Below are 143,750 nucleotides of genomic sequence, written 5' to 3'. Positions count from 1 at the left end.
ATTCCTGATCTCTTTCGGTCTCACTTTCCACCCTCAAAGCAGGACAGGCTGGCAGGCAGTGTAAATGATCATTGCTCCACCAAAACACACAGGCTCTTATGAAGTTGCATCAGCTGAGAGACTGCTCCAGTCTCTCCCTCTTCTCTTTCTCTCCTGATCTCTTTGCTTCTTTGTCTCCCCTTCCTTTCTTTCTTTGTCTTTTTTTCCCTTCCCTCATGATCTCTCTCTCTGTCTGTGTCTCTCAGTCCCTCTCCCCCACTCACTCTCTCTCTCTGGAGACAGGTCTAGTGGCCTGGTTGCCATCTGCTGCCTGTTTTTGTGAGTGCGTGTGTGTATGCATGTGTGTGTGTATGTGGGTTTTTTTTATGAGGTTGAGATCAGATGGCATCTAATCGATCGTCATGGTCTCCATGGTTACCAGGGTGACAGAGTAGTTGGGAGGGACACATATTCCAGCCTGGGGCTGTCAGACCATTCCTGAGAGAAATAATAACAAAAAAAAACCCTCTTCCATCACATTTTACACATTTACATCTTCCTTGGATCCAGGAAAACATAGCCCATGCTTATGTTTTACACTGTTACCCACTGACGTGGCTCCAGAACGGACAAAGCAGACTGGTTTTCCTCTTGGAGCTACATAGGCACAAAGGTGAAGCATATCTTTGGCTTTGGGAAAGGAGCAGGATCTCCCCTTTCTCTTTCTGCTTCTCAGAAAGATTTTATTTTTTTTTTCCCAGTCATTGTTGTAACCATAATGATTATTTTTATTCTTCTAAATTGGATGGTTAGTCTCTTGAATTGGCTAAAGGCAATGATATCCTCTGGGAAAAGAATTGTAATCTATTAGTATTAGCAGCATCTTTTTCTCTCTGGCCTCAGCCCCTAATACTAGACAGTCTTTAGCCCTCATTGTGACAGATCAATCAATCTGTCTATGATTCCAGTTGGGTAGAGAGTGGAGTGTGGTGCTAAGGACGAATTATGGAATTAGGTGATTTCTTTGCCTTTAAAAGCAGATTGAGTTGGGCAAGGCAACATCTCTGCGCAAGGCAATTATTGTGTCAGGAGTACAGGAACTGAAACCATTCAGTGCAGAATATGATCCTGCATGAATCAGGGGGAGGAGGAGGAGGAGGCTGCATTTCAGATAATATTGTTGTGGTAGTCACCCACAGCCCTGGAAAAACAATAATTGGGGCATTTCACAAGGTTTGCCTACATTGCACCACTCAGGCATGGAGAACCCTGCCTGGTCTAGATGGTTCCTGCCTGAGGTTCCTTGTCTGGGCAAACAGGAGTTTGATCTTTCAACTGACCTCAGTGTGGCCCCCAAAATGCGACTGAGCTGAAACTTTTTGGCTAGGGTCACAGCATTAATCCTCCTCAGAGCTGGTCCATGCTCTTGCTCTGGCTGGTGCTGCCCTTGCCCCATTCCTGCTCGTGGTAGCACATGGGGCTTCGGCAATGGCAAGTGTAAACACAGCCAAAGGGAGCTGAAAGCACCAAAGCATGTGGCTGTGATGGCCTCAGAGGCTGGTAACCCAGCAGAGCTCTCCAGAGACCTAAAAGTGCTGACTTGCTGCTGCTGACTATAAAATGTACCAAACAGATCCATCCCTGGCCAAGTAGAGATCTCATGGAGCTATACATGCCCTCTGAGCTGTATAGGTCTTTAAACATATTTTCTCTTCCCCTGTTCTGAGTTAAACTGATTTCCACTCTGAGTCTGCGGTCTTGCTCTGCTCCAAGATGCCTTCCTAGTAGGAGGAGAAGGTGGCCTCAGTTTAGGCTAAAAATGCACATGGACACTGACAGTGGGAGTCAGTTTTGCAAACAGTGCCATTGCAGATAACATCCTATCCAACCTCTGTGTGCTGTCCCCAAAAGGCACAGCTCTTCCATTAGGTCTGTACCTTATGTGCCAGGCCCCATTGTATGCCTGGGGGGCTACCAGAGCACTAAACATTTGTGCAGCCAAACCCCAGCCTGACTCCTGGAGCAAAGTCTCAGCCTGAGCTGACACAAGTATCCTGGAGGCATGAGGCTTGGGCCAGGACATGCAGCACTCCTGCAAGGAGGCACGAGGCTGGATGGACATGAGAGCAGATGCGGGCAGTGGGATGGGGCTGGAAGTGGCAAGGAGGCATTGCAGGAGCTCTTTCACCTTTGGCAGGGGAAGAGCTTGCAGCAAGCTGTCTGGGCTTGCGCCAGCTCAGAGCTCAGCACTAGCTGGCTGTGTAGGCCCTGCGAGATGGATGGGAAAGGAAGGATGGTGAAGATGGGCTTTGTAGCCATGTAAGGTACTTCTTTTTCCCATAGGCGCAGCAAACAGAGCTGTTGGTCTGTAAGGATGTGGCGTTTGTGCCACAGTAGTCCTCTCCCCATTCTTGGAAAAACGTGTCCTCGCTACCACAAGAAACATGTCATGATTAGAAATATTTCTTCTTTTCTAGGCTTCCAGTGGTGATGCTTCAGTGTTTCCTACTCTAAAAAAAAAAAAAAAACAAAAAAACAAAAAAACCCCCCAAAAAACAAAACTGTGATCTTGTCTATTTAAATTCTGATTCTGCTCCCTCCCCTCAGCATAACATCTCTGTTTCTAACCTGCAGGGTGGGAAATCCTCTACTCTTGAATATTCCCTAGTGCTAAATACCACAGGCCTCCAGATTTTCATACTGTACAAACACAAACTAATTAAAGTTGTACAAATACATCTCAGGAAGAGAATAAGAAGCTGTTCACTTGAGGGAAGACTGCTGGCTTCCACATCCCAGGGAAATCTCCCTAGCAGTTTGCATTGTTCTTTTTGCAAGGGATTCTTTACAGTAAAGCTGATTTCCACTGAAGCAGCAGACGTGTGCATGGGAAAAAAATGTAAACACAACAGCATCTTTGTGAATGCAGCAAGGTGCTGGTGCCTGGCTCTGTGTGCTCCATAATATATTAATACATACTGGCTGGCCAATCCCACTGGAGCATTCAATCATGCCATATTATAATAGAATTTAATGGAGTTGACAGCTAAGACCTAGTTGCTGGAGACATGTGAAAGACCTTTGCAGTGAGAATCTACAATTAATAAAAGAAAGGGCCATAGATTTTTGGAGAACCTCATAAAAAAGTAAAATATCGACATTGATCATGGCATGCAAAGATATTAGACACGTAAATCTAGCCATTGCCTTTATTTATTTATTTGCACATCTTTAATATTATAGGCACAGGTTTCCCTGAGGCCAAAATGCAATTTCTCTCTCCATTTCTCAGCAGGAGCTTTTCATCTCCCTATTCACCAGGTTTTGAATTGCACGTTTAATAAGCGATAAAGAATTCCTGTCTCTTTTCCTTGGGCCTAAAAACCCACTTTTTTCCCCCCTTCCTTCTGTTTTTTGACGGAGCTGATGGTGTCCTTTACCTGGGAGTGGCCTCCTTGGGGATGGGGAGACCACAAGAAGGGATTGGGAACCCCACAGGGAGTGTCTGGACTTCATGTCTGCCATGCTTTGTGTGCCACAACATGCTAAGCAAGGAAAAGCGTGAGCTCGACCAGCACAAAAAGAGGAGGCTGGGTGGAAAGAGCTACCATCACACAACACAGTAAACCAGCTCCCCACCCCATCCCTCTCTCCAGAAGTTTTTGGCCTTACGTCAGAGAGAGAGACACAGATTATGGCCTCTCTGCCTTCATCCTGCTCTCTGGGGAGAGAAGTCTTTAGCCCTCATGGAGTATTTGCGGTGATTTGAAGGAATCAATCCTGCAGGTAAAATGCAACCACCTCCATCCTCTGCCCTGACAGAGGTGGCAAAAAAAGCTGTGATTTTGTAGTTGAGAGCAATACTGTGCCCCAACAGGCTCAAATCTCTCTGGATTTTGCCTGGATGTGCGCAGAGGTAAAACACTACTGAATCAGGGCTGCTACTTGGCCCTTGGCCTTGCAGAGGTTCAGAACCAGATTTCCAAAAGTACTTAGGTGTAGATTGGTACCTGGTGGGATATTCAGGAACATCTAGGCTCCTCACTTCCTATGGATGCTCCGATATTTAAGCACCTGATGCTGCTGAAAAAAATCACTCTGGACACTTACAGCATCTACATTTGTTGATGTCCAGATAGCTTTGAAAAGCTGCCCCAACCAGTTAAAGGACTTGAGCTGCTTCTCACACTAGTTTTACACCACTGCAAGCCCACTCATCTAACAGGGCATACTCCTGACTTACACTGATGGACATGAATTCAGGATCAGACCCTGGTGAACCCAAGCCTCTGGTAATTTAGAAGTCTAGTGTTCAGCCATGTGGCCTCAGGAGCTGGAGCTTGTGGAGTTCAGCCAGAGTGATTTGGAGCAGAGAGGAAACACAGTGAGGGGCCAAATCCATCCCTGGTTTAGGACTATAGGTATGGACGGGTTTACAAAAGGGATGACTTTAACTTCATGTTTGGAAATGAAAAGCAACTGAATGGGCACCTTGTAAGCAGGCAGGGTACAACAATAGCAATAGGAATGCACAGTTAGATATTTCAGTCTTAAGACCAGCTGTGGTAGGTTACTTTCTTGTCAGGTAAATCAACCTTGTTTTTCTTTCATTTACCTGTGTACAGACATGTTTCCCCAGGATAGGTGATGTCTTGTTTGGAATTAAAGAGACCATTTGTCCACATCACAGCAACTGCAACTGTGCAGTGTCATCTCATGCTCTTCTCCAGTAAATTGAGTTTGTCAGTGCTCAGCCACACAGCTGAGTGGAGTGCTGTGTGATGCCTCACCTCTCCTGGGAGAGAGAAGTTGGCATAAGCCATATCATAATGGGATCCAGAGACAAAGAAGTGTGAATGAAGTGCTAATTGCATTCATAAAGACATTAACAAAGGTATTAAAATGGCAGAAGCTTCCTTTCCCACTCAAGATTCATATAAACAATGAAAAATATATTAATTGTGGAGGATTAAACTATTTTGAGGGGAATATACAGAATACTATAACATCAGGACTTGGAAAGACCTTTTCAATAGTCCCTTTCTTTGATTCTGTATCAGTGATGAGATGCTTAACTGCTTTTATTTATCCAAACTTGCTCTTTTATATCTGTCTTTTTTCCTGTCCTTCCATTTCCTTCAAAGAATAGGAATATTAGTCCTCATTTTCCCTTGAAAGTTTTCACATGAGCTAAAAATAATGAAATCAAACTAAAAAATTTCTGAAAAAACAAAATGATCCCAGAAGTTTGGCTAGTGACATATTGGAAATTTCCTGTTTAAAATAACCTGAAACATCCTGTCTGATTTTTTTCATCTCATTCACTTCTTTTTACCTTTCCATGGAAAAAGGAAAAAAGATATCCTTTCTGATTTTCCTTAGTCAGTTGCTACACAGTTTCATCCGTCCGCTATTGGACTCTAGCACAGTGCTGTTATTTGCATTGCTAATACTGAGAGAAAACATTTACCTGTAGAAAAATCTCTCCAATCAATGGATTTCTTTTCCCCATGGGAATATTGCTATTAGTCTTCAGCTTAGCAAGAGCTTGTTTTACAGACCCTAAATTCTGAGGCTAATTTTAACTTGCTAATATCACTAAAATCGTACCCCTTTGCTTTTAAGAACACTTGGCTGTATTTATCATAGTTCCCTATCTCTTGCACTCACCTTCCTTCTGTCTACCGATGTGGGTGTTGTACTAGCAACAGCTACAGCCAAAGCCAGCTAAACATTTTTGTTCCGTTTGCCATTTTTTCAGTCACTCATAACTTCCTAAAATGTTCATTCTGGGGACTGCAACCTGCCAGTCCTCCTCACAGCTCAAATGTTAATTTATCTGGAAAACATGAGCCCAAGCCATTCAGCAGTTTCGTAGAATAAGGAGACTGAAAAATATACACTTTTGCCACTGTTCAAAAGAATTTCAAGATAATAAGAAATCCCAGCAGAGGGAGGTTCCGTAACAGGTCTGTCTAGCACTGCAGGGACTAGGGGGAAGAGTTTGAAGTTTGATAGTATCCCTCAGGGAGATGGTTGCAAACCTCCTGTTCCCCAGCTTGCTCGGTCCCCAGGCTGTGGCTTCAGACTCTAGTGGGTGCTGGGTCCGTGTTTCCAGCTCCAGAGGCCAGAGCGAAGGCCCAGGCAGGAGGGTAGAGAGCACAAGCCGGGGAAATGGGATGAGCCACAGGTGCTTGGAGGGGTGAGGCGGAGATCCTCGTGCAGGTGGGACATGAGTGGGAGCATGGGGATGGGATCCCAGTGAGGGGGTTGTGATAGGAGGCAGGGGAAGGCCTGGGACTGAAGGGGAAGGGTTGTGTAAGGTGACATAGGGTAGGGTGAGTGGGGAGAGCAGCATGGCTCTTCTTGCATACTCCTGGCCCTCCACAAAAGCGGGAGCTGCTGCCTTTTTCCTGCTGTCAAGAAGAGTGCCTGCTCCAAGTGATTCTGGGACTTGATCAAACAAGGGGAGCCTCCCTTGAAAACATTTAGAAAGAAGGAAGAGAAGAGAGCAAACCCCTTTGTACTGTGTGGAGCTGGAAGGAAGTGACTATGCACCCACCTAACAGCCCTTCTGAAAGAGCTGAAACGCCCATGAAATTTTCCTTAGTTCACAAGTGCCGCTCAGCTTTTCCAGTAAATACTGGTTTTGGATGAGCTAGAATGATGAGGAGCATCAGAGTTCACACAGTTCTACTAGCAGGGCAGTGAACATTAAACCTTTCTCCCCAGCCGCTTGCTGAAAAGCTCTGTTTGTGTGTGGTGCACCCACTACCATGCTGCCTGTGTGAAAAAGCCCTGCTGCACTCATCTGGTGCCTCTGCATCCTGCAGGGCAGTGTCAGCCACAAGGAAGGGTGCTCTGGGGTCCCGTCCTCGCCTAGTGCATCTGTTTCCCCACAGTGGGAATGTGGCAGACTGACTGCAGGGGTTCACTAGCATGGTCCAAGTGGGCAAGGGCGTGCAACATCTCTCCGAGGCAAGGCAAAGGTCTCGCCTATTCTCCTGTCCTCTATCTCTCACCTGCTGACTTCAGCAGGAGTTGTTAGTTTGGGTTTTAATTACAATTGGTTGTTTAAGGAGGAAAAAAGCAGTAAATGTAAATAGATTGCAGAGTCAAAGCCTGTAGGTTCTGCCACACTGATGTGCCATCTCCCAGTCCTCACTTCCCCCACCCTGTTTCCCTTCTTTATTCCTAGGCACACCACGTTGTTCCAGACACGCACTCACAGCCTGTCCTTTCTCCGTTGCCTCTGCCCTGTCCCCTGCAATGTCCAACAACCACTTCAGCGTGATCCCATCCCTGGCGTTCACCCTGGCCTGGCTGCACCACTGCAGAGCTCCTAAGAAGAGCCTGGGATCTAAAAACATCATGGAAAGAGTGATGAAAAGGGACAATGCTGGGAGGGAGAGTCAGCAACCTGCATTAAATTTAAAAATTAAAATTAAACCAATTCTCCATTTTACAGACAGCTGTAGGAAAACTGGTTATCAGTCAACTGCAGTAGGTTTTTTTGAGCGGGTGTTAGGAGTGAGCATGGGACACAGTTATCCTCATTTCCCTATCCCCTGCTTGGGAAGGAAAGAAGCCCTGGCTGTCACTTAAGAGCAGCTGAATGAGGAGTAAGGGCAGCCTCAGCCCAGGCCTTGTTTCTAAATAAATGAAATCTGTATCCTACTCATGGTCAGCTGGGAGGGAGAAGCCTATCTCAGGAGTGACGGCAGGTGCTGCTGAGCTATTTCCATTTTCCAGCTCTGCAACCTCAGGAACCTCTTTAATCCAAAGCACCCGCCAAGCTCCATTCGTTGGCACTGAAAATCAGCCAGTGTTTTTGGAATCATTTTTAAAGGCTGTTTTTAATTTTTTGAAGTATCTTGCTGGCAGATTTTTGGTTCCACCTGTGATTTAAGAAGAAATTTGCAAATCTCATTCTCACTTTTTCAGTCATTTAAAGGGACACATCATGCCAAGAATTTAGGCTCTGCTTTTCATAGAGGGAACTTCAGGGTAAAGGGATATGAAAAGAAAACCAAGAGGTACAGAAATGCTATGGTGGATTTGTTAGAAATTAAAATGTTCTTTACTTAATTTCGATATTCCTCCTGGTAGTGAAGAGAAGCTGCACACAATTGCATTGAAGTAATGTATGAAAAGCAGAGAGTGAATTTGAGAAGAAGCTCCACCAAACTCACCTGGAAGCTCAGCAAAGCGCAAAATGTAAACCTAGCAGAGTAAAGAGTGGCATAGCTCAGGGGCATGATTTGAGTTGCCATGTTTTAAGGCATTAGTTACAGGAACATAGCTAGGATAATTGTAAAAGATATACACTAGTGTGACTTTGCTTAGGGCTTATGTTCCACAATTTTGACAGCTATTGATAGATGTTAAAGGTAGGCAGCATTTTTTCAGTCTGATGAAGTTTGTTTTAATTGTCATGCTTTGCAAGCTCATATGCGCATACACACACATGCATGCACACATGGCTACTGTTCCAAGTGCTTTCTGGTGTCTAGCTTGCTGAAATGCTTTCAGTTAGGGTTTGGACAAGGTTGACTCAGTCAGCCTAAGTGACACTTGCCAAAGACAAAATTAGCTTCAGTCACTGCTGTTTTTCTTCCAAAAAAACAAAGCCCCCACTCTCCCTTTCTCTCTTCCCTTGTATTAAGTAGAGAGTATCCTCAGATAGGTGTTTAGCTGATTTTTAATGTCATGGAAACTTGATTTGCAAATTTGTTAGAAACTCTTTAGTAAAGCAGCCTAGTAAAACAGATGATTAATATTGGTAAGCTCTTCATTTGCATATTAATTAGTCTCTGTACTCAACTAATTAAAATGGGGCTGCCGGTTTGTAGACTTTCTGAATTCCAGATTGTTGCTATTGCTCCCATCTAAGTGCATTTAGCACAGCTAAAGCAGGCCACTGATATTATGAACTTGCCACCCTAAGCAGTGGTAGCAAAATTTTAAAGTGTTTGGGGCTATAACGGGTGTCCTTTCAGCATTTTGTTTGAAAAAACAAGACTGAAGCTTGAAATGTTAGGATGTGATGACTAAGCAGCACTCCTGCGTCCCCAGTGATGCTCTCGGGGAGCAGGATAACTGCAGAAGCTGGCCAAATCCAAGGCCAGATGGAGAAGCTGAACATTGCAGGGCATGAACAAGCCCAGGCTGAGCTGCCCTTAAGCCTGTGGTACTTTGTCCAGAGATACAACCTCAAATCAAAGCTCATCCTGATAACTCAAGTCATCATTCAAGGTTAATTCTCTGATCTCTTTTGCTCTGGCAGAGCTCTGTTCAGCCTTCCCAGGCTGGGAGGGGACCTGGGCCTTGGGGTCTCCTGCAAGTCAGAAGGTGTTGCTCTTGCAAGCGCATCTCACAGCCCTGCTTGCACCACAGAGATGTCAAGGAGGCCAGGCACTGGCTGAGCTTTTTTAGGCAAAGAGCTGTACTTCCCCCAACCCACACTTCCTTGCTGGTACTGGCTAGGTGGATGGATGATAAACAAAGCCACCCCTCTGTTTATTCCTTGCCTTCAGATGTGCTGTTTTAGGACTATAAATGTGGCCCTCTGATCACCCACAAAGACCTCCTCTATCACAGAGCCAGACAGCCAGTCCTGCCCTCTCTGACAGGATCCTGCTTCTTCCTCCCTTTCCCTGGCCAAGGACATACCTTCTCCTTCACTTCCCACCCTGGCTACCAGGCAGACCCTCAAATGCTTCTCAGCCAGCACAGCTGTTGGTGGCAGTGACTTCTCTGTCCTCCTGCCTCCCTTTTTAGCTCCTCCTGCTGTTCTTGCTTCTTGACTTGGTTCTTGGCACTCTTTTCCTTCCTCTTCCCCTCCCCAGGTACCTCTTTTTTCCTCCTCCTAGCTGTAAGTATTCCTCCCTTTGTCATCTCTGCTGTAGTACAGGATTCCTGTAGAAACTCGGGAACTGAGGGTAAAACACTCAGGGCTCAGAGGCACTTTATGAATGTACATTTACTTCTGTAAAATACTTTGCATGGCAGTGACAAGTAAGTTTTCTCAAACTATCTGTGCACACAGAGTCTTTCCTCACACTAACTGCCAATAGCAGTTTGACAGGTTTTATTATACTCCATTATTCACAACAAGCCAGGTCGCTGTGCCATATGCTGCCCGGTCCTGCTAAAGCGAACCATGTGCCTGCATTGGCTGCAAACCAAGGCTGGGTAAAACCTGCTCCTCTTTGCATGCTATTTGCTTTGAAAGAATTGGAGATGGGAGCTTTGGGTCAGGGGTTCCAGTGCATCCTATCACACGACTCTGCTCACCCCCAGCAACCCAAAAGCCAATTGAAATGGAAAATCAGGGGTCCTGGTAGGAACCTGAGGTTCTTCTAGAAACCTGTCCTGTCCTGGGGCTGATACTGTTGGAGACAAGAGGAGAGCTTCAGATCTCTCTGGGGCCACTGGCAGTGGATTCAATGTGGAGTAGCTTTTGAGATGATTTCATGCACTGCTTAGCAGGACACACAGCAAGGAGCAATGCAGTGTTTCTAAGGCTAAACCTCAGCTTCATAGCAACAGCTGTTTTAGGGGCATCCTTGTTATTGTGCATGTTGTGTGTGTGTCTGGACAGACTTCCTAGGGTATCCTCCAGACTCTAGACTCCTCCAAACATGTGCTTCCCTCTCCACATCTGATGCAGCCTGTTGTAGCTTTACTTTCAGCTGCTTTTTTGCTCTGTTTTGTTTATGTTTTCTGACTTGTCATATCCTGTGATTACCAGTGCACAGCCCACCCTAGAAAGAGCATTTTTTACTGCCTTTCAGGTTTGCCAGGCTTCGAATCCATCTCTTACCACTGTTTGCACTGTTGCTGTTTTCAGGGGGACAGTTTTCTTGCTCTTGCTGCCTCCATTTTGCTGTTCCTTCTTGCTCGTCCAGAGCTTTTTCTTCCTAACTCTCCTACATCAGGCAAGCTGATGGTAGAGGCTACTTCTACGTTCTCCCATTTCTGAACATAACTCTTGTTGCTTTGGGTGTGCTGTCTGCTGCTTCTCTTACATTGCCTTCCGCTCTGTCCTGAGTCTGTAGCTACCCCATAGCACTTATGTCTCACTGTAGCTCAAATTGTTGCCTGCTGCACATCCTGTGTGTGACTGCTAGATGGTTGAAGCAGACCTATTCTTGAACATAGTTTCAGACCCTTGGCTCTTTTGCTGTAATGGTGGCCTGCCCATCTTGAAAGCCCTTTTACCACTTCTGCATCCTCCATCCATCATTCCTGCCTTAGGCTGCAGGAGACTACATGTGAAGAAGTGTTGCTCTTTTGGCCACTGCATCTTTACATTGAGTCTATTCCATTATTGCTCAGATGTGTATTATGATGCTCCAGCATTGTCAGGCAGGCTTCCCTTTTTACTTCCTTTGCCTTTCCCATCTGCTGCTTAGCTGCCTTTACTACTGACTCCACTGTCCCAAAGACCACTGAGCTCATAAGGGACAGTATCTTGAGCAGAGATTCCCTATTTGTACTGAATTACTCATGTTTTGCAGTGCCCTGAGATCCATAGTTTGAGTAAGGTGGGTCTAGTATGCCAGGCCTTGCAAAACCCATTGTCAGCTTCCTTGCTTGAGTGACTTTACATGATGCTGTCATTGAAAAGTGAACAGCCCTTCTGGCCCTTTCTAGAGATGAGTAAGGATTTTCTAAGTCTGTAGAGTTTCCTTCTCTTGCTGATTGCTACACTCTTCACTCACCTCACACATTTCACAAGCATGGCCATCCCAGATCAGATGTAATGTAGTTCCAGCCCAGTGTCCTGCCTCCAGCAGGGGCCAGCAGCAGCTGGCTAGGGAAGAATGTAAAAACAAGATAAACAGGGAGTGATCTTTCCCAGCAGTCAGTAGTCTAGGGACCTCTTAGGAAGTCCTGGGAATTATAGCATTTCAGATCTGATGCCTTCCACATGATTTCCTCTCAAAAGCCTCTTCACAAGTCCCTGACGGTTCTCATGCTGCCTTACTGGTTATGTCTACATACTTTCAGGAAGTGAGCAAATCTGTGGTGCATTTCCCTCACCATGCTCCATGCATGTAGCTCATCAGCCTCTGCCTCCTCTGATCACAATGCTATAAGGATAGTCCAATCTTGGACCACCTACAAATCCCTGTGGCCCTTGTGATGTGTGGCACCAGAAGGACCCAAAAGAAGACTTATCTCTGCAACACTGTTCATGTTATGTCATTGTGAGGGCACATATGAACCATGGTGGCAGTCTCAGGCTGTGAACAGCATGCCTCCCATTGCCCACGCTGAAGGCAGGTGCAGTTTTAGATGTCTGCTGATGACATGAGGGATTTTAAGTGTATGTCCAGTTTTGCACTTGAAGTAACAGTAGATAAACCCATTGTCTGTGACCTGATTCAAGGGCTCCTAGACGTCTCAGTGGTGTAGGCAGAATCTAAATTAAATTTGCCTCTTCTTATAAGCTCCTGGATTGCCTTCACATGCTTAATGTATCTCAGTTTTTAAGGGCCTAGTTATTTGTGGAGACTATCATTTTATTATTCTGTATGAACATGAACTCTACATATGTCTGTGGGAGACTGCAAACTCCATTTTCCCTGTATGACTAACACTTGCCACTGGCTTTTATTCTTCAAGTTGCCATAAAAGTCTATAGACTGCTAGCCTGGTGATCCATTCCTGCCATTGGCTAGCTTGATAGTCAGGGCCAGCAGAACTTTATATTTCAGTAGCCTCACAGGTGGCACAGCCAGGTCAATATCTAACTTAATCTAGCCTTGCAGGTCTCTCATCTTCTTGAAATATTCTGCTACAGTGCTGGATAGGATTTACAATGATTTCTTCATCCTTCAATGCAGTGAAGATATTCTGGCATTCCACCATGGTCCTATATTATAAATTAAACAGCACTTCTTATTTCATGAGTTTCTTCAAACTGAAGGTTTGAAAAACTCACTACTTGAAAGGGTGTGTCTGGGTGCTATTAGGGCCCTGAGGGCACCAACAGGCCTTAACTGCCCTGACCAGCCCCACCTGGGCTCTCCACCAACTCACCCTCCACCCATGAGCCCAGGGACTCTAAGCTCAGGCCACAGGCCCCTAGATTAGTCTGAGCTATGTCATGGGTGTGCCTCTACCTGGTCCTGACTGGACTGGTTTTCCTGGCTAAACTGCAGACCTATGTTGTTAGTAGCTTTGTTCGCAGTCCTGTCTCTGGTCCTATGTCCTGGATGAACCTTAGACCTATGTTGTAGCCTTGTCTCTGGTTCTGTCTTTGACCCCATTGCCTGCTGCTTCTGACTGGTTTCTGAATGGACCTGTGACCTGACATGTTGTCTTGCCTTTTCTGGGACTGTCAGTGGACAGCTACTGTTGTCATTCTGCTCTGCTCAGATATTGTGGGAGTGTGCTCTGCCTGTGCTGTGGTTACCCTCAGCTCCTTGCTTGCTCTCCCTTGTGGAGCAGTTCTTGTCTTGCTGCTCCTGGACAGGTGTCATGCTGACACTATCAGACATATCATGTCTGGTCAATTCCATGACTGTAAAAGATAGGCAATTCTTCTGGCTGTCCTGGGGAGAACAAACACTGTTGTGATGCCTCCAGAGAGACGAGGAGGTCATTGTACCTACAATCTTCAGAGAGATATTGGTAGCCATGTAAGCTTGCTTTAGTATGCTACATGCACTGACAGTGAAATTCTCCCCACTCTTGTGGTCTTGCTCCCTATTTTTTGAGGTGTGGCTGTGGTTTCCTTTGAACTGTTTCTGAGAGCAGGGGTGTACCTAACTGTATCAGGCACATAATAGGCTATTGTTTCTTATACTTGTCAATAGTGACAGAATAATGCATTTCCTATTCATAATTGCATTTGTCCTGCACTGGCCAATGCATATCATCAGCATGTGGATTTTTGTCTCCTAGCTCCCTTTCTTGCTCATCATTTTTTAGTTAGTTTTACATTGCGGCTAGGTCTGAAGCCTCACAGAAATCAAACTGGCCGTTGGTCTTATAGCAGAATTACTATGATGGTAGCTGAATGGCTTGCAGTCTTCACAGATATGCTTAGCATGTGTGAATCTCCTTGGTTCTGCTATCATGCAGCAGAAATTCTCTTCACTGGAAGTCTGTCATACACCTTACCATCTATTACACAGCTACTGCTTTCCTTCTGTAGAAGATATCAAGCCGGGAGGTGAAATGGTGCTATTCCTCCAACATCTTGCATGCCTGTCCATGACCTATATGTTATCTTTCTTGTCTTTGGAATTGTTTCTGTGGGGTATGCACTAGATCTTGATTTATTAGTCAGCTTGTCCTGCTTCATGAAAACTACTGGCTTTGGCACATACGCTTGTTTGGCACTAGCAGCCTTTGTTTGGATTCTGTCTTTGGTCCAGTTCAGCAGCCTTTGGTATTCTTTCCCTAGGCCTAAATCTGTGTCTCTGAATAAACTGGGGGCTCTCCCAATTCAGAGGTGGGATCATTTGCAGGGATCTTCAGTGTGTCTCAATGGCAGAATTTCTGTTTTGTTGCTTTAAATGTCTGTTTCTCTTTCTGTACTATGTGCTTGTACAAGTCGAAGAACATCCTTATTTCCCCAAAAGCACTTCTCCAGACTCTCATTTCTCCTAGTGGTCATTGTACTTGCCATATACATTGCAAGCTTCCCTATAGCTGGGGGCGGGTGTTACTCATGGCAAGTGTATCACACTTGCTACTTAACCTTTTCCTCCAGTGAGATGAAAGGGACAGACACAAAAGTTAGTTGTGCCCCTTGACCTGTTCTGTTGGCACCAATGCAAGAAAACTGCCTTATAGGCTTGGGTAGGGTTTTGAGACTGGAAACAGCAATTCTGTGCTGTTCCTGCAAGCTACTTTCTATCCATGTAGTCTCCTTCTCTTCCTTGCTGTGGATCTTGCAAAGCTGCAGGTTGTCATCCTGTTCCATATTGCCACATCCACACTGGGTAAGAATCAGAAAGGGCTTAATTTATAAAACAAGTCGTCTCTGTAGGGATAAAGGCTGTTACTTACAATTGATACCGCAACCAGCATTAAACTACTTGCATGCACACTGACTTACCAGTTCCCCAAATTCTTTTCTTCCAGCTCCACCTAGGCTGCTATGTGGGTTGCTTCAAGGCTGTATCAGAAAAGAGGCATTCTGTTAGATCTTCAAAACTATGGATCCTCAAAATAGAAGCCTAAGGTAGCCCTGAGCCCAAACAACAGATGGATAGGTTGAAAAGGCTTGGGTCTTCACTTTGTTTAGTAGTCACCTTGGTAGTGCCAAATAAAGGTGGGTGCAAAATCCTTTCTGTTGGTGGCAGTGTCCTTGATCCCTGACATCTAAACTAGCCATCTGTGGAAGGAGTCAACCGAACTGTGGCTCAGCCACAGCACAGGTCTAATAATGAATTATTGTTACCCATTGTTTTTTTTGCTCCCTGGGCCCTCTCTGAGATGAATTGATGGCTTTGGTGTACATCTTCATAGACAGAAACAAGATGGTGGCAGCTTCTCTAAGATCTTCTGGGCTACAGAAACTGAAATCTTCAACCTTTGGCCACCAAAGACAGTTCCTGAGGATGAATGCTGTTGCACACTTCTGTGACAGGATCTGAGGATGAACTTGCTGATTAGCAAATCAATGTGCCCTGAAACCTAGTAATTCCTGAATTGTACTTTGGCCATAAATCCCATACCTCTTTCCCAGCCCTAGCAGCTTGTGAGAAGCTGAGCTAGCCAGCCAGCTTCGCTTTCCTGGCCTGCCCTTCTCACATGATGCACTTGCATGAGTGGCACCTCCATAAGCTAACAGGGGATCCTCTGCATGTGGCTCCTTCCTTTAGGCCAGAAAGAGAAAAATGTTACTCGTGCCTGGTGTGACTCCAGGGTGGCAATTCAGACTCAGGAACTACCACCTCTGTTGTGCTTTGATGAGCACCATCACAGGGTGCATGTTCCGAAGAGGTAACTGAGTCTTGTATATAGGTCAGTACCTTTGTTTAGCTATTCAGCATGCTCCTTCAGGCTGCCTGGAAAGAGATATGTTTGATGGTGTAAATAATTTTGACAATTTGTGTTGTGTCTTAATACAGTGATGAAAATGCTGAGAATTTTCAGGTCAGGTCACATCTGTTCATCACAATGATCTTATTAAGAGGTAAACTCTGGTAGCCTGGGAGATACTGAAGAAATATTGCAGGATTTCTCAGTCTGGCAGGATTTTTTTTTCCAGTATTAAAACCAGTGCCAGATCTTCTCTACAGAGAGACTTCTGTCAGGGTCTTAAACACTTACCCGTGAGACCTCAGCAGAGCAGTGTTAAACCAAATGGCACCTAAAAGGCCAGAAGCATCTCTACGCTGTTTTCTGCATCACCACTGATGAATGGTCAAAGCTGATGACCATTCATCAACAGGACTAAATGAATGAGAAGAGTTTAGACAAAGCCAAAAGAGGAGAAGGGTCATGGGGTCAATGTGTAGAATTACTGTCATTCATGTGAGGTTTAGGTCTATTTCCGCCTATGCCACTGATTCATTTATATCTGGGCCCGACTGCATTTCTGAAGCCAGCAGGACTTTTCCTGTTGTCTACTTGGAGCCTAGCTTGAAATTCTCCTTGCCTCCTCTTCCCTACTTGTGAAATAAGGATAGTTTTGCTTGCCAGGGTAGCTCTCTTCAGGTTTTTACTGTCTAGGATGTAACAAAGAGCCAGATCTCCTGGGGCTGTTGAACTACCTGGGGCATTAGCCCCACCATCTGGGTACAGTGTGTCTTGCCTATCAAGAATTTTCTCTGGCAAGACTCACTTTTGGTGAGTTGATACACTTCATTCTTAATAAAGCAGAACAATTTGCATTACAACTCCCTTGTTTTAGAAGACAATGGAGGAAATCTGGAGCTCTTCACTTGGCTTTTGCTCAGTCTGTCTTCTGTTGGAATATTGCCAGCCAAAGAATTGACTGAAGGCTGCATAAGAAGCACTTGCATTAATACAGTGCATTTCTACAGTGCTATTTGTCCAAAGTCTTCAGAGTACATTTATTAACCCAAGGCAAAGCCCAGGGAAATCAGTCGAAATCTTTGCCTTGACTGCAAGTAGCTTTTGGATCTGTGCCAAAAATAAGAAAGCATGCAGGTTCTTGAAAATCCAGGCATATAGGTGAGAATAATAATCACCTTTTGTGAAGGGGAGGGAAATGGAAGCACAGAGGTGAAAAAGCTTGTTTGGTGCTGCCTGGACAATCTGAGCTTGACATTCAGGTAAATACACACATTTTTAGAAAGTACTGGCTATGGGGTGATGACACAAAGTTGATGTGGAATGGGCTAAACTTCAAAATACAAATTCAAGCTACTTCAAGAAACTTTTCAATCAAAAAAAAAAAAATCCCAAAGCCTCACATGGATTTGGTACAGCATGAATTAAGGACCAACTTCTTTTAACTGAATCCAAAATGCTCCCTTGACTATTCTCTCTTCCATTTCTGCCTTCTCCCTCCTTTGGTGTCTGTGTAGCTGTTATGTTTTATTTACACATAATTGGAAACAGAATATAAACTCATTCAATGAGCCCAACTGGAACTCCAAAGAAATCATCAATTAATGACTGTTTACTTAAAACCCTCTTGCTCAGAGGCAATAATGATGGATGGATGGGGTGGCAGCAGGTATGTTCTGACAGATGGGATAAAAAGCCTTAGACTCTATCCAAATACTGGCCCCAGCTTCTCATGGCTCTTGGAGAAGCTTGATCTCTCAACTCAAAACCTAGAATTGACTTCCTCTGCTGCTGTTGATTCTGCATAGGATTGATCTGGCTCTAATCATAGCTCTCAACACTGACTTTCAAATGGCTGAAAATCTAGCTCCTCATCTGAATTATGGAGTGTGGTTCCTCTCTGTGCAATAGGAAAATAACTTATCCAGGGATCAAAATGGGCCAGAACATGCCAGAGGGAAACACAGGGCTGTGCTCAAACTATTAAAATCACAGCAGGTTTGGAAGAAGTTGCTGTTAGTTCTGCTTCTGGTAATGCTTGCTCCACTGTTGCACTGCCTTTCCCAGGAGCTGTATTAGCCATATTTGGCCTGATGACCAATTCTTTTCTCCTCTCTATGCTGAAATCTGGGGGGGTCCCTTTAACCCCAGCCCTAGATCCCACCTCTTGAGTACTTGTCTATAAGTCTAGCAGACCATTTGTGGCAATGAAAGACTCTCCATTTCCATTTTGACTTTTTTTCCCCTCTTTCGGGCTGCATAGACAGGTATGCAGTTTTTTCACTTCTCTACATGTGTCTGTCTTCATCAGAAAATATTAAACTAAAGGAGATTTTAGGTTGCAGTCCATATGGCACATATTATGCAAGACAAAGTTGCTCTAAGTGGCTCTGTGATTTTGACTAATCACTTCCCAACCATCTTCCACTTGCAAGGAGTAAGGGCAATACTCTGCCTCTATTCTCAGCAAATCTCTTGCTGCTTTTATTGGCAGTGTTTCTGTTTGGTTGCCAGCCCTAAACTTGACAGGCTGCTGCCAAGAGTTTTTCAGCTTTCTCAGAGCAAATGTAGGCAACATGTTCTCTACAAAAACACCCTTCCTACTTTTCAGTAGTGCTCCCAACATTATTGTTCTCGGTACAGAAAGCAAACAATGGAAGCTTTCCCTCTCCCAGCACTGTAGCCTGGACTGAACAAGGCTGAAATAACATTTAAGTTTGTCCTGGGAGAAAAAATCACAAGAAAAGTCCCTCTGAAAAAGCCCAGCATGGGTGTGTCTGTTGCACAAGCAGATGCCAAGGTTAGAGGTGTAAGTTAGCTCTGAATGAGCTGGTAGGTCCACACTGTGCCATAAAAAGATGCTTGATCCAGGGGATCTGGATCTGGATGTGGTATCTGGATGTGGCACAGTGTGTTAGCATTACTGTACCATCCTCCATTCACTGTGAGTAGACATGTCCTGCATGTCTTTCAGTTCCACAAACTGATCCTTGGAGACACAACACATGGGGAAGCAAAACAAATCAACTCCAAGCAGCTGGATCCCTGTTTCCACTCAGTATAGGAAACATGAGAGATGCATCCGGGCCTCAAAGGCACCAGGATTCACCTTGTTTGGGCAGTGAATCTGTCCCTGAAGTCCCTGTTGGAACTCTTTCAGCTTCCTGGGTGTCCCAAAAACTGTTTGTTTAAAATCCAGATTCCTCTAGGGACTTTATTTTATACTCCTAGATCTTTTGTCCTGCTATGGTTGCTCTTACTGTGAGTTTTCTGCTGTTGGTTCCTATTCTGTAGGAAGGCCCTACGTGCTGTAAGAGCATGCTGTACTCTGCTCCTTCTTGATCAAATGATCATGCTCTTCTTGCTACACTTTCTCACTTTGCAAGACAACCAGGGACAGTGGTATTCCACTTCATAGATGCACATGGAAAAATACCTTTTAACAGCTCCTTCCTGCACTGTTGCTGCCTCCCTGTGCATCTTCAGCTTCATCTTATGGCATCCATTTCCTAAGTCTCCTATCCCTGTTTCTGAATTCTTGCTCCATTCTACACAATGGGAGACCAGGTAAGCTAGGATGGGACTTGGCTTCCAATGCCTGCATGTCTGGATCATAAAAATAGACTGTGAAGCAATGAGAGTTAATGCGTTAATCTCCACCAAACAGTTTGGAGCCACCCTGAGGTTAGGATGAATATCCCAGCCCCAGTGAATAGTAATGCAGCTGTTCACACTTGTGCTTCCCTTATTCCTTCTAATGGAGCCTCTGTCCCCTCAACACAAGTCACTTCAATGACTGCAATCATTAAAGGTGTCGGAAATAGGGTTTGAGACTTATGCAAACTCTTGCCTCAGGTGTCATGACCAATGAACCGATCAAAAATGCCAGCTCTTAGAATGTCATCCTTGAATTCATGCCCAATGGCAGATCTGTCACAGTTGCCAAACATGTTAATATGGCTGAAGCCTGTAGGTGCACTTGTACCCTCAAAACTCAATGGAGCTGCTGTCATCCTCCAACTGTTCAGTGGCCTAGATGAAATTAGTTAGAAGTTTAAATGCAGCTGCTAATAAAGATACTATCTTTCTGCCTCAGAAAAAGCACCAGCTCCTTCTGCTCCCAGATGTCCTCTTTGGCAGTTTGAGTCAGTGAGGAGCTAAATGATGAAGAATGAACCCAGTCCCCAAGAGGAGGCCTCAGGCCCTGAGTGGCAGTTGTGGAAACAGCAGAAGGGAAGTTTTCTATTGCTGCTGTCCACTGGGGCTTGAAGTTGATGTTTGCTCCTACTAACATTGCTTGGCACCAGAATCTGATAGAGCTACCAGCATGAACTTTCTCCTATTCAGGAAACTTCTTCTATTGGCCCTGCACAGGTCTCCTAGAGACAGGTTAGGGGGATGGATGGGTACAGCAACTCCAGGAAGAACTGCAGGGTCTGGGGCTAGCTGGCAAGTACAGTTTGAGATACTCAGATTTTTCTAGGGAGGAATGTGTATCTTACCTGCTCTGCCTGCTATTACCAGGTAGAATTTAAACTCTGAAGCCAAACTCAGCTGGATGGGCTGTTCTCACAATCCAGTGCTCCTGGAAGGAAGAAATGGAGTGGGAGCGCTGCTTGCAACCTTCACTGAGGAATCTAGTTTTTAGGGCTATATGTAGCTTAAATTCAGCACCACTAATGCCTCTGGAAGTACAAATGTTCTCCAGCTTTCATTTCATCTATAGCAATAGTCCTAAATCAGATTGCCCTAAGTGGCAAGTTCTGGAGAGAGCACAGTAGTCTGGGAGATGGTCACAGTAAATTACACATCTGAGAATCTTTTACCCACTTTCTCCCTATGACCCCTGGCAGGGCAGAAACCCTTCCTGGAAACACCCTGCATTTCCAGCTAAGAAGGTTTCTTCAGCAAATCCTTCCTTTGTGCATTGTCCTAGAAGACTAGTAAAAGACCTGCCAGTGCTCATTAAAGTCACACACGTGGCATGGATAATGTGAACTGTTCTCCATTTCATCAAATGAAGAATACAGGGCATCACATGAAATAGGTAGGTGGTGGGTCCCAACCTACCAGAAGGAGGTCCTCTTCCATTTCTACATCTTGGCAACAACCTATCCTCTTCCAAAGTGATTGGACAATGGAAGAAAAACTCTCCAGAGCTACTAAGTGTGAAGGCCTCAGTCCCTGAGCCATACGCTGTAAGAAGATTGGGAAAGAGGGCTGGAGAACTCTTGGTGTATGCTTTCCCTGTTCTTATATTCTTCCCTTGATATCTGCAACCAGTCAGTGCTGGAGATGGCATACTGATCTTTGATCGGACCCAATACAGCTACTCTTATATGAAATAAGTACTAATGATACTGAAAGGGTGAATGGGAGTAGATAGAGCCCAGTTCAAAGCCAGATAGTGCATGGCAATTTACATGGGCAGAGCATGCCTTTTCCTGTAGCCAAAGGCATCTGTAGGAGCAGTAGTGCAGGCATGCATGGCCTTTGACTCTGGATTGAGGGGGAGGTCCAAACTCACTCCTGTGAAACTATGTAAGAAAGATCTGTTACAGAAATGCACCCAGAATAGCAACACTAGGTTTTGGAGACATCATCCACATTCTCAATAGAGCAACAAAGATCAGAATCTAGCCTAGAACATGTACAGCAGAGATCAGAGGGAGTCTGCATAATTTTGTAGGGAATGACTCATAATTTTTCAGGCTGAAAGTATTAGCAGAATTAAGATTTCCCTTACCATACAAGTCCAGAAAGACTAGAAATTTGATTGCCTGTTGCTGAATATACCTGAAGTTCCTCTAAAATGCATTGTACCAGGAAGGCATGCATTTTAGAGGAACTTCAGGTATATTCTGCAATCATCCCAGCACCATCCATTCACAGCTTTTTAAAGCCTTTGAATTTGGTGCATGAGACTCAGATTCCACCATTTCAGGTTTTTTTGGAACCATTTCTCCCATTCAGCTTGAGCTAACTCAGAGAAGACAAATTTGCTTCACTGCTATAATCCAGACACTCGAATAGGTAAAAAGCACTGCATGCAGTGTCCCCCCAGGAACCTAACTGTGTGATTTAGACTTGGAATGGCCACATGCTTTTTCTACCCCTTCCCTGTGTTTTGCCATCATAAACAAATTTTAGTTATTCTGTGTACCGGTTCTGAATTACTGGCTATCTAATGCATCCTAACAGTTTGGAGTGCGTGGCCATAATGGGCAAGTGACCATTTGCTGGAAAACTTACTAGCTAGCATTGCCACATTAAATAAAACAGTTCAGCCACTCCTCTATAAAACAACTGCTTTTCTCACCTCTGGTAGCAAAAATGTTCTTCGACCTTCACTTTATATTACAGCTCCATGCCTGCTGTGGCATAGTGTGGTATAATGATGATGGCACAGTACTTTATAGTAATAACAATACAGAACCAGATCTTTACAAGTCTGAATGGCAGGTTTGTGCATCCTTTACCAGAAGCATCAGGTGAGAGACCACCTTCCTATTTTGACAACAGATTCCACTCTGTGCAGAAGAGTAGTTTGCAACAGATGCTCGGATGCTCGTGTGGCCGCAGAACTAATCTGCAGCCATTAAGCCTAGGACAAATTGGAGTTCTTTCTGATCCACTACTTTGTTTCTCTAAGTTCAGGGCTGAACTCAACCCCCTGCTGAGGATGTGCCAAGCAGCGGCAGGTGAGGGAGAAAAGGAGCACCAGTGTTTTGGGGATATTCACCCCCGGAATGATAGTTTCGCTCCCGGCAAAGCTGCGGCCGGCTGCAGACGCGCATCCCCGCACCCGCAGCCCTGGGGCCGCCCTGCGGCGCGGCGCCGCAGCGCTCGCGCGGCCCCTGCTGGCGGCGGGCGGCGCCGCAGCCGCCCTTTGTTCCAAATGGCCGCTCAAGAGGAGGAGGCAAAATACGGCTGGGTTTTTTTGTTTGTTGTTGTTGTTGTTGTTGTTGTTTTTTGTTGTTGTTGTTGTTGTTTGTTGTTGTTGTTTGTTGTTGTTGTCGCCGTCGTCGTTCTCCCTACCTTCCTGAAAAGCGATGTAGGCATCTTATTCGGTTCACCGGTGCAGTCCTTTTGCTGGCGAAAGGAATCCACTCTCCCGAATTTTTTTCATTCAGATGATACATGCCTCGGGCAAATGTTCAGGCTCAGAAAGAGCCTTTATCTTAAGTCCACCTCAGACAGGTACATTTTGTTTTCCTCCCATCTAGTTCTTTTTCCATGAGTGAAAATTGCCAAGGTTGCTGAGCAGGAACACTAGAAAGTGACCCATACAAAAAACAACGCTAATCTTGCCCCATTCCTTTAGCAAAGCCCTGTCCTTGGGCTACCTCACAGCTATCTTGAGGTATTTTAATTGTTATTCTTGACAATGGCATCTGGGTGATTAAAGCTTGTTAAAGCAGATTGTGACTGTGTAATGAAAATTAGGTGAGCCTGAAGTGTTTTGAATTCTGAAGTTCCTTCCCTGACTTCCTCAATAGCTGGTAGCGTTCAGACCATGAGCAGCGGGACGGCTGGCCTTGGTGCAGATCTGAACTTTGCCAAAATTCAGAAGTAGCTATGTAGAAGTGACTCTCTGTAGAGTCAGATGAACATTTTGGCCCCATCTGGACTGCCATCCTGTTGCAGTGGTTTGTGGGTTGTCCTGAACCTGAACATATGGGAAGGTCCCAGATGAGACCTCCAGGCTGCCTGAGGTTGCCTTTAGAAGGTGAGCAGGAAGACTTGTCAGTGGTGTGTTGTGGCCATCATCTGAAACCCTCTGAGACTGGCCTGGTGGTGTGACCATATCCTTACCCATCTATAATCTGAGTGTTGCAGTGCGCTGCTGCTTTTTCACCACATCAGGGACATTCGAAAGCTCATCACTACTTTTTGCATTGTTCCTTCTCCTTACAACAGGTGTTTATTCACTTTTCTGATAAGCCCCATCTTCCTTCATTCTGTGGCTTCTCTGTGCTCTCCTTGAGTAAGTCCTAATGCCACTTTGGTCACTTGGCATTCATGAGGAGGGAACAGCCATTGAGGTCCTTGGGATATAGCCAGTTGAGGACCTTTCCCATTGCCAGGGCATTGTAATAACCGTTATCACACTCCCTTCACTTTCATATTGAGCATATGAAACAGTTCTTGCCATTGCCTCTACTGGAGAAATCCTATATAGTTCAAAGCCACTCCATTTGAAAGCCTTCCTCAGGACCTCTGTCCACCTGAGTGCCCAGGGAAATCTGCCAGTACTTATTAGCTGTAATGGGTAGTTCAGTGCCAGCACAGTTATCTTATTTGTATTGTACCATTTACTTTAGTGGTAAAACATATTGTCTCCATGCTTTCATCATCCAGCTAACTTGTGTATTTGTTTGGATTCATATTACCGTCTTCGTGTTTCACTGTCACTCGTTCCTCTCATTGACCCACGTCTTCCATCAGATTGTAAATTTTGGGGACAAAGTTTGACTCATACAAGTCTTGTGGGGAAACACAAACTAGTAGTATGCATGGCTAAGAGATCCCCTCTGACTGCAGTTGTCTGGGAGCACCAGAGCAAAGCCAGCTGTTTCTCTGGAATGCCATTCTAGGTAAGGGGCTTGGTGTCTTTCTTTTCCCCAGATATGAACTGGAATGCCTGAACAAGAGGATGACTTGAAACTTGCTGTTTCCTTGGATATTGGGAAGAACCTGAAATTCTCCTTTTCAATTGCCTGGCTGCACAAGCTTCAAAAGCATTCTTCTCTGCAAAACCCTGATTTTGTGCACTGCCTCTTCCTGGTGCTGTTGGGCAAGGGCTTCCCTTTGAACACTTTTTTTGTAGATGCTTCTACATCATCCCAAGAGCTCTTGAGAACCAAAGCTCTTTGGAGAAAGGATGTCCCCAAGACCTCTGCGTGCATTCCTGTTGGCTGGAGAAACACCCTACTACTACTACCTACAGAATTGCTGTAATGAGATTAAGCACCCTGATTATTAACATAATAAGCACCCCCTACCTCCCAAATCTAGAGCTAGAAATGCAGAATCCCCTCACACACGGATGCTTTCTCTTTCTGTGCAGAAGCCTAAGGTTAAGGTATGTCTATAGAGTTCAGTGGATCATACTTTGGACAAGCCAGAGCTAGTTCATCTAGCACAGGACAGTCTGTGCAAACCCAGCAGGTCAGAGAAGCAGGGCCTCATGAGACTTTCCATGCTGCTGCCACAGTGCTATCATGTCTCCAAACTTCTGCTAATTTTGACTGAGCTTCTACCTGATGCACAGGGTGCCTGCCTTGATGCCTGGCTGTCTTTATACCTTCATTCCTGAGGGGTTTTCCTAATTTGTCTCACCGTTGGGAAGGCAGAAAGGCACCAAAAGCCTTATTTTGCAGTTTAGAGTTGCCTTTGAAGGACAGGTTACTCCTCTGATAATTTGCAAGCAGCAGTGGTTAGAAAATCTTCATGGGGTCCAGATATACTGAGCAGAATAGCAGTACTGCACTATGTGGCACTCCTGGGGTGCGAATAGCTGAAATCCTTGTGACAGTCCTTGTCAAGGGCTTTTTTCTTTTTCTTTTTTAAAATCTCTAATGTATGCTTTAAACAAAAAAGTGTGGTATATAAAATCTTTCGCTCAGCCTGAACTTCATGAAGGGGTTAGTGGTGAAACCAGAGCTCCCAGCACAGGGTAGACACTACAGGTAGTGTCTAAGTGATGGGAAATGGAGTAGGACCAGGACACTAGTTACAGACTCTGATGGCCAAGGCAGGTGTTGGACACAGATCTGCACTCTGGGACATGGTCAGGTGAGCCATCACAAGCATGACTGGCCGCTGTCAGAGATGCACAATTTGTGGGAAAGCTTGGATTCCCTTGGAACCTAAACTGGAGTTGGTTTGCAACTGACAACTGTCCATCTAGTGAGGGACAGGGAATCAGCTTGTAACATTCACAGCTCAGCCAGAAATTCAGCATCCTCAAGCCTCATCTAAAATTGAAAAGTGCCTCCAAAGGAATTGTTTGTTGCTTTGTTTGCAAAAAGTGCAAACAGCACATCAGAGAAGCAAAAATGCCTTGGAGGATTGTTTGGCTGAACACTTAGTCAGGGTGTATTGTAATGAGCCATATGCTAGCTCTGCATAGTATTATGGGGTAAGCCAGCTGCAACACACAGCTGATTAGTCTGGCTGGAAAAAAATCTTAATTTTCCACAGTAAGAAGCCAGCAAAGGCAACCACTCTGGCAGGTACCAAAAAACCTCTCTGACTGTTCCTGTCATGCTGGTGTAGAACAGGCCAAGCCAGAAGAACAAGAGAACCTCTGCTTTATTTTTGTCATGAAGGAGGAACCCTCCTTTAACCTTAGGCTTGTTTAATAGTAACTGGTTTTTTGAATTGTAATCCTTTTATATTCTCATGGAAGAAGTTTCCTCCACCTTTCTCTGCACCTGGAGGGAAAAGATGCAAAAAGCCCTTGACAAGGACTATTGCAAGAACTTCTCATTGCCTCAGACAGAGCTTAGTCATTCAATTCAGCATTTCGCTCAGCTGATGCAGTGGAAACCTCTTGTGGGTTGAGGGGATGGGAACCTAAAGAAGCACAAGAACATAAAAGTGGCTGTGCAGGATAGGAGCAAAGGTCCTTCTTGCACAACACCCCATCTCCTGCAGTTAGCCAAAAGCTGATGCCTAGGCAAGAGTATAAGAATATAGGAAGTACTTCCTCCAAATATCAGCTTCCAGTGATTGTGTCTCAGGGACTTTCTGGAGCCAGAGGTGGTTCCTCTTTGCATTTGATAAACCTCCGTGGACTCTCCTTCTGTGTACTTCTCCAGCGTCCACTTGAAGACACTTGTTCTTCTAGCATCCTTGACAGCCTGGGCTAAGCAGTGTCACAGCTTGCTTGTACCTGGGTAACCAAGCTGAAACTTCTTCTATCAGCAGAAGATCAGCGTTAGATCTCCTCAGTTGTGCCAAGTGCTGAATCAATGATCTGTGTGGCCACTCTTTGAATGGGTCGTAAATCCCCAGCTAAACGATGGGAACATCAATAGTTCTTTTAAGGTCTCTTTTCAAATTATTACTGGTTGCGTTCCCAAAGCAAAATTATCAGCCATGTCAGAAACTACTGTGCATTAATACAACAAAGTGGGAAACACAATTGCAATGGACTGGAATGGGTTTCTAGCTCTAAGATGGCTTTTTTTTTTTTTTTCTTTCTCTCTCTTTTTCTTTGAGAAGAATTTAGCTTAGGGTAATTCTTTTGCATATACATAGATCTACTGTTCTGAATACTCTGGACTGTCAATATATACAGAGAGAAAGGGGCTGAACATACATGAAACGATTACTTCAGAAAGGTTGAAAAGAAGCCATATGGCTCTCTGATTTGCGGTTCTTACATGAATTTGACATGTAAACATTTAAAGTGCAACAAAACCACAAAGCAGCAGTAACAGAGAAGGGTTAGGAGAGATGTGGGAAAACCTAAGGGATACCATATTTATGTCTGAGTAAGAAGCCTGACTCACTCATTAAAGGAAAAATTCCCCACAGACAGGATTGTTAAGACTATTCTTATTTGACATGGTTATTAATGTGGAGGAGGAGGGACCAAATTGCACATTAATGAACTTCACAGACAATAGCACTCTGGGAAGATCTGAGGACTCCAGTGAGGAGAGATCGTTGGCCAAGTTGAGTGCAGCCCTATCGTTATGTCAATGAAACACTGAAACTTCTGAACATTGCATCCAAGCCATTCCAAAACAACAGTGCAGAGACCCTTCAGTGTTGGTAAAAATCAGAAAGATGAAAAAGCCCGTCTTCCTCTAAATTCACCAGATGGTCATTGCAGAATATGATGTGAGGTGACCTGAGTGCTTGGGCTTTAGGGTGATGGTCAATGGTATTTTACTTCACCTCAGACAGTTCTTTCTCTTCCCTACTACACTCCAGCTGGGTTCCTTGCTTTATACCTTTGGTCAGTGTCACACAGGCAAATCTTCTGCACCCACTCCTGCCAAGTCCCATCCTTCAGACTGACACTTTTCTGCCATCACTGAGGTCAGAAATCTGCTGGGTTTAGTGCAAAACCTGAAAAGCCAAATCCCTGCTAAAATCAGGCATTTTTGGGGTGTGACCAAAATCAGTTAAGTTTAGAGCAGAGTGGGGTATGAGGGGCTCAGTCACAGCTGAGACATGGACAGCACTAGAAAGGTAAGCCTGTATAAGTGATGAAGCATGTGACACCACATAATCTGCCCCAGTGTAACAGAAAGCAATGTAGAGACTCCTGAAGAAGTGAACAAACTACACAACCTTTGACAGCCAAAACTGAGACATTCTGGTGCCATGCATGAGTTTGTACAGTACAGCCACTCTCAGGACTGAATTTATTTAGCTTCCTAATGGCTATATGGTTCTTGGCCCCTAGTCCAGGTGTGTAACACCTACCTCCAGCTGAATGCTAAAGTAATACCAAGACTTAGAAGCGTGGCCACAGTAGCTGCAGGAGAGAAAGAATCACCCAGACAAGAGGAAACAGCTTCCCAGTAGCTGTTCTCTGCATCTCCCCTGCCTGGGTGTGAGGCACTGCTTTTTGCTGCATGGTATGGGCATGCCTAAAGCCTACCCTGTATCCTTGTTGCAGTCAGGATTGGAGGCTGCAGGAATTAGAGGTATTATCTCAGCAGAGCCATGGCAGGAGCAGAAAAAGAGCATCACTTGGAAGGGAGCATCACATGGAGGCAAACACAGCAGAGAACTACCAGTTCTAATTGCTGCCCAGGTGGTAGACAGATCCTGTAGCTTGGTTGTCTGCGAGAAAGCAGGTAACATAGGAAGAAAACCTCCCATGTGGGAATACTTGAGGTCCTAAACAAGAGAGAGGAGAGGAGAAATACCTGGAGGCTGAAAGAAGCACAGAGATTTGGGAGGCAATACATGTATGCCTGCACAGCATCCCTCCGCCTCCTGACTTGGGGTGAGCAAAATCTATATATTCCTTCCCCTAACTGCTCAAATTTACTTCTGAGCTGAGGTGGGATTGAGAGTACATGGCAACAACTTTCCTTGGCGCTTAATTAAAGCTGCAATTGCCATACGGTGCAGTTGAATTGACTGGGAGGGTGGAAAAGGTGCAAGGGGAGAGGCAATGAGAGCGTCCTAAGTACTAGAACAGCTCCCTCTGCATCTTAGCCGAGTAATAAAATGAAACAAGTGGGGCTGGATGAACACCAGAAAGGTCCTGACATTTCAGAAATCCTTTGCTGTTTTGCCTTTAATCAATCTGTACGAAGCCTCAAATATGAAAAGAAGTACTTAGGGCAAAGGTGAATTTCACATTAAGAGTAAATTGCTTTGACGCTTGTCAATTTGTTGAGATTTTTATAGCAAGCAAATGATATTATTTCCCCAGGCTCCTGGCATGGTCCTATAGGTCACGTCACACAACACAGTTCTCTTCATTTTTCCCCAGCTGTTCATTAAAGAAAAAAAAAAAGTAAAGATGTTGCTGCTACTTCTTAGTAGGAAAAAAGTCTCAACAATCTAAGTCGGTTTATATTGTTGGTGTTTTATTGTAAAGATGGAATGAAAGTGGACTGTGAAAAGTTCATGGCTACTTTGCATGAATACTGTTCTTTTCTTTGTGCACTGCACAGCCTGCCACGGATGTGTTTACCTCCCTTCCCACTAAGTAGATTTCACATACTTTGGTCTTACAATCCAGCCCCATTGCTTCCAAATGAGAACTTCCGTCACATGTTTACAATGCAGGCTCTCTAAAGCAAATGGTTTTCATAAAACACATAACAACAAATATTACAGTTTTATGAAGACAGTCATAACAGAGGTCTGTCCTCAACAGGAACTAGATCAAGAACAACATGATTCTGGTAGGACCAGAACTTAACTGTAGCAGCATCTATACAGTAATCTCATTCCAAATATGTTTTCTTTCCACTAAACAGCAGGCATGCTATGAGGTATGCTAACAGAAGATCCCACCATTGAGGTACCTCAGCATTTAGAGGCCTTTTCTACAGAATTTACAGAACTTAAGTAGCAGGTACTATGCTCACAGCTCCTCAGGCACAGGGCTAACACTGGCCTATGAAGGTGTAAATCTGCTGAAACTCCAGATCCCGACTGTGCTCTCACAAAGAAACTGGATAACCTGGTGCAGGGGAACGCTACAAAGCCTGGAGCAACATTCCCAGCGTGAGCTCAGAGCAGCCCTCTCGCAAAGGTGTGCAGGGCACACCTTTAGAGCTGGGATCCGGAGATAACGCCCCTTTCTCCCTCCCCTTCTCAAAAAAACGGCACCGGAGCTGCCCCAGCTCATGGGGAGCCCCCCACCTAGCACCTCTCTTCCCTACGCTGCGTCCACTCGCTGCAAGCAGCGGCCCGGAGACCCCCCGCTCACCCCGCACCACCGCCCGCCTCCCTCTCCACCGGCAGCCAATAGAGGCCAGGCGAGCGCGTGAGCCCCCGCCCCCCCGTGCGCATACGCCAACGGTCGCAACGGCACACCGCGACCGTTACGTTTCCGCTTCGCTCTCCGGTCGCGGTGGGGGTGGCAAGTGGTTGCGCGTGCGTCCCTGGCCGGACTGTCGCCCAGCTCCGCTTTTCGGCGCGTGCGCGCTAGCGCTGCCTCGCGCCTCCCGCCCTTTCCTCCTGCTCCGCCTCCTCCTCCGCCTCCTCTGTGAGGGCTCGGCCGTTGCTTTGCGTCGCGCCGCGCCCCGCCCCTGGCTGAGTCGGGGATGCGCTGCGCGGCGGCTGCTCGCAGGAGCTGCGCGGCAGGCGGGGAGCGGGATGGAGGTGGAGGAGGCGTTCCCGCTGGTGGGACAGATGGGGTCCTACCAGGTGTACCTGTGCGTCCTGTTGGCCGTGCTCCTCCAGGTGAGACGCTGCCTCCCACCCTTTGGCTAGGAGTGGGGGGCAGCGCCCTAGCTCGTGCGTTGGCGCCCGTGAGGAGACAGGAGGGGGGTGGCCCCCACCTGCACAGCCTGGGTGCCGTTGCCCCCTCGAGTTGTGGGTGGATGTGCCTGTGGTGAGTGCTGCCTGGTGTGAAGGGTGGTGCTGGAGCTCGCCGCTGAGGGCAGCTAGGGGCGGTGGTGATCCCCTGCTCTGGAATTGGCCTGCAGCGGTTTGCTTTGCTCCTGGGGTGAAGGTGACCCCCTTTCCAGAGGCAGAGTGAACTTATGCAGGGTAAGCTTTGGGGAAAAGACTGGTGCTATTGCTGTCCCCTTGTTTGAGGAGTGGGGTGAATGTGCTGCTTGTTGGATGATGGGCTGGTTGGAGTGGAAGTAAATTGAGATTTCTGTGAGGTAGGCTGGAAGATGGGGGCTTCTGTCAGAGATTCTGATGTGGATCCTACACAGCCTAGACTTAGGGGCCTAGGCCAGTGTTTTCTAGGTTGTCTGTGGATTGTGGAAATGTTCAAAAAGTTTCAGGTGGTAACTGGCAGCTCTGTGTGCAGAAACTGTCATCTGATCAGCTCATAAGCAGTGATTGCACTGGTACTCTGATTTGCACTGATTTAGCCCTTAGGAGAGTTTTCAGCGGGCCTCTACACCAGATATTTGAGTGAGGCTTTACTTTTCTTGGGCAGTCAGGTCTGTGTTTTTATGTTGCTGTGAGACTGAAAACTGGAATACTTGTCAATTCGGTGGTAAAAATGGAGCCCTAGGTAACAGTGGAGTGTTTTAATATTCAGAGACTGTATGACCAAGTCATGTGCTCTGCCACTAGGTCATTCTTCTTTACTTCCTGCTTTGCTTCATCTTTGTGCACATTCCCATAAGAGAGAAAAGGAAGTTGAGAAGAATATGAATATCTTCATAGTCTAGTCTAGGTGTAAGATATAGTTTGAATTTGACAGAAGTCTGTGTTTACTCCATTTTAACTCTTCAACAACTTAATTGTAGTGAATGCAACTAGATTGACTAACACTGGATTACTGTTGCTATGGAAATGTACCAGCTGGGATAGAGAAAATAAGCAGCTGCAGAAGGAAGAGGGGGACTTTAATGTCCCTCCCTCTGACCAATATTTTATATGTAATGAAGAACTTGCAGTCCTAAGCTGTGAGAGACTGAAAATGTTTTCTCCTGGCAGCTTGGGGACTGACAGCTTATCAGAAACTAAGTAGTAAGAAACTTGATAAGATGCCCCAAAAGTTCAGATCTCTGGTTGTGTCAGTTGTGGAATTCTGTAGTTGTTTGTTGTCTTAGTATTGCAACAAGCAAAGACTTGTACTGTTTCTCCCTCACTTTATTTTTTTCTTTAACTGATTTAGGCTTTAACATTGGACATTGTGTAGAGCTGATTCTACTGGAAAACTGGATAGACAACTTGTATGATAGCTATTGACTCCCTAATCTCAAGTCTTCAGGTCTTTTTCTTCTAGTGCTGGTCATGTTCTGGAACAAACTGTAACCAAGACAAGTGCTCAGTATTGCTGGAGTTTTAAATAGTATGACTGAATTGTTTTGTAATACTTTTTTTTTAATGGATTAACTTGCATTTTTGATGGGAGAAATAAATAGAAATATCTTTATCTTTATAAATACACTTATAATTCCAATTAACTGTGAAGAAACAAAGGGAACAAGTGCAGATCTGTTTTTCTTTTTATGCTATCTTTAATCCTTGAACTTTACTGACGAGTATCATCCGCTGACTGATATTTTTTTGTATGCTTCAAATCCATTTAGGCACTGGAGTTTGTAATGTGTTTATATGTGAAGCTTGTTGTCTTTCAGTCAGTGAATAGATTTTGACTTATACAGCTGGTTCCTCCTTGGCTGGTTGATTGCTTTCTGCATTCCTTTAATGGTGCCAAGTTACATAATGTGTCACTGGGATGTGCTAGAGCAAGACTGAAGGCAGGTGCCATGATTGGTGTTAGCCTTCTGTCTGCTTTCTCATCAGTCTTTGGAGGGTGGACCCAAAGTGAAGTAATCTGCTGTGTGTGACGTGGAATTAGGTAATCATGGTCTCCTGTCCCTTTACTGGATTAGATGTAGTATCTGGCTGGCAAATGAAAACTCCTGTTGATCTCTGTTGCTGGCTCTGCCGTTTACTGACTAGTCCCATTTATTGCTTGTTTCCCTGCCTCCTCCTAAAAAGTCGTCTTATTTGATCTCTGAATTACAGTTGTGAACCTAGTATAGCTCACAGAACTTCTTTGAGACAAGTGGTCCCAAACATTCATGTCTGTATGGATGAAACAGCAAATGACAGTCAGCTTTCACATGGGCTTGAGTGGCTTGAGTGAACTGGTGCTAGACCTATGGGATAAGCTGAGTGAAACTCTGGCAGAAAATCTCAAGATTGCCTGCAGTCTTGTCTACAGAGGAGTTAGAGCTTGGATGCATCTGCATTAGAATAAATGTAAAAATGTTTTCGCTTGTTGTCAGTGTAGAACTAGCTTAAGTACAAGTCTTGCAGACTACTGTTTTTCACTTTTGCAAGTATTTTCACTTCTTCACTGTTTGTATTGTTTCTGCGTTACCTGCTGCTGTTATTCATTAACTTGTCGAAACTGCTACTGCATTAGACTATGCCTGGCTTATTCGGTACCACCATAACGTGACTTCGGAGGATTTTTGAGAATGTTGTGTAGCAGTGATTGCTAACTTTTTAATGTAGTGATGATAGCTAATGCAGAGAAACGTTTTCCTTAGAAGGTACCAATGAATGTTCTAAAATCTATGGAACTACTCAAACACCAAACTTACCTTATTTTGGGAATGTGGGATCAGGCTATTGATATGAATTTGAAGCTGTATTAATCCTGTATTTCCAGTGTATCTTTTTTTTAAGAAGGTGAGGGAGGAGTAAAGGGAGCTGATAACTTTTAAAATAGCATCTACTTTACTTTGACTGAGCTGCTAATAGTTGCTTGACACTTATTGATTACTAGACAGTATTAAAAACACTGAATTTTTCCTTCCTGGAATGGTGTGTCATTTGGTGTTCTTGTTTAGCACATACGCAGCAACATTAAATGAAGTCTCTCATCTTGATCAGATGCTTGAGAGTGTACGGGTGTATTAAAGAATGTTTCTTGGTCTCTTGTAACTCAACATATACAGTTGAAGGAGACTTGCACTGGCTTGTAAACCTGACTTACAGGAGTGCTGGAGTCCAAACTGAACCTCTGACAGAAATCTGAGAATGGAAATGTTGCTACTGTGTCTTTGTTAAAAGGCTTCTTAAAATCTTTTAGAGTTTAAAAGGGAGGTCTTGTCTACAAATCCAAAAAAGCCTTTGCCTAAAGTTAGGTAGCATGTGCATTGTACAGTGCTATGGATGATTACCTAGGGTGTTGTTTCTCCCCAGTATGGGGAATTACCACTACTTGGCAGGAAGATGGAAAAATAGTTAAGATAATAAAATCGAGCTCCTTGAAGAAGAGTAGTTCATTTTGACTCAAGGCAAAGGCATTCTTGATGCCGCGCAGCCTAATAAGAAATGCTGCTACCATCCCTTTGCTATTGGCAGTAAGATCTTACATGGTTTCTGTCATTGAAATGTTGAAGTGCAGGAAGCTGCTCTTTAATTAGCTCATCTGCACAGCTCTTGAGGAAAGCAGATACTGGGACATGTGCTCAAAGTAAAGTAGGTTCTTCCTGAAGTTTTAGAAATAATGCAAAAGGAATAGTGTCTCCCTGTCTTCAGACAGTGTACAGCTGTGATCCCATAGACAGTTTTTTTAACTCCTTTCCTTGATGCAGCACTTCATATTCCCCCCAAATTCTACATCTTAAATGGCACAAGACGTCACTCTGTAGTTGTAATGACGGCAACAAAATATTTTGACAATACATCTTCTTTTAATGATTATACTTGTTTGAGTCAGTTATGCTCTTTGAACTAGTTAGAATTCATCATAAATTAGTACAGCTTACTGTCAGTCTGTGATGGGGTAGAGTAATTATGCTTATACCTGAATAGAAAGTACAAAACAACAAACCTGAAATGTGATGAACAGTTTAAAATGAAGGAAAGAGATTGATATTACTTGATTTGCATTACAACTGCTAGCCCAAGGTGCTGGGGTGCTTCATCAAGGACACACTGTTTACCTGTTAACCTGTGCGGTATGTGAGCAAAATGGCAAATACAAAAAAGGCATCACAGAATTGGTCTGTAACCTTCTTTCCCTTTCTGATTACCTCATTATTTGTCTCTCATTTTTCTTTGTATTTTGTGGTGAAGTAAAAGTTTTAAGTCCCCTTGTGACTGCTTCTCAAAAACAGTTGCACAGTATGTGCTTCAGTCATCTGCAGCCACTTATGCAGAGAGAGATGGTTTCATATGTGGCATGAATACAAACAGATGAACTATGGAGTCCTAATTTTTGTTTCTTGTGATAAGCTTCTTTTTCCCATGTCTTCGCATACACTGTATCTTATTCAGAGCATCTTTATACTCAAGAATCACGTTGCTTTCCTTGTAGTAGAAGTGATGAAGATTTTTAGAGCAGTTGCAGCTGTGTTTGAATATAATTCCTTGTTCTGGTATAGCTTATTCTTGTTTGGGAAGAAAAATAGACTAGGTGGGTCCTACAATACTTTTGTAGGACTATTACTTATGTAGGATACTATTGTACCTACAATAATTAGGGTATGCAGTTATTGATTTACCTGATGTTCCTATTTGAAAGTTGGTAGAACTTCTAAGTGAAGAGCAGTCCTGCCATATGCTTAAATGTAGAAAAAATCTGTGGAGAAAGCTCATAGTTCTTTGATCATATGTTATCTTCCATTTCATGTGTAATGAATTAGATGCTAATCAAGACTCCCTGGTGCAAAACTGATCGTGTCCCATGTGAAATGGGAATGAAAAGAAGATAGAAATGTTTAGGGATTGACCTTAGGTAAATAAAACCTATTTTCCAGAAGAACCAGAAATTTACCCAAGACCCTGTGTGTTCTGTCTTTCTGTAATTACTTCTTTCAGATCCTTAATTGTTCCTTAAAGGAAACAATTGCTCATCTTTTCTCACATTATAGTTATAGCCTTGAAAATTTGAGTGCAGCTGATGTAGATACTGTCTTATGTTCTGCAGAAAACCTGAAATAATAATGCTGAGTTGTGACCCGCTTCATTAGCAATGAGGTTCTTAACTCTCAGATATAACACCGAAGTTTTAAACTGTAATAACTGTTTCCTTGCTGATTAATTTTAAGCAGCTAACTTGCTATCAATTTCCCCCAAATAATTCTGTCTTAAGTGGGGGAAAAAATGGCTTAAATTTCTTCTCAGCTGCCTACACATACATCTTTCTTCAATATTATTTTGTGTCTTAAACCATACTAATGAGCCATCCACACAGCTAGGCTTTATACCTGTGCTTGCAAGCAGAGGAAAAAGTATGGTCAAAGCACAGACTGAGGTATAGAAGAAATGAGCTGTACCTTTAAGAACTTCTTTAGCTGCATCTTAACCATGAAACACATACTATTGAGGTCATATTTTTAAGTGGTTCTATGTGTCAGCCCACAATTCTCAAGACTTCTTGAACTTCTAACGTTTACTTCATATTCTTTGCTACTGAAACCACTTTTTCTGTATGTGCACATATCAGTATAAGACATCTAGTTGGCTCTCACACCTTTATCAGTTTATGTGGAGTTCAGTCTTAGAAGATGCCTATTCAATGTGCTGTTCGGAGACCTTGCTAGAATTCTTGCTGCTCGCTGTCTTGAATACAGCAAGAAGCATGAGGTTTTAGAGAGAAACACCTAAAGGTGGACGTCCTGAAGGCCTGGCAACAGAGGGGAGCAAACAAATTGCTGTGCCTGTCCAAAAAAAAAAAAAAAAAAATTCAAAAATAAGAAGACTGCTCTGCTACAAGCCAATGACAACAGCTGCAAGTCTGACAACTCCGTACCTACCATCACATACTATATCTTTCACTTTCTACCAGCACTCCAACTACAGAGGACTCGCTACAATGTGACAAGCTTCTCAACAGGGGCAATTTGATTTTTCTAGAGCAGAGATGATGTGAGAAGTAACCATGCTGTGAATAGTGAAGATGGAAAGAACTCACTCGGGAGGTGTTTACTCCAGCCATGGCTGAAGCCTATACATTTGGGATGTCTTTTAAAGAACTAGGGAAGGAAGGTGCACAGGAGCCACTGTGTCAGTGGTAGCTGGCATCTTTAGAGTAAATACGAGAAAAACATATGGGGAGATGCTTTCAGATTAGGAACAATAAAGTTATTGCTACATAGGGTATTTTGTGCAGTGGGATGGAGTTTAGCTTCAGTGGCAAATTCTATTGAAACAGTCAGTCTAGCCAGTCTGTTTTCTGAGCACCTTCAAAAGACAAGCCTGAGAGTTAACAGGCATAATTGTACTTGTTATTAAAGATTATGGATTTAAAATATTTGTTTTATGACACAGTCTTCCTTTCCATTTTCCCTGCCCATGTGTGCACACAATCTCTCTAATCTTACTGTGATCTGTAGGCAATAGATTATCTGTATTTTTCCACTAGCGAGCCACATTATCAGTGCTCTACTCACTGACATTCCCTCCATCCTAGAGGTGCCAATTTCCTTTTCTCTCAGATGATTTAACTGGTAGTTGTGTAGCTTAACTCAGAATAATTGTTTCCAACTAGCATGTGATTGTTTGCTTTTGACCCAAATAAAGTTTTGTGTACTCAAATGCTTTTCTTTTTCTAGCTTACTACACCTTTCAATTTGTGATGGACTGTTTAGTTACTAATGATTTTTGAAAAAGACTGAAAAGCTCTGATCTTTATTTTTTAATTTGCAGACCCCTACAGACTTCTCACTGAAGATGTTAGATTCTTGTGCAGTAAATTTAAGACTGTTAACAGTTTTATGTTTCTTATTTTTTACAGAACTTTTAAAAGTATTTCAGGGACTTCCTGGGGCCTGTGGACTACAGATTGAAAATCACTGGTTTAGAAAGGGAACTCTACCACAAACAAGAAAAATTGCTCTGTCTGTTTTGGAATATCATGTTGGACAAGTCCTTAAAATGTTTAAATGAAGGAAAGTGGCTGATAGAAATGTCAGCAATGTCTTTTGGCCTGGATCTTAAACAGCAGAAAGTTCTGAAGAGATCAGTATGTGCTTTTATTGTATCTTTATATAAGGTTAAATACTTTAGTTATGTGGTAGAGAGGAGGTCCTAGCAAGCAAAAAACATGCTCTTCTTATAGCTTTAGTAGAACTCTGTCTTTTAGACCAAGATGCCTTCCCAGTATTCTTTGGCAGGGTCCCAAACCAGCATGCTAAGAAAGATGAGAACTTTGGTCTCTTATGATCCTGGCTGCAACTTGTAGACGTTGATTGCCAAAGCAGGCTGGAAGATAGGAAGAGGGACAAAGATGAAATGCAGACTTAAGGATGGTCATGCTTGTGGACATAGGACTTAACTGTGTCCGATACCTACTTGCCTGCAATATCTGCTTTTTTACCAGCAGTTGCTGATTTTTCTTTGTGTTATCTTATGCTTTCATTGAGACAGTTCAGCCCTGGGTTGGTTTGTGGTCTATTCATGAACTGGAATAAGAACATCTGGCACCCTTCTGCTTTGCTTTCCTATAAATTCTTGTTTATGTAAGAACAGCGGAGTGCCACTTCTGACATAGTACTGATGAAGCTGTATACCCTGTGTTCAACTGCAGAGTCTTGGCACTTGATTGAACATTACTGCAATTTAAGTTTCTTGAGTATTCAGGTTCAAGCAGCTGTAATGTTTATAGTGTTCCATAATTTTGATTCTTGGTTCTTGTTTGTCAGTTTGCTTCTCTGACTTATCACTGTGCAAACATTTGGCAGAAAAAAATTGGAGGCTTGCGTTCAGATATTTTAATAAACCATATAAGTATTCTTTATGCCTTTTGTTTTTAAAGGGCAAATCAATAATACTTTATATCACAATTTCTGTCAATTTGTTATGCAAGGTTCTGTTTATTTCTCTTCCTCAGGGTCAGTGTCAGAGGCCTCTCCCAGACCTCCTAGCTGCTGTGTATGAGCCCATGCTAGGTAGATGTGTTTGCATTTTTTTAAGTGCTGTTGCACATAATTCAGCATGCTCTGAAAATGCAAATGCTTTTGGCTACATTGGCTTAAACAGTTCTGGAAGAAGTTTTGGCCTTGTTTTCAGTCTACCAGCATGCAGTCAGCTGCTGTGCCAACTGTTTAAATATATAATAAACCTTCTGTTAATTTCTGTCACTGAACTGAATGTCTTGTAGGGCAAGGTTGTGACTTTTTTTTCAGGTTGATTTAAGTATTCTCTTTATAACATGCTAGAAGGCCTACTTCTCCAATTTAGATCTCCTTAGAAAATCCCAGGTTTCTTTAGCATCATGCGTTGCCTGTACTTCCTATGTTAATTTGAAAAAATTTGCCATTATGGTCACCTTTAATGGCTCTGTGATAGGTAGCATCCTAGGTGTTGATTTATTCAATTGGGCTGGTACAGCACAGTGTGAGAATCCTATCAAGCTCTTCTCAGTCCCGTAAGTTGTTTTTTCCATCCCTGAGTCAAGCTTACCGATAATTGTCTAGAAGATTTTTGCTTCCATGGAAGAGTGACAGCTGACTTCTTAACAGGTTATCTGTGTATCTATAGCATGCTGTTAGTCTACAGCATGCCAGATAACAATAGCAACCTGTTGCTTGATGGTAGATTTTCTTATTGTGTATTATGGTGCTTGGGAGAAAAGAGTGATGGGGAAGAAGCTCATGCTATTGGAACAGTTTTGCAAAGTCTGCATATTCAGAGTTAGATCCACTCCTGATCATGTGTGAGGAACATTGGTTTGTACCAGCAGAACCAATTATGACTAGTGTGGAACTCTTTTTTTTTTTTTTTTTTTTTCCTTTTCTTTTTTTCCCTCCTTTGTCACCATGTCTATTCCTGTTATGGAAATTAGGCTTGTCGGCCACCACAACAGGGCCTGACCTTAGGTTCCCGCAGAAAAGTTCAGAGCCAAATCAAAGCAAATTAAATAATTAAATTTTAATTACGCGCGTGCAGTAATTACAGCTTGAGCTGGGTGCCTCCGAAGAGGGACCCTAACAAAAAAAAAAAATCCTGGCAATTATAGTTTTTTTTCAACTTAAGTTTCCCACCCCTCACACAGTAGTTAAACCAATAGTAATTTTTAGGTCTGGGGTCTTCTGCTCCTCATTGGATCTCATCGTTGTTCCTAGGTAAGCTGTTTTTCTCCTTATCTTTATTTTTTGTGGTCTCTGCTGACGGTTGTACCTTTATTTTTGTTGGGTCTTACTGTTGTCTCTCAAGGCTCTGAGGAGGAGGAGGAGGTGATTCCAAATTATTACAATTAACACTGCCCCAGCAGTGAGCTAAGGCTTTGCCCCTCAAGGACCTAATGCCATGCACTGGTCTTATTTCAAAGCCTTGACATCCTCCCTTTCGGAGGATGAGACACAGGAATGCAGACTGCTTATAACTTCCTTATCTTTCCAGCTGGAACCAGCTCTGAGGCCCTTTTCTTACTGGACTAAGTAAAAGTTCATTATTTTATCTAAGTGCGGCCTAAGGCTTCAGCAAATTTAGCTACTCATGCTAAGCAAGTTTTATACAAGTTGTGCTAAACGGCTACCTCTGGACAGTTTCAGTTTGCTGTTCCTTAATGATTCCAACCTTTGTTTTGCTCGCCAGATATAAGCAGGCTCTGACATACCCTCTGTCTTGTGCTCATTAACAATAATTGAGAAGCCCCAAATGGCACCGACTTACCTCAGAATATTAGATCTCTAGGATGACACTAGTGATAAAACTGCAGAGCTAGAAGTACTCCACTAAATTTTGACAGTAAAGATCACTTACGCATATGGGGCAGAGAACTGAAGTTCAATAAAGGGAAGTACAGAGTCCTGCACCTAGGGAGGAATAACCAGTACAGCCTGGGGGCTGACCTGCTATAAAGCAGCTCTGCAGAGTCCTGGTGGACAAGTTGACTGTGAGCCAGCAATGTGCCCTTGTGGCCAAGAAGGCCAATGGTGTTGTGGGCTGCATTAGGAAGAGCATTGCCAGCAGGTCGAGGAAGGTGATTCTTCCCCTCTACTCAGCCCTGGTGAGGCCACATCTGGAGTGCTGGATCCAGTTCTGGGCTCCCCAGTACATGACAGATATGGAGATACTGGATCAAGTCCAGCAAAGGGCTGCTAAGATGATTAATTGACTGGAGTATCTCTCGTATGAAGAAAGGCTGAAAAGCTGGGCCTGTTCAGCCTGGAGAAGAGAAGACTGAGGGGGGATCTTATCTGAAATATCCAAGGGAAGGGTGTAAAGGGAATGGGGCCAGACTCTTTCCAGTGGTGCCTGGTGATAAGACAAGAGGCAACGAGCGCAAACTGGAACACAGAAAGTTCTGTCTGAACATAAGGAAAGACTTTTTTACTGTGAGGGTGACAGCACTGAAACAGGTTGCCTGGAGAGGTTGTGGAGTCTCCATCCTTGGAGATATTCAAAAGCCATCTGGATAGGGTCCTGGGTAACGTGCTCTGGGTGACCCTGGTTGTGCAGGGAGGTTGGACTAGATGATCTTCAGAGGTTCCTTCCAGCCTCAACTATTCTGTGATATTGGCAAAAAGGCAAAAAAAGGGCTTTTTTTTTTTTTTTTTTTTTTTTGGGGGGGGGGGTTGATCTACTACAAACTAATTTTTAAAGTAACTTGAGCAGATGAGGTAAGAACCTAGATATCCATCCTACAATGCTAGCACCAGTGCTAACATGTTTCATCATTCATTAGGCGTGCAGAAGTACAGGTAGTGTAGGTGTGTAGTGTTCCAGTAGGCCTGACAAGCAGAGATTTATATACACAGGAGTTGGTTACTGTTTGGTCAGTCTTTGCAGAAAACTTGTACAGTAGAGTTATCTGCTCTTAAGAAAGAGATCCAAATGTGTCCCTGTGCTGATGGGAAGTAAGAGACCTGGTGTACTGTTTGGTGGCAGCAGCCCACAGGCTAAATAGCATGTATGTGCTGTCTGGCCTATCTGAACCTGAGAAGTGACAAACCCCTACAGCTGCTGTTGCCTGCCAACACTGATACTGAGCACAGAACAAAGTCGAGGGATGTGTATTTGGGACAGAGAAGAAGGTTAGGCAGGGGAAACTAGAGGTTGTTGGGCACAAACCTGTAAGAAATACGGCTCTGTGGGCTGTGTTTTGGTGTTTGATTTAAAGATTTCAATGTAGATGTTGAAAAATATCTACAATAAAGCTATGTATGGGCTTGGACAGACCTTTGACTTTTTTGAGGATTCCGGAGTCCTGCACTTCAAGATTAAAATACTTCAAGTTGAGTAGGATTTCCCAGTTTCTGTAGAGAAACCCTAAGTTCTTTCAAAATGTGTGGAATCTTAGATCTCTTCACATAGTTTTGAAAGAGTTGAACCAAGTTTGTGGCAGCTGAAGTAGAAGTTAGAGAAGTTGCATTTGTTGTAGCAGCCATGAATCGCCATGATTTGCACATCCTGTTTAAAATGTTACTAAATGTTCTTGCGCCTTATTACAGACAGGTTAGTTACAGCACCTTTCTTTTCATACATCTTTGGTTTCCAGGCTTTATTCACAATAGTTTCTTATTCTTTCATTGCACAGGTAGTGAGCAACAATGGTCATGTTCTTCATGGAAATATTTCCTATCAGAGTGGTTTTGGGGGGTGGTTAAACCATCTAGGAGATTACATTGTGTTTTCCACTCATGGTGTTTCTTTGGTTTGTAACTACAGCACAGCTTTTCCTTCAGTCTTATGGTGTTCTCTCTTATGCTACCAAGAGGAGAAAGATACTTTGGTAGAAAGATATTTTGCAATGTGAAGATGTTTCAGGGCCTTTCTGCACAAAATTTATTCCTGGAAGTGGGGAAACCCACGGATCTAAAGGCAGATCACCCTTCTGGAATAACTCAGTGCTGATAAGATCATCTGTCTTTCAAAAATGAGGGCCTTCAGTTTTTCAGCTGCTTGTCACAGGTTCAGGAGAAATGACTTTCATCCTAAAATGTAACCATCTCTTCATCATAGACTTCTACCATTGCAAGGCCATTCATTGCTCTTTCTAAATTTCTGTCTTTCCTCAAGGTACAGTTTTAATACTTCTGTGGTTCGAAAGTCAGATGTTAGTGGCTTACTCATTTTGTTCAGCGTTATGTGCTTCAGCTGATATTTGTCTAGAACGACAGGTCTGGTCATGAATTGCTGATGAGCTGGTTAAAAAGAGTGAAAGTGCTTCGTAGCAGAACTGCTTTCGTTCTTTTTTATGTTTCAGGATGGACAACGTAGGTCTGAAAGTTTCTTAAAGGATGTTTTTAAGTATGTGTTTTCATTATACATAAGTGAAATTATTAAAGCTTTTTTCCTTCTTCCATCACTTATTGGGGATTCTCAGTTTTTATTGGAACTCATCTGTTAGAAAAACAAACATCAAGAAAGCCAGTCAAGATATTTTAGGCATTTCTGTTAAAACTCATTTTAAAATGTTAGTTCTTTAAGTTAATTTCAAAAACTATCAATGAAATAGTTATAAATGACTCACTAAAATTCCCTCTACTTAGCTGAGAGAGTGAAACCTTTCAAATCATTAAGATGTTGCTTTTCAATAAATCTCTGCATGCTGTAGACTTCTAAGATAGACCATAAAACTTTAACCTACAAAGAACAGAAACAAACAGGAGAAACTTAAACCAAACTAATAAAACTCTCAGCTTTGCTTCATCTGTGACAGAAAAGAAAAGGGATGCGAGTTGCTGCCTCTTCCCCCTCTGCTTGACAGTCATCTTGATTAATATAGATCAGTGCTGGGAATCCTTTGGGGAGCCATTAACATCCATGTACAGCCAATTAAAATGCTATGTGAATAGAAGGTATACATTAAATGACATATAAATTTGACTTGACTTATACTATATGGGATATAGAACAAATGAAAAATAAAAGGCTTTGTTTTTGTCACTGTACCAATAATGTCAACATTTTATACCTTACAAAATTGTTGTATAGTATTTCTATTCTGTTTTGATAGCATTTTATACTGATCACTAATCTAAACTACAACATTTTTGCTAAGCACAAGCATTTAGAATTCTTAAGGGAGCATCCTCCAGATTCATTAACAAAACCCCTGCCCTTTTATTTGGATGTTAAAAATTACATTCTGCTTCTTTCTTTTTTTTCTTTTTTTTTTTTTTTAGTGTTTACTTGTTTATGTTTTTAAGAACACTTCTAGAAACTGTTTCTGATCTTCAGAATTGTAAATAAAAATTGCAACTTTTATGTAATTCCACAATTCCAGGATTCAGATTTATAAGGTTAGGTGTGGGTGTAGGTGGGTTTTGTAGTGGATGATGGGCAGGGGCTGTTTGGTTTTGGATTTTCTTTTTTGTTTTTGTTTTGCAATGAAATAAAAAGGGTTTATCATACCCAAGAACCCAAGGCAGGTGATTACCAGGTAAAAACAGTCTTGTGACAGTAATGACTCCAGTGAGCTTGAATATACAAGAGTACTATTCGATAACATCAAAATGTATCTCCATCTTCATACATTTTTCCAATTCAACAGCTCAGTTGAAAGTGTTTTTATTATTGTTCTTTCCTTGCTTGCTGCAGCCACTAGGAAGCTTCAGGCTGGTTTAATATTTGTAGCGTTTCTGTGTGTGCACCTGCAACTGGGTTTTTTTTGGATTGAGTCTTCTGTAGCTGGGGTGGGTTTCACTTGCAGCAGAAATGGGAAAGTAAGTGTTATGCTTTGTTTCTCTAAACCAAATGTCTTGAAGACTTCATTTCCTTAACTGTTTCAAAAATACGTGTGTTATCTCACAAGATAAAACAAGGATGTTATCACTTAGTCCTGACACAGAATTGTCTGAGCTAGTCAGAGCACAGGGATGCACCACAGATCGTGACCTGTAATTCATATTTCTCCTGTGTTCTTGAGACTTCTGTGTCCACGCATCCCTAGCAACATGGCCACTCTGCTTTTCACTCCTCCTTCCCCATGTAATCTTAGTCATAGCCTTCATTCCCAGGTGAAGTCTTTTACTTTTCATCTTTATCTATTTTAAAAGTTGTTCTTCAGCTTAATAATATAGATGATAGATCTGTGTTTCTTCTTCCAAATCCCTTTTGAATTTCAGTAATTTCGTATAAAAAAGTTGGAAAGAAATGAACTTCTGAAATACTTATTTACCTCCTGTGACTGTAGTAGGAGCTTATCATGTAAAGTACATAAAGGAGCTAATGGATGGAAAATGCTTTTGTGCAATAACTCAAGTCTATATGTTAACTTAGTAATAATTCTCTTTTAGACCTGGGTATAACTGACTGCTCAGCTGTTGTACAGAACAGGAGCACTTAGTTTTGCTTACAGTGGAATTCTGAGATTATCTTTACGTTCTCCTGAGTTTGGAGAATTATCTATTATATGGCAGCCTTTTGAGAAAATACATTTCAGAGAAGCACACTCTTCTTGAGAAGAAACAAAGGAGATGTGGGGAGCAGAGTGAGGGATATATCCAGAAGGAGGTGGCTGGCATGAGGCTTGGGGAAAGAAGTGACATGGCCAGGGTTTTGTTGTGGAGGAAGTAGTCAGCCCATGAAGCAACAGGATCCTTTTTTGTCAGGAGCTACTGAGCAGAGTTACTGTCTCTCAGTGAGGGCCTGAGACAACGGGCAGTTTTGTTTGGAGAATGGGTGTTTCTGTATTGCTGCCAACAACTTCTTTTCTGTCTCAGAAGACTTTAATCATTGGGTTTCTATCGCAGAGCTCATGGGACTTCTATTGTTAAAAGAAGTCTAAAACACTGGGGTTTAAGATGGAGGTGTAACAGTCTAGACTGTTAAAAGAGCAGTGGCCTGTGAATGTTCTGAGGAAGCAGTAGTGACCCTGCTCCAGACCAGGTTAGAAATGCCTGGATTTCCAGCAGGTAGGTTTGTTTTTTCCTAAACAAAAACAGCTGTTAATCACCGTATATACACTGTATGTATATATGCACATATATGCACATTCATATATGCCTCTTTCTTTAAGAGTAAAACAGGTTCACAGAAGATAACAAATGGGAAAGAGTTAATCTTGGTGAAACTGGGAAAGATTAGATATGAAACACTGAGGAGAAGATCTGTTCCAAATATCAAATTAGAGTAATGAACAACCCCAGTAGAGGGAGAGAATATAATTGGAGAGTAATATACTTGCATTGAAGTATAGTACTGGTATAGTGCTGGTATGTTAGTACAGCTTTCCATGCATCCAGGCACTGTACGTGGGAGCTGAGGTCTCTGATTATGAGAGAAGGGTGTCAGGAGGGAAAGTTCCTTTCTCTCAAATGATCCATGCCTTAAAATGTGTAACAACCACTGGGCTGAAGCTGTGACTCTTTGGTATGTGATATTTGATAGATGGGGACTAGACAGAGCATCTTGTTGCCAAGCACTGCTTGCTTTGATGTGTGTTTAGCATCTTTGATGTTTGCGTGTGTTTCATTCCAGCTCTACGTGGCCACTGAAGCTATCCTCATTGCACTGGTGGGGGCAACTCCTCCCTACCACTGGGATCTGGAAGAGCTCTTGGCTAATCAGAGCCATAGCAACCAGTCAGCGAGTGAGCAGAGAGCCTTTGGCGAATGGCTTCTGACTGCCAATGGCAGTGAGGTTCATAAGCATGTACACTTCAGCAGCAGCTTCACATCAATAGCCTCTGAGGTAAGAATGAAACATGTTTCACTGCATCATGTGTGAGTAATAAATCTCATGGGATGAGGTGTAGGGGGGCTTTCACTACCACTTCTTTCTTCCATATCAATGCATGTTTTGATTAGCAAATGAAACAGGTGCTATAGTCCAAGTAGAGAACAAGTAGAATTTATTCATTTGCTTACTGGCAACAAAGAACTAGCTTTATTTTGCTACATAGGTCTTGTTCATGTGGTTCTTCTCTGAAACTTCTGACCTTTTCCATGTGGGAGTTGCATATTGAATACTGTAGCTTGGTTCCAGGACTTTGCTGGAATTGTGTCATTGTATTAATGTGTTCAAAATCCTCTGTGGAGCCTGAGCTCTTTCTGGCCACCTTTTGCCATTCCTTTAAGGTCAAATGCATGCAGTGCATTCATCATGCAGTTGGCAAGCAGTGGAGGAAGCGGAGAAGAAGTGGCTTTTGCATTTTTTTTGTAAATCCTTATATGGGGAGTGGCATGGGGGTGGGGAGTTGGATAGATAAAATAACCGCCTCCATTCTACCCCAGAGCAAGCTTTATCTTTTATAAATGTGGCCTCTGTGTTTTGTAGGTGTCCTTTTTTGTAGTCTAGCCACAGTCCCTAGAGAAATAATTCTAGCTTCTGCACTGTGATGTGTGCAATGCCTACCCTTCTTGAGGCCTTCAGAATCTTTTAATGTCGAATTGTCCTGTGCAAGAGCCCTATCTGAGTGCATCTGTTATAAGACTGAATTAGAGCTATACAGTTAAGACAAGTGTACTACCATTTGAAAATTTGCGGTTATTGTCTATAGGCATTACTGCTATTTGAACTAGCCCAGTAAAGTACTCAAACTTTATTAGTTATGAGCACAGTAATAAAAACTACCAGTTTTGGAACAGAACCAAACAGTTGTGTACAACAGCCATTGGTTCATATTCCTGGTAACAAAGAGAATGAGTACTTATGCCTGCATTGAATTTAAAAGCCTAATGGACGGCGGGGTTTTTTTAAGCATAAGTTAAAGCCAATTGTCAGTAACGTTTTAAAATCTTCCTTGGGTTTTGGGGTGTTTCTTTTGCTTTATTTTTTCCAAGAATCTTCTGTTAAACTTGACAAGTTCAGATATGTTCGTGGAGCCTAGTACTGTTTTAGGACACAAATTTTGAAAAGTTTCTTACGTGCTTTAGTTGCGTAGATGTGAAACATAGGAAAGAACAAAACTTAATTGAAAAATACAAGATCTTTTTAAAAATTTACACCCCAAGCATCTTGTATGTTTGGGAATTTCGAAGTGAAATCTACACTTTTTTAGTAAAGGCCCATGTTTATAAAATCCTGTTGCCTCTCCTGTATCACACTATCAAAATATGCTTTGTTCAGAATTCACTAGTTGAGTGTGTTGTATATTTGGAAGATGTTATGTTGCTAATTACATTTTGTGTATTTTTTTTTAAAAACAATCTGATTTTATTTTTGGAGTATCTGATCAACATCCTATTTCATGGCTGATTTATAAGGAAGTTTTTTTTTTTACATTAGAGAAGCATATTCTTAAAGCTTATCTTGTAGCATCACTTACTAATAATGCGACCACTGGAAATTTACTCTGAGAAATATTCTGATGTAATAATGCTCAATTTATGAGCTCTTCTGAATTTGTACAACATGCTTTATATACAAGAGAAAAGCCTTGAGTCCTTTAAAGGGCTTCTAGCCATTGAAATAAACTTACAGGATAAACTTTGCTTGACCATAAACAAATTTATCCTTTGATCTTTGAAGAGCACAGAAGATACCTCACATCACTGAATTGTGGTGTTGGCAGCCTTCTTTAACATTTATACCAAAAATTAGGGCATGATTCATGTAGCTATTATAAAATAAACTGACCATGTTGTTTCAAGATAAAATTATTCTCATCATATGTTATTATTATAGACATGTTCTTTTCTGAGAGTTGTTTTTTAAATCTGGGGAGGCTTCAAAAACTCATCTTTGTGGTCACATGGTTAGTTTTAGAAGTGGATTTTGTCAGAGTCTTGATGCTTTATGGCGGCATTATTCACCGTATCAGTAAACACCTCACCAGTTAAGTGACGATTCAAAATAAAGCATATATGAGGTTAGGCAAGTTATTTTCTTGGGGCTTCTGAAGCATTTTGTTCTGTTAGCTCTCTGATCTTGGTCAGCTCTAATCACATAGCTCTGCTCCTCATGATGAGATGGTTTATTACTGAATTTTGAAATCGTATGAGTTTTGCTAGCAAGGATATCTAATGGGGTTTTCATGGGGGGAAGAGAAGATTATGAGAAGGAGATTGCAGGATGTTATTGCAGAGAAAAAGATACAATCATCAGCTTACCTGCACAGGAAGAAATACCAGGTACCACTAAAAAAAATAACAGCATTCCAAGAGGAATCTGTCCTTGAGTTCAGAATCAAAGGCCGTAGATGATCTGGGGGAACTGTGCGGTTGGTTAATACCCCCAATGAGTCTGAAAGACAGAAGTTGTGTTTCAGTGGCTGTTATTTTATTGACCGAATGTAATGCTTAGGAGATTTAGGCAAAGTCTGATGTTCTTTAAAGCATGTTATGCCCTTCCAAGTATTAGCTGCTTGTGAACCTCTAGGACTTCAGTTAATGCTCCTTTTATTTCTCCATCCAGTGGTTTTTAATCGGCAACACATCATACAAAGTCAGTGCTGCCAGTTCTTTCTTCTTCAGTGGTGTGTTTGTTGGAGTAATCTCCTTTGGTCAGCTCTCAGATCGCTTCGGAAGGAAGAAAGTTTATCTCACAGGTAACCAGTGCCAGCTAACAAAATGAATAAAGTGTTGGCGTCTTGTCTCTGAAGATCAATGGCAGGAGTCCAGTTTCTGTAGAGAGCTTCATACAGAGCAGTGAATCATCTCTTGTGATTTTTTTTGTTTGTTTGTTTTTGGTTTTTTTGTCCTTCCAGTATACTTGAGGAACATAAGTAAGGGCAAGTAATTAATATTTGTTTATTTAAATCAGCATCTGAATGTCTGAGAGTTGTTCTGGATTTAGGAATCATACCATAATGTGTTACACCTTAAAGTTGAGTCCCTTTGATGGTTTTCATGCCCATGGGATCTCTGCAGACTGGAGTTAATATTTCTACTAATTTATTAGCAATGTTTCTACATGTATGACTTGTTTGTTGACCTTTTACTCCTGTCTGCATGATCTTATTTTTATGTAGTTGGAAGCCTCAATGTGTTTTAAAGTTGATAAGCTTTATTGATATCTTCAGACTTAACATTTTCTGGAGCTTCATTTTTTATGTATGTATTTGTAAAGCTGACTTGTTACTCAGTGGGTGAGCATGTGGAATTAAAAAGTAAGCAAATAACTTTTTTAAAAAAGCAACCTCGTTCATTCAGAGCAAATAAAGGTGGGCCTGTATGCAGTGCCAACACGCTATGTACTATCCCATGACAGTATCTCTCTTTTGTAGTCTGCGCAGGCTGCTTTCCAAGAATGAGGGGAAATGTTCAGTCATATGTTTAGTCTCTGGCTTCTGTATGGGGATAAATATCAAACTGTCTTAACTGAAGCCATGCAGTAGTTTTGAGTATGTGAAAAATTGTCTGCCATGAAATGAATGCAGGGGTTTAGTACTGTGAATCATGTACCAGCAACCACTCATTTTGTGTTACCCTCTTTTATGGCATAGCCTTGGGGTACTTAAATTTCTGCCCAAACCTGTGGTAAGTAGCAGTGTTTTATAGTTCAATGTGATTACTTAGGACAGATGTCACTGAGCATCAACTGAAGAAACTGATGAATGCTTCTGTTTTTCTTCAGATACTCTTCTGAACTGAAACCTTTTGCCCTGTTTTCCAGGTTTTGCCCTTGACATCCTGTTTGCCATTGCAAATGGATTCTCACCCTCATATGAATTCTTTGCCATCTCTCGCTTCTTGGTAGGGGTTATGAACGGTGGGATGTCGCTAGTGGCCTTTGTTCTACTGAATGAGTGTGTGGGTACTGCCTACTGGGCATTAGCAGGTAAGTTTGAGTGACGGTGTTTTTATTGAGAGAATTTATAGATTTCTGTTTTACACACCACTTGAGATACACCAAAGCTAACGTAACATTTGCAAATTTAACTCTGCTCCCTGGAGCATATGCGTGACCACAGTCTTTGAGCCCTGCTTCATTTAATATGAACCATAGACAAGCACAGCATATGACTTGGAGGCTTTCAGATTTCTGCATCACTCAGATTGACAAATGTACTTTAGTTGAAGCAAATTCACTGTGCATGTTACACAGCTAAATACCCATCGATGGTTCATGATAGTTGAGCTCTATCCGTCAGCATTTCGGACTCTGTAAAACAGAGCTTAGATAGTGTGTGAATGCAAAATATCAAATTTTTCATTGCCTGGCTGTTCTCAACAAGAAATCAAAAGACTTTTTATATAATGGTAAAAGTATGGTGGTTCTTTTCCCGTTCTTGCCACCTCAAAGATTATGAGGCAACTTTGTTTATATGTTCAAAAAATAAAAAATAAATTCTTATGTGGTAATCAAACTTAAAACTTAAAATGGAAAGATATAGACGCCCTTAACTGTCCTGGTTGGTAGTGTTGAAGCTGTACTTCAGATAGGATGCATGTAAATTTTACCGTTGCTGTTGTGGGGCTTGACATATTTAGTCCTTGACAAGTGCCAAAGAAGTGCTATCTTACAAATCATGAGAGCTACAAATAAATGCTGTATGTTCCTAAAAACACCAGTTTTCCAGTGGTATGTAGTATTTATTTTTACATAAAAAGGTGATGCATACCTGTGTTTAGAATTAAAAGACCTAATAAAACACCTAATTATTTCTAGGGCTCTGTTGAATGAGGAGGGTGTAGAAGGCTGTTTTTTGGACTTGTCTTGATTTTGCAATTTGTTTTGCAGTTAAAGGCAATACTTCTGCCCCATACAAGTGAAGAACAAAATATTCTCTGGTCTGATAGCTATTTTTTCTCTATTCCTGAGTGGATTTTTCTTAATGAAATGATACTTTGTGTCAGATCCTGTATATTGAGAGTTAGCAATGTTGCTTGAAGGAGTGATAATGTTTTTTTGTTCTGTTTGTTTGTTTCCGTCATGTATTAGGATCCATTGGTGGCTTGTTCTTTGCTGTGGGAATTGCCCAGTATGCTTTGTTAGGGTACTTCATTCGTTCCTGGAGGACTCTGGCTATTGTGGTTAACCTGGAAGGAACAGTAGTCTTCCTCCTCTCTCTGTAAGTTATTTTTAAAACTGGACTTCCTCAAGAAAGATCTCAAAAATGAGAGGAAATACAACTAGGTCAAGGAGTTTTTCTAGGATGATATGAAGTGGTGTTACTAAAGTATTTTTTTTAACCTCCACTGCACATTCTGTGCTTTCTTTAAATAGCAGTGCTGTGTTATCTGAAAAGGTAAGTAAATGTTCTGTCGTATGTGCGTTATTACTGTAGAACAATCTGTAGCGTGATAGTCCTATTCTTCAGCTGAGATGTGTAGATGCTCCAAACTGTTGTCTGGTATACATCTGCAACAACACAGTACAGATGCATGTTGAATGATACAGAAGCATTTCTGTGATTATATGATAATGTGATGTTTCTCTGGTAACTTCTCTGTGTGCTTATACAGAAAGAACAGCATCAAAGTTGTACATACAGTCTTAAAGGTGACATGCAAAAGGAAAAAAGGGCAGCTCCCTCTATTTTATTTTATTTTCCGAATTTGGTGGTTAGGAAAGAATAGGAAGAAAGTTTCTTTATTTGGGAGTGGGGTTTTCATGCTTGTGGGCTTCAGTATTGAAAGCCATGTGATGTGATGTGTTCTTCCTTTCTCATAGGCTTCTAGATAAAACTTCCTGACAGCAAAAACTCAGTAATTGAGAGAAGAAAGGAATTTTAGGCAGTGTTTAAACTTAAAGCTTTTTTCTTTCCAACATGTTTAACTTCAGTAACTAATTTTCTGAATAGAGTTCTTTGTTAAAAAGTTAACACACCCTTCCAAAGAAAGCATCAAAATACATATCTGCCAGGGAGAGATCTTAGAGCCTGTTTACTTGGTGAAAGCAGGCTTGACACTTCTGAAATTTCAAAACTTAAAACAGTGGTGTTTGGAAAAAAAAAAAAAAAAACCCACTCTTTAAAAAGGCCCCAAGCTTTCAGATTATGATATGTAAAAAAAATTTTTTTAAAGTGTTTTATGCTTAGGACTTCAAAACTGTGATCAGAGGCCCATCTTACTGTAAGTAAGGATTTTTGATTCCAAATTTCACACTGCTCTCCCTCCCCACATTACTTAAAAGTCACTTTGTGGAGAAAATGTTACTTGACTTTTTTTTTTTTTTTTTTTTTTTAATCATGGCACAGAAAAGATGTTCCTTTCTAAAGTCCCTTTTTGTAAAAGCATGGAATCACTTTTCTTTAAATTTAAGAGAAGAATGCCACTTTGGGCAGAGACAAAAATCTTAGTTTCTGTCAAAAGGCTGAAGTTTAAGTTAGTTCTGGGAATCTGAAAATAATAGATGATTTTGTTTTATAGGCAGTGTTGGAGGTATAGACCTATCAAGTGAACTTTGCACATGGGAACAAGAGCGTGGCCTTTGTGCAGCTGCTGCCTTGCTGTCTACGGGAGGGAACTCAGGACAATATTGGAATGTGAGAAAGATAAGACAACCAGTTAGTGTTACAAAAGCATCCTGTGGTTACTTTTAGTCATGTGATGGCTCTTTAATTCTGAATTCCCCTAAGACAGAGTCCTAATAATGTTGTAATTTGTGGTATTGTAATATCCAGCAAAATAAATAAATGTATGTAAAAAACTTAGATACCAAGAAATTATAAGGCTTATGTTTCTTCTCTCTCCTTACAACATTCTTTGTATTTTAATGAGTGAATTCTAAACCTGAAGTGCTGTTTGAAAAATACTGTTATATGGAAACACATTTCAGCCTTATTTCCATAGGCAAGTCCAGCCTTGTAGAAGAGAAGGGCCCTAAAGCTCTCTGCAGTGTGTGCATGTGTGTGTTTCAGGTTCATTCCAGAGTCCCCCCGCTGGCTATATTCACAAGGTCGGCTGAGTGAAGCAGAAGATGCCCTCTACCTCATTGCAAAGAGGAACCGCAAGCAGAAGTGCACTTTTTCATTAAAACTTCCAGCAGAGAGGAGTCCCAGAGAGGCCGGCAGCTTCTTGGATCTGTTCCGATACAGGATTCTCTTGGGACGCACTTTGATCATGATGTTCATTTGGTACTTGAAATACTTTGTAGGCCCAGCTGTGCTACTTTTGCTTCTTAAAGTCTTTGAGAAAGTGTTGCTGAGAATCAACTCATCCTGCATGTCATACTTAGTCTCAATCTTTATTAGGAACACTGTGCATAAAAAGAATCTTTGTTTTATAATAATTCCGTAGTGCATTTCTAACCTGAAGGCATTTTTACAATGTAGTCCTCAGGTACTTTATCTTTGTATTTCTGCCATGCTTTTCAAGCCTCAAAATAGTTGAGAACTACCTCTGCTTCTCTGACCCCCAAAGGCTGCTGAGATTAATCATGCTGTCCTACTCTTTGGCCCAAGGTTATGTGTCAGTACTTTCAGTCACCTGGATTATTCACTCAATTATGTATGTAAGGAGCACATTAGCAGGTGGGTGGCCTACATCATCTAAAGAGCGTGAACTTTTTTTCCTTTTTTTTAAGGGAAGGTGCTACCAAGTGTTGCTGTAGTGTGGCGGAAGACCGCGTAATGCTACCTAAACTCAGTGTCAAAAATATAACTCTCCAAAAGTGTCCGTTTTGTTTTGGGTAGCTATGCTAACCCTGAGCTCTTTTGCTGCCACTTTAAAATAAGCCTAATGGATAACATGGTCTGTGAGTCCTCTGACAGTGCTGTTTATATAGCTGGTTTTATAACACTTATACTTGGGAAAGAGGTCTTTATAAAGAAAAAAAAGTGTCATTATTTTGTCAGCAGACAACGTAGAGCGATATTTTTGTTGTTCCAAATGCTTAGTGTAGAATAGATGATTTTTAAGTTCCTTAAATATGAGTTTGAGAGTTACAAAAGAAATGAAAATCAGAGGTGGAGAATTAATAAAAACTGGACTAGAGTATAGAAATTAAAGGAAGGCAGAAGTCAAAGGAAGGCAGAAGTCATCTAATATGTTTGAAAAAGGGATCACGCATAGTTGGACAAGAATGGGCAAAAGTGAAGCCTGATAAAACAAAGGACAAAGGAGCAATTTTTCAAGTCAAATCATGTACTCATGATCATATTATAACTTCATTTTGGTTTATGTATCTACATCTTAAGTATAATCTTAGGTTTAACTGAGTAAGGAAGTTGGCTCTATGTTAAGACAAATGATTTCTTCCCATGGAAAGCATTGCACACTTGTATAGAAACTTTTTTAGACCTATCTCCTAAAATACTAAATGTAGTTTATACTGCATTGTGCCAGACCAGTGCCTTGATTTAACAGGCAAAGCTGCTGCTTTGGTTTTACTTCTCTCTCTCAATCTCTCTCTCTCTCTCTCTCTCTCTTTTTCTTTTTTTTTTTTTTTTTTCTTTTTTTTTTCTTTTACAGGTTTGTGTGCAGCTTGGTTTACTATGGTCTTACCCTTAATGCAGGTGACTTAGGTGGAAGTATTTATGCCAATTTAGCCCTTTCCGGGTTGATAGAAATCCCAGCATACCCAATCTGTATTTACTTGATTAACCAAAAATGGTAAGTATGTAATTTCATTAACCCCTTCAGAGTGGGTTTTGTTTTGTTCTCATTTTTCCCTCAAGATAAGTTTCCTGCATATTGCATCTCCTAGCTTATTTCCATCGTTTGGGGCTTCCTGCTTCAATGTAGCTAGTTCATTATGTCCTCCTGGGGAAATGCATTTTTATGTGAAAGTGCCAATTATAGATCTTTATATCAATAAGTTTCTTATTCTAAATAGTTCCTTTATCATTCACTAATCATCTAGTTGGGCTCAAAGATGAGGCTGATTCTCCTAGATCAGTCATGCTTAGTGGTGCTGACTCCGTGCTAACACAAGATGGCATTCTTCCCACCTCTGTCTTGTAACACTCTCACTGTTAAGTCAAAGCTATTGCAACTAAACCCAACTGAAACTGCTGTGTGGTGTCCTGTAATAGCTGCTCTGTACTCTAGTAGGTGAGCAGAACTGTTGATTTAGATCTTTAGCCTTTTCCTGAGTCATGGAACTCTTGTGTCTCATTTTAATGCAATTCACTTCCCAGTCTCTTCTCTGCTTGTCCCCTGACCAGTTTAGCACACAGGCACACACAGTGGAAAGCAAATCAAAATTCTAGGAATTGTCAGCCACTGCATGAAGCTTTCGTAGTGCTGATTTTATTAAGAGAGGAGTAGAAGTTTGTTTAAAAATTATGGAAGAAAGGAAGTGTTTTGGGGAGATGGAATTTGGCACCTTCCAACTGCAAATAACAAGACTACATAAGTTTAGAGCAGTCATTGCTCTGCAATCTGCAGATGTAATGTAGAATAGACTCTTGAGTCTATTCCACAGAATAACTTTTAAGTATGTGTTATCCTTTCTTGCTCATCAGGTTTGGTCGAAAGCGAACTTTGAGTGCATTTCTATTCCTGGGAGGACTGGCTTGTCTTATTGTCATGTTTCTTCCTGAAAAGAAAGGTAAATGTTTCCTTTTTTTTTCTGGAGTACTTGGTAAGAAGTTGTAAACATATCCTACAGTCTAAGAGTTTGTTGGCTGGCTTATGACACACGAGTGTCTCCATTTTGAAGCCAGAGAAGCTAAGTCATAGAAAGAATAAGCAGCCTTCCTAAGACCTTAAAGAAAGCTGTTGAAAAGGTTTGGATTTGAGCTTTTGTCTCTGAATTCTATTCTATTGTTTGATCAAATCAGTCACTCCTTTCCAATGTTTCCGGCTTAATCCCTAAGAATGATGTTGCTTAGGATATCTCTCTTTAGCCAAACAAACAGTGTCAACAGCACCCATGCAATTGTGCGTATGTCTCTAGGTGAAAGCCCGATGTCAAAAGATCTTAAGAAGTGAATCTTTGGGCAGGTTTCCCTGTTTTCCTCACTGCTCTGCAAGGTTCAAGAAGTACGTGGTTATGTTCTTAGTAATGTGGCTACATCACTTAGTTCAGAGAGCGTTTTGGAAATTTTCTGAACCAAAGGGTCTTTAAGAAATATAAAATTAAATGTGTCTTTTTTCCAAAGACACACTAATGTTCATTTCTTGGTTTTAGATGTTTAAAATTATAGAAACACAAATAGGTACAGTGAACACTTTTTTCTTTTGAAACCAAAGCACATAAATTAATCTCAGCTTGTAATATTTGTACATGTGTAACACCCGTTGTAAGGAGCAAAAATGCTTCAAACATCTTTTGAAACCAGCATGATTCAAAAAGATTGAACGTTTATTTGGGTAATGAGAATATGCATAAGTTACTTTAGATGGTAAATGAATATAATAAGTAAAACTTTTTTTCATGAGTACAACTCAAATTTCCTAATGTATTCCAGGTGCTAGAGCCCAGACCCTCAGAGATTTTCCTGTTAGGCCTAGTGCCACTCATTGAGTAGTTTTTGCATCTCAGTTCAAGCTCCCTTTGCAACACATAACAAGAAAGGGATCTTCAGAGGATCAAACTGCCTGACCCTGCGAAACCAGCTGTGTGCAGAACTGCCAAAGTCAGCCTAGAGCAAAGTGCCTTAAGAAACAAAGCAGCTAGCAGGCCAGAAGCAAGCACCTGTCTGTCTACGAAGCATGATTTATTTGAAGCAGTAACAGATTATTCTGTAATCCTCCTTGGTAGGCAGCAAGCCTGTGTTCTGATTTATTTAGTATAAGCTAATGAACATTGTCCATCCTGACAAAACTCTGAGTGGGATGGGATATTTGGTATGATTCTGTATGGCATCCTCCTATCCTTTGTTTTTCTTCCTAAGTAATCATATTAGAAAGCATGTTATCACAGTACGAAGGTGACACTGAATAGGGCTTTGGTCACTAAGAAACTTGGTTGCTTTCAAAAAATATAACCATTAGTCTTGTCTTCAGTTTGCCAACAGAACTAGTTTAGTGTTTTTCTAGTTTCTCAAAATCCTGAGTTTCAGTTTCTCAGCTTTTGGTAATCTTATAGAATGTTTTTTGTATCTTACATTTCTAAAAATTGCTATTATAGTAGAGTCTTAATGCAGGATTTTAACATGTAAAAATTAAATGTCACTGATCGTCACACTGAGAAGAAGGAAAGCAAAAGTCAGTTTCTCCTTTCTGTCTTGTACGCTAGTTCAGTACTGTAATCTTCAGGACTGTTCAGTTATTTAATCCAGCCTTTTTCTGTTGGATTATATTTAATGGAATGCAAACAATTTTAGGCTAGTGACAAGTCTGCCATGAGTTTGAAATATTCTTTTTCAGTTACATTTCACTTTTATGGAGAATTTTCCTCTTTGTACAATATGATTGCATGGATAAAGAAAATGCATCCCTGGACACAGAATATAAATTCTGTTGGGCTACTTCTGTTGGGTGACTTCTGTCATTGCTGTCTCACTGCTGTGAGTTCTGAGAGTTCTCCTGAAGATGCAGATCATCTCTGACAAATACTGTTTTCAATAGAAAAATGCTTGGCTGTCATAGCAAGCTCTTCAGTAGATTCGTTTTCACTCCATACTGTTGTGTGATTGAAATGATTACTAAGACACATTTCTGTATGCTCTTTACAAGGGTCACATTTTCTCTATCAGACACAGGAGTGTTCGCAGTGGTGAACAGTCGCTCCCTGTCTTTGCTGGGGAAACTGACAATCAGTGCTGCATTTAACATTGTTTACATCTACACATCGGAACTTTATCCCACAGTGATCAGGTAATGCAAGTGAAGATCTTTGTGTTTCTTTTTTAATGAGTGACATCCCTGACTTTCTCAGTGCTTTATAAGCTAGACAATCCTATTCAACATTTATGCTCATTTAACCAGCAACACTGAAGATGACCAGTCAATAAGCTTTGTAAAAGTAACTTGATGCTTCATAGGCATATGTGAGCAAGGGAGTAAGGTTTCATTTGGTACAGGCAAAACCGCCCCATGCTTGCAGTGACAGAGTAGGCAAAAGCATCTATTATGCTGGTGCAATTTTTCCTAGGTATTTTTCCCCAGATATGACCACTGATGACCAGCCACCAGTGAAGGTGTACTATAGTGTTTTTCATGGGTGAGCAAATCTGCTGATTAATATGATTTGGATAAGGGAATTCATTCTTGGTTTCAGAAAAGGATGAGATGCTTTGATTGGAATCATGTTTTTTGTCTCTTTCAGTGTGTACATATGTTAGAATTCTGAATGTCCATGGGACTTTTGCTTCTCTTTAAGCACTGAGTATAGGTATTATTCCTGTCTTGGAATACTTTCAGTTGCATTTCACTTCTTTTCTTTGCCAGTTAATGGGATCAGTCATGACTGATATTTTTCTTGTTGATAGAACTTTTTTTTTAAAAAAATAATACCATTGATAAATGGTTATCATTTTCTTTTTAGGAATGTTGGAATGGGTGCCTGCTCCATGTTTTCCCGTGTTGGTGGAATAATTGCTCCTTTCGTCCCTTCATTGGTTTGTCTGAACTTACTACTTTATGTATATTTTTGTTCTGTGGCTCTCATGTATCAGAGACCTGCAGAAGAGGGGAATATTTGGATAAATTGTGTATTTAATCTAAGATCTATGACTTGACAGTACTGTGGTAGGCCAAAGACATTGAGATGTAATCTGTGTAATTTGACAAAATTGCCATCATTTACTTCAGAAGATGCTTTAGCCCTAGAAGAATTTTGGCACTTAGCCTTTGTACTTCAACAGTATTGTCATTTCAAGATACTAAGATGGTGATTCCAATTTTAAACCCTAAGTGAGCAACAGCAAAAGAAAAAACTTAAACAGTTAAAAGACTTGCTGCATCAGATGATAAAGCACAAAGGTTCAGTAACTGATGTTTCTGAGAAGAAAGGATCAGCTTCTACTAGCTTTACTGTTGCTACACTTCATTGACTACCTGTGGTTTATAGTTATCAGCAAAGCATTATATCTTTGAATGAATGAAGATACTGCTTTGGAGACATGAGTTCCATGCAGGGCTTCAGAGCACAAACTTCACGGTAGCCTTTCAAGGCAAAGAACCAAATCTGGGGATGAAGCAAAACCATAAAATTATTTCCCCTCTATGTTTATAGGCGTGTGTGTATGCAGGTAAAATAAAGGCCCAGTTTCAAACTGCTTATGCAAACCAAGTGAGACTTCCTTTAATGTGACAGAGATATTATCTGGAATAACTTTCTTCTGTGTCATCTTCCATTTTATTACTGCAGGCAGAGGTCTAGCAAGAGAGCAGGCAAGCACATTGGGCCTTTTGATTTGTAGAATGAAAGGTGAGGTAGGTGAGAGCACTTAGATCTCTTTGGGAGACTTAATAGGCTGCTTTTATGCAGCAGTCTGGAGTGCATTACCTTGTATCTAGTGGAGATTTGGCACTGTAGGAGATCTGAATCAGTAACCTTGGAGCATCATGTCTGAGGGGGTTCCATGAAAATGAGATAAATCTGGTTTAAAAAAAATGGATATTTATTTGAGGAAAAAAATAGATATTTCTGTGTTTTGGAATTTCTTCAACTATTTTAATGTATTTTCAGTTAATTTTGTCTGGGGGCCTTATGAAAAGAGTGAGAATGGAAAAAGTTAATTGATAGTATAAGAGATGAAATGTTGCTTTTCTATTTGATCACAGCCCATTATTATTTTCTTGAGTCAGAATTGCTTTTTATTATACAAAATGAGGTTTGGGGTTTTTTGTGTGTTTTTTTTTTTTTTTTTTTTTTTTAACAAAGAGACAGTAAAATGCTTGGATTTTTGAAATGAGCCTGCTTTACTGTTTGTCTGAAAGTAAACGTGCAAGTTTTGGACCTATACTGTAGATGGTTTTCTATTTTTGCACACACCTTTTCCCAACTGTAGTTTTGCTTGTAACAAGACATGTGAAAACAAGGACAGGCATCAAAGGAGGAGTATAAAAGCTCTCTGGGATGATAGGAAGGCCAAAGCTCAGTTGAAGCTGAAACTAGCAAGGAGTATAAATGTTAAGAAATAGGGATTCCAAGTATGCTGGTAGCCAAAGAAAACACAGAGAAAATGTTGAGCCTGTTGTTGAATGGGGCAGGCAACCTATTGATGGATGAGATGGCATTAGCTGACTGGCAAAAGCAACACTTCTGCTTCAGTCTTCACAGGCAGAGCCTGACCCCAAACCTCCATGCATACCATCACAGTTCAGGAAGGAGAGGGCCAGCCAACAGTGGAGGATCAATAGGTTAAGGACTGCTTAGAGAAGCTGAAAGTATTCTAGTCCATGGAACTGGATAGGATTCCCCAACAGGTGGTGAAAGAGCTGGCTATGATTGTGAGGCTACTGTCCATCATAAGTGTTGTTGAGGAAGGTCTCTGATAATGGCGGGGCGGAAGCAAATGCTTTAGACATCTTTAAGAAAGGTAAGAATGCAGATCGAGGGAGTTACAGTCTGGTCAGCTCAAACTCTGTCCCTGGAAAGATCTTGGGAGATGACCTCTTGGAGTTCATTTCCAAGCAATGTGAAGGCCAAGAAGGTAAATCCATGCTGGCTGTTCCTGATTACCAAGCTCAGTCCATGCTCAACCAGCTTGATAGCCAGCCATTTCGTCACAGAAAGCAACATGGATAAAGATAAAGCAGAGAGCAGGGAAGCCTTTTGTAAGGCTTTAGATGCTGTGTTGCACAGCATTCTTGTTTGGAAGCTGAAGAAGTGTGGGCTGGGTGAAAGGAATAGTAAATGGGTATGAACACTGTGCATCACAGGCTTAAAAGGGTAGTTACAAAGTCTCTGTGTTTGGTTGGTGGCCGGTAACAAGGGGATGATGAGACAGAATGCATGCTTTGCGTATTTGCCGATGATACAAAATAGGGGAGAGTGATTGACACACTGAATAGTAGAGCTTGAATAGTGAGGGACCTTCTGTGCCAACAGAAACACCTTGAAGGTGAACAAGGAGAAGTACAAACTTCTGCTTGTGGTGCAGAATAATCCCATAGTCAGTACAGGCTGGGAGCCAACTGTCTGAGTAGCAGCCATGCTGTAATGAACCTGGGGGGCCATGATGGATGACAAGTCAAATGTGAGCCAGCAATGTCCTCTCACTGCAGATAGGCAAACTTCAACTGCAGATAGGCAAACTTCACACTGAGCTACATCAGGAGGTACGTGGCCCACAGATGAAGTTCCCTCCCAGTTGTACCGGGATGTGGAAAGACTGGGGAGGGTCTAGTAGAGGGCAGCCAAGATGGTTGTGAACCTAGAGCACAGGACTTAAGAGGAGAGCTTGAGCAAGCTGCACTCATTTGGTCTGAGACAAACTCTTTTCAGCAGCAGAAAATGGTTCTACAAGGATTAATGGCCACAAGTTTGTGGCTTGGGGGTTACAGATTGGAAATTTGGAAAATCTCTCCCCCACCTTACCCCCCGAGGAAGCTTAGTGCAGCCTTGGAACAGTTTGCTTGGAGAGGGGCATCTCCATCCTTGGAGTTTTTCAGTATTTGCCTAAACAAGCTATAGTTGACCTGGTCTAGTGTTGTCTGTAGGCCTGCTCTGAGCAGGAGGTTGGCCTAGATGACCTCCAGAGATCCCTTCCAACCAGCATGGCTATGATTCTGTATTCTCTCTCCTTTCTGTACAGGCAAAGTGATTTTTTTTTTTTTTAAAGTAAGTTTTGTCAGCAAGAATTGAGTGTGTAAATTTATCAGGCATTTCTTTTAAAATCCATCTCAAAATCTGTGTGGCTCTAAAAGTATCAATAAGATCAAATTGATAGATTGGTAAGAAACAGTAAGATAAGTAGTAAGTTGTTTTATAAAGATAAACACAAAGGTTTCAAGAATGTAATGATTTATTACATTCCTGAATTTTTTTTTTTTCATTGCAGTTGCCTGACAGAATAGTTACAAAGGTTAGGTGCTTGAATATGCACTATGAACTGTAAGGAACCAACCTCTATTTAACTATCTCTGTTCTTGTTTCCAGAAATCTGTACAGTGGTCTCTGCCATACATCGTGTTTGGAGTGACTGGTCTTTTGTCTGGGCTTTTAAGTTTATTGCTGCCAGAGACTTTAAACAGCCCTTTGTTAGAAACAATTTCAGACCTGCAGGTATGCTCGTACTGGAGACTGGGTGATGAAGCCATGTCATTGCAAGCACTGGATGGCTCACAGGTATATTCATTTTCTTCCTTGTACTTCTCCAATGTGTTTATTTCAGCTGTCAGCTTGTATATGCCACTAACTCGACTAGATTAGGACAGTGATTCTTGGCCTGTGGATGATAGGCCCCAAGGAGATGCAGAAGATAGTTCAGTAATCTTACCATCAGATCTGAAATGTTATCTGGAAATGCAGGCTGAAACATAGCTGGGTCAATTCATCCCTTCAAGGCCAAAAGCTTACAATCTTTTTTTCTTTGGAATAAAGGACACTGATATCTGTGCATCTTTCATCTCAAAACTGGATTGCTGCAGCATGCTTCATGCAAAGCTGACCACTGAAGTTTCTGAAAAGTCTTAAATGTTAAAAAAGACAGAAGCCTGTTTATGAAGGACTGTTGTTAGAGGCAGCATGCTGTATTTCTACTCTGATCTACACTGGCTGTTCTGCAGTAGCAGTTTTTAGGTCTATCCTGGAGAGTCTTTAAATGGGTTAGAGCTAGATTAACCTCTGAGATCTGTTCCACTACTGATTCTGGGAAATAAGATTAGTTGAAAATGCTGTACCTATAAAACCCCCAGGCATAAGCATAAAGAAATATGGAAAGAGGATGTTTTTCAGTAAGATCTGCTTGAGCGTTGGGTTCTCACATGACTTTATACATCATGTTGTCAAACTCCTGGACGCCTTGAGGTGTGTACATTCTTCCAGTTCTGTGGATTTTTTTTCATTATTGTTTTGTGAATGGAGTGGAAATAGAAAAAAGTAGCTATGAAGTTGGAAGTGGATGTTTGAATTTAGGCAAGGGATTAATGTTAAATCCTGGTTCCCAAATTCTAAGTATCAAAGGATTGATAAAGATTGAATAAGCGATCAGAACACTTGAAGGGCAAGTCTTACCAAATCGAGTATTGCCTGTCTCATTAGATTGAGATGAGGCAGGATCCCTGTAATACCTTTCACTTTTGTTTCTGGTGAAGCAGTCTGAGATTCACAGGTAGTCATAGATTTATTTTCACAGAAATCAGAGGCAGAGTAAAACTTATTTCCAGAATCTGAACAGTTGCTTCCTTTCAAAGGCTTCAACATGTTGCCTTGTTTACCAAATTTAGCTGTAATAATTCTTAGCAGGACAGCACAATTTAGTGATAAAAGCTCCTGTTAAGAAAGCTGGAAAGAGGCAGCCCTGTAACCATTAATTTTGTCCTTTATCTACTTTATGTGCACATTTTATAAGCACTTTTAACCATACTGGATAATGTGCTATGGCACCACATTCTTGCTGGCTACAGAAATCCATCATGTACACTTGCATCAAGTTTACACCAGCTGTTATTTCCATGATTACATCATTATTACAACTTAACCTTACTAATCAGAAACAATTCTAGCAAACAGCGCAGATGTTTTAACTGAGAGGAGGGAAAAGCACACTTTATTTTCCTTTCTAATCAAATAAGGTCAGTACAGGCCTTTGGGGTAACCAGTATTGTCTGCCTATCAGTATTCACACAACTCTGTTCACTTATGTCAAGGAGTCTTCTCAGGTTCAAATCTTCCCTCCTTGAATTTCTGCAGGCTTTTTAAAAATCCTAACCTCAACAAGATCCACAAAAGAAACAAAAAATTGAGAATGCTCTTCAGGAACATTTTCCCCCAGATGGATTCAAATGATTGAATCCAAACGAAACAAAAACAGCCAGTTTTGGGCCAGGAGTAATACTGTAACTTCAGTGAAGTTACATCTGGAGTGTGTGTGACGCATTAGGGATTTATTTTAAAGCTACCAACAAAGAAAGGATTCAGAAAATGGAAAGCTGTTAAACATTAACCCTATTTGACAAGGCCGTGGAGATGTCTTGTGGAGCTGCTGTAAGTAAGTTGTAGAATTTATTTGGCATACCCTGAATTCCCCCTGTGGAATCCATTGTCCTTTTGTACCACCTTCAAGATAACATGCATTCTGGTTGCCCAGAATGGGGGTTTTGTCCCTGTTTACATACATGAATGTAATGTTCAAATTGGACAGGATCCAGTGATAGCCTTACTCTCCTTGAATAATTTTAGAAATCCAGAAAAAAGCATAACATGAATCCCTTTTTTATCTTCTGATGGTTCTTAGTGCTCAAACTGTTTGAAATTCCTTTGCAGTTAACACACATTGCTGTAGCAAAACTCCTCTGAAGACAAATCTAAAGCTACAGATTTCGCTTGCATAGTTCCGTCACTCAGGAATATGATTTTTTTTTTCCTTTTCCTCTCACTCCTCCTGTATAACTAGGCAGGCAGAAGTTTTAAGGTAGATGCAAGTGTACTGGAAAAAAATCCTAAAGCTAGATGCAGTTTAGATTAGCAAGATAATCTTAACTTGGATAAATAGTATTAGTCAATGGAAAAATACTACACTGGCCAAAAGAAATCATTTAGCTGCAGGAGCTGGCTTTTGGATATTTTTATATATATATATATATATATATATGGTATAAATTATGTTGTCAAAAGGACTCTGGCTGGGGTAGAATATGCCTGTAATAGGAAGTTTGCTGTCTGAACATATGAACTGGTAATGTTTGTTTTTTCCTTTCTATAACACCTTTAGCTAGTATTGCAGGGGTATCTTTTAAAATGAAACTTGCATAGGAAAATGTCTGTGCTACACATGGAGAACTTAGGATGGAAAAGCTTTTAATCAAGTAATCTGTGTGTTCAGAGCATCAACTTCTGGTAGGTCACCAGGGAATAGGGACCTCAGACTTAAATAGGAAAAGTCAGAAAGCTGAGTAAACTACCACTTCAGAACCATCCTAGCCAGTTTCTCTCCTGCGTGTATTCTCCCTAGTGTAATGATGAGGGGAGCAGAGAGAGTCCATCCAGTAGAAGCCAATCTCTTTTCAAGAGATTTTGAAGAACCAGGGAGACACAAAATTTTGAGATTCACATAAAAGTCTTTTTTACAAAGCTTTATTAGAGCAATGTGACCTATCTTTTTTATTTTGTTTTTTCTTCCGGCAGAGGTATAATGCTTTGTGTTTGCATACTGTTTTGAGATTCATTTGGAAGCTTCACTTAACCAATGACTTCATTTTTCTTTCTAGTCTGGAGACAAAGATAGTTCTGCAGGCAGTGGAAGTGAAGATGAGGAGTTTTATGATGCTGATGAAGAAACCCACATGATCAAGTAAAGAAAAGAAGAAATACTGATCTACTTTATGCCTTTTCTTACTTGTCCAGTTGATCCAGCTGTAAGACAAGAAAGTACTGGGAACCACCTGTCAGGGGACATAATTGGACAAGTGCCTATGTCTTTCCTGCACTAGGAAAAGGCTTTTAATACTGTTCAGGTTCATTATACCACTGATGGTCTTCATGTGTGACAGCCGTTCAAATTCTTATGGTACAGAATGACAATACACAGACTACGTTTGAAGCCAGGTGAGATGGTAAGGGAGGGATAGTGTATTTCTGAAACCTAGGAAATTATCCACCATTTGGACACGTCATCAATGCGCACACTTGTATTTTCTTTTCAAGGTGGTTTATTTTGAGTCAGCATAAATAGGTAAACTTGAAAACATTCACTTTTTTTTTTTCTGTAGAATTGAAATTGGTCACAATGTGCTGTGCGCTACTCCAGTGGGAGCTAATTCCTGAAACTGTATGTTAAAATGGCTTCAGCATGTTGGGTAGGGGAGGGGCAAACTGTGAGCATATGGTATCTCCTTTTGCACTCGGACAGAGTGTCTAGAGTTACAGGGTGCAGCTGGTTAGTCATGAGCTGTGTGCAAACTTAGTAATGCTGAAAGGAGGGGCTACTGGAAAGAACAGCCATAAAATCTGCAGACGTACGGGACATTTCTCTGACTTCTCTTTCCTTCCTTTCATCCACCAAGCGTTTCTTTTTCGGCTGTCTTATGTGCAAGTTTGTCATGTGTTCCCACATCTCAGAATTGCTGTTGCATAGTTTTGCTTACTTTAACCTTGCCCTTGCTTTGCCGTGAATGTTGAAGCCCAGCGACTTCTTTGTCTTTGCAGTGTAATAAAACTCTTAGAGGAAATCGTTTCATAAGCGGAACACAAGTGAGGTATTTATCACATCCTATGTAATGAGGTTTGTGTTAGAATATATACCTCATATTTCTGTGGACCAGCTGTGTCTATTTCTGGAGGAAACTTGACTCTGAAGTGGTATGAAGAACTATAGGTTGCTGCTACATTTTGGGGGTTATTGCCAGGATGCTGCTACTATTTATTTTAAATTATTGTGTCTAGATAGAGTTCTTAGAAAACTATTTGAGCCAGCATTTTTTTAGTTACTTGAGCTTGCTAAGGAAGAGAACTTCATTCTCCCGTTCACACTGAACTTCTTATAAATGCTTCATTAGAGGGATGTCAGATCTTGAAATATATAACATGAGCATATGAAATGTTGCCAGCTACAAAGATGAAGCCTTTTTACAAGGATTAAGTTTTCTTGATTACAGTCATCATCATCCTTTCACCTGTGATATTTATTAAGTTTGGTTTCCATAAAATGCGTGTAGTTTTTATACTTGGAGTTCCCAGTAAAGTGGTACAAAGTGTCTGCAAGTACATTGTCAGAGTTGCTAGCCATTTTTGTGCATATTAGCTTAAAATTGGATTTAATTAAAAAATAAAAACGAAGAAGCTACGTCTATTGAATTTATTCCAGTTATATACGGAAGCTTATTTACTCTGAAAGGAAATAAGAGTAAACAGCATCTGAAGTTTACAGCAAGCTGCTTGAACTTTGTTCACTTGGAACCTGTAACATTGAGCAAAGTGCAACTACTCTGGTTAGTGCAGAGAGCAGCCCAGGGACTTTACATTCTAGCATGCAGTACTCCTGCTTGACTGAACTCGATCCAGGCATTCGTTGTCAGCAGAGTAGGGAACTTCAGTCCTTGTGGACAACGTATCAGTTCAGTGATGATGACTTCCATTAAATAACCATTATAGGAGTCATTAGAAGAATTCCAGCCTGCAGTCTTCACTTTTTTTTTCCAGTTGTGTAGCTCTTGTGGAGGTGGCAGGACACTTTTAAACCCTGCTGGATATTCTTTCTGCCTTATCTTGGCCCTCTTGTGTGTTTAAAAAAAAAAAAAAAAAAAAATTACCACAACTAAGGTACCTGGAAATACTTGGAAAGCTTGATTCTATATGAAAGATTTTTTTCTGGTTTTTTTTAGTTAGGCTGTTTTAGGGGGGTTTAGTTTTGCATTCACACTTCAAATTATGGACAGCCAGAAAAATAACTCTTAATTTTCTTTATTTTGTTGTGATTGTTTCTAAGTATATCAAACATGCTTGCTTAGAAGCAAACAGTGGTAAGCCTAGAAGTACTAGCATGCTGCCCTGACCTCAAGTTTCTTATGGGATTACTGCCTCTGTCCCACTTCGGACAGTAGATAGAGTGAGCTTTCCTAGCTCCACAGTTATGTTGTCATTTGTGATACTGGCAGCCCTGGTAATGCCAAGGCATACTTCAGTGTAGTTTTCATTACAACAATAGGATATTGTGACAGATCAGGAGGTCAGATCATTTTGCAGGACCTGAGTTGGATTTTGTGACAGTCCTCAATTTATAGAGAAACTCACGTCTCCACTCCTGCATTTTTGTATTATAAATTATATATGTAAAATAGCAAAAGCAGGTGTGAAGAAAACATCCACAATTTTTTTTTCCATAAAAGTTACTTCACTTTTTTTAACCTTTATTTAAATCTTTCCCATGTTTTCACCTATGGAAGTTTAGAGGGCAGCTGCTGCTTTTTTGTGTCAACCATAGGGGCTCTTTATTGTTACTTTTCCTGGCCAGTTAGTTCAGCTATTTTATAGGAGAGAAACTCTCCTGGCAGAGCTCAGCAATGTAGCATTAGGATTCTTAAAATTACTTGCCCTCCCACTTACTTGTGCTCTGAAGTGCAAATCCCTTATTTGTATTTAGTTTCTTTTCAGAAGTTTGTTAAAACTGGCCTCCTATAGAATCACTTTTTTCCTTACCCAGCAAGTATAAGGCTTTATAACATGAGGTACTTGTACCATATGTAACACTCACTGAGGAGATATGTTCCAAAGTGTTCTGTAGCACATGTGATCAGTGTATTCTGCATCTAGGTGGAGCATTATTGTTAAGCAGAAGTTCTTCAGTTGGACAGTGCCCTACTGTTGTGAGTCTCACAGCCATGCTACTTGAAAGCCTGAGTCAGAAGGTCAGAGAACTCCTGTCTTTCAAGTTATATGTAAGCAGTCTTAGTAAGTCTAAGTTTTGGACAGTAAATCTGCACTGAGGAGCTGCTGGAGAGCTGAGGCTGGTGCTGCACTAGATGTATCACTGTCTATGGCATACTGTAGTACTAAGACTCTGAGGGATCAGTATCCTTGCTATAGTTGAGTGAAGCATGACAGTGGTATCCCATGCTTGTTGCTAGGGTAGCTTTGTATACTAAGCAACCTATGCTGTTCACTGGTCCTAGTGTTGTGCAGGCACTAGGTTACCTCCAAAGTGGTAACTCCTTCCGTGGATTTCTTTGCTTTTGCAGTAGTCAGCCCTTTTCAGCTGACTCACTTGGTGAGATTGTGCTAGAGATGAAACTTCTGCACAGTCCTGATTAGTCAGCTCTTACCATGGTCTCTGGTGAGACATGTTTGGGATTCTGTTACCAGGAGAGCCCACAAGTGGTATATGAATACAGGTAGGAGTGATGGGTAGTGACAAGTCATGTGAGATAGCATGGAGGAGAATTAGCCAAAGGCAGTGAAAAGAATAGTGGATTCAAAGAAGTGCTTTAGAGCAAGGGTAAGGGAAAACAGTGGATACTAGCTCATAGGGAGAAATGCCCTTCATGCTGTTTGTGTTGTCTTGAAACTTCTCCTTTCAGAGCTAGCATTGGTTCCAGGATGTCCTGTTAGAGGCACAGGTTTCCTCATTCCCTTTTTAATGCCAAGTTTGTTAGCACTGCTGCTTTAATGATGAAACTTTATCAACTTTTTCTTTTGATCAAGATAAAATAGATGTGGCACTTTTCAGTTCTCTTCTGGACTCGGCTTTTTTACTAAATGGCTTATGATTAAAATCATTAAAATTTCTAAGCCCTCTGATGGAGAATGCTGTGTAACTAGGCATCACTTAATTTACCAGCTTCACTTCAGGAAAAGGTAGGAAGATTGTTTGATACACTTGTGAAGTGATACTTTAGCCTTCTAAAGGATTTTGCGACCTGGCTGTTTTTTTGGAAGGTTGAAGAGTGGAACAGGGAAGTGATTTGGCATGTTTATTTTTTAAGCCTCTTCCCTTGAAAACAAACAAAGATAGTGATCTGCTTTTAGGGACTGGGAAAGTGCTGTACTTCAGTGATTCTGTGAGTGATCCTTCACATACCACAAACTGAGAAGCTCTGTGTGAAAGCAGAGCTGCAGGTGAATCGGTGTTTAGAGCAGGGTGCTGAATGAAGAACACATCAGCCTCTCTCCAGAGACACCTAGTTAACATGGAACAGATTGTAGCTAGTTGCCACCTTTGTTATGGTACAGCCTGTAAAGGTTACAGCCCCATGTTGATCTGCTTGCAGTGCACGATCTGTGACAAGGTTACAGGCCACATGGCTTCACTGAGATTGGCCATCTATCCCTGGCAGAACCACGGGGAATGCAACTGAGCACTTTCCAGTATATTTCATCTAAGGGTGTCAAAGCAGTTTGCAAGAGAACATTGTTTCCTTAAGTGTGCTAGGAAGGAAGAGGGTGGAAGTGAGGAACAGAGATGCTTACTTGTCCTAGAGCATGTTAATGAAAAGGCCTGGGCTAAAGCTCTTGTTCCTGAGGTTTTCTGCATAATCTTATAATGTAGGTTTGGTCAGTATTTTATAATTTATTTCAGCTGAAGGATGATGTGCTATCTATAGCTTTTTCCCATCCTTGTTTGAACTTCTTTAATCATGCTTTTTGACACAGCTGAAGCTAGGCATTCATGCATGCAAGTTGCCAGTCTGGCAATAAAAGTGTCAGAAAACCCCATGAGTATCACTGTCTTTTGGTGGAAGTTAGCCTGGCCTGGCACCTGCTTACACCTGTGCCAGAAATGTCTATCTTCAGCTGTTCTCCAAACAAGAGATTGGGAGGTATAGCTGTATTTTGAGTTTCATTGTGTCTTAGTGCAGGATGTATTTAGTGGAGGAAAGATTCCTACATAAGGAAATCTCTGTAGGAGATCTAATTGTAGAAACTAGAGAGTAAAGAAATTTATATGAGGTTATTCCATACTTAATATTTTAATGCCTTGTCCAGTCTACTGCAGCCTTCAAATTATCCAGGTAAAAAAGTTCTTTAAGTCTAACAGAGCTGTATAAAAATACCATCTTAACAGTCTCAATTTACCAAATTTATTTAAACTTATATCATCTTATTTTTGGTACTGAAGGTTTCTTCTGTCATCCTGAAAAAATTCGTATTGCCTAATGGGAAGCAGATTTTTCTGCTCCAATTTATTTGAAGTGCCTGTATCATAAAAGGCCTTTTAAATGTTTTTAAGCAGCTTGACATGGGACTTTGTATAAAGTAATATCATAGGATTGGATGATGTAAGTGCCAAAGAGTTTCTGCTGGAATACAGTGGTCCAAAACTAGTTCTAGCTGTGTTCACTTGGAATTTTTCCATGTGACCTGCTAAAACTGGTATTTACAAGCATCTTTGTGGAGCTTTAGGGGACAAAGAGAGTGTTATCTTTGTTTGTTTGTCTTTCAGCACCCTGTGCACTTTAGTAGCTCTTGTTTCTGAAACATTTCTCATTTTTTGGTAAGACAGTAATGAAAAAAAGAAATTAATTGATGGATTTCAGACAAAGTATAGGATTTGCAGAACATGCAGATTTTGCACTGTGTGGCCGTGTAGAGAAATCTGCAGAGCCTGTTTGCTTGCATTGCACATGTTAAAGCTCACTTTCGAAGGCTGATAAAACTGCACATTGGAATCTGTTAGTTCATTCACCAGCCTTAAAGAGAAGGGACTGCTGATAAGGGATTGCATGGAACTTCATAGAATCCAGCAGATTCTTATAAAAGGCATAGTGAGTTTGAAGTGTTGCTAAATGATGAAATATCGTATTGCTACTAAAAAAAATTCAGAGCAAGTCAGCGCTACCATGGCTGCTTGTTTGCCAGTGGACAGTCAAGTATAAAACGTTGTGTGGTGGGAGTTGGCTGCCTTCAGAAAAATTCTTTAAAAAATATAATCTTCATTCCCAAATATATAGCACAGTGAAGTGGGACCATGAAGTGTCACAGTCCTCCCATAAAAGCAGAACCAAGTGGGACCATGAGGTGTCACTGTCCTCCCATAAAGGCAAGCTTAAAGAATGCAGCAGCTTGAACCAACCAGTTGTCCAGGAATCCTCATTTACAACAGGTTTGTAGATGTCTCTAGCATGCATGTTACTACTTCCCAGAAAAACCTCTGAGCTGCTCATAGTGTGCCTGCTTTGTCAGGAGGCAGGCAAAAAGTATGGCAGCATGGAAAACTTTGATTCCAATATCAAAACTGTTAGGTTTCTTCAAAGAGTGCAGATGGCTCTCCTTGTCCAGTGAGAAAAAAGTATCCATCTCATCTTTTGAATCCATAAGACTTTGTTCAAATAAAATGATTTAAAGGGCTGGAAATTTGACTGGGAGACAGGCATTTCACGTTTTAGTTTGTAGGAAAAAAAAATGGGTTTTGCAAACACTGATTAAAAGAGTAAAAAACTGTTGGTGATTCTTAATAAAGCGATTTATTATGGTCATTGTGATTTCAAGTGTGCCTCCAAATGATTGATTTTTTTTAAGCCTCGTCGCTTTCCAAATTCTAAATCAATTTTTCTTCTTTCTGTTCTTGTTAAGATTTGTGTAGAAGTCATGTAGTCATTGCAAATACATTTTTTTCATTTTTATTGCACTACCTTTCTTTCCGGAATCTAATACTACTTTGATATTTTTTCCTTTAAATCTACCTCTTTATGTTGTTTTTTTAAAGTATCTATTTTGTATTTAATAGATTTTAGGAAACCATGTAATTTTTTTTTTTTTGTATTTATGTTGGAATCCATGACTTCAATGAAAAGATGACTTGTGGCTTTTAAAGGTTTTCTTAGAGGCCTTTTAAATTTAGTTAAAAGGCTTACGCTTACGAAGATGAGTTCTCCTGTGTGTATCCTTGTTTGCCTTTAGAAGGGCCAGAAACTAACGTCAGTTGAGGTAGTGACTGTACAGGGCTGGCAATTTTTGTGAACAGAACTTGGTACTGTATTCCCTTTGTGTTACTGTTGTAACAGGACAAGTAAATGAAACTCATAAGGCTATAATCAGATACTAATAGCCAAGTTCTGCATTTGGTCACATGTTTGTATCCCCACTGATTTCAAAAGACAGAATTTAGGTCTCCAGTTGACCAGAGGAGCAGCCAAAGTGAGGTAGACTTTATTCTCTCTGTTCAACCCTTTATCATCATGAGAGCAAATCTTTGTATAGTCTCTACATCTTACAGACTTGGATAGTTACATCTTCTCATGCCAGAGTTCAATTTGAACCAACAATCAAAAGTCCTTGTTAGCTAAGAGTTGAGCAATGGGAAAGAGAAAGTCAAGGGAGTTGACTTTTATTTGCAGCAGTGCATCCAGTTGTATATAGATGGGGTATATGTGGGTGTATGTTTTTCAATATTTAATTTGGGTTACTTGAATACTGAGTGTTATGAGCCTTCCACATTAAAACAAGGACTGACAAATTTCCGAAGTGAGTTTTCCTCTTTTTTTTTCCCCCCTTTTTTCCTTTTTTTTTTTTTTCTTTTTTAACCATCTTGGTGTGCTGTTGCTAGGTCACAGTTGTAATGCTGAAAAGTCTGTGTTTTTGGAATCTTAGTCTGAGAAGTCACTATTAAAGACAGCACAAGCTTTTTCTCAGTAGTTCTTTTATAGTGGTAGTATTCATACACTCTGTGAACTGCCGTTTGGTCCATCACTTATTTTAAAATATGTTCTTTGCCATCGATGAGGGGCCATAGTAACAAATGTAGAAATATTCAGAATAATTACTTGCCTATTCTGTTTTTTAATGTACTTCATAAGTATACTATTTTACCCATAGCTGCTGTACTTCACTAGTGGTATACGAGGTAAATATCAAAATCTTTAAATTTAAAGTGTGAAATGAGTTTACAAAAATAATTCCAATAATATTTTACATATTTTTCAGGTGTTGGTGGTAAGCCCAGGTGAATGTCCAAGTTAATTTAGTCAAAAATTAATGTTGTTGGTCTTTACGTTTTGGGAAGTACTCATAATTTCTGAATTTTTTGAATATTTGAAAGACATTTTTCTTTTAAGACTTTTGTAGATACTAACCTATGTTGGTAAGCCAACTTTTAGGTGATTTGTAACAGCTCTGATACTGCCTCTGCCTCATACCGTTCATATAATGTCTTTGTAACTTATTTTGTGCCTTTTCTTCCCCTGACACAAAATTCCTCAATAAAAACAAGCTCTTCTGGAACACTGCAAACCTATTTTATTGTACTGATTTTACTTAACTGACCCTTTTCTTTTGTTTTGTTTTCTGGAGGGAGTGAAGCTAACTCAGAGTAGAATAGATATTTATAACAGGCTCTGCAGAAGAAAATTGACAAGGTGGAAAGCAGGTCATTTCGGAATGGCGGTACTACAAAGCGCCTGGGAAACTGGGACTGTCAGTACTAATCAATATATTCCACCATATCTATCACAAATCATTTCTAACAAAAAACGGAGCCAGTGGAATGTGAGAATCAATTTACTACCAGATTCAGTTGTGTTGATTGACACTGAAAGACTGGAAACACTTTGGGGGGTTTAACCTATCAAAATGTCTGTGTTGTTACTATTAATATGTGTACTAGGGGAATAGCCACAAGCACTAGTTGGCACTTAAGACATCTTCTCTAAGGTGCTATGCAAATGCAGAGAAATATAGGCCCTGTTCTCAAGGGTTCTGTCTAAACATACTGGCAGGAAATGGCAGAATTTGAACATTTGTTTTCATTAACTGGAAATGGGGTGATAAATAGCTTGACTGCATTTCCTGTCCCCTGTCCAGTGACAAAATATTGTCTGAATTTGAATAAATATGGCTGTAGGAAATGGGAAGCAGTGCTCTATTTTAAGTGCTGGGTAACAGGGCTTTCATACCTTTGCATATTCATAAAGAAAAAGTAATTGAAAGATTCTCCTTAAGTATCTAGTCATTTGGGCAGACACTACAGCACTTCAGAGATCAGTATTTTAAAGCGTATGTTAAAGATGGGTAGTCTAAATGATGGGTACCACTATGAGGCCTTATGTTATGTTGCATTTTCTTTTTCCTCAAAATGGAGGTAAGAACAATAGTCCAGCCAGACTCCTGAAGCCTGTTCTCACTTCCTGGGTGCAGACTGCTGCAGAAGTCATCTTTGCTCTTGTATCACTTAGTGCAAAGGAAAAATGTAACCATCTTAAGTGTTTCTTCTGAATCTTCTGTCATATATGCATTTTAGAAGCCTCTGCAACTTTAAATGAGGGATTTTGAAATCTTTTGGAATCCGGTCATTTTCATCAGCAGCCTAGTGAAGGATTAGAAGCAATACACGAAGTATACATCAGCATCCAAAATCACTATCCCTTTGTTACAAGACAACCCTGAGAAGCTCAGAAAGAATGTTTGAAGTAGGTAGATTTGGATAACTTCTATCTTAGATAGAATTTGCTTAGCATGAGTAGCTAAATTTGCTGAAGCCTTAGGCCACGCTCCTAGTTCGGTAAGAAAGGGCCTCAGAGCTGGTGCGGGCTGGAAAGATAAGGGAGTTACAAGCAGTCTGCATTCCTGTGCCCCACTCTCCGAAAGGGAGGATGCCAAGGCTGAGAAATAAGGCCTGTTTGGGCGCCAGGACCTTGGGAAGCAAAGCTTCCTCTCACTGTTGAAACAGTGCTGATTAAGGGGTCTGGATTATGTCTTCTTCCTCAGGGCCTTGGGAGATAACACCTACTGACCCAGCTGGGGCAGTGTTAATTGATCAGGACCTTGAGGAGCAGGGGTGGGATCCAGGGAATGAAGAAATCACTAACCAATCAGTGTAAAAGGGAAAGTCGCAAATCTGGCAATTTGTGTGTATAAATGCTACTTGAAAAGTTGGGGGGGTGTGCTCGATTTGTGGGAAACCACCGAGCACCCAGGCTTGCGCAACTCTGAAATAAATAAACAAATGTCTCTCCTGAGTGTGTAATTATTGGCTTATTGCACACCGGGCAATGAATCCGTTTTTCGGACAACACCTTGATTTAAAGTCACCAAACGCCCATCTTTTGTTCTCGTTATATACAATTTTTGTGAGTTATCCTTATCTCCAGGACTTGGAATACTTAGTATTTTACTTCTGTTTTCATCATAGAACTAGGAATTGAAAGCCCTGTTTTTCAGAGGTAGGTGTCTAGTTATGGGATCAGCACACTTCTGCCATTAGCTATTCAAATTTCCCATTCCCCTCCTGTCTAATGTGTTTCAATTGCATGCTGCAGAGAACTGTTGGCCTGAAAGAGTTTGTCGGTTGACACCTATTTTAGGGCAGGGAGTGCATCTGTGACCAGCCACTGGGATTGTTAACATTTGTACCAGCCCTTGGATATGGCAGATCATGCTGTGATTTACACTGACACACCTTTCTTTTGAAACTAGGTTAAGCTGGTTAGGGCTGCCATTAAATGCAGCTTTGCTTGCCTATGCTTTGTACAGAAACTGGCCATGTCTTGCTCTAACTGGATCCTGTGACTACTGAGCCATTGTATTGTAGAGTTTGTTGGCCCAAGATAAGGGAAAATGGGGTGAAAGACCAAGAACAGGGGAGGGAGGTGCAAATTACATGGGAAGAACGGCATTTCATGTGGCAGTGTTTTGTTCTTTCAGTCTGTTATAACTTTGTCCTGTCAGTAGTTTTTCACAGAGGCAAGGGGAAGACACGTCCAGAAGTCACCAAATAAGAGATATGGAACTAATGTTAAATGCCATCCATTCAAAGCAGGAACACTTTGAAAACTAGGCTTGTCCCTTGGCAATAAGAGCCAGTCCTGGTGGAAGTTGTGATAGCAGCAGTAAGCATTGCCTACCAGCTACCAAGCAGCCATCAGGCAGAATAACTCTGTTCTTCCAAGCTGGACCAGGTGCATATTACTGAAGCGGAATATACTTTACTTCTGAGTAATAGATAATACATGAGCAGTGAACTTTTGAAGGAGACTCAGCTCTGCCTTTTCCAGCATTGTCATCTTGCATCTCACTGGGTACACAGAGACAGGACAAACTCTTGTGGCCAAATTGTTTCTGATTTGGTAAAGCAGTCTCTAATCCTGATCTACTACCTACTGAAGAGCATCTTCAATGAACAATCCTCCCTGCGGCAGGGGGACCTCAATTTCTTGTTGACCATGTGCCCAACTTGGTAACAGCAAATAATATCAAACCTGAAAAGGTGATTTGCAGATGGCTTATTCTTGCCATTTCTTTTCCCAATAAAGATGACAAAGCTGCTACTGATTAGGTTTGCCCCATATTTGGGGGACGAGGGGGTGTGGAAATGCATGAGAAAGACTGTAGCATTCCTTTTGATCTCCTTTTCCCCTCTAATGCTTTTGCTACTGAGATGTAGCTATGATCTGACAATCCTGCAATCTGTTCTGCAGCTATAAGTGGGCAGTTTTGTTCTTTCCTCTCTGCTTTGTAGCTTTGCCAAGCCACTGTGTTGGTTATACTTTGGGGAATGTCATCAGGGCTAATTGAAGGGAAGGCTGACTGATCTATGCAGATGGGATTACTTGGGAATTTGCAAGTTTAGGAACCATTAAAAATCTAGTTCAACTTTATTTTGGTATAGTTTTGTCTTGAGCCGTGGACCAGATCCCAGAGGGTGGAGTGGAGCATTCGTTCTTGAGGGATAGCTCCCAGATGCTGCATCTTGTAGCACAAGCAGAGAAACTAAAGATCCCCAGAAAATTAACTCTGAATGCTTTGATCCTTGTATGACACATGGAGAGAGTGAGCTTTTGGGATGGTGTAGCTCTCTTCTCAGAAACAATATACACAAGCGTGGGAGAAAACATTGGTTGCACAGTGGCCTTTTCTTAGGGATATTAGTTTGTCTGAACTGAGGGTCCTAAGATTTTGAATTACAGCTGTGGGCATTTAGTATTTTTTTCTATCAGCCTTAGGTTTGTTAGAGAAATGGAGTAGAAGTTCTCTGAACCCTTTCAAATGATATCTCTGATGTCCATGATAGCTGGGACTGGACTGAATGACTCTGTGCTCCTATAAGTGCATTTCCCCTTTCCTTCTGACCCAAACTCAGCATAGCAGGGAGAAGCATCCCTGTCCTCTGTTATCAAAAGACTTTCAGGTATATTCACCTTGTTTTCCCTTCTTTCCCATGTCTTCCCTCCTGTCTCTTCAAAAATACCAATAAGCAAACAGAAGACTTGCTCCTGTCCCTAGTCTCGCCACATAACACAGGTCATCTTCTGTACAGTTCCAGTGCTCTTTGATCATTAGTGCTTTTACTCCAGCATTGTTTCCCCTCCCCTGTTCCACTATTTCTTTTCAGTGCTCTGAATCTGTGCTTAACTAGTTTTAGCCCTAAATATCTACTCTATGTCCTACCATTGCCTGGAGCAGATGTAGCGCAAATGATTGACCCTTTCCCTTTGGCAATTTGCCTTTGACTGCACAAAGAAGCCAATCAAAAGGAAAGAAAGGGCTGGACAGCTGATTACAGGGATTAACAGGAAGCCGTATAGTTTTATGGTCTAAGGTAGAGGAGGAAGTGTTTTTTGAAGGATGCAATTACATTCCGCCTCCTTTCTCTTGCTCTCTGCTCTCGATGATAAGTTCTTAGAAGTTGCCTAACTAAATAAATAATGTATATATTTGCCAGGCACAGCTTGGGCTGGAGACTGTTAGCTCATTTTCCAATAATTGAAGCTGGAGTGTGCAGGAGCAATGCAGGTCATGATCTGATCTGTCTAGATATTATTTGAAAAGACTTAAGTGAAGCCTCTGCTGAGGTTTGCTGTCAGACAAGGCAGGTTCTCGCTACATTTTCTGTCTGTTGAATCTTCTGATCTGCTTTGTTGCATGTATGTCTTCTAATGAAGAATCTCTCTTTTCTCACTTCTGTGGATGCTCTCATTCTTGTCTATATTGTATTTTTACCTCATTGAAACTATTTCCCTCAGGCCTACCTGCAAGGCTCTTCACTATATAGTTCTTAGTGATTCTCTCCTCCCCTCCCTTTTTCCCGTCTGAAATGTGTGGTTGCTATGCACCTGGTTACAGGAGCCATTGCTAATGGTATGCTGACAAAACCTTTCTTTAACCTGTTTCCATCTTCAGCTTCTCCTGCCTGTCCTATCCTCGATGTCCAGTTAGCCTAAGCAGGGAAAAATTGTTCTGAATTCCCACCATCTGATGTTGCTCACTCCCCTCCACCCTTCAGACAAGTTTTGTGCCATACAGCTATCCAGCTGCCCTCTTGCACCTCCCTGCTGCCCCATACTTAAGAACCTCCATCCCTTCTCTTTAGCAGTTTCAGAGCCTTAAACCTGTGACCATTTAACACCTTTCATCTCCCCAGTAACACCCGCTTCCTGCCCCTTCAGGCTAAGCACCCGCAAACCCAGGTGAAGCTCTGAAGAGGCTTCACTGTTAATGATGCTGGAGATGATAACAACAAAAAAGAAGTTTTGAAAGCTATGCTTTTGGGTGCATGTGTACCTAGAGGAGTCATCTTGTGTACCCTCCTGCTTGGCTCACTTACTCTGCTGAGTATTAACTAGTGTACCATGCTCTGCTTACCATCTGCCATGCATCCCTTCTCTTGCTGTTACTCCTTTGGGGCAGGAGCCCCTGGCATCTCATGAAAAAGAAAAACCTGACCTCATCCTGCCCAAAGCAATTGCATGAGCAATGTTGTTTCTTTCTTTTCCCCCTTTGAGCTTAAATGTGGGGTTTTAAACATGCCCTACTACATAAGTGTTTAGAGATTTGCATCTACTTCAGCCTCTTGCTTGGTGCTAGCCAGGAAAAAGGGGAATCATCTGTAGTAATTCTTAAGTGTTGAACGCTGCTGAGATTTCACATGTTCCTTGTCAATCACTTAACATATCTCTCATATTTTTGTTAGGGTGTTTCATGTTCCTCAAAGCACAAGACAGTGTCTGAGTTGACATATGTTGGGCTTGACCATTAGTTGTATGTTTGATATCTATTAGCTGTGTGTGTGAGATGACACAAGCTAAGAAGTTTAGTCTGACAACTTTTACAGTAGATTGGCCCATACTGTTACGCAAGATTGTTCAAAATCACAGCTGCTTTAATCTGGTTTAAGCTCTTGCTGAATGAGGTGCAGCCCTCCTCACTTTTTGTTTAACTGACTCCCTCCAAATACATCTCCCACCACTCAAAAATAGCTCCCAAGGACGAGGCTATTTGGGGCATCTTATTCTGGAATTTTTCAGGTTTTGGAAGTGTTCTGGTATTTTCATTAAGAGAAAGCAAAAGATCTCATGGCCATCTAGCTGTCATTTGCATGCGAGATATGATAGCTGATTTCTAGTTCTCGCTCCAGTGAAAATTTGTGTATTTTTCATTAATCTTTTGCTGGATAAACACACAAACAGGGATGCTAAGTGAGTATGTGTTGGAGATGCTACTCTCATTTAGCATTGGTAACTTACTCAGTTTGCTTAACTCAAGCAGTCGGTTCTGACTCACGTAAATTTGGACACAACAGCAAAGTGTAAAAATAATAAAGTTTGTATTCTCTGTGCTCAAGAGGGCAGCCACAGAAAAAACACCAGCTCCTGCAAATGCTGTGGCCCAGTCTGATTCAGACCCTCATATGGGCAGACCATCATTACAAGTGTGCTTTTTGTTCTGGCTTTTGTAAATCTTGACTGTGGTCTTTCTATCCCAGAGTTGTTGTGCCTCTAGATTTAATGTGCTTTTCTTACCAATTAAAGTAATCCATTTACCAAGAGCCAAGGAAACTTATGCTGAGATCAAAAGCCAGCAAAGCTTTTTTTCTCCTTTGCTATGACTTCACAGTTTTCTCAGTTGCACTGTGCTCTGCCAAATATCATATTTTCTCCAGGTATAGGTCTCTCAAGCATGTCTTTAAATCAGTGGGAGCTTCTTGATGTTGCGTATTTCCTTTTCAACATTCAGACCATTTATCTAGGCATGTAAATGAAAGTGTTGGTATGCTCCTTTGTTTATGAATGTTGGGCACAGATAGTTTTTCAAGATGATGGAACAATAAATCAGTGGGTTGTATGAGGTAACTGAAATTTTAAAGCACCGAGTAACTTAATTGATAGTAATATTAATATTTATCTCGGTGGCACTGCTCTGGGTCTACTGCACTCCAGAGCCACAAGGATCCAGAACTTTGTGAAGAGTCTACCTCCCCCATATATGCCCTTGATGAATGTGTAGTTTAGAGAAAAAGTAGCAGTGGAGAAAAATATCCTTTGCAGATGCTTGGAAACAGTCTGATGAAATATTTTGTTTAAATCTTACTGGTGCACCAAACTTGCCCTGTTTCAGTAATCTTCCAGAGGGCTACAAATGGGTTTAGAATTTAAAATGTCAATTTTCCTGCTCAGATGGTCAGTTGACTGATGTGGGAGCCTTAGGGCTGATGCTGCCAGGACTCCCAGGTTCCTGTCATCCATGCCATCCACTGTGCTGACCATTACAGACTTGGAAATTTCTAGGCTTCTTGAATAGCTCACCACACTGGTTGCCAAAGATCTTGGCAATCAATACTAGAAGCACTGGTATATGTTTTATGTTTGCTACCCTGTGGCCTGTTTCTTAATAGCAGCTGAAAAAATGACTGGGTTCTTGTGAATTTGCCAGTTGAGGCTGGTCAGTGGTGAGCAACAGCAACATAATCTCAGTTAGTTTTCAGAATTTCCTATGTCCTCAGCTAGTGATCCTGGAGCAAATACTTTCTCTGGAAATGCCAAATTGCAGCCTAAAAAGGTTTACATTATAAATTATTTTGGTGGGAAATTCAAAACTCTTCACAGGTTGAGATAACTCATTTTCCAGAAAAAGCTAGTTTCTTTTTTCTGACATGTCCGGTCTGGCCAATGAATGGAAAAAAGATATCAGGCTTGATAAACTACTGGACCTGATCCAAAGCAGTAAATGCTTTGCTTAGTTTGGAAAGGTTATAAACCTTTTATTTACTTGATGTGAAGTGCAGGCCCAAGGCTAGTGTGAGAATGTGAGGCAGTGAGAACAAGCAGCACAGCCGTTTAGAGAGTTTTTGAGCCTGCCAAGTATTGATCAGTGAGGTTCGGGAATGAGCAGAGCATTTCAATTTGGCATCCATGCATGATTCTGATCTGTCACAGTGAATTAGCAGCACTTTCATTTCCCTCTAGTCCATCCCAGGCTTTTGTCATTGAAACATCCCCTTTGCCATGTCTATTTGTTAAAAGACAACATAAAAAAACAAAGACACAGAGCTTGTGCCCCCAAAAGCCCTGATTATGTTATGCTAGTGTCCTCTGAATGGTGACTCTGAACAATACTGAAGCATCAATGCTAAAAACCATTAGAGCATAAATGTTATAGAGGATCCAAGCTATACTTACTTATTTTGTACAGTCACTTAATCCACTAATGGGAAAAGTGGGGCAACAGTTCAAGAAAGCAAGAGAACTGTCAGGGATTATTAAATCTACTAGAATTATTTGTTTTGGTAGTCTCTCATGAGCCAAGTACAGCTTCAGCCAATGCCTTAATAGTCTTAGATGTAATGCTTCTGATAATTAGAGCAAAAAGTGATGGGTCATCATTAGCAACTGCAAATTAAGAGTTATATTTCATCTGGAAGGCAGCATCTTCAACTGGGCTTATTTGTTACCCTGCAGATCTCTGTGAGTCACAACTGGTACGTTGTACTGGTTCATTTGTATGATTTAGTTTTTAATATGTGCTTATTTTTTAATATGTGCTTACTGTTCCATATGAGTGGTTTTTCCAGATAGTTGTCAAACAGAAAATGCCACAGTATTGGACCTCTCCATAGAGCTAATACTTCTGCTCTTATTTACATGATGTTGGTGACTTTTTGTTGTGCAATTCAGAGTTCAGATGATTTTTGATTTTAGATTTGAAGCATATTTGTCATATCTGTGAAATTAAACAGTGAAAAGAGGAAAATCAGACAAGAATAGAAAATATCAGTAATTGGCAGCTTCAGAAGATACAAGAGTGAATCTAACACTGTTCAAGGTGTATATTCACAGAATATTTTTCTGTGGGTTTCCCAGATCCACAATCATATTCAGCTCTGGATACTGCCAAAGACATGAAAGAAGACGAAATATCACAGATTCAGTAAAGCTGGAGGTGATAGGGAATCCTTAAATCCCCTTGGAAGAATACCAGTAAGCAAGTGAGAAAACTAAATAAATCCTCAGTCTTCACAAGATACAAAGGAAATTAGTCACAAATCAAACTCCATTAGAGTTACTATGAGCTGGGCACTGAAGCGTTGAAATAGAACAAAGGAGCGATGTAATATAGCTGACTAATCTTCCTACATAGTTTCATACTATTTTCTTACATAAGCACTGTCAGGAGAGAAGCTCCCTGAGGAGGACCAACCTGGAGCATGGGTTCATTTTTGTAGTTCTGATGATTAATGGAAAAAGCCCCTGGAAATCCTAAGCCTTGAATGGGGTGAACTGCAAAAGCCATGATTGCTGACTGAAGATAGATGGAGGTTTCACTGCAGTGACCCTGGAAATGGTTCTGGAAATGATACTGGAGGAGCTTGGATTCTTCATGCTTTGGGTCTATGTCCTTTTGTCTCTGCAGAAGTTTCTCTCCCTGCATTCTCCTTTTTCCCTCTCTCCTAATACAGTGTATTTCCTACTGTAATATTCCCTCTCCACATGTGGCTGTCTTCCTCTTCTTTTCTCCTGTGTTTTGTGCTATGCGGTGCTCATGTAACAGATGAAGGTCCTTATGACGTGTTTATTCCTCAGTGAGGTCAAGATGGGGTGCTGTCTCCCATAACTTTGCTGCTGCTTTTCTCTTTGCAGTGGGGGCTATTGCCATTCTAATTTGTACCGTACTTCACTGTTGATGTAAAGGCCTTTGCTGGATGTAGTGTTTTCTGTCTGTCAAACAGTTATCTTTTGATCCTAGGAACAGCATAATAAAATCCACAGGGACTCAGCATGGGTTGTTCAGCTGTCATCTGCTGCGATCTCCTGCAGCCAGTTCTTCCTCCCTCCTTTGCTTCTTCCTTTCCATTAAGATCTGAACAAATTATGAATTAGCAGTTTCTTATGGCTGGAGCAAGGAGTGCTCAGAGTTGAGAAGAACCTGATATTGATACTATCTTTTATATAAGTTTTCTTGTTTCTTTTTTCTCAGCCGTCTCCCCCTTCCCTCCCTTTGCAATGATCCTAAGAGAAAGTTATTTACTTTCATCAGATGGCAGGAGCAGGCAGGGACTGTTGCTCAGGTCCTTGTACTTAAACATAAATTTGGACTTGGACTTAAATATGCTTATACATAAAAGAAAAAAACACAATCCTTGTCCAAGACCTTGTGCAATTCTCCTTCACTATGGGAGGGGGAACTGGGGCCATCCAGACCCTCCTGGAGTTGTGTTTCCCAATGGAAAAGGATGATAAACATACGGTGTCTTACTGTGTATGAGCAAAATGACCAGAACTGCGTTCTTCGTGCGTGTGCCAGCACCTGTGGCTCTGGACAAGAAAGTGAGAATATTAACCTCTCTCTGCCCCTAACACACATCTGAGGTTCACGGTTTTAAAATAATATATGGTACCAGAAATGTTAAGGAAGTTGTCTTCTGTATGTACATCTAGCAGCCTGAGGGGGCACAATGGAGTTAAGGTAATAAGGGCGTACTTTTAACTGAGCTTGACCACTTAAAAGGCTCCTTCTCCTCCCTTGCACACTGTGCTTGGTCTTAATCCCGTCCAATCTGGCTTTACAAATCCTTCCTAATCTACTGTTCCACGCACTTTCTCTCAGATCCTGCCACTAGCCTGGCTTCCCCAGCAGAGGTCACATATGCTGCTAGATGCTCAGGTGAAAGATAAGGTAGAAGGTGAGTCACGAAGTGAACAAGGATGGGGTAGGGGGCCCTGAAAACTGAGGCCAGTCTTTTTCAAAGTCCAACTCCCATGGAAGCAGGTTGGAAGGAAATGCCTACAAGTCTTTGTGAACTTGTTACCAAGTCTCTCAGCAAAAAGACAATAGAAGATGCCCTGGGAAACACAGAGAAAAGTTTCATTTGTAGATTCTGGGGGATCAGATGTCCTGCAGGTATTGGTACACTGTTGATGCAGTTAGCATTTCACCATTAATAAGGAACAACGGTCATAAAGAATAACCAGCAACAGAGAGCCTACTCTGAGATAGTACCCGGTGCCTACCCAAGTGCTGCTTTTTGTCAGCTGCTGTAGAGCTAATAAATCAGTCAAGGGATCTCAAAGAGTTCAATTTCCAGGGGAAAATCATGATTTTGCTAAAAAGTGGTGTCTGCCTTCCCTAACAAGGGCTGCTTTGCAGCATGGAATATCATCTCTATACTCTGTCACTCCTTTCCAAGTGCTGATATACCCTTTCCTCTAAAATCCACCAACCCTCATTGGATCAATGGGCCCTGATCAATTGTTTTTCCCTCTGTATGATCCATGTGGGGTTGTTAGCTGAGCTGCTGGCAGCTAACTAGCGACAGTTTTCTGTCTGTTTACTGTAAAGGGAGCAAAGCAAACTACAGGAGGGGACAGGCTGCAAGATATTTACTGTCAATACAGTCAGAGAGAGCAGATATAAGGAGACAGGAGCAGAGACTGCAGACTGCAACCCAAATGAGTGATCTGAGTGTAAAAATACTCATGCAGTTTCAGAAGGAAAGTGGGTGGATTGAAGTCAATGAGGGATAGCTGAGTGTTTAACAAATGGTTTAATGAAAGGCTAGAGAGAGCAGGGAAATACTTGTGGCACACAAAATAATAATGCTGTGCACAAGCATAGTGACGCCGAAAGATGCTTCTAGGTGTGCCCAGAGACAGAGCAGTAACTGGGATATTTTTGTGAGTTCCTGCAAGTCCCACCATTTAAAAGTAGTGATAATAAGAATAATAATGATTGAACTTAACAAATAATATTTGGACCTAGTTTTCCTAGGCAGCTGGAAGTCACCACTGTAACTCAGACCAGAAGAAAACGGCCATACTTCCTTGCTTCTCTCTCCTCTTCTTCATTCACAGAGGAATTAAGTGACCTGAGCTTCACAGGGCAAGAAGGCTCTGAGCAGCAAGCTCTGAGGGTCCCTCTGCTTCCAGCGCCGGGTGAATGAGTGAGGCGTGAATTCATGCTTTAGGGAACAGCAAAGAAAATCTTGCCATGAAACCATTCACTGATGAAGATGTAGAAATTTACATCCAAAGCAAGGTAAGACTTTATCTGTCCAGATTTTCTGCCTCCCATGCTAGGTGTTGATTCTGAAGGATGCCAAGTTAGTTGCTTGCCTGCTGTCTTCCCTTATGAGATGAGACTGGGTGAAATTTCATGAGAATTGTATTTCTAGTGAGATTTCTAGGTGAGATTTCTAGATCGCAGAATGTTGTCAGGTTCTCAGCTGACAGTCCAATTTCTTAAGGTGGTTGTCCTATTTTTCTTTACATTTTGAGTTTTTGCTCCCCATCTTGGAATTCCATATGTGAAACTAGCTGTAATTGCAAACACTTAATCTAAGGAAAGATCCTTCCTCCCTTCCCTGTCCAATGGTCTTGGCTTGATAAAAAAAAGACCAAAACCACAACAACAGGGATTGCATCTAAGAAAGATGCGTGTAGAAACTAGGCTGAGATCGAAATAGTTAGAATTCACCCACCAGTCTGTCATCTCAGCTAAGGATACTTCTGTACATACCAGCAGCAAAATAGCATAAATCTCAATAGTGGAGGCAAGTGGGAACTCCACGTTCTATTTTATGAAGTATTCCATCAATCTAATGTTTTTTCCACTATGAAAGTAAGTAAAACACAATAAAAATCATCAATGAAACTGTACGTTTAATAAAAGTTATTCTGAATGGGTTATAATATTTTATTTTGTTAAAGCTGATATGTTTCATCATAGTGTTTAGCTAGTTTCTATTTGATAGTCTGTTTTCCCCTTACAAACTGCAAGAGAGTGAAGTGAAAATCCATGTCAAAATGAAAAACTGTAAGGCTTTCTTTTCTGAAAAGGATAAAATATTCCAGTACCATGAAGGCACTGGAGGCAAAGGTTTGGTTTGTCTATGGAAATGTTTTGGTTACAAGTAGGTATATTTCTATAAAAACTTTCATTTTCAGCCATGTAGTATTTTCATGTGGAAAATCATGCCATCAGAACCTGGTCAGCCAGCTACAATAATGAACACTTCTCTGAAGATTTGTAAAGCAGGGCTACAAAGGAGACTTCAGAGGGAAGCCACGCACAGGAGGATGCTCATATGACTGCCATAAGTACAGGGAACAGAGACAGAATATAGTTAAATGAAGCTTATTGGTGTCAATATTTTAGATTCTACCAAAAGTACCCCACCCTGAGAGTATCTTTTCCAGCAACCCTCCAGCTCTGATGGCTTCTTAGTTTCTGCCTGCTCTTGAGTCTCCTGTGCAAGTGAGACTGCCCAGCCTTCAGGCAGCCCAGCATGGCCTGTAAAATTTTGCCTGTTTTTCAAAATTGGATCAACCACCAGGTGCAACACATCTCTCTGATACCAGAGATTTCTTCCTTAAACCACTCATTCAGCAGTGGAAAATTCAAGTGCATATTGAGGGGAGGAATGGGTAAACGAGAACAAACCTAAATGTTCTTTGGAATCCCTAGTCAATCCTCTTTCTTTTTTCTTCCTCCATAATAAAATGTTAATCAACATTGTTATTCTGTTGTTGTTGCTTTTGTTTTGGCATGACTTCCAAAGTCAAGATCTGGTAATTTTTGTATCTCTTCTCCCAACATTTCCATGCTGATGCTAAAGAAATCTTAGATAAATGCCTTGGCGCTACAGAAGCTGCATTCACTCATTCATTTTCTATCCTCTTCAGATTTGTCTTTGCTTCTGTAGGAAGGGTATATTTTCCAGTAGTAGATTAGGCAGCATGACCATCATCTGTCACATGTCATTTGTTCTTTCATCTCTGCCCCAGTCCTGAGAAGTACGTGCAGCAGGTGCAGAAGGAGTTTTGTGATACATCCTGTAAGAAGTTTTTTGAGAGTCTGTACTCTTCTAAAGATTTCATGACAACTGCCATAGTCTAGCCAGTAGGTGATAAAGGCACAATTAAATGGAGCTAGGTTGAGTTGGATGGATTCTCCTAAGGAACTGGAGGTAGCAGAAAGTGTTTCTGGCAGATGCCACTGGAAGAAAAATTGGCATGAGCAAGGAATACAGGGGCACTCCTGGACCTCAGGTTGAGGTGACATATAGTAATGGTATACTTTCAACAGAAAGAGTCTGCTTTTTGTGTCTGCAAGCTCTTAGAGGTGACCAACTCTTTCTTTGCCCCTCATATCATTTGCCTGTTGGAGGAACCATTAGCAGACTTGTTGAGCAAGTCAGCTTATTGGACAGTTCTAAGAACTAAGGAGTTCTTCTGGACATATATAATAATCACAGAGAAAATAGCTATAGCTGGAGATGGAAAAGTGCCATAAACGAAAACTGAAACAAAGATGTGAGAAGGAACACGAGCTAAAAATTTTCAGTATAGCTTTTCTTAAAAAAAACAAAAAAAAAAAACAAAAAAACCCCACTTGTAAGCTAGCTAAAACTGGTCTCAAAGAACAAGGCTGAACTGAAATGAGGAGGGAGAATTTATAGGGAAATTAAATAGTGTTCTATAAACATAAGAAACTAAATATAGTTAACATGGCAAAGAATCAGGATGTCAAGGGCAGATGACTCCAGTGAAGGGAATGTGATACTGTTCTGATGTATTTCCCATTTGCAAGTACTATTCAGGTTTATTAAAAATGTTACCTTTATTGCCTGGGGAGAAAATCTTATTCCAACTCTGCTCATCTTCAAGCCCAGTGTCCGTCAATCACTCTTCCTTGGTTAATTGATCTTACGCAAGCACTAGTCTTTTTAATGGTTGTAGTATGGTTCCTTGCTGTGAAAAAGTGTGGCTATTTGTCATCTCCCAGGGCATGAGAAAAAGTCTTCATGCGTTTGAGTGTTTTTTCTGGAAGTTCACCAGTTGACATATATGTCCAAAAAGGCTTTTAGTGAAGCGTAGTATTTTCTAAGAGGGAGGAGAATATTGTTAGATGCTGAAGATAGGGCTAAGTAAACAGGACACAGGAGTTTTACTCTGTTCTTTGATAATAACAAAAGACTGTAGCAATTGTGTTTAGCAATGGCTTGATCATTGACTTTAACCAAGCTGCTAATGACCTAACCCTCCTGTTTCATACCTGCAAATAGCCCAGTTGAGGTTTTAGTTCTAGGTTTCGGATGGGTTTTCATTTTCTTTGATCTAGTCCTCCCAAACCTCCCATCTACTTCCGTGTTTTTTTTCTTATTGCGCCCTCAAACAATGAAGTATGATAAGGCAAAATGAAAACCAAGCAGAAATCAAAGCAAGAATTGCAAATAAATGAGATAAAGCACCAGGATGCAAAAAAGGACAGTAAACTGTCTTCATACATCACCTTGCATGGGTAGTTCTCACTGAATAAATAATGAGAAACATATTAATGAACTTAATTAACAGTAGCTGAATCTTGTCCTCATTTTGGTAAATATGTAAGGATCCTTTGGCTAATATGTAAATGTCCTTTACTAACATGGTTCCTCCATGTTCCTTCTATTAAATTGTCTTGTTTGGATTTTAACTATTCCCTTATGTTCTGTTCATTTTCATTAGTATGTGAAGGTTCAGGTTCATATTTTTCTTTCTGAGCTGTCTATCCTTCACCTCAATCCTTCACTAAGATTTTCTATTTAAATATTTTTTAATAAATAATTATGTTATTACTGCTTGAATTGAAGATATATCCAGCAAGTCACACAACCACCTCGTCCCCAGTGGGACCAGCTTCTCACTATTGAGGAATGGGCTCTCACCTGTGCTTCAGATATGAGGATAGAGAGAATGGATACTTTTGACATAGTATATAGGCATGTAGATGTTGCCACATATACTTGTGATCTGACTAATGCACAGAATATCTATAATCCTTGAAGTCCTGTCAGCTCCTGGAGAGTAACATATCCTGGGTCTGTGAGTGACTATTATATGCAGGGGAATAGCAGGACAGTCCATCCAAAAAGGCTCAAGAATGAGAGTATAGCTGGTTGCTACCAAATATACCCATGCAATGAGCTCCTTCCCTTCCATCCAATGAAATCAGCATGGACATATCAATTAATACCTGTCAGTTTTGAGAATAGGCCTCTCTGTGTTCACCAAGAAGAGCTCTGTCTCATGGTAAGTCGGTTGGGACATGTAGGGAACAATACATTTTTATTCCCAGGGCAGTGTAGGCACAAATGTTTCAGTATGCTCTAAGCTGAGTGACTGTTTCCAACTGCAGCTAAAGACTGCAGTTATCTGTAACGTGAAGTGTCTTGCTTGGAACTGACAGGTCGAGCCACGGCATTATCTGGTTTCCAAAGCAGTGGAGGAGGTGCAGACAATCATCCAGCAACTGACCACAGAAATCAGCTCTAAGGCCATACGATTCCAGGCTATCTTCAACTCTGGTATTCATAATGAGAATATTAAGGTATGAACAACAGCTTTAGTACACTCAGCCTGCAGGCAAAGAGTAAGTGATTTTCCATTGTGTAATTGTCTGTAATGGACAGGTACATCTATCACGCAAGACACCACAGATAATAAATTGACACTTTATTGTGGAATGTCTAGTAGCTGACTGGGTCAAAGAGGCTTATCCATGGACATCTTACAACTCGAGGAGCATCAGAGAGAGCTGGGTAAATCAAGCAGAGCATCTTTTTACAATTGCTTCTTTTAGAAGAGCTTCTATTGCCAGAGCTGTCAATCTGCAAGCAGAAGCCAAAGCTTTTCGGGAGATAGAAAAAAAAATTATACAACAGTAGCAGAAGAAGAAAAAAATTCTCTTGCCTTCATGAGCTATGACTCATATTTCCGACAGGTGGAAAACCTGTCAGCTTACTAAAAAAAGGAAAAAAAAATTCTTTGCCACTGTGAACGTTAGAAAGCTTCTTCAGAAAAAATAGTATTTTTTCTTGATCATGGATTCAAATTTTTCCTTTTTTCTTGGGAAGAAATATGCTTGCTAGTGGGAGAAGTGAAACATTTCCCCAATTTTAAACAATCAGATACCAAAATAATAATGCCCTGTCCTAGTTGTGAAAGGGGAAGATTGCTTATTTCCTGTGACTACTTAAGACAAGAGTAACTAGTATAAGGATATAAGAACAAATCATAACATAGGTGAAAAAGATCTTTTTCATCTGAAGTAGTTTACATACTCTAGCTATATCAATCCTTGTACTGAAATGCAGGCAGGCAGGGAGCAAAACACAGCAAACATGTAAAAGCAAAGGGCAACTTCTGCAACTGTCTAGGATTGAAAGGGAAGAATTCTGTGTGTATCAAGCTGCTGGAAGGATATTGAGGTGGGTACAGAATATGATCAGCCAATCTGAAATGTGGCCTTTGCTTTGAGAACAGACACATTCAGATTTACATCTTTTCTGGAATACCGTGAACGCCATGGCATGAGCCTTGCCAGTAGGACTGACCATAGTGACACAGAATGGTGCCACATGCTGATCCATGCACAGTCCTTAATGCCATGGTCTGCATCCGCTGCTCAAACTGGATTGATCCTGCTTCGCTTGGGAGGTCTGACAAGACTAGGGTGAATGTAAGACTGCTGTTCTGGAAAACAAAATAGAACAAAAACAAGGCAATCTATTCTGAGCTGTAATTTGGCATTACTGTAGCTTAATCTGAGCAACCTCTGCTTAAAAGAGATCCCCAAAATGTATTTTCTCAAAAAGCAGCAGATTCATTATCCATACTTAACTAAACCCAGTGCTATAAATCTGTGACAATCACATTAGGAGGGTTGTGCCTCTTGGCTGACTTTGTACTGAAGGTGCAGAAGGTACAGGGTAGCAAAGGATAGGTTAATGAGAAAAGGGTTTATCTTGGCCTATACTGCTTCCAGAAACTAGAATCTTGTCGCTGAAGTGACTCAACCTGGAGGAGAACAACTGTGTTAAGGAAAAGCCAGTATATTGATTGTTCTGTGTTTAATTTTGCAACATCTTTTTTTCCTGACAATTAAATTTACAGTGACTTTTCAGAACTTTCAGCTTTTGCTTAAGATGATTCAGTTTAATATGTTGGGGGGGTCTAGATTCATTGCAAAGCTATAAGCCTCCTTTTAAATATACAGGGCTGGATGGAGAATTAGAAGAAAATTCTTTAAATATTCAATGTCTTTCTGCAACTCTGGGACGAAAAGTCAAAATCTTTAGTAAACACATTTACAACTTTTGAGTGTTTAATACTTCAAAAGTATTTATTATGCATTAATTTATTCAAACACCACTGCTCTTCTCAGTGTGAAACTCATCCAACTCTTTTCTATATAGATGTATTTTTTTTTAAACGCAATTTTTTTGATGGAAAACTATTCCAGCTTCAGTAAGAAACCATTCAATCCAAGTGTTTTAATGGATCCTGGCAAAGAAAATGGTGTGTGCTCCTGTTCCAAAACTAGAGAAGTCTTATTTCTGCCCTCTGTGCCCAGTGCTTCTGCTGTGTAGTTCCTGAGAGCTACAAAAAATGTGACCTCTATAGTGTAGTCTGGAAGAAACTGTCTCCATAATACCATCAGAAATATTCATATTTGTGTGTTTTCTTACAGTGGCTCATATGGTGCATGTGGGGAGAAATAAAATGAGAACAGTACTATTTTTCATTTATAAATCCTGACAGATTAAACCAATCCATCCCCCCAGCACTAACCAAAACCATTGCCCATACCTTGTGGGTATTTGACTGCACACATGGGAGATCTCTCATGCTCTTCACTGAACAGGGAGTGGAAAGATGCCAAAACCTGAGATGACTTAAAAACCCCAGTCCAAGTGGCATTACACTGGAAGCTGTGCTTCAACCAGCTGCAGACAGACTACCACCATTTTTGCAGCAGTGGTCCATGGAGGACTGAGGCAGAAGCTGTAGAGGCTTCGGTAAGGCATAATGAGCAGGTTAACCATTTGCAGTAGTTACTAGCACAGCACGGCACTGAAAAGCGTTTAAATCTGTAATCATTGCAGGGGGGATTTTCCTTTTACCAGCAGGCTCAAAGGAAATTTGCAACTTTGCTCTGTGAATGAATCACCTAGCATATGCTTTCTCTTTGTTCTGTGTATCTCTTGTTTTCCCTTCTGCTTCTCTCAGGATCAGCCAGCTTTACTGGCCAAGTGGTCAGCTATGCTTCGGGGGAAGCGCCCATTCCACCCATCCATCCAGGTATAAATCCTTCATGACACCTGGTTCATGCTGGTCGGTGTGCCTGCTCCCTCCTCACCCACCCTGTTCTCCACCCACTCAACCAAGCCTCCCATGACCACTCAGCCTCTCTGCAAGAGACTTCCTTATTTGCTCAAGCATAAACATTTTGTTTCTAACCTAACACTTCCACCTCTCCGGGATAGCCTGGCCAGGCTCACAAGAACCAGACTGCATTTAATTTGCCCAACTTACTGCAGGCAGGTTTTTAATACAACAGAATTGGCCATAGGTTGCATATCTCAGAATTCAAGGCTCTTGTTTGTCACCACTAGCTCTGTTCAATAGCCTGTGACTTTTGGGGGCTTGTGGTCAGCATATGGTGTGTAACATTGTTCTGTGACAGAGCACATGTGGGACAGGGATTTGTTTAGATCAGGAGAGCACCTGCTCCATGGCAGACCACCTTTACAGCTCCATCACCAAACTTGTTATTTCTGTTGTTTCCTGGTAAGCACCAGGTGGAAGAGCCTTGTGATCCTAAGAAAAAAAACACCTTTGTTTTAAAAAATAACACTGGGAGGGTTTGGAGGCTTTTCTATCTATTATGGCTATGGAGGAAAATTTTTGTTTGTTTTTTGAAGTGATCTGAATGAATATCATTGGCTGAATGGATATCATTGGCTAAATGGAAATTGGGATGTAAATACCAAAGCTCCCTCAAATTTTTCTAATTATTTTTAAACCTCATGTTTTTTTGAACTGTTCAGTGGCCTGGGATCAGCTCGCTCTGGGGCTGCTCAGAGCTTACAGTAAAGCTCTACTGTTGTTTAAGTCTAGGTTTTATTGCAGACCTGATCATACAACACAGAGAATGCTTACTCACAGAGGTCAAGAGGAGAAAAAGTGTGTTCTGGGGTAGGACAGTTTTAAAGAGTGAAATTTGCAGGGTGTTGAAATAGCCTGTAAAAGAATTTTTCACCAAGGAGGAAGGCTTTTCAGTATTTGAAGATACTCATATAGCAGCTGCAGATCTTCCCTTTAAAATCAGTTGCACAGGCATTACATACCATTTTTCTACAACAGTAGTAGCTTGTTGTTCACTGCCACTTGATAGGGATGTGGCTTGGCCTTTGCCTGCATGTGCAATGTTTCAGCCTCGTCAAGCAGGATTTATGCTTATTTGTGTAGTCCAAATTCATGTTATGCCCTGGGGCCTTTCTCCTTGGGCGTTCAACTGGGCTGGCATTTCTTAGCTTGAGGAGCACCCATGCTTCTAGTGCCCATCTGGTTTTGAATGGGACTATTGCAGCTTGTGTAAGTGAATATAAGTCAAAGTCTTGGCATGGAAAAGAACTGACTTTTTTTCTGTGCCATAAAGGTCTGTTAGTGCCCTCAGGGCCCTGACACCTTTACAGTAATGCTCTAAATCAGCAGAGTTACCAGGAAGGCTACAAGAATGTATTGGATTATTACCAGAGAATGGCAAGAGTTTTTAATTTACCTTGAGGTAACCACCTTACAGCAACAGCTGTCACTTCACATCCTGTTTATGTAGCAGTTTCACCTTATTAATGCCAGTGTAAGTTAGGCTTGTTAGGAAGTGAAGTTGAAAAGCTTCTGAATCAACATGGTAAAAATCTGAATGAGTTTAACCACCCTGTCTGAGCACCTGGAGCTAAGATCGCTGAATACTTCCAATACATTTGGAGATGTCTGGTGATGTTCTAAACCCATACGAGGCTTCAAGATATTTGTGTGTCACCTGTTTTTATTGGAAAATGGTTTTCTTAAAATAAGGCCAATATTGACCTGCAGACAAGCCTACTTGTGGTTTTGTTATCCATTGGTTACTGTTTCCATCCTTACAGTGTTTCTGGCTTCTACTCAACAGAAGAAACAGTTTCATACAGTACAGCTGGCCAAGACATGGGTTTATATCTGACTGTGCCACTGCCTGCCTGTGTAGACTTGGAAATGTTACTTACCTTATGTCTCTGTCTCTTGAGGGAGGACAATATTTCCAGTGATGCAGAGTGCAACACTTACTTTACTAATGGGTCAAAGTCTTACTTTACAAATGTCTTTAGTGGACTTTGAGGGAGAACAGAAAAGTGCACCTTTTTCTATAGTTGTTACTACTAATAAACTCAAGGCTTATCTCTAGTAACAATTCTGAGGTAATAACTGGCACTATTCTGTCTCCCACTGCTGTATCTCAAAACACATTCTATGATGCTCTTCTGCTTCTTGGAATCTGCTAGTTATTACATCTCATGCAATTGTACACAGAAATAACAAGGAATGAGTGGAAAACCATGGCAGCTGTGGTGGTAAATCAGCTGACTCTGCTCTTGTCTTATATGCACGATGGCTGTAACATCATACTCCTTCTAGGACAATTTTCTTTTATTCTGTGTACCTTCAAAGTAACCCTCAGACAGGCATGGAGTAGGTCCTGTCTGTATTCAATTGTCTGCATGATACCTTGGCTTTTCCCTCTCTCCAAAGCCCTCCACAGGTAACCTGTTGCTTCTTTAACCCTCCTCTCCCTGCTTTGGGCTTATGGATCTGCTCTGACTTCCTCTCTCAATTTCTCTGAACTCTGCTAGGTCTTAGCACCCAGCCAATTCCTCATCACAGTCCCTCTGCGTGGCCTGACTGGGTACAGGGAATGCCAGGTACGGCACTGGCGTTATTACACCGTGCATGGAGCCAAGCTCCTGTCCTCCGTGCGGGACCCTGAGGAAATACACCAATGGCTAGAGGTGGAGCAGTTCTCAAAAAGCCTTCCACAGTGGCATGAGACGGATGTGAACATCGAAGGTGATCTGGTTCCAGCCAAAGTCCTTATCATCTTCCGGGAGCTGGTGGAGAAGTCGATTATCTCCTGTAACCTTTCCAGTGAGTTTAGTGGGGACAGGTATAAGGGGAACTGTTTATCTTGTGCAACTGATGGAGTGGAAACCACCACACACACAAAGTGATTGGTTGGCAAGTTCATACAATCAGAAATCCAAAAAACCCAAACCCCTCCAAAATCAAAGAGCCTTTATCCCATTGCAATGATGCAAATGTAGACCTGCATTGAAGATAGAATTGAGTAGTGGCTGGGTTTTTCATACCGAAGACTTTGCTCATTTCTTAATCACTTTCACAGGTCCATTAACATACAACTAGGAATTTGGGAAATTCTTTTTTTATCCTATAGCAGCCACAATATGTCTAGGCTTGCCAGAAAGATAGTATAAGAAATTTTGACACAGGGAAGGTGTATAAGCGGGAAGGAAGAGTGAAAAGTGCTTGGAGATGTAGGGGAGATAAGGGAAGCCTGAGCTGCCCATAGCTTTCCATCATGTGGTGTTAGGAACTAGGTAAAAAGGCTTCTCTTTCAAGCAAAGTCTGTTGGACAAGCACTGTTTTTCCCCCAATGCCCAGGTTGCTATAGTATTGTTCAGCAAATGTCATGGAAGTTTACTTTCAATAGTGGTGCTGATCCCTCTGCAAGGAATTCCAATGTGTCCATTTATTTCCTGTGGCTATTTATACTGGAAGTGCTGATCATTGACACAATGCAATTAGTGGTTCACGTAGCATTGCTTCATAGCTGTGACATCTGCAGCAAGATATTGCCTGAACAGTGATCCTCATACTTACTTCTTAGCATACTAGAGGCACGTTATAGAGTATAGCTAATAAGGCTTGGTCCATGGTAGATAATCTATGCCTATTTTTTCACATTAAGATACTATGCTATGGTCAAGTCCGGACTGTAGTGCCTCTTCTGATGGGATATTTCCAGGATGACTTTACCCATCAGCAACATGATATGAGCCTTCCTACATTGCAGAGAAATAGGAGCCATTTCTCCTTTTCTGATCACACCCTGAATTTTAGTCACGAGAGGAAAGATGTGTTAAAGTCAAGCTCAGCTAGATTGCCATTCTTCTAGGAAATATTTGTTATCCCAGGAGATGAAAGTATGACATGGATGGTATTTCACCACTGAGACTCACAGAAAAGATCAGATGGAAGGGACTTGCATCTGAAGCTTTGCTTATGTGGAAGTCATTATGCTGAAGTGAAAACCTGCCATTCTGTCCAGCAGCAGTTCATCAGGCTGTTGAGCCAGAACAGGCACTTCCAAGGGACCCAGGGAGTGATGTCTGGGCTGACGGTTCTGAGGCTTCTTCTGCAAGGCCAGCTGGGACGAGATAAGACATAGAGGAGACAAGCTGAGATGAAGTTGGGAGGAGTAATTATAATTTTGTTTGTTTTTGTGAAGAGTGAATTTCCTTTACTCAACAGCACAGCTGAAGCTACATAAAGTTTTTCCTGATTTCACTGCTTCTCTGATTTCTTCTTTGAGTACCAGTAAAGCCAGAATTTTTGTAGTGCCTCACTTTATCATTGGTAGAAAAATTGGAAGCACAATAGTGATGCTTTTGGAAATGCTGTAGATGTATTTTCATTCTGACACAGTGGTAGTGCTAATGCTTTTTAGCTTCCAGAGATCCCTACTGAGAATTATAAAGTTCTTGTAGGGATGGACTCCGCTGTTCCCAAGGTAATTCACTCCAGTGCCCACATAAAGTCATGTTTTCTGGAGGAGATGCTAAATCTGCCATTGGGAGTAGGCAGACATTTACTCTGTGAAGGCAGAAGAGGCTGTCATCCTAAATGTTCGTTACTGTCCCTTGAAGCCTGTTGTGTGAACTCCTTGTGGAATTTCTCCCCAGACTATGTCAGTCAAAATGACATAGGTTAACGCACACCTACTATTTAAACTGTTTATGCTAATCTGCTCCATCTTTTACTTCAGTGGGTTAGAGCATGAGCACACAAGTAGCTCAGATGGCAGAGCTGAAGGGACAGTAATCCTGCCAAAGTGACATGGAAAGCTGGGGACAGAAACTTCTTCCATTAACACAACTGGGCCAACAGGAAACAACTAGTCAAATCCAATAGATACAGCTTTCATTCCTTTCTGCTCTCCTTCTCAAAGCATGTTGTTTCTGGAACTGAGCCATTCTTTCACTGAGGAAATCTCTTTTCTCCAAGTCACTATAGCACTCTTTTTTGACAACAAGCAGTCCCAGTCAGACAGGCAGTTAATCCATTTTGTATGATTGCTCTGCAAACAAAGAACATCAGACAGGTGTGGCTATAAATTCTGGCACTGGCTTCTGTGCAAGTGCATCTCCAGAAACAGACCTGTACACACCCCACAAAACATCCCAAATGACCAGTGAGGTTAAGTCATTTGGTCTGATCACAGATTTTCTTAAGGAATAAGGGATCTTTAGATATGAAGTAAACCCACCTCTAATCAGAGGTGATCTCTTTTAGAGCTTTCTGTACTGTGCTATTAGAAATGCGTAGGTTGCAGCAGTTGTCTGTTTGCCCTTTTAAGAGGCTGGTCCTATGAGTTACAAGGACCCACAGAGGAAAACAAGAACTTGATGATTGAAGACAAAATTAAGAATTTAGTTGTTCTTCACCTTCTTCCCGTTCTTGTTGCTCAGGGTAGATTGACATGATAAATTGTTTTCTTCCATTCTGCTCATGTTGTTGAAGGGAGAGTGCTTAGACAGATGGATAGAACTGCAAGGTCCTCTTGGGTCATGGGCACTAGATAGCCCCTTGTTTGGATTGTGGAAAAAGACCTCTCCCCCTTTATTATCTTCTCTTGTCATTTCTTCACAGATAAAGTGACAGTGCTGGAGAGCTTCAGCTCAATGGTCCGGGTAGCTGTGGAGACATCAGAATCCCAAGTCGAGGCAGAGCTGGTCCCTGCTGTGGAGATTCCAACTTGCTGGCCCAAGAAAGCCCAATGGCCTCGTTGCCTTAGGCGTTGGCCTTCTCAGGAAAAAGTACAGTGCATCAAGGTAAACAGTGTAAACTGTTTACTTGTTAACCATTATCTCTGTGCAGGAACTTACCTTGCAGGTGTCTGACAGTGGTTCCCAAATGAAGGACTGCAGGGTGATGGCAAGCAGTCACCAGTAGACCAGTAGAACCAAACTGCCTTTATAGTATTTTCAATTAAAAGTTGTGTAATAACTTACAAATAGTGCATAGTAATACCTCAGAAATGTCAGGGCAGAGATAGTGGTACATCAATTAAGAAAATGTAAGAACTGCTGCCAAAGTGAGCTGGAAAGTTTTTTGTGCTACCCATAAGTTTCCAATCTTCTTTGATTCAGAGTTTCTGAATCAACCCAACATCAGGCATTGGTTCCCACACTAAGCAATAAAAGCCACTGCTCCTTCCTGCCCCACAACATGTCTGGAAGGTGTATTCTCTAGAGAAGCAATATTTCAAAGTATTGAGATGCATTTTATTGGGATTTTCTTTTCCCTAACAGTGGTGAATTCTGTGGAAGAAAAACTGAATTAACTGTCTATTGCACGAGTCTTTTCCACACAATGTAGCTCAGTGCTGACCTGGATCATTCTTGCTGTTCTCATTTGCCTCATGTAGATGTTCTGCAAATGGGCCACTCACTATCTTACAGTTTCTCCTCCAGCCTAATCCCATCCCTCCCTACAAACCTTGTGGCTGGATTCTGGCACTCCAGCTTAGCCCCATTTGCCACATTCCCAGCAGTCCATTTCTGCCTTGCAGTCCCACTATCCTCTCACACCTGACCTGCTGTTCCATGGCAAAGTGCCCACAGAGTTGTGGCTCTGCTTCAGTAGCACTGCTTGTGCTTTACCTGGAGGCTCTAGGGCTGGATCTTTTGGGAGCAACTGATGTCAGAACATGAGGAAACAAGATAAATTGAATGTTCACTTAATTAGGAATTAGGATGGGAATACGACCTAAATTTGCTGCCTCAGCTAAAGATGTTTAGAATACAGTGCTGCACTTTGAAAGATATCACACAGGCTCTTCATAACATCCCTTTGCATTTGTCAGAGAAGTTTGCCTCTCATCCAGTGTTACACTTCTCCTTTTGTTCATAGTCACTTGGTTTTGACCTTTTGGCCCACTCCAGTTACCACTGGCAGCTGTGCTTCTTCCGTGCTGAGCATATGCTCATGGAAGGTCTCGATGAAGATGGTGGTTGTCGCATGAAGTGCTTCCGAGTCATGAGGCAGATGAAGGAGGATGTCTGGTGTGCTGGAAATAAGCCTGTCATCACAGCCTATCACCTTCAGGTAGGCATCACCACAATATTGGGAGAGAGAGACTCAGAGTCTGTTGCAGGGACTTCCATCTAAAAATGTCAAAATATCGTGGCATAAAACACTGTAGCCTCTCCTATGTAACTTCTAAGGTAACTGCTAAAACTGCAGTACCACTTCATTGCTTTATAGTGGTAAGAAGTTTAGTAAAGGTATGTTCCTTACTTCAACAAGAAACTAAAACCTGTAGGAACATTATGGTGGTAACAGTGTAAGTAATGTCAGAATTAAGGCACCTGCTCTGATTCAACTTCACATAGGCATTGCAATACAGTCTTTAACTGCATGGTTCCATTCTGCTTCTTGACTCTCCTAGTCATGCATAGCCATCAACAGATGGATCCATCTGCAGGAAACTTGTGTATTTGTCTTTCTGGGTGTGCACCAAGCAAAATTCTCTTAGGTCAACATGGTTTCATGAGTGAGCTGCAAACTGACATTTCAGGTGTTGTTTTACCTGCAGTGAGAAGTGAAGGATGAGGTTATGGGATAGTAGCATGCTCCTCACAGACACTTCAGGGTTCAAGATGGCTTCACTTTACAAACAACATTTGTGAAGAACAGATAGGAGGTTGTGTTATGACTGTGTCCTCATGTATTACAGCTACGAAAACTGTTGGACAACAAGCAGCATCATTTATCTGTCAGTAGAGCTATCCTGTTTTCTGGGCCTTAATCCTCCTGGAGCTGCCAGAGAGAGGCTGCTTCCTTCAAGCCTCAAGCCACTAGGCTTTTGCAGTAATTACTGATCTTTTGGTGTCCAAAACCAGATGCAATGCCAAGAAGCTACTTAAAGCTTGAGACCATCAAATGCTATTGCAGTCATGAGACCAATCTAAGTCAAGGCAGAGTCAAAAAAAAAGAGTGGGCTAGGCTGATTATAGGTTAGCAGAATGCTAAGCTTTTCAATGCCTATGAAAACAAGCTGATGAAAAACTATCATAGGTAGGAGTAAGTGGAAAACCTTTTAAACCACTAGTAAGGATCTCTTTCTCTGGCTCAAGCAGAAGAGGTGTAGAGCACCTGTTGCATGCACTACTCATCAAGCTCTTCATCAAAAAGCTCTTCAGTTCCTCCTGCAACTGGACTTCAGGCTTTTACGGCAAGAGATAACTGATTGACCAGATGGAATGAATGCTTCACCATCACTTATAAAAAAAAGTATGAGGAGATGCAGTCAGTGGATAAAGCAGCAGCTGAGGAGGGGCTGAGTGTTAACTTTCCTCACACTATTAAGCTGTCCCTGTCTAAAGTATCGAACAATGATGATGAAACAAGACTTCACCTGAAAAAGGCCTTCTATTACAGAAGAAAAACCTTCTCCTGGTGGCTGGAAAGCCTCAGAGGACAGACTAAGCACATTCAGTGTGCTTACCTCCATAGGAATGAAGTTCAAGATCAGGAAGTCCAAAAGACCTAGATGCATTTTGAAAACCAACTCGATGTCTCTTATGTACTATGGCAGTTAAATAAATGCTGGGGATAGAGCATCTGTTTGTGACCTGGCTGAAAAAGTAGCATTATTTTCTTCACCTCCAAAACCTTCATTGTAACTGCTGGCCCTGCAGCTTGCTGAGATAGTTTTAGTGCTGAGGAAAGGTGCTTGGTCTGCAAACCTCCAAGGAGTGGCTCTCACTCAGTTTTAGCCTGAATTCCTCATTATGTCTTTTGTTACCTGGCAACATTAAAAAAGTCTTTGTCATTATTGCAGCTGCAAACAAAAACTTGTTCATGTTTGAAGAGCTGTCTGAGGAGAAATTGCTCAGCACCACAACTATTGCAAGGCCAACTGGAGGAAAAAAACAGGCAATCCAGAAGAGTGTGGGTTATTTGGATGGAATTCTAGTTCTAAAAATGCAGAGGGGTTAAAGACTTTTTAGTTTGGTCACTTCTCACAAGGTCTGTCAGTCTCTCTGGGGTACTGAATTTCCAGAATAAAATTGGGATTGAGAGGAAGCCAAGCAACTTAATGGAATTCTTGCACCCAAGATGGGTGAATTTATCCTTTTAAAATTGATTTTCAGGTTGACTAACACAGTCAGTGTGGCGGTTTTTGTACAATAAGTGTAAGTACTTCCAGAAGATTCTTCTCAGTCATAGGAACGTTTGTAAAAATGTAACATGGGCAGTGTAAAAATAATAACATAAGAGCAATGATCATATGCATTTCATTATTGTAATTATGTATTGTCTCAAGTATAAAATTCTGTGAAGTAAACTTGAGGGGAAGAGAATACAGCATATGCTCTAAGTATAAAAAACAGACTGTGTTTGACCAGCAAACATGCCTTGTAACTGCAGTAGTTGCTTGGGATCCCAGTCTGCTTGGGACGCAGTTCTGTGCACATCTTCAGCATAAATTAATCTGAAGCTAACAAATAATTATATTAGTCTGATTCTTCTTCTTTCCCTCTTTGCACATACTGGCTTCTACGCCTGTATAATCAGCCATTTTCTATAGCCTAAAATACCTGGCATTTGTACAGAGGCCTTTGCTGGAGATTGGCAAATAAGCTAAGGTTAGCTTAGCAAGACCAGTGTAGTGTCCTTGGGCTCAATGGAGATGATAGGTCTTCTGGGGAGTGAAAGCAGGAATGTCACAGAGTTGCCCTGCTTGATCCCTGGAGGAGGCTTTCTCTTTGCGTTAGCAAGGTCGCAAGACAAAGGGAGCAAGGGGACAGCCACAGGCATGTGGGAAGACTTTGCCTTAGGCTGCTATTTGTGATCTTTCTGCCTCAGGAACATTAGTTAACACAGGAAGCTTGCACTAAGTCTCTGATTTCCAAGGCTGTCAGCCATCCACCAGCACCAGAACTGCCTTAGTAAGCTGTGTGAGCCCTCGGCAGAACCTCTAACACCTCTTCTCTCCCATCTGCTTCTTACAGACAGTGCTATTCTGGACGTGTGAAAAATACCCACGCACCAGGGATTGGCGCTGCTTTCGCGAAGCCTTTCTGAGACTGGTACGGAAGCTGCACAAGTGTGTAAGCCAGCACTTCCTCAAGCATTACTTTGTCAAGAACACCAACTTGCTCAAATACACCAACACCAGTGACCTGGACCTGGTGGCCAGCAAGCTGGCAGTCTTCCTAGAGAACCCCATGCTCTGCCTGGACTAAGGCAGGGAAGGTGTCTTCACCGCAACCTTGCACCTATCCCCCACCTCCTCTCCCCATCTGTGGTTGTTCTTTGTGTCCTTCCAGTAGACATTGCAGCTGGCTTTGTAAGACGTTTGGCACAGGCAGCACGAAAGAGAAGAGTCAAGCTGGCAGCAGTGGGTGGTGAAAACTGATGGGAGGAATCGCTCGATGCCCAGCCGATCCAATTTGCTTTCAACAGTGACAGTCTGCCTGGAAGCTACAGCCAGTGCAAACCAATTCTCTGCGTCAGTGAGACAACTGGCTTGTTCTCTGTCACTAGTCCCGTGGCTCGTAAGCAGAAAGATGGTGTAGAGGAGTCTCCCTCCCTCTGCTGCCTAGCTGTTGTGTAACCTAGCGCATATATTGTTGCCACTCCCTCCTCTCTCACAGGAACAGTGAGTTTAATTCCCTGCCTGCCTCATTAGGCCGGCTCTGCAGATGGGCAGAGGAACATTTCTGAGGTGCATTGAAGCTGGAAGGCGCTCTCAGAGATAATCTGTGATTCTTCCATCTACAATTGATGGGATCCAGTCCCAGTGTGGATAGTTATGCTACAAAGTGTTGAATAGCTCAAAGGGAAGGAGGAGTGGTGCGCTTTTTGTCTTCCCCTTACTGTTCTCTCCTCCACATCCTTTTTTTTTTTTTTTCCAGTTTCTTCAAAGCTTTTTTCTTCATGTTTGCCTTTGCCGTTTCTGTTGGTGCCATACAATCAGGGGGTTTTACCAGGGCAGATTTCACTTGCACCTCTGGCTCTGTCCAGCAGGCTGGAGAAAAGCAGGTCTTTCCCATGTATTTTTGGGTGGTGTATGGAAGAGGAATATTTTTCAAAGGCTCTTAGTTTCAAAACTCCCAGTGCTTTTTATATTATGTTTAAGAAGAAGCAAGTTTTAGTGTTTGAAAAGAACAGAATTCTAGGATGAGTATAAAGAATGTTATTCTTAATGTTATTAAATTAGTGAAATGAAATCAGTGAGTTTTTTTCTTACACCCATCCAGGAAAGTAATACCCATTGCTAAGGGAAGTGGAAGAGATGGGATTTGCAGCCAGTACTCCAGGGAGCCGCTGCAGCTGATGGCATGCAAGATGACCATCTGTGGCAGAGCATCTCCCCCTTGTGTCAAACTGTGGTCTAATCACACATCTTTAACATAGTCTTCGCTTTCTGGTTTAGTTTCGTAAGCAGGAGTACCACTTGTGGGAGTTGCCTTGTCTCATATTCCAGTCCACTGTGACAGGTGTCATGTTGTTTCTCAGAGTCCAGACTCTGGTTCTTTGGGGTCTGGCCTGTGCTTTTGAAGACTGTCCGTCTCACCAGTCAGTTCCCCGAGCATTTGGGAGCATTTGGAAGCCTTATTGTATGGATGTGTTGGTCCCAGGCTCTCAGCAGGTTACAGGTCAGAGTGAAGGATTCAGGCAAGGGCGCAGAAGATCCTAATCCACCCCACCTCCAGAGGGCCTGGGGCCACAATTCCAAACTCTCTCCCTGAGACTGTTGCTGTTAAAGAAAGGTATTCCAGTCTTGTACAAGCTAATCTCCGTGGTCTGTTCTCCCTTTCCCACTGCTCACAGTGCTAGACAGTAATTTAGGACAGGCAGGGCAGAGTCCAGGGTTCTACAGGTGGCTCTGGGGTCTGCAGGGTGTGTGCTGGGTCTTGCTGGGTTATTTTCCATTGTTCTGATTAGTTGTAGTGCTCATTAACCTGATGCAGGAGGATCTGGCTGAACACCCTCTGACAAGCTCTTACCAGACTACTGTGGCTGAGCCACTGCATCTTTTCTACAATGTCTCCAGAGTCTATGAGACAAGTCCATACAGATTAAGGGTGCAGAGAGTTTCTTAAGAGCTGGGAATGTACCTTCAGCTATCTTCAAAATGACTCTGAGAAGAAAAACAGAGCGGGCACAAAATTGCATACTCAAAACAGAGTTTGCACCTTGGTGCAACATGCAGGGATGAGGATCTCACGTGGTATTCCCATTCCTGCCCACACTTACTCTCCAAAAAGCAGTTGACTATACATCTAAGGTGAGCCTCTTGCTTGTCATGACTCCCAGGAAGAGAGGATTCCCCAATGCCATGTACTATAGTGATCACATAACTGTAGCAGGAGAGCATGTACCAATGCAAATCTGGGAGGACAGGAGGTTAGTGCAGAAGGTTGGTGGCAACTATGTATAAAAAAAGGTGGGCACGTAAGTGGGAAGACAATAACAAGGGACAGCAAATCCCTGTAGAGGGTGGCCATGCCTGTGCAATTTCAGTGCAATTTTCACAAAACAAGAGCTGGAACAGCTCATCTGCAGGGAGTTGGAACTGGAGCTCTCCAAACTGAGACCTCTCTCACCTTGGACAATGAACTGGAAGACAGGAAAAGTAGATTGCTGGAGAGGAGGAGGATGGTTGCTACCTTTCTCCTTAGCCACTCACAGCTTTGTCTGGTTTTCCCAAGTTACTTTTGTGTCTCCTATGATTTGTTACTTGTGAGTAGAAAAATACACCATATCTTGAGCTCTTAGACAATGTAATCTAGGTTTTTAGGTTCCTGAACAAGTATGTGCATTGGTGTTAATTAAGCATATTTTTAGAAAGAACCTGCAGGTGACCAGATGTTGGACTTCCAGTGTTACTGTGCCTGGCAGAAGGGTTATTTTCCAGATATACCTGGAGAAGGCACCTACGTGTGCAAGAGTTTCTTCCTCTCTTATTTCAGCCTGGCTATCAGCACTTATAAATCCCTAATGAGTACCAAAATGAAAATCTCCATGCATTAATTCCACTGATGCTGGTATCCCTGTTTATAGAAGATGGTCTGGATCTTCTTCATGTTCTCCCATTCCTCAGGAGTCAACTCTTTGCTCAAAGAGACTTTCCTTTTTTGCTTCCTCATCTTTTGCCTAGGTACAGCAGGAGGCTTTCTTCCCAGGTTAATTCATTAGCAGGAGACAGAGATAAGGATCAGGCAGATTCCAATTACTTGGCTTTTCTTGCACTGGTCTCCTGCACCAGACCCCACTGTGTGCAGACCTGACCCTACTGGCCACCATGAAACCTGCACTTTCTCTATTCAGGTCCTGGGAATACCCTCTAAATTGCTTTTCCATATCAGCAACCATGTTGTGTGGAAATGTTTTGAAAAGTTAACTGCTCTTGCTATGACGTTATGCTCCAGGCTGCTTTACAAACAGAGCATGAGTGGAAATTTCTTTATGACATCCAGCATGGCTTTTCTGTTTCTGGTGAGCAGAGGCCCTGCTGTTTCAGTACCTTCCATGTAAAGAGCAAAGATATGACAATCTGCCAAGTAGAATCAGACTGTTGTGACTATGAAGTAATGTCTCCTGTTTCATCTTGTTTTTGTCTTCTGGTTGTAGGGCATAGCTTCCAGAGTTGGATGAGAGTAAAAGCAGTTTGAAAGGACAGTGAAAAATGTTCAGGACCCTTTATCTCAAGTTTGATATTTTAAAGTCCTGCTGCCTGATCCATTCAGGATTTAGTTGTGGCTTTTGACAAGTTCACCTCCCTCAGTAGCTGGGGGTAGAAGTGTTTCAGCTGTGGTATCTCAGCTTGACTGCAGCTAGGTATCACAGTCCTCAACTGCTGCAGGTGGGAGGTGCTGCTCTCTGCCAGGGTGGCAGTCTCTCAAGTGGCTGGGAATGAATCAGCAGTGCCAGTGAGTGAGTCTGTAATGATGGGCCCTTGCCTTGAGCAAGGTCAGTTGATTTGTTCTTTCTTTCCTTATTGACACACAGTGGAGTGCATCAACTAGCATATGCTGCTCCAGGAAATATCATAATGACTGTATAAAACTAAGATCTGCCTGAGCAGCTACATTGCTACTGAACACAGAGGCACAGAACTACCCCTGTCTTTTTCTCCAGACACAAACAGTTCGTTAATAAAGGTGAGAGAAAAGGCTTTGAAGGAAGAACTAATTTGTTTGTTGGGGTGTTTGAATACAACAAATCTCAGAACTTGATGGGGAGTATACTATGCGCTATCCTGTATCATCTAGTGCATGTTGGGTTGGGTGTGTTTGTTTTTTTTGTTTTTGTTTTTTGTGGTGGTGGGAGAGTTGTGCAGGAGGTTTCTGAAAAATGGCTTTGCCTCCCAAATATACCTGTTGCTTCTCTTTGCATGGTGAACTTTCTACAAATAGGATTTTTACTGTTATACATTCAGCCTGATTACAAAAGCATACCCTTACCCCAAGATTTTCTTCCAAAAAGGAATCATGTTTTGTTTTGGCCACAGAATATGCTCTCTTTCAGATTTTTAGTTTTTCCTTTAAAAAGTGAATGTCTTAACAAATATAACCTTTCTTAAAGTACATTAAATTTAATCAAAAGCCATATCTTTATTCAGAGAATCTGGAAGGAATGTAATGACCATTTTTTTGTTTCTTTTTTAAATTGCTTTTATGATTATTTGCTAAGGCATGATCAAGGAAAGAAGGGGAATTCTTGACTTTTTTTGTTTCTTTATGTTTGGCTGTGACTTGTTGCTTACCTCTCAATTCTTACTTTGTTTCCTTTCCTTAACTCAATTATTGTCACATTTATACAACAAGAAGGAGCGAACGGTGGCCAAAAGGGAACTGTCTCATGTGTAGCTGAGACACAGCACTCGAGAAAAACAGACATTTCTACAGTATTCATATATGCAAAAGAGAAAGGAATGAAAATGCATCTCTATGACTATAGATGGGGTGAAGTGAGATTTTGCAGAAATCCTCTGTTCAGACAATGTGAAACAGCAGCAATGAGAGAATTTGGCAGGCTTCTGGCTGAGCTCTTGGTCCTTACTGACGTTGTACAAAATTAGGGCTCTCAGGCTGAGTGCAAACTGAGGGTATTTTTCAAGTTGCCCTCACAGTTTTTAGCTGCTGGCTGGTCAATACAGGGGTGTGTGTGTGTGATTCTCACAGTCGTACAGTGTACTGAAGCCTTAACTGGGACTAGACTTGTTTTCTGAGATTGCTTGTGGCGGTTGCTATTGGCCTCCTTGCAGCTGTGGGGCACTCTCTGTACCCTCCCAACAGACAGCGTCACTCCATGCATTAGAAACTTCAGGATGCAAAACCTTACAAAACTTGTGATGCTCTAGTATTTCTACACTTTCTGTCTTTAAGTCACTAGAGGGCAATCCCTCTCTCTCTCTCTCTCTCAGGCACATGTTCACAGATCCAGTCCGTTACCTGCTCTTGAAATCAGTGTCTTATTCGTTTTCATTGAACTGAATGAGGGACAAATGAACTCGATTAATTTAATGGTAAATTCTATTGCCAAAAAGGAGAGAAGGCAAGAGACCAAGGGAGAGGTTTCTAATAAATAGCAAGACTCAGGTAGAAAGTCTTTAAACTCTGGGAACCACTGCAAGAGCCAGATGATGGATTTATTGGTTGCTGCAGCAGAAGATGGGCGGGTAGTAATTCCCAACAGCCTTGTTTTGAGGAGAGAACAGACAAGCCAAAAGCTGATGAGATTTGGGGAAAGAGGGAACATTCATGAATAGCCACCACCCCACCCTTTTAGTGTGTATCATGTCTTTCTCTCTGTGATGTTCCGGGGCTGTAGGCCTGCTGAGAAGGCAACATGGCCATGACCTCCACGTGTGCCCACATGTGTAGCTCTGTCTACTTCTTGCCTCACTCCTACCCCCTGAGTGAGACTTTCTCTTAACAAGATTTCTTCCACTTCTGTAGGAATGGTCAGTTCTCACTGCACATCTCTTCTCCTTTAGGCAAGTCCATTGTAGACTTGAAGACTTCATCTACCTCTCCTTCATGCTCCAACTCTAGTAAGGTTTGATGCCTAGCAATAGAGTACCTGTTAGACTACATTCCCAGTAGGAGCAGTCTTGCCCCTCTGGGCAAACTGGGATACAGACAGCGTTATAGACAGATATGGTAACAGGCTAATTTTGCCTCCAGGCTAGATCCTTTTCTCTTCTACCATTACTAGGATCACTGTTTTTAAGGAAAAACACTTTCTTTTTTTTTTTAAGGACTCTCATCTGACACCCTTACAATGCCACATAAGACTGTGATACAACACTACTTAATGCTCACAACGTGGTGAGAGATTCAAATTGTCCTATAGGCCAACCTCTGCCGTGTGTGTGCAAATCCCCAGCATCACAACAGGACGTGTGTCGCACCCTTGGCCTCTTTGGGGTCTGACTTCTCTGGTTTGAGGAAGATGTGCAGTCTCAAAGAAAATTATACAGCTCCAGGTAGCAAATACATTTTAGGCTGTTCTGACCCGAGCTCTTGCATCACAAATAAACGGAAAAAGCTCTTCTTCTGATATAGGTATTTGTCAGTTCTGCTCCAGGCAACAACTTTGGTCAGAATGAAAGGATAAAGTTTGCTCAGGAGGCCTGGAAAGCATCTCCTGGATGGGTGATGAGGAATGCACAGATTCTAACAGAGACCAGGGCTGTTGAGAGAATGAAGAATGCATTTTCCACATGAAAGATTCTCTAATTTACCCTTAGCAACCTCACAAATAGAAATTACAAGGAAATACATCAAGGAAAGAATTAATCACATTGAAAGGCTTTGTAGTAATTAGAAGAAAGAATGGCATCTTCTCAGGCTCCCCTGGGTGGTGGTAATTACCAGCTGCACAACTGTTACTTGAGCAATGTAAAGTCTTCTGGATTAAAAAGCTAAATATCTTTTTGTTTCCTTTCTTAGAGAAGCCATTCTTGGAATCAAGCAACTGCACCGGCTGGGAGAAACTTGCCTCAAGTTTGCATACCTCAGAGAGGCTTGCATCGAGCCCCCTTCAGCCTGGCAGGGCACTGCTTTACATGCAGGGTGGTTCAGAGCCTGATCCATGCATCAGGGCTATCACTTTTTTGCTGTTTCCTTGGAGGAGATGGAGAATATTTGCTGGGTAACAAATGGTACCCAACAGCCAGACCCCTTCTGCTGCAACTGCAGGCAGCCTTAGAGCCATCTGCTGCTGCACCATATCCCAGCAGCAAAGGGTAGGTCATGTTCCCCTCCTGTGCCAATCTTGTGACTGACACTGACGGGCCTGCCTGAGGTGCACAGTTGCATATACTGTAATTGAAGAGGCTAGCTAGATCACACTTTCCAGGAAGGAATTTTATTAATTCAATTAGTGTTGAAGAGATTTTATGAAAGTCCAGTTCCAAGCTACTGATGAACTGAAAAGTAAACACAGCACAGGAAAAATAAAAAATCCCTAGCAGAAAAGAACTTCTAAAAAAATTAACATCAAGCTGTGAATTCCTGTGATCTCCATTTGAGATGGTAAGATCACAGGCCTGGGAGGGATCTCATCAGTTATCAAGTCCAGTCCCCTGCCCTTACTGGTCCTTTCCCCAAATAATTCAAGAGTAAAGGCAGTTGGATCCTTTTCCCCTGGCTCCTCTGGCAGGCAGACTGTTTCAGACCTGCACAGATAATTAGGAACTTTCTTTGAACTTTCAGCATTTACAGCCAAGGTTGTCTGGTTTTGTACCAATACAGACTCAAGTTGCTGTTCTCCCTCCATGAGGTTTGCTGTCTGTACAACCATCACAATGGTAACCATAAGCTCCCTTGGCTTTAGTTGAGCATGATCAGATATGACAAAAGGTCTCTTTTTCTCTGGTAAAATCTCTATTCCATCCCTGCTCTGCACCTTTCCCAATTGTAATTCATCTAAGCATGAATAACCAGGATGGTATGCAGTGTCCCAGATGAGATCTCATCAGTATCTCCTGTAATGGCATTTCACATACATAGTATTAATCCATGCAGCATATCCCCTGTGCTGAAGAGCAAAGAACACCAAAGGTTCAAGTTCCATTAAAAAAAAAACCCTTCAACTTCAAAGGAGGATCAACCATAGCCAATGATTTCCTTTAGCAAACCATGTTAGGCTGGTTGAAAGGCTTTCTGTGTTCCAGCTATCTCTGAAGTGAACCATATTCCCACAGATATGAGCCAACAGATTCATCATCTCCTTAAGATCTGAGCTCAAGACAGAATCAGTGATTTATTTGAGCATTCCTTTTTGCATTCGTAGGTTAACAGCCATTTCTGAACTACATTTCTCTGTTAGTTCTACCCCTCAAGTCGAAGGTAGACACCGTCCCTCCTTATAACACAAATTTGGCATTTTAGAACTAAGCTGAAGAGTTTGGCTGTTTTCTAGCTGTGTCGTTAAAATACCATAGAGTAGAGAAGCAACAGATCAGTGACCAGAGCTAATAGCAGCAAAAAGGATTAAATGAACAATGGGTCTTGAGCGTAATTTATGAATGCCATTAGCTGCTGAGAGGGAATTACATTACGGCTACAGTTCTGAGGGGGGAGGGTTGTTCTTATCTAGGCAGGAAGAAAAAAATAAAAGTGTCCGATTGCATTTGGATTAACAAACAATGGTATTGATTTGTCATGAGATACATCTTGGGCTGTTATGTTTAGATTAGATCTAATAACATCTGAACAAAGAAAAACTGCATTTCCTGTATTTTGTATTCAGATCCCTCCTGACCAGCAAATGTTGTGTTAGTATCTCCGAGGTTCCAGCCCACCACCCAGCCTGACAAAACATAGTTCTTGATCAAAACTCTTGCAGAAGGGTGGGGTTTTTCCTCTTGCAAGTCCAATGGGCTCTAAGAGACATGCCATTAGTTATGTGAGGGTTTCCTTGCAGCCTGTGTACCATGTTCCGGGGGATGGCACTGAGAAAACAATTCCTTTGTTTGAAATATCTGCTCTGTATTTCGTTTTATAATCAATGCAGTATCTCATTAAACTGCTTAGCTTGGCAGCTGGGACCATTTGTTATATATATATGTGATATGGAGGATCATAATCAGATTAAACCACAGGATCATATTGTGGTGGAAGAGATTAGACTGGAGAATAAAGTGAAAGTTTAATTTTGTATGACAGTGTAAAGTTACCACCACTGCGGTGCAGGAGGAGGTGGAAGACAATTGTGAAGGACTGAACTATGGAGTATTTGTTTTGTTGGCTTCCTCCTCAGTTTTTGGCAGAAGGATTTTAGCACCCACTTTGACACACGTGGTAGTTCCTGCAGCCACCAGCCCCTCACAGGGTTGGCACACTCTGCTTTTGTTCTCAGATGACTACTTGAATTCACGGCATACATAGGAAGGAAAAACAAAGGCAGTGTAAGTGATGCTAGAGGCCAAAACTTTGTGTGCCCTGATGTGGAGTACCTCAGAAGAGAGATGCCCTTGGCACTAGCTACTTAATTCTCATTATCTCTGTGCTGGAGGTCCAGATCCTGGAGCTGAACGGCTATTCTTCAGCTCCTTTCCAGTCCTGTATATTTAACACTCAGCATCCTATAAGTCCTCCAGCAGTTTGGAGACAGGAGGCACCCTCAGAGAGTCAGCAGGATCACCACAGCATGAACATAACAGAAAACAGGTCTTCTGTGAGATCCTTTGAGCAGAGTCTTCCTCTTTTGGCTAATATTAAAAGTAGCAATAAGAGAAATGTTGGCAGGTTGGGAAAGGCCATATGTAGATTAATTACTGTTGTCTCTGCAGCAGAGAGAAAATGCGATTGTGGGTCAGAGGAGCCCCAGCCTCTGTCCTGGCCCATTTAATAGGCAGTTATCATGGAGAGACGCAGTTACCACCAATGTCAGAAAAGAACTGAGATCTCTGCAGGCCTCTCCATGGACATTGCACTGGGCAGCAGGTATCCCAAATCCCACCAAAATGATTTTTTTAATTGTTGGCTGCTGTAGTGCAGCTTGGGAATTTCCTGTCTTTTCCCCTTAGGCAGTAGAGGCTTAAAGCCAATTAGGGGGCAAAATCTGTATGGAGAACTGCTTCAGATCATGGGAACTCCGGGTCTGGAGGAGGTGCATACACACACATGCAAACACACACATGCGCCCTCATCAGCAGTGGAAATCTATAAAGATACTCCCATTCAAAAATGGTGGCTAGACTGGGTCCTGTCCTAAATAAAGTAGACAGTTGCCAAAAAGTGGAGATTAAAATTCATGTAAAAATATTTTAAAACTGTACCTAACACAACTGTAAGCTCTATTCCCACACTCCCTCTGTTACTCATCCTAGAGATGCACTTAGTGAACAACACATTCTTTCATCAGCTTGATCTTTTGCTTGGATATTGTACCCTCTCCCTTCTCCATTGTCTGTTCTTCATCCCCTAGAGATAAAGTATTTTAGGTCAGGAGCCTGGCATAGAGAGACCCTGCTTCTCATTGTGCTTCCTGAAGCTTAACACAATACAGTCCCATAGAAAAACCTTAGAGGAATGAAGGAGATCTTGAACTAAGCAATTTGAAATTGGCTGGAGACCTTCCGGCCACCCACGATTACTTCTGGAGTGATGAGGAGGCACCAGGGGTCAGCAGATAGACTCTTCATGAGCTCTACAGCCACACAGATCACTAACAGTTTCACCTGTTCTGTGATGATGAAGTGCCAGCGTGCAGGAGATGGTAGGGCCAGATGCTCCATATGTGGCTTGGGGGAGTGCACATCCAGCATTACAAAGAAGAGATGGCAACAGACTGTCTTCCCCTCCTGGTGCCTGGCAGAAACTGAGTAAGGGCATTCACGTAGCGTGAAAGCATCATCTTAGCCAGTGCTACACTGGGGTGAAAGCAGCTGCACTCCCTCGGAAGCTTGTCCCTCTGTGGCACCACCCACTCCTGAAAAGATCCCTGCTGGCAAATGGGATAGCTCTCACCTCCGGGCTTGCTGGAGGTTTTAATGAGTGGTGATGATCATGTGCAATATACTTATGATGTACATTTTATGATGCAGACAGACCTAGGCTGTATTTTCCTCCTTCGCTTTCCTTGTGTACATAGGCAACACGCATTAAGGGCAGACCCCAAGCTCTTCACTGGTGCAGCAGGCTGGAATTGAAGCCCTGTGACCCAGTAAGCATGGTGCAAAGCACAGCTGAGAGGAGGAGACTGACCTAATCAAATGTTTGCCTCCTGTTGCCCTGGTTACTTTCCCAGATAACACAGCCAGCTCCCAGGCACTGTCTGTTCTTGTATTAAAGGCTCTTAAAAAGCAGTGATCCTGCTAAAGCCCCCAACACAGAGAGGCCCTGGTCTTTATTAAGCCTCTTGGAGCTGCTACAATATAGTAACTTTTTTAAAAAATGGTTTCAATGAGGTTCAACACTTGCAAAAACCTGTTTGGAAGCTTTCTGGCAAATGGAAGTATGTCAGGTGTAAAGGGAAGGCCCAGAGAAGGGGAATATATCTGAGATCCTTCACAGAGGGTGTAGGGTAGAGACAGCAGTGTTCAGATCACACTCCACTGATTCTGGCAGTGGCGGGCTTCAGAAGGGGCCTCTGCTCTGGAGAAATGCTGCCTTAAAAGGGCAAGAGAAACCCCAAGAAACTGCCATTCTGCCATCCTTTCCTAAAGTATAGTAGAAGCTGGGGGAGACTCACTGGTACCACAGAGATGGGGAAATAGCACAGCAATCACTTTGTCTCTCCTAGCAAATTTTTTCTGGGAGAGGGGACCACTCACCTATGGACCAGTGGCAGGTTGCACAGGGCATCAGAAAGTGGCCTGTGGGGGAAAAGTACACAGAGCTTTTTTAAAAAACACTTGGCCTCTTTGGTGTCAACAGAGTCCAGAAAAAAGGCTGAAGCACATGGCTCTAAGGCATAAAGGACTGTGGCACCTGGTAGCATCAGCTCCATCCTAATGAAAAGATAAGTCTGAGGCACACTGGTGGGACACCAGATTTGATAAAGCCAGACCCATGATACACACTGGACTTGGGGCTGGCCTATGAAGAACACACAGGAACCATCTAAAAATATGGGTATAAACTTTCCAACAAATAAAATGACTTCAGGAGTTGTTAAAAAGACTGCAAAACGTGAGCAAATACCTGAGATGATCTCTGGTCTCTGCCCAGCGCGTGTGCAACAGCTGTGTGGTGAGCTCCTGAACCCTCCGCTGGACTAACAGAGGTTGGGATGTGAAGGATGTGAGGACATGAGGATGTGAAGGTGACAGCACCCCCATCAGACAGCCTGGGCGGGGTGTGGGGGGAGCTGTTATGTGATTTCAGCATGCAAAAGCCGTAGCAATGGGTTGCTTTAATTTGCTGGACTTTAACAAGAGCAGAGCTCTTCCACACGAAAGTGAGGACCACATCCCTGTTTATGATACAGTATTTAACTTCTCTCATTGACTTAGGAAACCACAGCAAAGGCCATCCTCGGAGCTCTCAAATCAAGTCTCTCTGAACCTTCAGCCTTCAATTAAAATAAGATAACAATGGTTCAATAAATGTTCACTGTATACATCCAAAAATAGACATAATTTATTAAAAATATGCTGGAATCCAAAAGCAGTGTCTGTTTATTGAGCTCTGTATAATACATGCTTAGTAAACAGGAGAGAGCTGAGGTCCACATATGTTTTTCTGAACAGAAACCATCTCAGAAATCAAATAGAAGTTTTAGCAACCCTCAGTAGTTAAAATACAGCTTAAAGGATCAATGTGGGAGTAGTCAGAGAGAACCCTAGCACACACTGCTGTTTTACCCTGTCATGGGCACTGCTGGCATACTTCTTTGAGAGGTTAGTCTGTGTTTTGTCAAACTTTCTGCGCTAAGCCTACACTGAGATTTCACACATAACACTAAGGCATGAACATCTGCAAAGGTGCATCCATTTTTCTGTTCACAGAGAGACAGATGTCTGTCTGCAACCACTAATAAAGGAAAAGTGTTATATGTGCCAAATTCTAGGGCTCAGTAGACAGAAACAATAATGTCAGCCCTGTAAGAGTCTTGTAATGTTGACAACAAAGCTACATGAGAACAATATAATAGTTCTTACCTACACACACTGGACAGCAGCTCAACCCAAAATCACTCTATAAGAGATTTCAACTCAGCCTTAGCTTGTATTGATTTTTTCAGTGGTCTGCTCTTATGGAGCTGGAAAAGTCCTATACCAAAATCCTAGTCAAATGAAATTCAGGTGCTGAAGTCCTGGTTTAAATGCTTGTGATGTAAGGCACATGGTATTGTTCTGAAATAACATGATGATTATTCAAAGCACCTTCATGCCCTATTTTTCTTCTTTCCAGTTCCTTTCAGACTGCCAACAGAATACCCTCAAAAATGTTCTCAGTTCCACTCCTTCCCTTTGCTGGACCCTGCTGGATAAGGCAGAAGACATTATGAGCATCAACCCACCTCTGAGTCTGCAAAGACTGAGCAGGTAGGTTTAGTAGGTCATTTAAGGAGGGAGGGTAGTTTCTCTTCCCTAGCAATGCTATTTGGTGTAGGTAGTACTGTGCATCATTTAGAGGTGTGAATGTGATGCTGAATATTGTAGGCTGCTCCTTTACTTGTATAACCAGCTATGTGGGCAAAAGGGTACCAAGTGGCCTGTCCAAAGTGACCTGGCAGAGGGTGAGAGAGCCAGACCTGGGCCAGCTATCCCAGCCCTCTGGACTGCTGGCCTCTCTGACTCCTTAGTGTGTGCTGAGCCAAGAAAGTCAGTTTTGCAGGAAACCTGCCACTGCTGTTAGAGCAATTTTGTATTGCTCCAATGTCTGCTGATATTAAATGTTCTTAAGGGGGCTGGGGTTTTTTCTCTTCTGTTGTTTTGTTCAAATCTTTCTTGATGAATATAGAGCAAAGATAGAATATACAAAATAATCTGACACTTAAGAGTATGTACAAATTGAATGTATGATTGTGATAGATGTGTTTAAAATAGATGGAGTTTAATAAAACATGCTGTTCTGGTGGTGGACAGAGGACAATCAGCAATACTATGCTACTTCAAGCTAAGTAGCCTAGCTCTTCTTTGCAGAATTGTCTCACAACTTTTTCTTTTATTCTGAAGCCCTAAGCAGGAGTTTGGGCTTAGGGTGCTGGCTAAAGGGCTGAGTTAGCACCATGGGCTTGAGTTTGGCAGAAGGGATTCAAGTTAAAGAGCAGCAAAGCATGTCTGACTGTGAGGTCCTTCCAAGCAAGGAAGAGACCCTCAAGGCAATTGCCAGAGGCTTAGTCATTGAACTCGAGAGGTTTAGTGAAAGAGCTATTAGTAAATTAACTGATATAGCTGAGGGGAAAAACAAAAACTTTAAGATGGGTTTGCACACACAAAAGCATGGTCTTATCATTTGTTTTTTTCCCCCTCCATCCTGCCTCCCTGAATGGCTAAAGGTTGTTGCTCTTCCAGACTTTATCCAGCTGTCTAGACCTTGAACTTTCAACACTATCTTTTGGCCTCCCATTTCTTGTCCCACCAGGCTTGCACTGTGAAAATAAGGCAATTTTCTCTCCCTGGAGACATGGCAGCCTACCTCCCAGCCATCTCTTGTCAAATTGCAATGTTCTGTCTGCACAACACAACATTTCTTGTGCCTTTGATATGAATAGCTTTCATTAGTTTATGGCTGTAAATGCAAGGCTGTCATGAGGGAAGCGCTATATATACTGCTGCTCCAGCCTCCGTTTAAAATGTTGCCCTGTAAAAGGGCAAGAGTGACTGGACGGATGGTGTTTCTCAGACTGACCAGAAATAGCGGTATTTGCAGTAATTCTATTTCTCCAAACTGGGGAGGATATTATACAAATATCTGGACTGCTGTCAAGTGCCTGATCAGAAACACAGTGGCAATGTCTGAGCAGAAGTTATTGCATTCACCTGTTGCAGGGAGGCAATATTTGTCCCTCTTTTTGTATCAGATGCAGAAGGCACGACAGAGATCCCTGCTGTGGGCTGGCCGTGACCCATCTGCATAAAACTATCAGGATCCTAATGCTGTATTTTGGGGGGCAGTTTCCTCATTGCACCTGCCTCTCCAGATGAAGGGATTTCTCTCCTGTGAAGGGCAAGGTAGTGCTTGTGCCAGCATCACTCCAGCCCTGCTGCAAGGTGCTGAAGCTCTGTGCTCCAGTTTCAGTGGGGTGATGGTGGGTGTGCAGTTTGCACAGTGTGAGGTCTACCTGTGGCATTTGAGGAAGAGCCCTCGCTCCCTGTTGGTCGTGGGCACACAAAGGTGCTCTCTCTACCTCCTCCTTTGCTTGCAGGGTGTACCCCTGCCACAAACCTCTTCTTTCCACACAGGTACCTGGCCCAGGGCTGCAGCGCCTGTCGCTGCAGGAGAGGTGCCTGTGCACCTGGGGGGTCCTCTGTGTCCTGCCCTGTTCCCACTTCTTTCCCGGGGGACCTGCAGCCCTGGAGCACCTCCCAAGGGAGAGATGAGGCAGAAAGACCTCAAATGCATGGTTTCTGCAGCCCTCTGCTCTCTGACCTTCCAGTGCATCATGCAGAGCTGGCACCTGGGACTGTGGGTAAACAGAGCAGGGCTTTGTAATCCCTCTCCTAAGACAGGCTGGGCAAGGAAACAGGTGGCCAGAAGCAAGCTGGTGTGTATAAACTGAGGAGGGAGCAGGTAGGTCATCCCTCCTGCTGCAGGCTGATCCCCCCCAGCTTGCATGTGGGCACATGCGTCCTCCAGCATGCCACAGTGCAATCTCCCTCCCCCTGCCCCCCCCCCTTCCCCATGCAGGAATGCAAGCCCTGGAGAGAAGGGGTTGATGGTGCTCCAAGTTGCTTGGAGTTTTGTTCTCCCCTGTTCCACATGTGTCTCTGGAAGGTGTAGGGAGGAAGGTAGCAGTGTGCTGCTCCATTTACATGCTCGCTCACTCTCTTCCTCTCTCTCGCTCTTTCTCCCCTCCTCTGCCACAAGCAGCCCCTGCCTCCCTTGCCCTGCACCCACAGTCCTTGCACTTACATCAACTCTTCCTCTGGCTGAAGAACAGTGCCTTGTTGCTGGAGAGAGGCTTGGGATGGAGGGAAAGTAGGGTAACAGGAGGAGGTTTCTGGCACTGAAAGTCTTCAGTGGCAGTATCCCCTGGCAGTGCAAGTGGCTTTAATTACTAAAAGGTTGCCTGAAAGTTAAGAGAGGTGGTGGTGATGCACCAACAAGCCCGGAGGAAGGCTGCTGGCTGCAATCATATTGCAGGGGTTCTTGCAGCAGGGATGACTGTTAGGGTGCTGTAAGTGAGGGAGAGGAATGTCCTTTTCCCCTTGTACCTTCTTCATGGGGCCTCCCACCTTAGGTGCTAGGACAACAGGAGGTGGTGGGAAAGCAGCAGGGAGAAGGGGGAAAGTGAGTGAATTTAGTGTTGAAGTGGGACAGTACGGATGGGTCCAACCCACCTCAGTCCCAGGACACAGCCCTACCTTCCTCAGGCAGCCTATATGGCCTTTGTTCTGGGAACAGGCAGTGCAGGAAACCCAGGGTCCATGGTTTCACCCAGATGAGCAGCGAGTGTCACAAGGTTTGTGGAAGCAGCCACTTGGGTGCACTGGAGCTCCGTGCTACTGCTGCTGGCGTCCCACAGCTTTCCCGTCCTCAGCAGCCTCCTTCCTCTGCCCAGCCCATGCTTGCAGGCAGCATCTGGGAAAGGGCTGGTTAAGATCGTTTGTGAAGGAGCTGTGTTATAATTCCAGGCCAATTGGTTTGTTGGCTTCCATCCCCACCACGGCCTGCCTCTACAGCCAGCTCCAGGCATGGGTACAAGAGCCGGGCCATAAGGATTGCTGACAGCAGCTTGAAAATAGCTGGCCCTGGGGTCCTGCTAACCACGCTTTGGACAGTGAGCTCCTGGCGTAAGGGCAATCCAGCACCTGAGACGTCCACACCACCATGGTAGCATAACTGCCCCGGGATAAACCTCCTCTGCCTGGGCAGAAGTTAGAGGTGCAGAGCTGAGCAGGTAGGCACCTCTGGCCAGAATTTGCATTCCTTGCCAGGTAATGCAAAGGGCACTGCTCCAGCCTTCAGCAGCTGTGCAGGGCACCACCTGAAAAGCTTCTCATGTATTTTTTAATTTTGTCCAAAGTTGCATGTTTTTTTCCCCCACATGCTCTGATCCAAGCCTAAATTTTCCTCTGTGTTAGCACCACCCGCATGGGCAAACAGGTTCCTCCTGTGCAACAAGCCCTCCTGTAGCTGAGAACATCATGTACCTGCTTGTGGTGAGCAACAGTGCCTTCACTGTGCTGTTATGTTCCTCAGGCCAGCACCAAAAGCCTTTTTTTTTTTTTTTTTCTCTTTTAAATGTGCATTAGATTTATTGGGAGAGTCAATGGAAACTTTCCATTCCAAATGACTCAAGTTACACTGGAAACTGAAATACTTCTCAGCAGTCTGTTATGCATCTCTCTCCTGTTTCTTCTCTCCAGAAGGGCTTTTAAACTAGCAGATGAATATGGGGAGGCACTTTTTGTTCTCTGTTGATCCCAACCATGGTGCAGGCTCCTGGTTTCTGAGAAGCGTGGCCTCACTGGCACAGGATGAGGCTCTGATTTGCCCTAAGCCAGCACCAGGCCCAGATGCGGCCAGGCACTTTGACCTTGTTGGGGTCCCTAAAGCCAAACTCTTTGCTGACAGATGAGGCTTGCTAGCACTATGATGTCTGAACATGTATCATTAACATCAGCATTGTGTGCTGGTGGTCAGATCCACAAGGTCCAAATCCCTCCTCCCCAGAAAAAGGGAGTAGGGGTCTGCTTAGGGGCTGCTCTGAGTTTGGCTGATCCCAGTTAGGAATCAGTCAAATTCAAGGGTGATGCAGTGTGGGAACTGTAAGCAACAGGTTGATATCAGCTTTGAGCCTCATCTGTCTCAAAGAGCTTGTCTATAAATGGAGTTATTTCAGGGCAGGGGAAAAGCACTCTATTCCACACATGGTGTTACTCAGGCAGTTATTGGCATTTTAATGCTCAAATGTTACTTGCATCCAAATTAATGGTTGAGTGAGGATGGATGCTGTATTGGTATGTCAGCAGCCCTGCTTATCCTTCTCATGCGCCAACGGTCAGCACTGCTGGGTGACCAAGGCCATGGGGCAGGGGGGTTGTTGGTGGTGATCCAGCATGGTCTTGTAGTCCCCAGCAGGATTAGAACCATCTGCAGCAATGGCAGATGAGCAAGACACAGGGAGCCTGCAGGGTTTGGCCTTGCCCTGATATGACAAAATGACTCACGTCGCCCTGGTTTTCCTAAGAATAACAGGGCTTCATCGGGCCAGAGCACTGGTGAGTCATTCTGGCCCGAGACAGTGCGTACAAAGTGCAAGGGGTCATCTTGAATCGGTGCCCTGCAAGAGTGCTACCTGATTTGAACCTATCCGCATGGACGTGGCTGGGGTGGGACCCAGGAGCAGGGCTTGGAACTGAGCTGCAGAAATAACCGCATCGAATCAGCGTGCCGCCTGCTGCAGCACTGCTGGAGTCTTGGCTCTGCAAGAGATGTTAAACTAATCCCTCCCCATCACTTGGAGGCTTGGATTTCCACCATGAGAAACATCAACTTTAATGGGAGATTTCTGACTGAATTGCAGCTTTGCTGGTGCTGCGGTTCTGGAGAAAGATAGAGACAGCAAGTCGTGCCTTTTTTTCCCTCCCCCTGTCAGCTTTAGCACCATGCGCACCATTTGCTGTGTTCCCCGCAGTGCACACAGACCTTCTCCTGCTTCTCCCTGTGGTTTTGTTTGTGTTACCTATAGGAAAACTTTTAAATCCAGGTAATTCCCATCTGCTCTCTTAGTATTAATTTCATATTAAATATTACCGGTAACCTCTTAAAACTCTAAACAGAAGATCAAAGACAGTGTTCTTCATCTTAACTATGATTGAAACCTGAAGATTCTTCCCAGGTAGCTGCACTGATCAGCACTGACAAACACTCACAATAATTTCTCCAGTAAAGCTCCAGATCCTGGAGCCACGTGATTATGAAAAACATCACAGTTTCATTTAAAAGCAGTTAAGTATATTCCCAGCCCCAAGTGGATGGGTTTGGGAAAGCATGAGAAATGAGTCTATAAGCCTCACTTTTTCTCAAATTAAGTGGTTAAAAACCCTACAGAGTCCTTTAAATTTTTTTAAGTCATCTTCATGACACTTTGCAGCCTCACTTGTGATTTTTCTGAAAACTTAAGGGCTGTCAGTAAAAATGAAGCTGTTAATCTACCCATCAAGCGGTTCTGAACACACAGCCTGTGGCAATGTAGCTGAGCTGGCTGGAGGTGCCAGGATGCCTGTGTACATAGCAAGGGAAGAGTCTTCTGTATTTTTAACTAATATGGGGATTTTGAGCACAAAATAAAACAAGTGAGTCTGTTAATTAGGAACAGAAAGCTTCAATCTCTGCAGCTCTGGTACACGTCATACTTTACTCCAACCCTTGGCTTTCTCTCCAGCCTGATTATTTCTTTTTTCTTGTGCATCTTGTATTTGATTGTGAGTTCTCTGAGCAAAGACTTTCTTGTCACCCCACAGCAGCATAGCCAGCAATAATCAACTTTCCTGATCTTCAGGTCCCTAAAAGTGTTACTTAGTCATACCCATGGTACATTACAATAGCTTTCACAACTAAGCAATGTTATGCTAGGGACTTTTGATGTCAGGGTACCATTTAATAACAAAGGATCACCTGGCCCTGGTGTCAGCAGCCAGAAGATGAAATTTGTTTGAGGTATCGACCTCCAAAATTTTCCTATACACAGTGTTATATCAGTATTTTTTTCTGCCTGAGCAGCCTTAAAGTCAAAACATCTGACCTTAAAGCAGTTTTATAATTTATGGCTCCGTGTGGGAGTACAGAAGCCATACCAAAATTTGGAAGGCCAACATTGTTATGTTGTTTTTGGCCTGGTTTTTGAAGCAGGAAGTGCCTGAAGTATCATCAGGAAGTCACTTTCCACAAATCCAGCCCAATTTTGGCATATTCAGAAGGCTTGGAAACTACAGACTGCTTTTATGACTTTAGTCATGTGGAAGTAGGAGGGTGGGAAGAAGTCTGGTTCCAAGGTATTTGAGGGTTTCTTCATTGCTTACAAATGACCCAAGCTTTACAGAACAAATGTTCCACTTATCTCTGTAATACATATGTCTGTCTATTAGACTGCTAAGTCTCCAGCTCTATGCATAAGACCAACAAAATCTGCTGGTATGTGTGTATCTCTGAAGGGCAATGCAAGGCTGTGGCTCTTTTCCCATATTTCAGTGCCAGGTATCACTGGTTGGCCTTCTCTGTTGCTCAGAAAGACTCCCCCCCCCCCCCCCCATATGTTAACGGGGCTCAGGAGGGGATATGCCAGGGCAGCCTGGACTGCTGCTTTCAGAGAGAGGTCATCCCTTCTCTTGATGTCATAGATTCTTTCTCTGGCATGTGTCAGTGGCAACTTTGGATCTTCTACTAGCAGTCTTGTGCTGGTCATAACATGATGAGAAGTATATTGTGTCATGGGGTGATACATCATAAGCAGCCTCACAATCACTGAGCACTTTGGAAGAGGATTTGAGGACCCAGCTGGTCCCATTGGTTCCCTGTCCCTAACAAATACTGCAAAGAAGGGCCCAGATCACACTGGGGAAAGCAGTCATCCCCTGCTCTATGCTCTGGCTTTCCCAACAGGGAGCACCTTGACCACCACCTTCCAGTTGCAAAACTCAGAATGACAGGTTTTGACATCTAATCACTGACATCACTGCATGAGTAACTGGGGTGTTGTGAAGACACTCCACTCCTGCAGCCATCAGAGAGATGGTTTTCTAGCAAAAGTCCATTACACTTAACAGCAGTCCCCTGTAAAGCTCTCTGATCCACCTACAGCCCGAAGATATCTCTTCTCCTTAATAATTCAACACCTCTAAATGTGCACAGTAAAGATTTTGCTCCTTTCCATAAGGACTTTGCCTCCAAGGCAGCCAGCAGAGATTTCTCAGCCTGGTTATGCTGTCCCTTTCCTGCAGGGATGGGGGCACAGCTCTCTGGCCACACTGGTGGGAGCAGGAGAGCAGGCCTCTGGGCTGGCTAACCCTTTCCACCCCCTTGCTGTGGTGTGGGACTGGGGGTACATCAGTGGGGCAGTGGGCTTGTGGGGCTTCCCATAGCTGATGGTGCAAAGCTGATTTAACGTCCATGATTCCCTCTCTCCCATGACTGCTCCCAGCTGGGCCAGCATGCAGAGTTAAAGAGGCTCTTGTTCCCAGCAAAGGGTATAGTCTTGACAGGTATATAAAGCCCTCATTAAAGGAGGGCTGCTTATTTGCTAACCTGCGATGGAGATTGCGACATGCCCCGGTTATATCTCTGCCCTGCGCCTGCTTCCCAACCATACAAAGCAGCTGGAGCCAGAGAGTTTGGCTGCAAGGAGCATGCGTGTGCGCATGCAAATGTGCTCCTTCCCGGAGGCTGGCCAAAGGCTGTACTACTTACATACCTCCCACATTAGGATCTTGCCCTGAAATGCAGTCATCTGAAGAAATTTAATTAGATAGCAAGAAATAAGCAGGGAGCACAGGGAGTTACAGAGTGGTAAAGGGAGAGAAAAGTAGTTAGACGTTAGCTTTCCCCTCCTGGCAGCGAAGAGGCCTTCTCTCACTGCTTTCTCTATGTCTAAGCACTGGCAGTTTTAGGAATCCCACTCTTGAACTTTATCTTTGTCTTCATTCTTTTTTTTTTTTTTCTCTTAAATTAATCCAGTCACACATGAGGAAAGTCCAGAAGTAAGCTGAAAATCCAAGCTGCCCAAAAGCTAACATATCCAGCATGAGCAGGAGACCAGGAAAGGGCAATGCAGACCTCCTCCTTGCCACCAGCTGCAGCCTGCAAGAGGCAAGTTAGGCACTGCTGCAAAGCACTCTGTGTGGCTTCACTGCTTTCATCTAACTGCCATGGAAATCAGGTGGGGGGAGGGGGAAGGGAAGGGAACACCCTAAATTAGCACCCCAGCTGAAGGAAAGACCAAGCTTTGTTAGTGCCCCTGCCCAAGGAGCAGGCTTGCCTGCCCCCAAGGAGAGAGCTGCTATCCACAACCCCACAGGGGCAGATTAGCTATGGGCTGGAAACTGCTGGCTCTGAATGCAATTGCACAGGGTGGCACAGGGATGCTCTTTTGGCTCAGGATCTTTCTCTGTAATTTAACTAGAAGTGGCAGAGGGGCTGGCTCCACTATAGGGAGGACCTGGCTGCTCCCAGGTGAGCTGCCCTTAAATGGGTTGACTCAAGTGTGTGCAGAGGGAGAGGGACACCTGGAAAGCTGCACCAGGATGGGGTGCTCTGCGTGCACAGGGTACTGTGGTGCTAGGGTCACCTCTGGGCTGCTTTGGGCTAGCTCAGGCAGCAGGCTGCAGGGATGATGGTCTGCTAGGATTCTGCAGGAAACACCTGTAAAAAGGGACTGAGCTGAGGTGCTGGGCTCTCGCTCTTTCCTGAGAGCAGCAGTAATGTCTCTCTGATTGGGTGATTCTCATTGAGCTCAGCGTAGTAGTAGGGTAGGTGCTCGGTGGGGTATTTTCCAGAAAGGGACAGAAATGTTGACATCTTCCAGCACCCTCCTAGCTGTCACCTGGTACAGCTGACTCATTTTTATCTTGTTTTGAGGACTACACCTGCTTCTGTGCCTCTCTTCTCCTTTCCTCCTCCAGCTCTTCCTCTCTCCCCACCCATGCATCTCATCCTGGCAAAATGGCACCTTTTGTCTGTGCACATACCAGTGCCACCTGGCATTGTCAGTGCCCCAAGGTGGCTTTGACGTGGGTCATTCAGGAGATAAGAGCCAGCCTTCTCCATCCTGCTTTCCATCAACATCTCCAGAAACTTCCCGTGGCCCTACAGGGAAGTCTTATCCATCCCTGCAACACCTGCTCATTTCTCCTTTTCCAGTAAATGCCTTATTGGTCTGTCTTCCCTCCTCCCTCAGATTTCTTGTCTGGCCTCTCTACAGCCTCTTGCCTTGATTTGGGCCATCTCAGTCCTGGTTTCCCCTCCTTTTCCTTCCCTGTACTCTCCAAAATGCCTACAGCTGGCACAGGTTCTTTGCTGGTGCTTTGTTCCTCTGTGCCTTCACTGCAGCATGCTCCTTCCTCATCCTCTGCCCCTGTCCCACCATGCCTGCAGATGAGGTGGGGAAGCATCCCACAGGCAGGCTGGCAATTTAACTTGCATGTGGCCAGATGGCCAACCTTGTAATAGAGCAATGTTTAAACAAAGGCTCTGCTGAGGTACCTGCAAGCTAGGTCTTGCAGTCTCAGCTGGGAAGTAGTATTATTACCTCTATTTTAAATGGTCTTAATTGCTCACCCCAATTTTTTCTGGATTAGGAATGTTTTTGCTGGGTGCCTGCTTGTTCCAGCCCTCTGCATCCCTCCCCTCAGAAGGGGTGGATGAGGCAGCTTGGCTTGGAGCCTGCTATCAGAGCCACCTTCCCTATTGGCAGCTCCAGCACAACCAGAGCTGGGAGGCCAAAGCAGGGATGAGAGAATTTCAGTGCAGCTGGGAGCACAGCTATAATTACTTCATGTGGCTCCTTTCCCAAAGGAAAAGGAGGGGTGGGCTTTCTGCTGAGCTCTGGCACATCAGTGCCCCCATTGAACTCCATTAGCTGTGGAGAGATGGCAGTGGGAACAGCCTTTCCCGAGCAACCTCGGGACACCCTTGCCCTTTCTCATCCCAGTGTGCTAATGAGGAGAGCAGCTCTGCAGCTTGTGGGTCTGCCTGTACCTGGTGTTATCTTAATGAGCATGCTTATCGCATGATCTTTCCCTTGAGAGCAGCACATAAGCAGCAGGAAGGCAGACTGTCCTGAAGGCCTTCTCCAATCGCCCTTTCACTCCTCTCCACTTCCCCTCCTCCTCCCTGTCCCTCCATCTCAGCTCGCTGGCTCTGCCTCAGCCGGCTTGGCTCCAGCCGACTTACATGCACACGGCTTGGATGAGCATGTCTATCCTGTTGTCTTGTTTACTGCGTTAAAAAAGAGCAAATGGAGGGAGATGTACAAACACAGACAGAGATGCAGGCAAACACTGGAAAGCAATCCTGGGGAGAGGCAAATGAGCGGAGAAATACAGATGCATATAGACATGGGTGTAGGCACTATGCAAACTAAGCAATCATGGAGAGCCAGACAGGCATTGGTGCTAAAGGTGACTTGCAAATGAGCACGCACATGCAAGCAGGCGCATGGGCAGAGGACACCTGCAAATGCCTGCAGAATGAGAGACAGACAGACAAACATAGGCAGAGAAAAACACAGCTAAAGTGGCACAACGATAGGGAGAGCTGCAGAGGCATATGGTGAGGGAGACCGGGCACAAGCTATTGTGCAGTGAGTAAGGCCATATGTACAAGAGTGTTTTGTGGCCCCTTTTCCCAAAGGAAGGGGCAAGTGGCTAGACAAGTCTGTCCTTCCCCCCCTTCCACTTGGCCAAATGCAGATTCCAGACAGCAGTTGCTTTCAGCACTGAGACCCACCCAGAGCGGTCGCACTCATTTATAGTCAGTTTCCTGCCCTTGGCTGCCTTAAAAAAATCTTGCAGCAAAACCTGTGATTGAAAGAAGTTTTTGAATGCTGACCTCCACAAGCCCAAAACCAACAGCCCAGAAATGCAGGCTCATTAATGTCTCCTTGTATAATCAAGAGAAAAAGTAAACCCCTTTCTCAGGAAACTTGAAGCTGTCTCCTCATTGGAGCAGTTGCTTGGAGGCTGGACTCCAGGCTCTTGTTACAGACTTGACCAGCCTAATCCTTTTCCTCTTGGCTCCTTGCTCTCCCCCAACCATCTGCCCTCCCTCCCCCAAGAGTTAGAAGGATAATGTCCCGCTCACTGTTGAGAATGTTTATGAAGCCTTCTTGTAATAGATAAATGGGTTTGTTTTGGTGCAGCACAGCTCCAGATCAAGTGAGAGCAGCTAACAGTACTGCATAGAGGCACCCTGCACAGAGCTCACCTCAGCCCATGGCCTCTTCCTTTTCTGGCCGTGTGGATGGGCAGCCAAACCAGTGTCTCTTGCTCTGACCCACGAAGGTGTGCTAGTGGTCACTTCCTGGAGACATTGGCTTTATTCCTTGGAGCAGTGGAAGGTTTTTGGCACAGGAGCCAAATCAGTGAATGGAAACATCCTCCCTGCAAGCTACAGTGACATCCTGCTATTGTTGGCACCTTTTGGCAGGTTTGTTCAGCTGCTTTGTACCAGTTGACATCTCCAGGCTTTCATCAGTAGGTCAGTATCACCATAAGGCACATGGGCTTCCTGACATAATGCCCAAGGAAAGCCCTCTTCTCCTGTTTATGATCAGGATGTGAAAGTAAAGGAAGTTGAAATGCTACTCAGGAATCCACTCCAGGCTTTAATCACTACTGTCAGTGCTAGAAGACTTCAGAAATGTTGAAAAATAATCACCATCACCATATAATAGGATGCAGATGTTCAGGTTGTAATCGATCCAGATATTATTACCTCTTGGCTACTGGAAGACAACCCCTATTCAAAACTCTGGAGCTGAAAAAATTGCTCCCACAAGCCTCCAAGAAATTGGGATTAGCTTTGTGTATAATGATTAGATGTGCAGCGGCTCAGACCAGAACTTTGGGAGCGACCATCTCTAGCTGCTGAAAGCGCAGGAAACCCATGGTGACTGCTTCTTGCTGTGGTATCACACAGCTCAGGTATGCCACCTTGCAGAGGAGGCACCACAGCATGGCGAAGACTGGACTGAATCACTGCCCACTGCTTAGGTTCACCACTAATCTCACCTGTAAACATGAACCTAGGCTATTTCGGATTATAAAGTCATGGGCGTCTGAAGCCCAGAGTCCGAAGCTGTCTGTGGCCTTTAAAAAACTGAACTTTATATTAAAGTATAGGAGAGTCTCAATTCCAAGTCAGGCTATTATTTTCAGCTGAATCTGCAAGAGCATCTAACTGTTCCCATAGCATTTTGCTTCTTTCCCTACTCCTCCCTCAGATTTCTTTGATATGGACTACTAAAGTACTGAATAGGGAAGTATGCACTGTTCGGTTTTATAAAGGCAAGGGAAAAATATTGTCGCCAGGGTATCCATCTCAGTATAACAGCTGCATGTGGGAATACTGGGGAATCTCCTCACATGTTGCTGACCTACCACTGGGATACCTCTGTAGACTGAGCTCTGGCAGCAAAGAAAACCTGTGGAGGTGCTGTTCCCACAGCGCCAGCTCCTTTCTCCAGTGTACAGCCCACCTCCAGGCACAGCGTGCTCTACCCCAGGTTCAGCAGGGCTGCAACTGTCTTGGAAGGGCCTCTGAAAAGATAAGAAAATTAAAATGATACCATAAGCTGTATTGTGGTACGTACAAACAACCATGTACCTAGATGTATACATACACCCACATCTCCCTTTGGAGGGGAGCGAATGGATGAAGTCTCTTCCTATCTGTGCATGCTGGCTCTTCTCACCCCTTGTTTTCTTTCCCACATTGGAGTGAGCTCTCTGGAAGCCACCAGGGCAGCTGTGGAAAGAGCAGAGGAAACTGCCTTCTTTGAGAGACAGTTACAGTCCTGCCAGGCCCCTGGGACATGAGGAGGTAAAGCAGCACCATCCTCCTTCAGCTGTAGTAATGACCCTTTCCATGGCTGCAGGAGAGCTCGGGTGGAGGGAAGAGGCGCAGACAGAGCCTCCTTGGCTGGTCAAGCAAGCTGGTCCTGCCACCTGCTCTGGCCTTACTCTCTTCTAGCTTAACTCACGTGCTCTTCCCGCTCTTGTTGCTTCTGGTGGTGCCTCTACTGGTGATCTCGGGTGGAGGACCATGAAGCCCTGTTACTTGTGGAGGCAGAGCAGTGCTGGAGACAGCCGCACATGCCCTCTTGGGAAGAAGATGAGGAAGAGAGATGGAGGCAATCTGGATTCACTCCTGCATCTTCCTGGGCATCTCTGAAGATCCCAGTAATGACTGATATGCCAGCCAAAAATACCAACTAAGCAGCACAGGCATCTTCCCATCTGTACACTCATCATCAATGTGGACAGCTCTTGCAAATCCAATAATACCAAAGTTGGATTTGGATTAATACAGAGAAAAGAGTTTACAAATTTCCAAGAGGATGATAAACAGCAATGCTCGCTAAGGAGTGACGCTGTTTTTTACCCAGAAGGCTTTTTTTCCCTGCAGATTCTTTCCCACACAAAATAAAAGATAATTCAAAGGAAAGTGACCTGAAACTTGAAGATTCTTTGACTAACATAATGCAGAAAGTGCAGCTGGGGGCTGTAGTGCAGCAGAGAGAAAAAAAGCAAAATTCAGTTTTTCTTTGTAGCAAGTACATGTCTGTAAGACAGAGAACAGCCTGAGCCTCAGGTTTTCATTTTTTATACATCCATCACTTTCTGCCTGCTAAAAGCCTGAGTGAGTAACTACTTGGGAAGCATACAGGAAAAGAAGCATGTAATCTCACCGGAGCAGGGAACAGAGATGCTTGCTTTTCCCAGATCTTCTGAAAGCTTCCTGTGTGAGCTGGGTAAATCACATTACTTTGACATACCTGCTTAGGTACAGATAAGAGTACTAACTTGGCTGTGGTCAGTGAGGCACATTCACCTGCTGTCAAAAGCCAGCAGCATCTGGAAAGCATTAACACATTGCAAATGGAATATTTTTAAATCAATGTTTAGTGCTTTCTGTAACATCTGATCCCTGTGCCATATTTTGTTAAGAAACTGCTCTTTGTTTCAAAATCTGGCAGCAAGAGAAACAGATTTTTTTTTTACATTTGTGCTGCTGGAAACTGCAAAGACATAAAACGTCTCCTGAAAACAAGAGCCCCCACGGAGCCATGCACACTGGAGAAAGGGCACAGAGGAAGCTGTAGAAAGGGCAGGTCATCTGTGGGAGTTCGGATGGGGCGCAGCTGAGGAAAAAAAGTGGGAAGAGCAGGGGAATGAAGGAAATAACACCTCCAGGTGTTGCCCGCTTGGGATGTGTGATCATCTGTGGGTGCCAGAACAGGGCAACACGGCACCAGCCCTCACACCCAGGGCCCTTGGCTCGCCACGGAGAGCTGCCTTCATTTTACTGACAAATAGGCTCTGGGTGCTTGCAAATGCTATGGTGGAGAAGCCGAAGCTCCTTCCCTGGCACCTATGCTTTTAGCTGCTGGCATGTTTGGATCACCAGCTGCCCGTATCATACACAGAATGACTCAAGGGTAATTTGCCCAGCCGAGCTCTGCCTCGGCTTTCAAACTAGACCTGCTGCACTGGGTGTACTGGAGACCCTGCAGGTGCCCCTTGCTGAAAGGAGCATTGTTATTCCACGGAAATGACCTTTGGATTCCAAATGCCTTTATTTAAAATGAAACAAAAACAACTCTTAACCACGCTCTGAGCAAAACCAAATTAGCTGTTCTTGCTACACAACTCTACATACACTGCAGCAATCTTCCAGGCTTCTCTTTCTGACAGGTCAGTCAATAAATGGTGCTACGTTAACTCATCGCTACTGAGGCTCCCACGCAAGTGAAAATGGTAAGGAAAACAGCATGTCTCCTCCCTCAGCTTGTATTTATTTTCCACTCAGAAAAAAGATCTTAAAATGATCCTAAGAGAGGGGAAATAGTTCTGTTGGTTTCAAACTGTTGAACAGGAAGCAAAAAACACTGTAAGTTTGAAATAAATTATTTGATATTTTAAAAAAAACAGCTGCTGTTGTCTCACTCCGGCTTTCTTTTTTTTCTTCTTTTCCTCCCATCAGTTTCTGATTTTTCTCAAGGATCACTCTTTGCTGTCACTCCTTCAGAAGTTCTCAGGAACTGTTCTTCACCTGCATTTTGTCGGGGGGGCGCAGATGAACTGTAAAAACAAATTTAGAAATCATTTGGTTTGGCTGCATTTCTTACTCACTTTGTTTTTAAAGCCGCTAACTCTTTGCTCAGACCTTTGTGTATCACCAGAACAAAGCAGAAAGAGTCTCCTAGCTGAGTTTTGTGGTAGAGAAAAAGGTGTGTGCTCCTCTTCTTTCTCTCCCTCTCTTCTGTTGTTGAGCTCAAGCCAAATGCTGTTCCCATTAAAAGTTTGTGGCACTTACTAGGTATTTTTTGAGCCTTTCTAAGTCAAACCCAGAGACTTTGTTTCCAGACAAACTTGAAATTTTTATCAGGGGCTGGATAACCACAGCACAGAAGTGGGTACTGTAATTTGAGCTGTGCTTGGGAATAGCATGTTTCTGCAGTATCACACATCCAGGAAGATCCTGAAAGTCATCAGAAGGACACATCGCCAGCGGCAGAGACGCAGACAGCCACTGGGTGCAAGCAGCAGAGTGATAACAGCCCAGAGCACCACACTTCCCTTTAGCACACTGATGTGCGAGTGGCTGTTTTGGGAAGCACAAGGGTGTTACCCGGTGTGGGAGAAGGCAGGAGGAGAGGGCTAACGTGGTGGGAATGTTCGGGCTGCGCAGTCGCGACAGCTGGTAGGAAGCTGCACCGGGCGACTCGCCCCAGCGCAGCCGCAGGCTTGCCACCGCTTGCGACACTGCTGGGTCGGAGGCTTCCCGTAAAGGTGCTGGGATCGCGCTGGCGGCAAACTGCCAAGTGTAAACAAGCGCTTCAGGCTCTGACTGCAGGGCAGAGACGCGCCAGGCTGCGGGGGCTGTCCCGACCCTGCCCCGCTGCCCGGGCTGCCTGATCCGAGATAGCACTCAGCAGCCTGTCGCCCCAGGGAAGTGCTACCAGACCTGGGCAGGCAACTCCTTCACGCCTAGATAAGGGCAAAAAATAAGTCGGTTAATGACCGATCAAAAAAGCAGGAGGGAGCCAAAAGAAGACCACATCCCTGGTGTGCATCAGCAATGCTCAGGCACTGTGCCGGCAGTGCTGGGCCCCTTGCTAAAGGCAAGGCTGCGGCACAGCCCTCCGCTCTTGGACATCCTGGGAGACACCAGCCAAGTCACTGGGGGAGAGAGAAGGTCCTCCCTCCTGCCTGGACACCAGTGAGGCTGGGAAACATGAGCAATATGGCTCTGAGTAGCTCTTGCTGCAACAGGCTGACCTCCAGAGGCTCCCACGCCACCAAAACGCCTTGTTTAACTCTATAGCAGCCATGGAGCACGCACTGGTGACAGCATCGAGCTCCCTGCACCCTCTGCAAAGTCAGGGGCCTCGCTCACCCTGCGTCAAGGTGCAATGGCCGGAGTGGAGAAATCTGGGTCAAGGCAAGATGTGCTTGGTGACTGAAGAGACCAGATTAGTACCGGGCCACCCGTGGTGGCCCCCAGCCTCTCCAAGGAGGTTGTGGCCACACTGGTAGCTGCACAGAACTGGCTGCACCCGGTGCAATGGATCGGGTGCACAGCCAAAGCCCCAGCCAGACCTCTCCTGAACACTGTTAATAAGCTGCAAGATGAAAGCAGCCGCTGGAGCTGCCATGTTCCTCACTCAGCCCCTTTTAATAACTCCAAATCCCTCCTCTGCATCTCTGCCAGCCTAACCTGATGATCTCTGTGCTTGGGCACACTGCTTTATGGAGCTGTACAGAGAAGATGGAGTGTTTATGCGCCACTCCCTGCACGAGACTGTCTAAAGCCACATTGTTAACAGCCTGGTCCTCAAAAGAATGAGACTTCCCATCCCCTGCAGACACCCTGTCTCCTCCACCTAACCACAGCACTGAGCAGGGCAAGCGTAGCCCTGAAAGTAAGCGGGCTCCTTCCCCACCAACAGCACTGTCTCTTCTCCCAGCCCAGCTCCCATGGGGCCACGGTCCTTCCTTCCCCCAGATCCATCTCTGCTTCACTGTCACTGCCTCACATCACATCTCAGCTGAAAATCTCCAAGCCTCTGCTCTCCCTTCCCCTTCCTTTCGGATTTTCCTTTTGCAGCCACCCTTCTGGGGCTGTCCCTTAAACCTGCAGAGCGCTGGCCTTGGTGTAAAAGCCCCCAAAGCTGGGGGGCTGTGCAGGGGGTGAGAAAAGGTGCCTTGCCCCCTTCAGAGGCTTGCTTCCAGCACCTTTACCTTGTGATTCACGCTGCCGGGCCATCGAGGCCCCAGCAGTGCCTGCCGCGCGGCGATGAGAGGGGCCTTGTGCGGCAGCAGCGACGGGGCACTGCACAATAGAGGCACTGTGCCGGAGAAAGCAGCTCTGTCCAGCCGCCACCTGGCTCTGAATCCGGAGAGCAAAGGGGCAGGGTGGTGGTGGTGGGAGGGGAAGGGTGTCCCTCCACTCTGCTGCATGCTGTTTTTTTTTTCAGCAGGAAGATGGAGGGAATGGAGAGTGGTGCCATGCTGTCCCCCCGGTGCACAGACGTGGCTGCGCAGACCAGTGCTCCTTTGGGGACGCTGGAAGGACAGCACGGGTTGGACCTTTGCTTTGCTACAGACTCCCAGGAGTAACCTCGGGCAGCTCAGTTAGGACACGCTGGTGCTTCATAGTCCCAGAAAGGTGCCCAGATGGCCTGCACTGGCTGAGGGGAAAAGCTGTATAGCTGTGTCAGTGCAGCAGCGCGCCCAAGGCATTGAGCCCTGCCGAGAGCCAGGGCTCCAAGCCAGTGTGGCGCGCAGGGCCACAAGATGTGGCCTTCGCCAGGTCCCCACAATGCCACTGCTTGGCTGATGTAAAAGGTTGCTTTCTCAGCCCTTTTCTCATCCATTAGCACTCCACAAAGCAATGAGTTACTGCAGCTGGCTGGTTTGCTCCATGGCCTTGCTGCGGCCCTCAGAGGGACGGGAAGCTGGAGCGATGTGGGGGCTTGTCTGCACGGAGGCACTTCCAGCTGTGTGGCTATTGCATTGCCTCTCCTAGGAGAAGTGAAGGCAGCTCTTTCAGGGCCTGCTGGTGTGCTGTCTGCCATTATTAAGTGGGAGAAATCACAGTCTGCTTCCTTCTGAGCTGCCCCTGAAGTGCAGTTTGTGCTGAGGCAGAGATATCCTTTAAAAGAGATCGTCCATCAAAGCTATAAACCCCCTTTGATGCTTGACTCAGAAAACATTCATAGTTATTTTTCTCCCTTTAATGTTCCCTCCATAAAAACCATTTATGGAGTTTGCTGCCTTACAGCTTGGTTAGTTATGCCCTAGGCTGTAATGGGGTGCTGGAGTTTTAAGCTCATGAAGGTAGATGCCTCATTTTGTTATTCTGGGGCCCACCATAAGTATTGGGTTTTGTCACTGAAGCAATGGGTTTTCTAGTGCACGGGAGATGATATACTGCTTTATTATAGTAGGGTTGCCTGAGATTCTCCAGATGGTTGACCTGTACGTGCAGGTTTATTATTGCAGAATTGCTCTAGTGTATCAATTTCTGCCAGCTTGTTTTGTTTGTTTGACACGGGGTTGATGACGGTCTGATGATGGCTGAGTCACTGCTACTGATTTCCCACATCTTACTCTTCCTTTCCCACCTCCTGAAAGGCATCAGAAGCAACTTTGGGAGAAGAAAGAAACACCAAAGGCTTTGCAAGCCCAGGGCAAGGAAGGAAGGGCCTGCATGCCCCGACTCCCTCCAAGCTCATGTGTGCACACACACGTGCCACAGGTACCATCCCTTTAAAAATCCTCCTCTGCATTGACTTGAAACAGGGTCTTCCTGCTCCTGCCCTGCGGGGCCTAACAGAAAAGGTTGGGAGTCGGCACCCAGGAGGAAGCGGGGCCTCCTCACTCCTGTCCCCTGGGGTACTGGGGGGGGGCCACCCCATGCAGCAGCAGCCATGCAGGGATCTCGCCCATCCATGGCACGCGCCCGCTTCCTCTGGGCGAGCACAGCTTGCACTCAGACAGCTCGCCCTGCTCCCCCTCGCACCACCTGCTGCCCAGTTCTTGCTTTTTCCTAGCCAAACAGGTCAAAAATCCCATTGGTTTTCCAGCAGTGCTGCAGCTAGAAAAGGACGGAACAACCCTCAGACTGGAATCTCATGGGTTTGCAATGGCGCTACATCCGTAAATACCAAACACTTAAAAAAGAAAAAGAAAAAAAAAAAGTAGGTCCAGAAAGCCAAAAGCTCAGGAACAATGGACCCGCTTCCTAGAGGATGGAAACCCAAAGGAGGTGGCATGCTAAGGCAATAAAGCACACGAGAAGTAATGAGGGCTAGAGGAAGCTGTGCTCTGGCTGCTGCGCCGTGGGACTGTGTGATACAATAGCCAGCAGAAGCACAGAGGCCTCTCCACTCTTTCTCAGGGCCTAGGTAAATAATTCCTTTCCACAGGAGGTTTTATGGGTTTCCATAAAATTGAATAGCGAGAACAGTTCCCAGGCTTATGGATAATAATCATTGTTTCCCAGGCCACGTAATTATTATTTTGACTGCTAGGAACCTGGGAGAGAGCGTGCAGACACAATATTTTCCCCATCAGCTCATGGAGAGCAATTTAACTCCGCTTAAAACAAGCCAGCTGTCAACCAGTAAGCACATCCCGACCCCAGCGACAGGACCACAGCTGGTACCATGGCTCAGTCCAGCCTCCTTGCATTACCCCCAATGCTAGTGCAGACCTGGGGTGAAGAACATGTGACAGCAACCACATTTCTTGAATGTGGTTGGTCTCCGGGTCTTAGATGCCACAAAAATGCATTGGAAATTACTGTGGGGCAGGGGAGGAACACGCTCAGTCTCTATCAAGCCTTGTAGAGGGGGGAAGCACTGCTATTTCTGTAAAAGGACTACGAAGAAGCACAGTTTAGGTTTTTCGTCAGCCAAGGTACAAATATTTTGCCTGGCTCAAGCAGGAGAAAGAGCTTATTGGCGTTCATTTGCAGGCCAAGCTGGCGGGACTGGAATGCAGCTCTCTCTCTTTTTGGGGACAGAAAGGCAGGTAAAGGGAGTGGGCAGCTCGGAGGCTTTCAGAGTGAGCAGAAAGAAGAGGAAAGGCCTCTGAGCAACTCTGATGTGTAGATGTTGCAGAGAAACAGTTAGAGCATGCTTCTTGGTTACAAGGAATTTAATTTGCATGGCTGGAGAAAAACGATGCTGTGGGCAAAATCCTGCCCTTACAGGTCAGAGCTTTTCTTCTAGCAAGAGGCAGGGTCTGGGGTGGTACCAGCCTCAAACATCACCTGCAAGGAGACGGGATGGCTCAAGCCTACACAATTACGCTATATGGCCACGCACATGCCAGTGAGCCTGTGCGAAGGAAGAGGATATATGTGCTGCTGCATACATGTGCTGCAGCAAGGCTGCCGCAGGTGAGCCCTGCCCTGGGGAGCAGCAGGTTCTGGTTGGCGGAGCAGCCAGCTCTGCGGCAGGTTTGCCGAGGCACTGCCTTGCCAGGCCTCCAGCTTGCATACTTCCCAGCAGGTGTGTTAGGCTCCGGCTTCATGTGGTGGAGGGGGGGGGGGGGGTCTCCTTATTTACATGCTCACCCAGCAATTGCTGGGGGGTCATCAAGAGACATGATCAAACTCAATGAATATGTGGCCAACTTGACACCTTCAGACACCAAAATGTGATTCTTCAAAAAAGTGCAGGAGCAGCAGCTTCTCTGTGGGTCTCCTGCTCAGTGGCATTTCAGACTCAGACAAGTCTGGGTTGTCCCATTTACCCCCAGTGCTTCAAAGAGCTGCAACACCTGACAGCTGTGATTCCAGCTGAAGTCCCCATGCCTTATGTTTAGTAGCAGATGCTGTGGCTTGGAAAACACTGGGGATCTTGCATAGTCACCAGCACTTGCATTGCACCATGGTGGTGTTTTTGAGGTGATGCTGGAGTCTCTTGGCTTCACGTTGGCAGTGCAGGCCCCTTGTTGTTCAGATTTGTCCATATTTCATGGGAGAGATGCTTTGGGAGAACAACCGCCTGGAGGGACACAGTCACTCACATGGATTCTTCCATTTCCTGTCTCTTGTGCTCCTTTCTGAACATGTTGGTATTTGCCCGTGCAACCGGAGCCTCCCACCTGTATCTGCTTTCGCACCCCCTTGCCAAAAGGGTTTTACCTCACGAATATTGTGCAACTGCTTTCAAGTGCCAGCACTGATTTTGTCCCCTCGGATTACAGGAGTATTGCAAGAGTAATTTTAAATAAAGGAGCAGCATTTAAAGGGACATGCTCACAGCCCCAGAGGGTCTGCTTATACTGGCATAGTTGCAAAATCTGCTGGCTAAATGCAAAGACAGGTATGTGTCGAGCTTATATAGGAAACCACATTCATAAGAAGCTAAAGCAAGGTCAGGAAAGATTACTTTTAGCAGGTTTGAGGTGCAGGAAACTGAGGCAGAGTGGGAGCAGTGACTTGCCTGAGATTACGTTCAAATCTGCTTTTTGCAGCACAGTATAAACACACTCCTCTTTGCATCAGGACTGATGTGCTTTTGGCTGCAGCCCATTTTTCAGAGTAGTTCCTGATGACTTTTGCTTTCAGAGTCACTCTATAGGAGTAAAAAAATGTTGTTTTTTTCTGCTTCCAGGTCTGAGTTAATGCTTCTCTAGCTTAAAACCTTTTCTTGCAGGGAAGCACAGGACTATTCTGAGGCTTGGTGGTGGTGGTGGGGGGGGGGGGTTGCAATTCCCTCAGCCCTAGAAAGGGGTCTGAACTGTGCCCATTGCCAGGGTGGTAACATTTCCAATCAAATGAAGAAAAATAAATGCCTTTTTCCTGGATGCAGTTCTAGGGCAGATCCATCATCATGGGTTCAGTAGGTGCGGTTCTGGCTCAAATGGGAGTCTTCTCCAAAAAGACTCAGAGACTCTTTCCTGGCACCATGTCCCCTGCAAACTTTTCTCTGCAGACTATGACACACTGTCATGGAAATGGGTAGCTAAAGTTGCTGCTTGGTCTATTGGCATAGAGCCCCTGCCAAAAAAGGGGCACCGTGGATCTGTTGCTAGGGGCCCCTGCCTTTAGGGATGGCAGGTGCCAGTGGCTTTCAGCTTCTGCCAGTGAAAGAAAGACAGTTTTGAGGTGGTGCCACAGGAGAGGGCACTTTCTATCTAGTTTCCAATGTCCTTTGAGCAATGGCCTTGTCAGCCCTTCACAAAGAAGCCCTGCCTCTCTGAGCAGCCAGAAGTGCTGTGGGATCCTGGCTACTCCCAGCAACACAGACGACAATAACATTCCTGTTCCTTCAATTGCTGTAATATTTGAGCCATTGTATCTGTTGACAATACGCTCTGGGGAGAGCTGAGGTGCTTCCAAAAATCTCTCCTCAGAGCTAGCCTGCAAGTAATATAATTCTTTGTCTGTTGCCCATGTGAGGCACCAGTGTAAATGTCAGCTCAGCTCCTTTAGTGGCAGCAGCAGTGGGATGCTAGAGAGAAAGCAAGGCCAGAGAGATGAAAGACAGAACAGGGAATGAATGGAAGGATGGAGACTATAACCCAGACCTTTGTGTTTTACTCTGTCTGACAGTGCTCACCTCCTGCAGTATTTATGCTGGAAGAACCTGTTTATATTTCATTTCTGTTCTGTTTCTCTCTTTGGGCTTAATAGAAAAAATGCAATACATGCAATGGAAAAATGAAGTGAGAACAGAAATGCTCCTAGGTCACCCTTTTTTTCCTTTCCACTGTGCTTGCCAAGCACAACCCATTTTGGTCTCTGCTAACAATGCTCTGTGCTGCACTACAGCACGCTCCAGCCCTCCAGGGCATGAGCTGAAACAGAGACTCCTGGGAGCCCCAGTGAAATAAAGCAGTGAGAAGACTTGTATAACCACCCTGAGGCTTTCTCCATGAGTCCAAAGCCATGTGGTGCCGTGATTGAGACCTGTACATCAGGATGCTTGTGAGGGTTGCAGATGGCCTAGGAATGTGCCATGTCCAGCCTATGAGTGGTCAGCCAGTTACATCTCTGAGTGCGTGAGAAATGACATGGCAGTGATGAGGAGGCTGTTGATGGGCCCCTGGAGGTTTATGGACTGGCCTGTCATTGCTCATCAAAAAGATGTCTTTTTTTCCCTCTGCCTGTCCACAGTTCTCTCACTGCTTTACTGCTTGCTCTTTGGACTGTCCCAGGAAAGACCTTCAAAATACAAATTGCTCCTCAGTAGCATAATCTAGGGTAGAGCCCCTGGCAATATCACATTCAGATGCCTGATCTGTTACATTTAGTTTTAAAGAACATACATCTGAACTCTTTTTGACAAAGTGACCTTTAGCCTGTGGTCTGCAGACCCCTAGTAGTCCTTGACCTATTTCTGAGAGGTCTATGATAGGTGACTAAGGAGAGGAAGCCTTTTGCTGAGAAGCTAAATTCACTAAACGAGGTCTACACTGTCACTGGAAGAAAATCTTGTAAAGATCTGTGGTCAGAGAGGTTGGAAGCCACTGGTACAAGAAACTGGAGACACTTACAGGAGATATGGCTATGCTGGCTGTGGTGTATCTTACTGTTCCCAAAGAAGTTTTGCCTGCTTTTAAGAAGCGCTGCAGGTCGTGACTCCTTAAACAGTCCTTCTTTATGCCTTGGCTATGGAATAAATGGAAGATGTTTTCCTTCCCTGAATATCTATTTCTTTCTCAAATAAGCCATGGGTCAGTCTGTTTTTACAGCAGAAACAGACCATTAGGGATCTTGCAAAGCTTTTAATAGCTGCATTTGGTCCCTGGGTACTATGAGGATTGATGAGATCATTGGATGCAGAATAGGAAAGGATCTTGGGATCAGCTAACCCATCCCCCTCTCCCAAAGCAGGATTAACTAAACCTAGCCCATGCCTGACAGATGTTTCTTTAACATGTCTTTAACAGCCTTCCAATCCTCCAGGCTGCTCAGGAAGTCTATTCCAGTGGTTCACTAACCTTATTGTTTAAAGGTGGTTCATAATATTGACCTGGATCTCCTCACTGTATTTTAGGCACATCAGTTTTTTACTCTTCCCCAGTGGGAAAAGAAGACAGGCTATTCCCTCCACTTCCACAGTGACCTTTCATGTGTTTGAAGGCTATTACTGTGGCTCCTTTCGGTCTCTTGTAGATTGGACAAAAACTAAAGTCATGTTTTCTAGGGTTTCTCATTGTAGTCAGAGGGCTGTGATGGGAAAGCAGCTGAGCAAATTTTTCGTGCAATTCTTCCACTGTCTATGATGGTGATAATATAAAGAAGGAGGATAAAACTAAGATAGGTTGAATGCACCTATTTTCTGTGCTCTCAGACTCAACTGAGAGTAATTCACATGCAATAGCACGAAGATGTCTTTTTGCAAACTTTGTCCAAAGGCCTGAACCTATCACTCTGCCAAACTCCCCTTGTCCTCATGAGTCATAGGATTAAGAAGCTGCTGGATTTGGACTTTATTTCCTGGTTTTCACCCTCTACTGACACGAACTCTCAGAGCTGTTTTATTTTGTATCTTACCTCTTGCACAACTGAGTTTCCAGGAAGGTTTGGGCTGAGACTCAAACACCTTCTATAGGTGGGCAAGTTCAGACACAGGTTTTCGCAAGCAGGTCTTTGCTTCACTCATGGGCGATTTTCATCTGGACAGTTTGCCTCCAGATCCATCTGTTTTTGTAGCCTCACACATACAGCTTGTGGCTTGTTTTTGCCTTCTACTCCTTGGCCTGGCAAAGCTCCATCCCTGTTGCAAATACCATAGTCCCGAAGCAGCACATTACAGTGCTCCCCAAAAGTTACAGGAAGTTTGATCTTCTTCATCCACAAATTACATCCATTAACTACATTTAATTATGTTCTGAGTCAGTGCCATTCTTGAAGTCAATGAAATGCTGATAGTTGGTCCATGGTTTCTGCAAGGCTGTGATATGGTATACCTAGGCTGATCCCTTCTATATACATGAGGCCAAACTTTGTTTACAGTGTGACATTGCTCCATATCTAACCTATTCCACTGACATACTTTCTATCTGTAGTGTTATTGCCTAACCCTCCCACGCTTAAAGCCTGGTGTCATTGCATTAATATTGCAGTCTATTGAATGATGAGACAAAATCATGTCTGTAGATGAGATTTCAACAGCACTACTAAGCCAGGCTGAAGCCTGGGGCATGTTTAAGGTATCTGGCTGATTAAGAATGGATAGCTTCATTTTGGTGTATTGATAGGACTTTACACTACCCCGTCCTCCAAACATTTTCTCTTAACTGCAGTGCAGCATCACAGCTTCCTTTCTGCAGCCACATGTTGCCACCCAACAGAGACATGCCTAACGTGACAAAAGCACAGCTGGCCCTGGCCTTGTGCTTCTCCTACAGCCTGGCCTGTGGCCTGTATTATATACATGTGCACGGTGGTTGTACAGCCCCTCTCCTGCTCTATAACCCCCCGTACTAGGGAAAGTTTGTTAGGCTGTTAAACTGGCTTGTTTTCTGGACAAGCAGAAAAGGCAGTGAGGTTCCTGGCCCACAATACATGGTATTAATAGTGTACCATCCTCTTTATGTGCTCAGAGGAAAAATATATGTATGTGACCTTGAAAGCCCCAAACTCTCAAGAACACGTGAGTGCTCATCACAACTAGAGCAGCTGTATGTTGCGAGTCAGGCTGGATTTGACGACAGTGGTTGAATGCACTGTCTCACCAGCAAATTTTAGTTGGTCAGTGACATAGATGGTGCCACAGTGTGTCCTCAGCAACCAGCACAGAGGTGCCTTTAACCCCGTCAGAATGATGGCTCGGCCTCTCTGAACTCAGAGCACTCAACGTTTCTGCCTACGTCCACAGAACAGCTTTTGTCAGCACTGGCCTTGGAGCTGTGGCTGATCTTGGGGTCCCGCTCAGCTTGCATGGAAAAGAAACATCCTTGAATTCATAAGCGATCATGTATTACTTTTGTTGAGGCCATAGCTGGGAGTCCTTGCCCTGAGACCAGGTTTACAGTGGAGATCTGTACAAATAGACATGCTCTGTGCAAACTCCTACACCAGTCTGCTTTCTAACTGAGGAATCTAAATGGAGTCACCTCTCTACCGCAGAAGTGCAGTTGTAGATATGAACTCTCCTGAAGCATACAGACCAAACATTGTCTGTCCTTTTGGCTTCCCATTTCCCAGTTATGATTTT

At 43.1% G+C, this 143,750-nt stretch overlaps 2 protein-coding genes across 3 annotated transcripts; both read left to right on the top strand.

Moving 5' to 3' along the window:
* The first annotated feature begins 30,665 nt into the window (after positions 1-30,665).
* SLC22A15 (solute carrier family 22 member 15) lies at positions 30,666-74,568 on the top strand. 2 transcript variants are annotated; one of them, XM_026110563.2, is made up of 12 exons: positions 30,666-30,879; positions 46,501-46,713; positions 49,378-49,510; positions 50,662-50,742; positions 51,847-51,976; positions 53,768-53,983; positions 55,320-55,460; positions 56,315-56,400; positions 58,493-58,613; positions 59,284-59,356; positions 62,845-63,033; positions 66,117-74,568. In XM_026110563.2, exons 1-12 carry the CDS (start codon positions 30,793-30,795, stop codon positions 66,201-66,203), a joined length of 1,557 nt encoding a protein of 518 aa, XP_025966348.1. In that variant the 5' UTR covers positions 30,666-30,792; the 3' UTR covers positions 66,204-74,568. The 2 variants fall into 2 exon arrangements, with proteins under 2 accessions (XP_025966348.1, XP_025966347.1); XM_026110562.2 differs by having other exon boundaries at positions 30,668-30,879; positions 50,578-50,742.
* MAB21L3 (mab-21 like 3) lies at positions 66,376-104,913 on the top strand. Its single transcript, XM_064519981.1, has 8 exons — positions 66,376-66,453; positions 86,397-86,580; positions 90,772-90,912; positions 93,594-93,665; positions 96,257-96,548; positions 99,351-99,532; positions 100,614-100,808; positions 103,721-104,913. Exons 2-8 carry the CDS (start codon positions 86,533-86,535, stop codon positions 103,952-103,954), a joined length of 1,164 nt encoding a protein of 387 aa, XP_064376051.1. The 5' UTR covers positions 66,376-66,453; positions 86,397-86,532; the 3' UTR covers positions 103,955-104,913.
* Positions 104,914-143,750: the final 38,837 nt, after the last annotated feature.

The sequence above is a fragment of the Dromaius novaehollandiae genome, chromosome 1 (genome assembly GCF_036370855.1).
Source record: "Dromaius novaehollandiae isolate bDroNov1 chromosome 1, bDroNov1.hap1, whole genome shotgun sequence".
Classification (NCBI taxonomy): Eukaryota; Metazoa; Chordata; class Aves; order Casuariiformes; family Dromaiidae; genus Dromaius; species Dromaius novaehollandiae.
Note: the sequence above shows the minus strand (reverse complement) of the source record. Positions and strands in the feature narration are given on the sequence as shown.

Excerpts from the sequence above, each read along its gene's own strand:
- SLC22A15 (XM_026110562.2), top strand. The coding sequence starts at position 30,793 with ATGGAGGTGGAGGAGGCGTTCCCGCTGGTGGGACAGATGGGGTCCTAC. Across the intron at positions 55,461-56,314 it reads TACTTGATTAACCAAAAATG|GTTTGGTCGAAAGCGAACTT; the intron begins GTAAGTATGTAA and ends CTTGCTCATCAG. Across the intron at positions 56,401-58,492 it reads GTTTCTTCCTGAAAAGAAAG|ACACAGGAGTGTTCGCAGTG; the intron begins GTAAATGTTTCC and ends TTTCTCTATCAG.
- MAB21L3 (XM_064519981.1), top strand. The coding sequence starts at position 86,533 with ATGAAACCATTCACTGATGAAGATGTAGAAATTTACATCCAAAGCAAG. Across the intron at positions 90,913-93,593 it reads TTCATAATGAGAATATTAAG|GATCAGCCAGCTTTACTGGC; the intron begins GTATGAACAACA and ends TGCTTCTCTCAG. Across the intron at positions 99,533-100,613 it reads AAAAAGTACAGTGCATCAAG|TCACTTGGTTTTGACCTTTT; the intron begins GTAAACAGTGTA and ends TTTTGTTCATAG.